Source organism: Panthera uncia, chromosome C2, assembly GCF_023721935.1.
Source record: "Panthera uncia isolate 11264 chromosome C2, Puncia_PCG_1.0, whole genome shotgun sequence".
Taxonomy (NCBI): Eukaryota; Metazoa; Chordata; class Mammalia; order Carnivora; family Felidae; genus Panthera; species Panthera uncia.
This window is the reverse complement of record NC_064810.1, coordinates 50,979,974-51,124,152: the sequence shown is the minus strand read 5'-3', so window position 1 is coordinate 51,124,152 and position 144,179 is coordinate 50,979,974.

The window sequence follows — 144,179 nt, the reverse complement described above, 5'->3', positions numbered from 1 at the left end:
TTTTAGAATCCAAATGGGAGTAAGAGAGAATAGATGAGCTCTGAGTAGCTCATCACAAGGTAGTTGTATATTTCTGTGTGGCAAGGGTTAGGAGAAAATATGGAAATCAGTGGACCATAGAACCACAATCATTAGTGGCAAAGTCAAGCAGAGGTACCTGGAAATTTTGGTATTGATGATAGACACTGCTCACCTCTTTGAAACTAACTAAAACAAACTGAATTGGGTAAATGTGTAAATGCTCTCAATTATATTTAAATTTAATCTCTTATCTCCCTTCAACTGTAATGATTCCTTTCCATCACACACACAGACACACACACACACACACACGCACACACACACAGAGCATTCAGTTAAATTTTGGGAGTCATTGTGATAAGAATTTAGACTTAAATCTAACCCATGGTAAAGGTGGGTGACAGTTAAAGAGCATATTTATTAGCTAGCACTTTGGTTATGCAAAATAGGCCAGGTAAGAACTGGCTTACAGAATGACTTAAGAAACCAAGTGAGGCAAGTGCAATATAAATCATGGCAGTAGGCTGGTACCAGGCACTGGTGAATACCAAAATAAAGGCAGAGACACTGAAGATAATCAGATTTTTCTCAGGGAAAGTGGCAAGTTTCTAGTGGTTTAGAGTGTCAGGCAAGAGGCTGTAGAATCTCAGTTCCTCCCACTTCTTACTCAACAAGAGTGGCTCTACTTTCTTTCTTAATAATATTGGGATTGCCTGTAAGATTTCTTGATTTCTCTTTCTGCTGCCTCATTATTGGTGTATAGAAATGCAAGTTTTCTGTATGTTGATTCTGTATCCTGTAACTTTACTGAATTCATGTATCAGTTCTCACAATATTTCAGTGGAGTCTTTTTTTTTTAATGTTTATTTATTTATTTTGAGAGAGGGAGAGAATGCGAGCTGGAGAGGGGCATAGAGAGGGAAACAGAGAATCCCAAGCCAAATCCACACTGCCAGCACAGAACCCGATGTGGGGCTTGATTTCATAAACCCTGAGATCATGACATGAGCTGAAATCAAGAGTCAGAGGTATAACTGACTGAGCCACCCGGGTGCCCCTTGGGTTTTCTACATAGAGTATCATGTCATCTGTGAATAGTGAAAGTTTTATTTCTTCCTTGCTGATTTGGATGCTTTTTCTTTTTGCTGTCTGATTGCTGAGGCTAAGACTTCCAGTACCATGTTAAACAACAATGGTGAGAGTGGACATCCCTGTCTTGTTCCTTACCATAGAGGAAAAGCTCTCAGTTTTTCCCCACTGAGGATGATATATGGCCTCTATCCCTATTTTGCTGAAGGTTTTTAACAAGAATGGATGCTGTACTTTTCAAATGCCTTTTTATGCATCTATTCAGAGTATCATATGGTTCTTATCCTTTCTTTTGTTAATATGTTGTATCATGATGATTGATTTATGAACATTGAACCACCCCTGCAGCCCAGGAATAAATCCTACTTGATCATAGTGAATGATTCTTTTAATGTACTAATAGATTCTATTTGCTAGTATTTTGTTGAGAGTTTTTGCATCCATGTTCATCAGGGATATTGGCCTGTAATTCTCTTTTTCACTGAGATCTTTGTCTGGTTTTGAAATCAAGGAAATGCTGTCCTCATAGAATGAGTTTGGAAGTTTTCCTTCCATTTCATTTTTTTTTTTTTTGGAACAGTTTAAAATGTTTTTGTAGAATTCCCCTGGGAAGCCTCTGGCTGTGGACTTTGTTTTTGAGAGATTTTTTATTACTGATTCAATTCCTTTGCTAGTTATTGGTCTGTTGAAGATTCCTATTTTTTCCTGTATCAGTTTTAGTAGTTTATATGTTTCTAGGAATTTATCCATTTCTTCTAAATTGCCCAATTTGTTTGGCATATAATTTTTCATATTATAATCATTTGCATTTCTGTGGTGTTGTTTATGATCTCTTCTCTCTCATCCCTGATTTATTTATTTGGGTCAATTCTCTTTTCTTTTTGATAAGTCTGGATAGAGGAATATTAATCATATTAATTCTTTCAAAGAACCAGCTCCTTGTCTCATCGATCTGTTCTATTGTGTGTTTTTTGTTTGTTTCTTTGTCTCTCTACTATTTATTTCTGGTCTAATCTTAATTACTTCTCTTCTTCTGTTGGCTTTAGGCTTCATTTATTGTTCTTTTTTTAACTTCTTTAGGTGTAAGATTAGCTTGCTCATTTTAGATTTTTCTTGCTTCTTGACATAGACCTGTGTTGCTATATACTTCCTTCTTATAACCACTTTTGCTACATCTCCAAAGTTTTGAACCTTCATGTTTTTATTCTCATTTGTTTCCATGCATTTTAAAAAATTTCTTCTTTAATTTCCTGGTTGACCTATTCACTCTTTAGTAACATATTCTTTAGCCTCTATGTATTTGTTGTCTTTCTATTTTTTTTTTCTTGTGGTTGACTTCATGTTTCATGGCTTTATGGTTGGAAAATATGTATAGTATTATTTCAATATTTTTATACTTGTTGAGGCCTGATTTGTGACCTAATATGTGATCTATTCCAGAGAATATCCCATGTGCACGTGAAAAGAATGTGTATTCTGCTGCTTTAGAATGAATATTCTGAATATATCTGTTGTTGTAAGTGGCATGTTAAAGTCCCCTACTATTATTGTATTATTATCAGTGAGTTCCTTTATGTTTGTTAGTTATTGTTTTACATATTAGGATATTTAAAGTTAGGGACATAAATATTTATAATCGTTAGGTCTTATTGTTGGATAGATGCCTTTATTATGATATAATGCACTTTTTTATCCCTTGTTAAAATCCTTGGCTTAAAATCTAGTTTGTCTGATATAAGAATTGCTGTTCCAGCTTTCTTTTGGCATCCATTTGCATGGTAAATGGCTCCCCTCACTTTCAATCCGCAGTGTCTTTAGGTCTAAAATCAGTCCCTTGTAGGCAGAATATAGATGAGTCTTGTTTCTTTTTCTTTCTTTCTTTCTTTCTTTCTTTCTTTCTTTCTTTCTTTCAATCAATTCTGACACTGTATGTCTTTTTGATTGGAGCATTTAGTTCGTTTATGTTCAGAGTAATTATTGATATATATGAATTTAGTACCGTTTTATTACTTGTTTTGTCATTGATTCTGGAGATTTTTTCTGTTTCTTTCTAGTCTTTGTCACTTTTGGTCTTTCTTTCCCACTCAAAGAGTCTCCTTTAATATTTTTTGCAGGGCTGATATAGTGATCACAAAATCCTTTAGGTTTTGTTTGTATGGGAAACTGTTTTTTTTCCTCCTTTTATTTTGAATAACAGCCTTGCTGGATAGAATATTCTTGGCTGCAGATTTTTCCCATTCAGCACATTGAATATACTATGCCACTTTTCTGGCCTGCCAAGTTTCTGTGGACAGGTGTTCTGCTAAACGTATGTGTCTTCCTTTAGAAGTTAGGGACTTCTTTTTTCTTGCTGCTGTTAGGAGTTTTTCTTTATTTTTATATTTTGCAAATTTAACTATGATATGTCATGGTGTTGGCCTGATTTTGACTTTTGTTTTTTGTGGGTTTTTTTCATTTTTTTAACACTTATTTATTGTTGAGAGACAGAGAGAGACAGAGCTTGAGCAGGGGAGGGGCAGAGAGAGAGGGAGACACAGAATCGAAGCAGGCTTCTATCTCTGTGCTGTCAGCACAGAACCCAATGTGGGTTCTGTGAACTGCGAGATCATGACCTGAACCACGAGATCCCATGTCCCATGAACCGCGAGATCATGGCCTGAGCTGAAGTTCGATGCTTAACCAACTGAGCCACCTAGGTGACCCAACCTGCCTTTGTTGATTTTGATGGGAGTTCTATGTACCTCCTGGATTTGGATGTCTGTTTCTTTTCCCAGATTAGGGAAGTTTTCATTTATAATTTCCTTAAATAAACCTTTGGCCCCCTTTTTTCCCCCTCTTCTGAGACTCCTATGTTACAAATGTTATTATGCTTTATGGAGTCACTGAGTTCCCCAAGTCTACATTTGTGATCTAATATTTTTCTTTTGAGCTTCATTTCACCATTATTATTTTCCATAATTTTATCTTGCGTATCATTTATTCATTTTTCTACTTTTTCCTTCCTTGTGATTATTACATCCAGTCACTTTCACATCTTGGTTATAGAATTTTTTATTTTGGCCTGACTACTTTTTAGGTATTTTATCTCCGTGGTAAGGGCCTCCCTCTTGTCTTCTATGCTTTTCTCAAGCCCACCTAGTATCCTTATGATTATTGTTTTAAATTCTGGACTAGGGATATTACTTATATCTGTTTTGATTAGAACCCTGGCCATGACCTTTTCTTATTTTTTCTTCTGGGATGAATTCCTCTGTCTTGGCACAAAGTCTGGGTCTAGGTCTCTGTCTTTCTCTGTGTATTAGGAAAGTCTGTTGTGTTTCCTGCTCCTGAGAGTACGGTTTTATAAAGAAAAGGTCATATACTGTCCAGGGCCTGGTACTTCAGGAAGTGTCTCTGCTGTATGCTGTGTATTCTCTCCTGCTGTGTTTTGACTGCTCTTTCTCTCAGGTCAGTCTTCTGCAGAATTTCTCCTTGCCTGCCCTGGGGAGTGTCTGGCCCTTGGCTAGAGTATGGTGAGTTTTCAATAGTTGTACCCTGGTATACTTGTTTAAAAAAAACCTGATGCTATTTCCACCAGAGCTGAAGCTTTATAGAACTTTATGGTCAGTAGGCGAGGTATGTGCAGGGGTTTGTGCTGGTCTTCTTGGGGAGGGACTTGCCGCTCTGGTTCTGAAACTCACTTTTTCAAAAAAGCAGTATCTGCAGAGCACAGAGAGGTGGGGTTTGATTTAAACAGTTCAGGCCACGAGTGTTGGCACTGTGCTATTTACTAAAGTTAGTTTACGCTGATAGTTAGGGGAGCGAAAAGTTGCCCGCTGTCTCTTTTGTCCCCAGAGAAGCAATGCCACCTTTTCCAGATGCACTCCAAGAAGGAGGAACCGTCTCTCCCAGTGCATCTCAGGGGATCCTCAGTTGTGCCATCCCTTTTTGGGTGATTATTGCCATCCTTCTCCGCAGGAGCACTGCAGCGCCCACAAGGCTCCATGCCAGCTATGCCATCGACCTCTAAAACTTCCATTGTTGAGCCCAACTGGTTGTAAAAACTCACAAAAATAAGCCCTTCTTATTTTCCCCGTCAATGGCTTTGGGGAAGTGTTTTCCTTGTGCAAACCCTCCTTGTGCTCCTCTCCCTCTCTCTCTCTCTCACACTCTTTCTCTGTCTCTCTTCTGCCTCTCTCTGTCACCAGGGCTCCCTCCACTGCACCCATGATACTTTTCTTCCCCAAATCATATCTCTTCACCTCCTACCTTCCACGATGTGGCCTCTTCTCTCCCTCTAGTTGTGCAGTTTGTGCTCTCAGTTCTTAGATCGATTTCTTGGGTATTCAGAATGATTTGATATTTATCTAGCTGTGTTCACAGGATGAGGCAAGTCTAGGGTCCTCCTACTATTCCCCAAATTTGATTTTGTATTAATGTGAATGTGCCAACTAAATAAGATGTATCCAAATAGTAACCATGGCACTGAATCCTCATTATAGAAAATGCAGCCTATGGAGAGTACATTAGATCAAGAACAAAAGCATGATTTGAGGAAGGTACCTTATTGAAACGTTTATACAGACTCAAGCTGCACTGGAAGGAAAGTGATGGTAAACATGTTATCTTAGGAAATCATGATGAGAAGGAAAAGGGTCAAGATGCCGACTGCTTGATCTGACACTTACAAATACAGATTGCTGAAGGTTGAGGCCAAAAGGGCCAATGAAAGACCAGGCAGAAGAGACAGAAGCGGTGGTCTGGCCTAGGAAGTTTGAACAACTTGTTGTCAAAGTGGTGCTTGGATTCAGACATGGAATATGAGTTCTGATATATAGAATCACAAGTCAGAGAAAGGCTATGGATCAAAATCAGGCTATTAGAGAAAAAAGAAGAGGAAAATTGTCATTATTGCATCAGGGACCATTTAGGCCAAAATATCAACAGGGTTATAACTAGAAAGACAGGTAAATAGGTCAATAGGGAAGAATTTTAAGTGATAGAGTAAAGTATCACTATGATTTGTCTTTTGTTGTCCTCCATTTCATAGGTCAGAGGGCCAAAAAGAACTACCTATAGTTCAAATCATGCAACAAAATTATTACTTGGAGACGATATTATCAACCAATCAGCTGAAGGCAGACATACTAGTAATGCATTCTCTGGCTCTGCATTACTCAGTTGGCTATGTTAAACTCACACTATGACCACAGGCCTTCAGCTACCCATTATCTTGGTAGAACAGAATGGCAGCAAACCATGCAGAAATATTTCAGGAATCTTCAATATAAAGAGTGGCTTGTGAGGATATAGTTAAAGTAGAGGCACTGGCCAGGAGTTTAAGAGACATCTGTTTCAGGGCTGTTGTTTCACAAAATATAGTTTTCTTTGATCTTGGATAAGTATAAAATTATGCCCCCTTGCATAATATTCCATTCCAAGTAGGAATGCTACTTTCTCCTACTTCCATAAGTGTATTATGTAGAGCAGAATAACATCTATAAAATAATAAAATAAAATAAAATTGGGCTCTTTGGACAAATAATCACTATGCAAATCTATGTTGTAATAGCTATAATTGCTATTATTGGAAACTGCATAGAATTCAGTGAGATTATAAGGAGTGCTCTTTTATTGGTAGTAGCAGTCTGTGTACTATTTTAATATTTTGGGTGGCTTTGAATTTTAGTTTAAATTTTTCTAGGAATGATTGTGGGAATTGACTCTAACTTACTTCTGTTGAGCCAAAAATACATCTGGCACATTATTAATAGATAACATCAAATATCATCATTTTGGGGTGTCAATGCATTAAAATATACAATTTCCTTTCAGCTTCTGTCCTTGTATGTACCATTTGATAAAAATTGGGTATTTCGTGACTCCTTTTAGTCCCAATTTCATAATTTGCACTTTATGACCAGAGAGATTGAACATGCCTGAAGTAAGTCTATTTGATGGTGGTTTTCAATATGAGTCTCGATGCATTCATACTCAGAATGAGTGCTACATAGCTGCAGACCTGTCTGTGGGAATGTGGCTGTTTAATTACCAATTCAGCTGTAATCTCTGACTAGATGTAATGACAGTAATTCTCTAAGTCCAGTGTCTTTCAACGTTCTTTTAAAATATATTTACTTATAATTTTCTTTATATATATTTATAATGTATATATGCATGCATTTATATATACATATATGTATATATGTACATAAATATGTATATAAGTACATGCATAGGTATGTGTATAGAGGAGACTAAGGATGTTGTACTGATCAATAAAATGTAATACGATATTATCTATTCTGTTTTTTTTACTTTAATTTTTAAATTTTTACTTATTTTTGAGAGAAAGAGAGATAGAGTGTGAGTGGGGGAGGGGCAGAGTGATATGGAGACACAGAATCCAAAGCAAGCTCCAGGCTCCAAGGTGTCAGCACAGAGCCCCACACACAGCTCGAACTCACAAACTGTGAGAGTATGACCTGAGCTGAAGTCAGACGCTCAACTGACTGAGCCATTCAGGCGCCCCATCTATTCTAAGTGGTTTTAATTTTTGATAATTTGGATTTTAAAAGTTACTTGTTTTTTTTTTAAATAGGTTACAAAATAAAGAATCATGATTAACTAGACTGGAGAAAATAAATTCTATAACATATAAAAGTTATTTGTGGGGCACATGGATGGCTCAGTTGGTGAGGCGACCCACTTCGGCTCAGGTCATGATCTTGCAGTTTGTGAGTTTGAGCCCCGCCTCAGGCTCTGCGCTGACAGCTCAGAGCCTGGAGCCTGCTTCAAATTCTGTTTCCCCCTCTCTCTACCCCTCCCCTGCTCACGCTCTGTGTCTCTCTGTCTCTCAATAATAAATAAACGTTAAAAAAATTAAAAGTTATTTGTTATATCTTTAAAAAGATATTTGAATTTACAAGTTATGATACGTTAGATAATTCTCCCATGCTTTCTCCCCCAGCTTTACTGAGGTATAGTTAACAATGTAAGTTGTAAGATACTTAAAGTGTACAACATGATTTGATGTATGTATGCATCATGAAAGGATTCTCATCATCAAAATAATGAACACATCCATCACTTCACTTATTTACCTTTTTTTATGAGGCTACTTAAGTTCTATTCTCTGAGAAAATTTCAGTGATAGAATATGGTGTTATGAACTGTAATCACTATATTTTACATTATAGCTTCAGACCTTATTCATCTTGTAACTGAAAGTTTGTGCCCTTTTGCCAAACTTTTCCTATTTTCCCCACTGCCTAGTTCCTGACAATCACTTTTTGACTTCCTTTTTCTATGAGCTTGACATTTCTTTTTCTTTTTTGGATTCTATTTATAAGTGATACCATGTAGTATTTACAGTATTTTCCTTTCTCTGTCTGGGTTATTTTATTTAGTATAATACCCTTGTGTTTATCCATGTTGTTGCAAATGACAGGTTTTCCTTCTTTTTAAAGGTAGAATAATATTCCATTGTGTGTGTGTGTGTATGCATATATATATATATATATATATATATATAAAGGAGCTTTATATACATATATATACACAAATATATATGTATATATGTACATATATATGTGTATACATAAAGGACCTTTCTTAAACACACAAAGCAAAACAATAAATTTACTTCAATTATACAGAAAAGTCCTTAGTAAGCTTTAAAATAACAGATTTTTAAAGAGAAAAGAAATATATAATAATTTATGAATGCAACCTATGCATGTGTAATCATACTTGGCACTTTTGGACTCTGTCTTATAACTTGTAGTTTTACTTCTTTAAGTTATTTTTGGGTAATAGAAAAATGTTCCCCTATCATCTCTATATTATATATTTTTATGGAAAATGTAAAAAATAATTTTTCTATTTGAATAAAGGAAAATTTACATCATAAGGTAAAAATGCAAAATAATGCCATATTGTATCTTCCTTCCAAAATAAAGTCAAATGTCTGGAAGGATAAATGCAGAGAAAATATATAACATGAAAAAATAGTTGCATCTTAGTACACTATCACTTTTTCTCTATTAATCATTTGGTTACTTCCCAGTTCTTCTGTAGCAATAAACCATGACTTAGCTTGAATTAACATAGAATAAAGAATATGTATTTGAAGCTATACACTACCTTCCACTTTTTTTTAGCAATACTTTACTGTATAGAATAACCTTTTATTTTATGTATTACAGTAAGATGGCACATGTTGTTATAAAAGTATAATGGGACTAAGGGGAAGATATTTACAAGCAGGCTAAAAGTAGATTACCCAGTTAACCAACAGAATTATTGGCCACCAACAATTCTTTCAAACTCCTTCATGAAGATACAAAGGTATTTTCCCTGTCTTGAATCCTTACTGGCTCTCTGACTTGTTTTAACTAAGAGGATGAGGAAGAAGTGATGTTGTGTGAGTTCTAGAGCTTGGCAGCTTCCATTGCATTCTCTTGGGATCCAGCCAAAAGTACAAAAGCTAGGATACAATTGATTACCGAGTGGTAAGAAACAGCCCCAGCTAGCCCCCAGGCATTCCAGATACCACAGTGGAGGTGCCATGAGTGTGAATACAATCATCTTGAATGTGCTGTCCCAGCCATGCCTCTAGTCAAAGACAACCAAATAAGTGAACATTTGTATCCTCAGCCAACATTACATGGCACAGAGAAAACTCCAACTAGGTCAGCCAACATTCAAAATTATAAGAAATAATGAAAAGCAATAAATCATTACTGTTTTAAGCCAATAGATTTTGGATTAGTTTGTTACAGGGAATGCTATAACTGAAACATGGGTTCTTTGAGAGTATACATTATTTTCAATATAAGATATATGAACAAATAATTTTGCTGCAAGGAAAAAGGACCAATTACTCCATCTTCATTCTCATGAGTTAGAAATAAAGATAATTTAAATATATGAGAAATTAAGATGATTACTAATATTTGTTAGAATACTTTCAGCTACAAGTACAAAATTCTTTCCCTATATTCGCTTAAAAAAACAAAGACATTAATAAGGCTACTTGATAAGAAGTCTAGACATAAAGAGCATGAGATTCTTGATCTCAGGGTTGTGAGGTCAAACTCCATGTTGGTTACAGAGATTACTGAAAAAATGAATTAATTAAAAAAAACCCCATTATTGGTGTAATGGCTTCACAGTATCTTGAAATAACTAGGCTCTTTTCATCCTTCTATGTTTCACTGTCAGCAGGTTACTTTTTGTGTCATGGATGTAAGATGACTGGCCTCAGTTTTAGATGTTGTATTTATGTCAAGGCAAGAAAGGTGCTGTTATGTGTATGCTTCTTTTTGAATAGAAAATAAGTTTTTCTAGAAGCAATTTCAATCAAATTGTAGTCACGTGCTATATTCCATTCACCAGAAAGGTTTTACAGGGCCATAACTGGCTGCAGTGGGACACTGGAAAATTCACACCTGTCAAATGAATACAAAATTATCATGACAGCCTAGACTGGTTTTGCTTGCTCAACATGTGTAAGGACACCAATGTAACTCTGAACAAAAGTGGATTCTACTAACAAGAAAAAAAGCCTGATAAATAAGCAACCAAAAAAATTTGGTAAATGAAGGAATTCATTCATACTAGTACCTTAATATTTTGAGTTTGGGAAGATGTTTTGTTTTTCTTTTTAAATCCATGACGGCTGTTGCTTACAAAACACTGGCAAGAGTAACTACAAGCTTTTCAAATCCGTGAAAGGAAATTTCTTCCTATTACTATTTTTGTGAGAAGTACTTTTTTTAAAAAAAAGTAAATGATATTGACTTTTATTGAATTCTTTTCATTACTTATTAATATTATATTTATGAATGATATTAATTGATTTTTTTAATGAGAAATTAATTTTGCATTCCTTGGGTGTATCCAACTCTGTCATGATATATTATCTCTTTTACATTTAAAAATATTTGTTTTATAAATATTTTGTTTATTAACTTTATGTCCATGTTTGTGAATGAAATAGGCCTCTTATTTTCTGATGCTTTAGTGTTCTTTTCTGATTTGGGGACTCAGGTTATTCTAACATCATAAAATAATTTGAAGAGCATTCTTATTTTTCTTCCCCAGAAATTCTTATATATGATTAGATTTATTTGTTCCTTTAATGTCGTCACTGGTTCACACTGAGCAAAGGTAACTACAACCACAGTCAAAATATAGAATAATTTCATCACCACCAAGCTACTATTTTTTTAATGTTTATTTATTTTTGAGAGACAAAGTGCAAAAGGGCAAAGAGAAAGGGAGACACAGAATCTGAAGCAGGCTACAGGCGCTGAGTTGTCAGCACAGAGCCCAATCTGGGGCTCACACCCACAAGCTGCGAGATCATGACCCCAGCTGAAGTCAGACAGGAAACCGACTGAGCCACCCAAGCGTCCCACTAAGCGTCCCACCAAGACAATAGCCAATTATCTATCGTCTCACCTGCAACCCCTGGCAACTGATAATCTGGTTTCTGTTCTAATACTTTTACTTCTTTTTTAGAATATACAGAATTACACCTAGAATATAAGAAACATCCTCCCCTCCGCCTCTCTTTAGGATATTTTCTCCAGTGTTTTTAAGTATTCACTCATAAAATCTATGTTTGTGTGGTTGGTAGCCTCTAACATGGCCCCCAGTGATCTCCCCCCTTGCTATGATGCTCTTGTGCAATATGCTCCCCTTGAATATAGGCTGGATTTATTGACTCACTTCTAATATGTAATGGGATTTCACTTTCAAGATTAAGTTAGAAAAAGACTGTGGTTTCCATTTCGGTGCTCTCTCTAGATCTCTCTCAGATTGTTCTCTGGGGAAGCCAGCTACCATGAACTGATGCATCTATGTGGAAAACACTGCATGAGTGAGCTTAGAAGCAGATCTTCTGAGACCTGCCAAGAGCCATAGGAGTGAGGTTGGAGAGGGATCTTCCCCAGTTGAGACTTGAGGTGATTACAGACACCTAGATCACAGACTTGGAAGTGACTGTGAAACAGAAAAATTCAGCTGAGACACTCCTGGATTCCTGACAGAGAGAAACAATGAGAAAACAAATATTTGGGTTTTTTAGCTGCTAAGTTTTAGGGTATAATTAGTTTCCTATGGCTGCTGTAACAAATTACCACAAACTAGGTAGTTTAATGTGATTTTTGTAGAGTTCTGGAGTCTTAGAAATCTGAAAACAATTTCACTGTGTCAAACTGAAGGTATCAACCATTCCTTTGGGGGCTTTGGGGGACAATCTGTTTGTTGCCTCTTCTAGTTTCTGGTGGCTATGGCATTCATTGGTTTGTAACTGTATATACTCCAATCTCTGCCTTTGTATTCACATTGCCTTACTCCTCTGTGTAATTTCCCTGTGCCTCTCTCTTATAAGGACACATTTGATTGGATTTAGGACCCACCTGATAATCCAGATAATTTCCTCATATCAAAATTCTTAACTTAATCACATCTGGAAAAAAAAATTACATAAAGTAACATTCATGGATTCTATTGATTAAGGTTTGATTTCTTTAGGTCCACTACCTAAGGTAATTTGTAATGTAATAATAGGTAACTAATACACTGATCTTTACAGATTTGAATCTTCATAGGTTTAGAATTAGCTCTTACTGCTTGAGGTCTAGCAACAATTGACTTTTCTGAATTTTCTCTGCCAGTTTTTTTTAATTATTTTTTTTTATTATGGCCAAAAAATGGAAAATGTTTACTTGAAGTCTTTTCTGTCTTGTGATATCACCAAAATCAGAATCTGATATACATTATTACACTGATTCTTTCCAACCCATTTACTTGAAGTATCTGGCTCAGAAGACACATGGTCTGCCTCTCAAATTATTATAGGTCACATGTCTCCAAAAGTTTTGCTAACCATTCCATAACTTCCCATCTCTTTAATATTCAATAAGAAATTCACCATCACTGAATGCTGAATTACTAAGATAATTTGTATTTTAGGTTTCTTCTACCATAGTATACCGTTTCTGATACCAAGTTCTGTATTAGACAGAATAACATTAGCTTTATAAGAGATAAACTCTAAAATCTGTGTGAGTTAATAAAATATAAATTAATTTCTCCTTTATGGGAAGCCTCCAACATACATGGTCTCGATTAGAAAGAAGCTCTTCTCTAAGCAGTGTTTCAAAATTCCATTCAAATCATGGCTATTGTATCTTTGCAAAGGGCTTCTGTATCTCTGCACAGTGCCATGAAGGTGGTATTGGAATAAGCATGGAGAATTATTCGTGGGACATGTTTATAGTACTAGCTTGGAAGAAACATACATCATTTCTGCTCACATTTCACTGAATAAAATAGCATCTGTGGCAATTTACACTGCATGCATTTTCTTTCGTTAACTGGAATTAAGTTTGAGAAATGTAGTCCAGCTGTTTTCTCAAAAGATGATATGGGTTTGATGATCACCTAAGAATCTCTACAACACTGTTGATATCCTTTTTTTGAAATTTGGTATAACTTGCTTGGTGGCTTTGACCGTAGTCGATTTTCATGAAAACTTCCATGTATGCATGAAGAGATTGCATTGATGACAGTATTTGTGTGTTTCTTTGATCATTCTTGTTAATTATGTTGTTTTAACTGCCATGTCTTCATTAATTTTTTTTCTCTTATCTATAATTTGGTGGCCAAATGTGTGAAAAATCTCCTATAATTATTCCAGTTTTATGAATTTCTCTTATTAGTATTTTCAGGTTTATTATGTATTTGAAACTATTTTATTACGTGCTTACAAGTTTAAAAATTTTAACTCCATCCTTATGAATTAAACATTTTATTAACAGAAATATCCACCCTTAGTAAATTTTTGCCCTAACTGCTACCTTTTTCTGCTATTAATATACCTACAATAATTTTCTACTGGTTTATATTTACCTGGTATATATTTTTCTTTACTTTGTCTTATGATAACTTTACATTCTTATACACTCACTACATATAGCTAGGTCTTTTTAAAACACACTTGGGTAATCTTTATCTTTTTAGTAGAAAAAAATATTTTTTTACATTTAATATTATCACCAATAGATTTAGATTTATGGCAATTACTCATCTTATTTTGCCCCTTTTATTTGTTGCATATTATACTGGTGTTTTTTCTCCTTTGTTGAGTTTGTTGCCCCTTCCACTCACTCTTTTTCATATATCTCCTAGTTTGAAAATTATATATGCTAGTGTTTTCCTTTTATTAGTCTTCCTAGAATTCACTAGAACTATTTTAGCTTATCAAAGCTCAATATTACTTTACTCTTCTACTAAACAAGGACTTTAAAATGTTCTAACTGTAATTATCTCTTTCCCAGATCATATTGCTATGATTTCAGTTTTATATCTTGATTTTCTTAACAGTACAATAAAATATTTTTATTGTTTTATATAATTTAATATTTATATATAATTTTACTGTTATTTTTGCACATAATTCCTTCTTAAATCATATTTTTAGAACTGGCTATCTAATACATATCTATTAGATACATATGGCTATTTAAATTTAAGTCAATTAAAATTTAAATTTAAAATTCTCTTTCTCAGTCACAGTAGTGACATCTCAAGAGCTCAAAGTCACATGTAGCTTGTGCTTACTATATTGAGCAGGACAGTTGTAGAATATTTCCATCATTGAAGAAAATTCCATTAGATAGCACTGCTTTATAGATTATTTTAGTTATATATTTTTTTAAATAGTGAATACAAACTTTTGTTATTTTGAAAATGTTTTTACTTTGGACTCTTTCATGAAAGACAATTTAATGGATCTACAGTTCTAATTCAATGGTATTTTCTCTAATCACTATAAATATATTATCCACTGTATTTGTATTTCCATTATGATATTTAGAAGGCAGCTGTTGGACTAATGGTCATTCAGTTGTAGGTAATCCATCTGATCTCTAACTGCTTATAAAATTTTCTCTTTCTCTTTGGTGTTCTGCCATTTCACATACTCGATCCTGAAGGACATTTTTTACTTGTTTTTCTTGTACTTTGTATAGCTACCTGAATCTGTGATTTTATCTTTTCTCAATTCTAGAAAACTATTAGCTATTTCCCTTTGATAATTGTCTCATTCCAGTTTTCTCTTTTATAATGATAGAAATTTAATTTTCCACCTGTTTTTCTTGGCTTACTCTCTTAATTTTTACTTTCTATTTATTTCTCTAGATCTTTTTATGCCTTACTTCATATAATTTCCTTATGTATACATTACTCATCTCACTAAGTCCTTATTTATTTAAGCCCAGTTTGCAGTTTGAGCTATTGTTTTTGTTTTTTTTTTTTTAATTTCAATTATTGTATTTTTAATTTCTAAAAATTAGATTTTGTTTTCCAAAATAAGCTTGGTCAATTATTTTCTATTTAAATGTTCCGTTTATTTTCAAAGAATGTCTTTAACTATGTAAAATACATTTATTTTATACCGTATTGCTTACAATTTCAATATATGAGATCTCCAAAGACTTATTTTGCATGGATGTTTTTCTGCTGAAGTTTATGATGGTGGATTTCATTTGTTTGTTTGTTTACATATTATTTATTTTTGATAGACAGAAACAGAGCTTGAGTGGGGGAGGAGCAGAGAGAGGAGACACAGAATCCGAAGCTGACTCCAGGCTCTGACCTGTCAGCACAGAGGCCAATGCAGCTCTCAAACTCACTAACCGTGAGATCATGATCTGAGCTGAAGTCAGACCCTTAACCAACTGAGCCACCCAGGCACCCGTGTCGATTTTTTTTTTAATGGTAACTGTTTATTCCTCTGACCTCTATTTGTTTGAATTATTTGAGGATTCTATTGAAGTACACTGTTCTAGAAATAATTTCTGCTTGCTTTCAATCAGTTGCCTAAAAATTTCACCAGCTTACTACTATTTAACCTTTTGACTTGAAGTTTTTGCACCCATTCAGGTAGAAATTCTGGCTTCAAAACTGCAGGATTTAATAGATAAATAGTTATGATTCTGAGAATCTTCTGATATCTGGTAAATTTTGCCTTTTGTTCTCATTTTTCCTTATGCAATTATGTGTTAAATTATGCCCAAGTTTTATGTGGGTGGAAAGTTATCCTCCTCTTGGTCTCTGTGATTTGCTACCAGTCTCTTTGCCAAAAGGCTTATGAAAGTCCCTGGTGTCTCCAGACTGCCAGGGTTAAGCAGATGTCCTCAATGATAATGAATTTCTAGAGCTCACTAACTCATTGGGTACTCACTTTCCAGCATTTACTGGGAATAGGTTGTTTCCTTTGATCCATCACCGGCTCAGCTAGCTGGTCCCTATAAAGAAGTTAGTGTGCTGATATCCTTTGCCATTTTATAAGTTCCATAGTTTTCATTTTCATAAACTAAAATGAATGTAAACTAAAATGTTTGAAAATCTTAACTATTTTTAGCTATGTTATTTTTGTTTTCCAAAATTATTCCATATTGAATTATATTTTCCAGATCAAACATAAAATAAATTTTAAATTTCAAGGTAATATATATTGTCTTAGTTTAATTCCTCAAGTTGTATATAGTATAAACAATATACCACAATGATTAGCATTAATCAATTTTCCCGTAAGACACGAGTTTTAAACTGGACTCTATAATTCCAGATTAGAGGTAGTGAATCATGTCACAAAGAGAGATAACAGGGACAGAAGGTTAGGCATACGCCCTCTTGTTTTATCCTGCTCAATGAAATACTCGATTTTTTCCAATTTTACATACTGAAATTCCAAGCAATATTTCACTTGAATAAAAAGCTGCATCAATTTAGGAATGGCTTGAAAATTACTGTTGAAAATCCTCTATTTTCCTTTAATGTTTTGGGCACTGACTCAGTTGTAAAGGGGAACCTTAATTATCTTGCTTGAGAATACTTTGATTTGTATGGTTAACGAGATTTTTATTGAAATAATATTCATTCATTCATTCGAGAGCAGGTAATTAGGTGCTTATTCAGAGTCCATAATATAGTTTATTATATAATATATAAATAATAAATACAAATGCATAGGAATATATAATAACTATATATACATATATATATCTTTTTGCATTACAATATTAATTGGTGAGGAGTTTTGTTCATACACTTGATTAAATTATGAGATTTAGACAATCCTGAATGCAGCATTCAAGTGTAGAAAGCTTTAGGAAATAGAAAATCCATAAAAATTATTGCTCTTCAAACTGTATGGTAATGTGGAGTCCCTGCTAGCTCGTATGCATAGTGTATAATGTTTACATAGGCTTGAGAGTGAGAAAACAGGGAGATGGTTGAAAAAATGGTGAAATTTGAAATAGGATTGAAATTTGAAATTAACATCTTCTGGATATGATAACAATGGAACTTAAAACAGAAATCACACTTTGAAATATGGTTATTAAATAACTCTTGGGATGATCTATGACTACGTTAAATGGCTAATTCCTAACACCATCTTTAATATCTCTGGGAAGGAAAGCAGTAACATCCTCAGAAAAGGGACAGCATCCTGATAGAGATGAAGTGGAGGGGGAGCATTTCTTAAAAATATATGAAGTTTCTATCATAAAATCAAAAACATTCTTTCTGTAAATATTTACTTTGACCACTGAAATGAACCAGAATTTCACAAACTATCTATGTTTCCCACCTGCTACAGATGGCAAAAAAGTGCTTGGTTGCCAAAGGTGTAATCTCTTGAGGGCTGAAAAATAAATGATTTATTCTAAGACAACAAAGACATGTTTTCTTACCAGCTGTCCAGTTTAGATGTCGAATTCTAAGAAGAATTCCCATGGGAAATTTTGTATCTGTTACAAGTTTATTAGAGAGGGGCATGCTAGTGGCTTAGCGGTCATTTCCAAAGAGAGTCGTAATAGTACTTAATTTTGTAAGAATCTGATTAAAAATTAAACACTTGGTTCTCTGTCCAAAGAGTTAGCTGACTACAGATTTGCAGCGCTCTGAAAGAAAGATACACTTTTAGATGTAAGTATGTTATATGCATACTGGCATTAAGATAGGAGAGATGATTTCCATCATTCTAGATGTATAACAATCCAGTTCTATAATTAAATCATAACTTATGCCATCAAACTTGAGAATCTTAGGGAATTAAGACCATATTACGCATCTCCATTAATTATGCCTAAATATATTATTTGGCAGTATTAAAAGCTATTTGCTCTCTATTGGAAAACTACAGATTATAGCAGATCTCATTTGCTACCAACGAATGAGAGGATAGAAAGATTACCAGTTAGAAAATACACCAATGAAAATTTATTGTTCAGCCGATTATTTGATTAAATACGTTTTGAATAAAGTATTCCACTTTTAAAATGCACATTTTGGATTATATTTGTCATTGAATCAGTGAGACTTTCCTTTTATATTAGACTTTTTTTCTCTTAAAAATAATTTCATTGCATATTTCTAGCTCCTGTTGTAAAGCAAGAACATCTCTCTCTCAATCCTTCTAAGTCATTATAGAAATTATATAAAAATGGTTTACTTAATAATTATAAAATTATTTCAGCTTTATCGGTGTTAGAGTACATGAAAGATTGCATGGGAAATTTTACATGATTCCAGCAATACTGACAGCAGGTAAATATGACTAGGGGAGACTCAGAACAAAGGAAATACTGGTCTGAGTCACTAGAGCTAAGTGAGGCTCTTCTCAAGGAAGCCTCAGAGAGCTTTTACATCAAGAGTGGTGGAGAGGGGAAGCATCAGATTAATTTATTAAAGAACTGTATTAAAATAACTTGGCTATTAGGACAACTTTTGTTTTACACTCTGTAAGTACAGCAGCTTTTGCCCATAGCACAGAGCTGGAGAGAGCTATTGTTAAATGACTTGATAGCTACATAGAGAGATGGGAATTTAGGAAGGTGCTTCGTCCTAATAAAGTAGTGAACAGAGTAAGGCATCAACTGAAACTCATCAACAGAAAAGGAGGAAACAATATGTGGGAGAATAGGGGAGACAATTTGGCAGAGCAATAAAATAAACTGAATTGCTTCATCTTTCCAGAGTAAAACCCCATTTATGTGGCAGTCAGATTCGATGTTCACCCTGTCGGCTTTCCTCCCATATTCCAGTTTGTGAACCCTGCCTGTTGAAATATCAGCTCCAGTTATAAACAAATAGTTCACTTTCAATCAAAAGAGGTTAGTTTGGAAAGCATTCCTGTACCCGGTTTAATATTAACCTTTGCCAGCTACCTACTTTAACATAATCCTTAGTTAATAAATTCATCTGAATAACCAAGGACACAGGCTTTGAAGTAAAACCCTCAGCATAAAAGCAAAGACCCGACATGAACCAAGAGACGGACTGTAGGAAAAAAGATAATGTAGCTATAAACATAAAAACAAATTCCAATTATTGTCCCCAGAAACCTTCAATAGGTATTTCCTGAATAAAACTAAAACTGTTTAATATAGAAAGTGGTGTGAGAGACACATGGAGGAAACTGCACATATCTTTTTTGAGATAGTGATTCTGTTTCCTTTGGAAAAATACCCAAAAGTAGAATTGCTGGGCCTATAGCAGTTCTATTTTTTTAATTTTTGAGGAACTTCTGTACTTTTCTCCATAGTTGCTGCATCAATTTATTCTCACCAATGTAATATTCTAATTTTTGTTTTTGTGTTATCTTTATAATTTAAAAAAATTGTAGAGTGCATTGAGACTTTATAAAGTTGTGAAAGATTAAAAAAACACTATGTGCTTACTCTTTATTTCTGCTTCGTCCTCCAAAATACTGATAGTTACTTATAAGTTTGCAAGCTTTTAAATAACTATAGTCAATTTGTCTATATTTTTCTAAAAATAGTCCCTAAATAGGTGGATCTAATAAATCCAGTGTATGAAAGCAATTTGTTAATACCACTGAACCAATAAGTAATACTGTGCCTTATTTGTGCATGCTTGATTGTATACACAATATGAAAGATGGACACGGAGACCAGCTGCTTTTTAAACTACCAAGTGGAAGTTTCACCTGATTGTCTATTTTCACATATCCTTGTCAGTCTAAACTGCAGCTATAGGAAAAGTTACCCTTATGTATATAAAACACTAAGCATTTAAAGAGTGCTAAAGAATTTGAAATGCACAGTCCCTATTTCTTTTCTCTGTGTAGCCAATTATTGCTGAGAATAACTACTCATTGATGTAGCTCAGTTACTCTTATTTTTTTGGAAATTTATGTAAAGCAAACGGTTCTAGTTGCAGGAATAACAATATATATACAACATTAGTTTCCTATGTCTTAAAGAGCCTGAGAATCTTATGTTTATAAAATATTTCCTTTTGGGTCGTGATTTATTTTTATTCAGTTTTGGTTTATATGAATCTGGTTTAAGTTCTTATGGCTATCAGAACATAACATAAAGATTCACAATTCCCCAGACAGTGTCTCTACATTCATTTGTTGTAGACTGGATAGAAAACGTTTTGCAAGAGACCCAATCCATAGCTTTAAAATTCTTAGACACAAATGGTATATTCTACCTAAAATTCAAAGTCCAAAAGAAATTGCAGTACCTAAACTGACACTGAAAATTGACTGGTCTTGGTGAAATAGGGATTGCTATCAGCTTTGTAACTAGTGAGTAGATACACATTTTGGGGGAGTTAATAATTTGTCAAATTGGTCATGCAGCAAATTGGTCTTGTGATGAATGGTTATTGGTGAATGGATTTTCTGCAAATTGATCTACAGGCATTTACTCCACCACTCCAGAATGATGACCCAAAAGGTCATCCTCACCATTGTGACAAGCTACTGAAAAGTATATGCAAGGATATACAGAGATACTTGCACAGATGGTCTAGAGAACACCATGTCATACCTGTAGTTTTGCACTGCTGCTGTGGAGAGGGTTTCTATAGTTTTAACAATGAATATAGATTGTTTTTGAAATTATATCAAATAAATGAATGGACAGCCATATAAATTATTGGCTTATTTATAATGAAACTGAAATCAAATAATTTCTCCATAGGTCATTTTTAGTCCAGTCATTTTTTAAATTTGTTTTTAATATGTCCCAATTCATAGATCTCATACAGGTGCACAAAGATAACCAATTCTAAGAAATTTTCACTTTAATATTAATTCAAGGGGATGATTGGGAAAACCAATCTAATTGGGAAAACTAATGCTAGTTGTGGGCATACTCATTCTAATAGATTCATATTGTGGGATAAATTTAATTGAATAGATAGTTGGAATTGCCTTTTTTCCTTTGTTGTACTTGTGTGTCCCTTTACTAACCATTTTTTAAGAAGTCCAACATTAGTTCCTTCTTCTATAGTATTTTCTTTTCATATGAATTTTTCTTGTACGGACATTTTATTTTTTTCCTTTCTTTGGAGGAGCATAAAGTGCATTTTTGTGCCTCCTTTGTGCTTATGCTGCTTGGGTTACATGATCCTACTTCAGGAACTACTTGACCTATAAGTGTGTGGCTTTGTGTAGTTTTTTCAGACTCTTCTTTTTAACCTGCAGCTCTCCAAATGTGGCTATTTTCTATTACCTGGTTTCTGAGCTATGTTTCTTATCCTGCATCAGAAACTTGGCTTCGATCTCTGGTTGACTTCTATTTCATTTTCTTTGGCTTATCCTCCCTTCATTTGTATTAATGTCTTCCTTCTCCATTCCCGTTTCCCTCATATTTAGACTTCACACGAAGCTGACTGCTCAAAAATAAATATGCTTCATCTCACTTACTCCACAAGAGCTGTCTTCTTCCTGCTGTAGCTCGTTTAGGCTCAGCTACTTTTTACATGGTGCCTCTTATCTTTTCTTATCACAATGTGAAAACCATCTTCTTTATTTTTCACATCTATTTTTAAAACCTCTCTTATTTCCTTTATCTTCTAGAGCCCCCAAAGACTCCTCTGGTGATGATACGAACTGAGAAATTTATTGTGTGTTTTTCTTCCTTGAGTCGGTGAAACCAGGCACACTTTGCCCGCCCAGGTTTCTTAGGAAATATTCTGTGGGAATTTGAGTAACCATATCCTTTTAATCACAAAGCTTGCAGCCATTTCCAATTTGAGAGAAGGAACTAAGAGTCAGTTTAAAACAGTATTAAGAGCACTGGCTTTGGATTCAAACTTCATCTGTACTCCCAATTTTCCCACTTCTAGAGTTGGGGTCTTAGGGAAATTCGTGTATCCTCTTTCAGCTTGTGTTTTTCCTTTGCAATATTATTAGAACACATGATAACTTGTGTATATGCATGTGTGAATGAAATGGTATTTATGAGAACACTTGGGTAAATGTATGGCACATTATTAACACACTTAGTAAATAAATGCTCTAATTAGTAATTCTTATTTTTAATATGCAATTATTCTTTGTGTCATAAACATCACGTCAAATAATGTCCTAAGCCTCATACCGAGCATTATTTGTGCACAGTTGTTTAATTATTGTTCCTTTGCCTCACTCCATGCAAAGTTATGTATAACGTAGATAATTTATTCTTACGTTGCCATTACTCTATAACTTACTACCAAGTCCAAGACACAAAACTGTGTGCCAATTTAACCATAACTGTTGATTTATCCCAATTTGCCTTATTTCACAACCTCTCCTGTGTCCATTGGCTCATTATAAAAAAGAAACAATTTTTTATTTTGACCTACTAAGTTGAATCTCATCCATATTGAACTAGTTTTTTTTCAATGATAAAAATTTGTATTTGTTTTTTTGTTTCTCAATATGAATCTTTCAGTGGCCCCCTAAGCAATTGAATTGTTTTAGTTATAGCACCTTCAAATTCATTAAAATTGAATATTTATGCCTCAGTACATTGTTTCTTTCTGGGGAAATGACTAATATTTGTAAAAATGACACTGGCAATGTCTTTCTGCTCTTCTCTTCCATCAGGATTTTATATCACTTACTCAATTCTGCTCCTCTTTGCAAACCTCATCCCCATGGCCTTTTAAGGAAGAAACCTGGCAAATAAGAACACCTTTTTTCTTTCTTTTTCCTTCTTATTTTGTAATTTTAACACCCCAATCGCTTACCATCCTTTTTTAAGTCTTCATTATTTTGATTTCTTTCATGTCTTCAATTGTAGATGGCTAATGATCCTTTCTTTATCCTTTATTCAGATAATCAGAGAAGTTTGGGACCCCACTTATCTTGTCCATTGCTCTTGTCCTGATGTTCTTCTGGAAGCTACTTTCTAACAGGTTTTTTATCATGGCATATGCCTACATCATGATTTAACTTCCATTGCTTCCTATACTGCCCCACATTACCCTCCTCATCATGCTGTGTTCTCCTTGGCTTTTCTCAGGATCTACAACCTATGGTAGGAGATGTCACTTCAGATTCACAGCATTTCTTAAAAAAATAGTTTGTGTGAAACTTTCTCCTGCTCCGCCAGGCGACATTCAGAGAAGCTGTCTCTTACAGAAAACTCATAATAACTTGATTTATGCTTTAATATAGTTATAATTTCCAGCCTTGCACTTTAACTTTCAAAAATATAGAGAGAGCACATTCCACATGACCCGGACATTCACGCACTTCATGGAAGGGGTTGCAAAGTGACCAAGGTATGACTTGTTAAATGAGTTTTCATCAGTTGATTATTCACCACTTCCCTTCAAGTAAAGTAAAAATATTGAGAATATTGAGGTCTTTTTCTGGTATGAGTAGGTTTAGTGCTTCTAGACTGCAATTATGTCTACAGCAAGGGTAGTTCAAAGAAGTAGTGAATTATATATTATTTTTATATATTATAAATTATATTATATTATATTATATTATATTATATTATATAGTTTAGATAGTGATTTTATAATAATTTTTATATTATTTGGTATTATATTTATATAATATCAATATATATGACATCTATTAAATATATATATTCTATATTTACTATTAGACAGGAACAGATAACAGAAATAGTTGGCTGGTTTTCTTCACTGAGATTGTGAGAATATATAAGAGGGGCAATCTTAGGTTTTCATTACTTAAAAAGCCTCCACAAGTTTTACAGGGTAAAGTAACTCTAGCGAATCTTTTCAACTCAGTAACCCAGATTTCATAAAATACTTGTGCCTATTACTTTCACACAGAGCTAGCATTGTACCAAAGAAAATCTCCATAGCCTTTCTTTTCTTTGACTTAACGGCTGATCATATTCCTCCATAAGGCCTTCTGTAAACACACTGCACAAAGTCCCTAAGGATGTGACTTGTAACAAGTTTTTGGTAGTGTGTGGCATGAAATCACCACACGCACAAGGCTGATGGTTGAGAACCCATTCACAGAACAGCATGGGAAAGCACAAGCCTCTCAAGAAGTCAAAATGTACTTTTGCAATGTGGCAAATTGCAATCCACAGGAGATGATGGCAACCAAAGGAGAATGTCTCCTTTGCAAGATTTAGGAGGGAAAGTCAAGGGCTTTATGACGCAGAATCATTTTTTTTTTCCTTCAGTAAAGAAACCCTGTAATGAGTGTTTCCACAGTCATTGCTGAGGCATGGTTTAAAGAACCGGATTGGCAGATTTAACATCCTGGTCAGATACTCTTCCCTGAGTTTTTCCTTCTCACTGCTTTTCCTAGATGCCAGCTGGGGAGGTTGCCTGGTGACAACCAGATGATATGTACCTACGGCCTGTCGGTGTTTAATCCACATGCAAGTGAGCAGTAAACACTTTAACAGTAACTCCTAGAAGACATTAGACAGAGAAGGTGAAGTCCCAACAACTGTTGTGGTGGAACGAGGTTGGTGTTTCCTGATAAACAAAGGAGGAAACAACTGTAAAGGGAAAGGAAGATGAGAAATGTAGGTGATTGTTGCAAGCAACATTTACCATCTAAGATATTTTCCCACAAAGAAGGAAGGAAACAAATAAACTCATTCCCACAACAGATGAAGCAGACAACTTGCAGAGGGTGCTTTGTGGAAGGCATTCCATTGAAAAGGTCTTCTGAAAAGACACTGACAGGTTTTCTTCCCCTACCTTTGCCATTTCCCAGGTGTAAGCAATATAAATTATAATAGAGGTAGCCAGAAGAAGAGAAATGATTGGTGAAATCTGTGTAATCAACTATTTCATTGACTTTAAACACTTTTTTTATATTTATTTTTGAGAGAGAGAGACAGAATGTGGAGTGGGAGAAGGGCAGAGAGAGAGGGAGACACAGAATCCAAAGCAGGCTCCAGGCTCTGAGCTGTCTGTACAGAGCCCTACGCGAACCCTACAGATCCACAAACCGCAAGATCATGACTTGAACCAAAGTTGGATGCTTAACCGACTGAGCCACTCAGGCGCCCCTATTTCATCTACTTTAGAGGCTGATCTTTAAGTAGTTTCAGGCAGAAAGAAAGATATTTTTTTAATTAATATACTGGCTCCGAATTAAGAAAATGAGCAGTCTGCTGTTGTCCAGCATTAACCAATGTGTATAACAGCAGATGAAACACACTTGTGACAATAGAGGAATAACATCTTGGCAAGATAGGGACAAAGGGTTTTCTCAGACACTCACGAATGGTTCCCACCAAAGCTCAAGGAAGAATGACTTGCAGTTAGCATAAGAATCATACTGTAGCGATGTTTATAGTTTTATATATTGTTCCTGAATGTTTAGGCTTATGCTCAGTGTTTATAAAACACTGCTCACTGCTCAGTGTGTTTGGTTATTTAGAACTAATTTTATGATTATGTTTATAAAGTTTTGAATTAAGAATAATGTGTAGGCAACAAGAGTTAACGGAACTAGAAGAATCTAGCAATTCTATTCAGACTATGTTTGGGACAGTTCATGGGAAAATAAGAGAATAATCTTAATTCCGCTTTGGGCATGCTGTCTGACAAAGTCTAATTTTCATTTCGACAAGCCTACCAATATACTTTATATTTCCAAAAGTTTTGTGTTCAAGAGTTAGGCCAAATTTATGACTGTATGATATTAACATGTATATTTAAATGCCAGGAACCACAATTACTTGGCATCCAATTTATAATCTGGATAATTTAGACCTTTCTGGGTTTTCTCCCCCCTACAAATTAACATTTCTTAAAGTAGTTATTTTCTATTATACATTTTTCAAATGTTTACATTTTAGGTTTTCTTAACCAGAAATTGGTCTTATGGCAAATTATGAAAACTCTTTCCCTGGCCGTAAAACACGCCCAATAATTCTTTAATTTCTATTACTTTAGCAGCTATTCACAGAGCTAGACTGTACCTGCAACTGTGCTTTGCAGAGAGCAGGGAGGGCCCCACTAAATACTTATCATCATTAGTATGTGAGTAGTGGTATATTTGTCATTTCCAGACCTGGCCTCTAAAACCTCTTAAACAAACCTTTGTTGTCTCTCCTTTTCCTTACATGCCAGCTAGATGCTGAGACTCTGGTTGGGGCTCCCAAGGCCCCAGAACTGTGGTTGGCAATATTTTTTCCTGAAAAGGCCAGATAGTAAATTTTGTGCTTGTCATGTTCTTTTTTTCTATCCATTAAAAATGCAAAAACCACTCTTTGCTCATATGTCATGAGCAAAGAGTGAAAACAGGTTTGAGGCCAGAATTGGTTCACGGGTCCTAGTTCTCTTACTTTTCCTCAAGAAGATGGTGGATGAGCCACATGGTAGAAGCCTGAATTGTGGAATGGCTTCATGTGGAGGCATCCTTCCTTCCCCCTCCCTTCAACCCCCCAACCCCACCCCCACAGTGAACTATGGATGCAGGCTAGAAAGCATTAATGCCCTGAGATTGGAAAGCTGTTTGTTGTATCAGTTTCTCTAGCCTGATATATCCTCTTTTATTTAATGCTTAATCTTTTTATGATCTAACTTAAAATCCAGTTGCAATATTCTTCCCAATTACCTCTTAAATTTGCTGTTTAATAAACTTTAGAAATTTATAATGTGCTTTTAATCCCATTCCTATTTTAGTTGACCAATCTGTTAATAGTTAACACTTTTAACCTTACCTCATATCCAGATACTTTATCACTCAATACTTCTGATCTTCCTCCTATCTGACAGCATCCCTCTTAAGACTCCTGCATCCAACCTTTTTGTAGCTGAAGAGAGTTTGTACAAAGTTATTATCAAGTAATATGATCCTTGATAATCATGTGAGCACTAAACACTTTAATGCTTCCAGTAAGTAGCCCTATCTCTCTAACCAGCAAAAGTGTTGGTTTCCTCTTTCAAAGTGAACAACAAAGCTCTGCCTGAGATAAGCTAAAAGAAAACTGCATCAGGCAGCTCTCGTGTTACAGTCTGGTTGTTTCAGGCATTTTTGAGAAATCCGGTATTTAGAGTAGTAAGCCAGACAAGACTTTTAGTTCATTTTATGGGTGATGGCATATCATTCACAAATATAAAAGAGATTGCAATCTAAACACTAATGACCAAAACTCCAAATCAAAAAAAAGAGCAACTTGGCACAAGAGTGGGTATCTACTTTTTCTCTTGCTGCTATAACAAATCATCACACAGTTACTAATTTAAAGAAGACAAATTCATCATCTCACAGTTTCCATAACTCAGGAGTCTGGGTCCTAGTTAGCTGGTTCCGCTGATCACATCCCACGGGCTGAAATCCAGCTTTTGTCTGAGGCCACCATTCTCATATGAGGTCTGGGGGTCTCTTCCAAGCTCCCTGGTCATTGGCAGAATGCATTTCCTTGTGGTTGTTGGGCGAAAGCACCCATGTTCTTGCAGACTGCCAACTCAGGGTCACATTCAAGCTTCTAGAAGCTGTCCTTCTCCAGCAGCTGTTCACAAAGTACCTGTTTGTTTTTTTTCTCTTAAAAATCAGCCCAGAGTGAGAATTGTTGACCTCTTTTGTTGCAATCTGTTCTGCTTCCGGCTGGAGAAACTTTACTATTTTTACGTGCTCATATGATTATAAACCAAGCTCACCTGGATGATCTCAGATAATCTCTCAGTTTTATGATTTGCAACCTCAATCTCATCTGCAAACTGCCTCCCTTTTAATTAATTAATTAATCAATGAATTAATGATAAATAAGGTACCAGGTTCCAGGAATCAGGGTGAAGACAGTTTGTGTGTTTGTTTGGTTGGTTGTTTGGTTTTGGTGATGGATGGGTTTGGGGGGAGTGTTATACCTACCAGACTGGAGCTTCAGGAAAAACATTTAATTTTAAATAAATGTTTTTAAAAGGTATAAAATTTGTCAATTTCTGGGCTATTTCTTCAAAACCACTGAGAAAATTTTCTAAAACAGTGAAAAATACATCATTGGCACAGAATATATTACAACTCAAAGGTCATGATTTAGATTATAGAATTTCCATTGATTGTCCTTGTCATGATGAGAAAATAATTTTATAAATTCTCATTTCTTAATTTTTTCATCCTGCCAGGAAAGTTTTTGAAAGATTCTGAAATGGAGGAAAAATTTAATGTGTGTTCTCTCTGGTTCACCCATATGTGTGTCTCTATCATTGACATTGAACATGTAAATTGTTGATTATAATACAAAACATTGATTATAATACCAAATATTCTTGTGCATAGAAATACAAATTAGTCGTGTCCAGTGAAATGAAAGTGATTATTGTCCTATGGATAGACCCATTTTGCATCTCTTTGTAAATTAATTTCCGAATTTGTTATCCTCTTTCTCTGTATGTGGTCCTTGGAATTCTCCTTTGAAGCAGCTTCAGCATCTTACTGGCTCTCACATTATAATGAATTGGATAAAATCTGACATGTGTTGGTTCTGTATTTGTGTAAGAATCATGACTATCTTTTTTTAAAAAAGTGATCTATTAACAATTTTCAGAATAGGGACAATTATTCTTCCTTTGTTTTCTACCCCCTTTACCTTCTACCTCAAAAATTTTTTTCCAGTTGGAGGCTATTTGGCAGATCCTTTTATGAGATAGCTCACCCCATTTGGTGTGAGATAGCCTTCAGCTTATTCTGGGAAAGGTAAAAGGTCTAGGTCAGTGCTCTCCGTTGGAAAGGTGATAGAAGCTACAAATAAGGCCACTTATACAATTCTAAGTTTCCTAGTAGCAGCATTTTAAAAAGTAAGAGACAACAGGGCATTCACTTTAATAATCTATTCAACCCAATGTAAGCAAAATATCTTCATTTCAATAGATACTTACTGTAATAATTATTAATAAGTTACTTTACATCCTGTATATTAATTCTTCAAAATTATATATATATTTTACACTTAGAGTACATCTCAATTAAAACTGTCCACATATTAAGTGTTCAATAGCTACAGATGCCTTTGGCCTCTATAGTAGACTGTTGGAGTTCGAAAATTACCATAGATCCTACTGTTTTTCAAGACATTTTCCTACATTCTAATGAATTTTGAGAGCCCAATAAACTCCTTTTTAAAAAAAAATTTGTGGTAGCCCTAATATTTTTGTTGCTTGTGATAACATTTGACTGGTATTCAACAACAGAATATAAATCCTTTTTTTATTTATATAGTGGTTTTGATTTACAAAACATTTAAATACCTTATTAGTTTGCTCTTAACCATATTAGGAATAATTAAGCATTCCAATTCCAATTAGGAATTGTTCTATCCCTGTTGCTTAAAGTGAAAGAGTCAGAGATCTGACAAGACATCTCAAAGTCAGAGATCTCAAAGGTAGGATTAGGGCTAGACGTTTTTACTGTTGTACATATTTGTCAGGATAAGTTATGTATGCTATGCTTCAGTAATAGCCAAACTTTAAAATCCCAGTGACCGAACACATCAAATTTGGATCTTTCACTCATTTCACAAATCAATGTGAGTCATGCGCCTCTCTCATCGGGGCTCTCCTTCAAAGTTTGAGTCAGTGATTGAGTCTACTTCTATCTTGCAACAACACCATGGAGATATCCTTGCTTTCCAGTCATGTGGATGAGGGAGCAGGGACAGGAAGCACCACTTCTGAACTTCATTATTTTTGCTGGTAAGAATTAATCACATAATGCAACCAGGATGAATGGCACTGGGGAATTTAAATCAAAAAAGGGATATTTGGTTTACAGTAATAATCTCAGCCACATGAAGAATAGTCAACTCAGTGATTTAGAAAAATTTATTACATTCCTAAATACATAAACAGTATGTCTTTTCAAATGTAAAATGTTCAAAATGAAATTTGCCTTCTTCTATTTCCTATTTTCTGGTGTCCATTTTGGACATTGTTGGCTTCATATCCATTTTATGCAGCCAAATGCTGCATAATTTGACCATATAATTTTTTCACCTTGCACTTCTTTTTCATTTCTATAATTATTATTTTATTTCAAACCTCATAACTCCTCTGCATCATTTAATAGACTCTGATTAATTTTTTTCTGCTTTTAATATCTCCTTGTCTTCTACTTAAATCCCAGCTTTACCAGTGACTAAACTTGTATGACCTTGGGTAAGTTGCTCAATTTATTTGTGTCTCAGTTTCCTCATATGTAAAACTTCAAAATTAGAAACATTTTAATAGAATGAATAGGAGAATTATGTGAGTTAAAACAAAGTACTTAGAAGAAAGCTTAGTGTACTTACTCATACTCAAATACTAGCTCATATTGCTACTAGTCCATCACTGCTTCTTATATTGAAGTTTTCATTATAATCCAGCGTCGCAGATCTCTTAGTGTGGCACTTGAGGCCTAATGCAATAATTCCCCAAACTATTATCATAAGACTCTGTACCACTCTCATTATTTTTCAAACATTGAATATCTAGATATCTTCCCCTATGCTCAGGATCTTCTACTTGGAGCAGATTTCTCCCACATTTCTGACAAGATTCTCTTCTATTACTACTATAACAATGAAACATTTCTGGATCCTGGAAAGGGTAGAGGGAAGCAGTAGAGAGGTGGTGAGAAAGGAGAACATAAAAGTGAATAAATAATTTTAGTCATTCTGGGGAAAAGTGTTTCTTCTTTCTGCACAGTCCCAGTGGCTAGCCTTGTGTCTGTCAGGCTTCTCCGGAGAAACAGAACCCAAAGGGTGGGCTGATTGATTGATTTAAAGGAATTGACTCACATGATTATAGAAGCTAGCAAGTGTCAAGATTTACAGACAGTAAGCTGGAGACCATCAGAACTGAAATGTATTATAATCTGAGTTTGAAGACCTAAGCACGGGAACATCTGATACAGTCAGTTCCAGTTTGAAAGTCAGCAGACTCCATACCCAAGAGGAGCTGATGTTTTAGTCTGAATGTGAAGGCCAGAAAAGACCAATGTCTCAGTTCAAGCAACCAGGAAGGAGGAGTTCCCTCCTACTAGACCTTTTCATTCTATTAAGAACATCAATAGTTTGGATGAGGCCCACTCACATTAAGAAGAGATATCTGCTCTACTCATTCTACTGATTCAAAAGTTAATCTCATCATGAAATACTCTCATGGACCCACCCAGAATAATGTTTCACCACATGTCTGGGGACCCCATTGTCCAGTCAAATTGACACATAAAATTAACCATCACACTCTCTTTCGTTATTGTTGCTTTCAAAGTTTTTAAAGTAATATAATTATATCTTTGTTTTTTAATTATATCTTTAAATATTAATGCTATCTCATCATCCTGTCTGCAAATTCTTGAAGGAAAATATCACTTCTCATTTTATTTCCCTTTAAGAACTTGTACAGTGATGTGAAGCTTAGAATTTTTCAATAAATACCTGACCAACAGAACTTGAACTTGATCATATGACCCAGAAGGAGGTAGAACTTAACAACAATTATTGAATGACAAAGCTTTCTAGAAGCAACTAATTTTAATCTTCATAAATAGCACCCAGTGGCCCAAATCAAATAGTCAATGAGACAACACATGTTGCCAAATTCTGTTGTGGCACATAAACCAGGATTGCATACAGGAAATCAAATACTGCAAGTTTAAAGTTGGGAAACAAATGGATAAACTGTTTACATTAAAACCTACATTTTTAAAATAAGGTTTTTAAAAAATGTTTACTTATTTTTGGGAGAGAGAGGGAGACAGAGCATGAGTGGGGGAGGGTCAGAGAGACAGAGACAGAATCTGAAGCAGGCTCCAGGCACGAGCTGTGAGTTGTTGGCACAGCGCAGAGCATGGGGCTCAAACTCCCAAGCAGTGAGATCATGACCTGAGATGAAGTCGGACTCTTAACTGACTGAACCACCCAGGTGCCCTGATATTAAATTATTTTTATTTCTAATTCTTGAAATTGCTGAAGTTTTCCCAACTATGATACTTCCTCAAACACACACAGACACACACATTTACATGCAAAACTCTTTATACTTTCAATAATTTTAATAATATTTGATAAGGATCACTTATCATTTCATTAGTTATTGTTATATTGAAAAACAGTAGTATTTTTAATATTAATCAGTAACAGTGTTGTTAATATTGGACAGACAGAAATAAATTATCTCAGAAATTATGTTACTATCTACGACAAATTATGAATCAATCTATAAATGTTGTAACCGGGATATAGGGGTGCAAGAGAACCTGGCTGTCCAGGTCCCAAACAGTCCAGGCTCAGCCACTGACAAAATCCAGAGGCAGAGAGATGAGTGGTGGTGAAACACAAAAGGAATTTATCTCAGTGAGACCAATAAAGGGAAGATAGCCAACTAATGTCTCAAAGACTGTCTCAAAGTACTGAAAATACTTAAAGGTTTATAGAAGGAAAATGTGGGACAAACTTCGGTGGGTACGTGCATGTGGGCAGTAAATATCAAGTTGATCATTGCGTTGATGTCAATCATGTGGGGTCTTGCTGGCATCAGGACAGTGGTTATTGCTTGCAAGGAGTAATTTCAGTTCCCATCATGGGATGCTTTGCCAGCTGGGTCTTTTACCTGAGTCAAGAAATAAGCTGGAAAGAATTTAATCAATTAGAAAGTAGAGATGGAGGTCAAAATGGGGTAGCTGAAGTCCTCTTTCAATATTATGGTATGTATATGTATATGTATATGTATATGTATATGTAAAATATATGTATATAAGAGAGTTTGCTAAAGCAATTGATAAAGCAATTAGGACTCCCTTCATATGAATAGATTAGGGACTACACAAGGAACAAAATGGCATACACTGTTAAGTTACTGTAGATTTTTCTTATTTTTTTAATCAAAAAAATTAGTGTTTATTTATTTTTCAAAGACACAGAGAGAGACAGAGTATGAGCAAAGGAGGGGCAGGGAGAAGGGGAGACACAGAATCCGAAGCAGGCTCCAGGTTCTGAGCTATCAGCACAGAACCTGATGCAGGGCTCAAACCCATAAACTGCAAGATCAGGACCTGAGCCAAAGTCAGATGCTTAACCAACTGAGCCACCCAGGCACCCCAAGTTTTTTTTAATTTATTTATTTCGAGAGAGAAAGAGAGAGAGTGGGAGGAGGGGCAGAGAGAGAGGGAGAGAGAGAATCCCAAGCAGGCTCCATGCTGTCAGTGCAGAGCTGTACACAGGGCTTCATCTCGCCAACCATGAGATCATGATCTGAGATGAAATCAAGAGTCAGATGCTTAACTGACTGAGCCAACCAGGTGCCCCATGTTTTCTTTTTTAATAGGAATCAAGCTAAATGCATCTTGACCTTTGGCCAGCTTTGAAATTCTGTCCCCATGAGAATTAAAATACAATTAGTCACTAAAATAAAACATAACAACAAACTAAATCATGGTTAACCAACAAACTAAATCATGGTTAACCAACATTTTTTCAGGAAACTCAGCTTGAAATAATGATTAGTCTGTGTAGATAATATAAAATACACATATACAAATGCTTAAATTATCTAAATGACTTTTTCCATTTTAGAATATTTTTTTTTAAGTTTATTTAGGTAGAGAGAGCATGAGCAAGGAGAGGGACAGTGAGAGAGGGAGAGGGAAAGAATCCCAAGCAGGATCCACACTGTCAGTACAAAGCCTGAAGCAGGACTCGAACCCAGGAACCTGTGAGATCATGACCTGAGCTGAAATCAAGAGTCAGACGCTTAACCGTTTAACCAACTGAGCCACCCAGACACTCCTTGATTAATACATTTTCTAACACAGAGCTAAAAATGCAAAACAAAGAAACCAAAATATGGCATAAATTTATATTTCAAACTATGTTTTTAGTTTCCATCCAGGATTCTGCATTTTTTCTTAATATCCTATTCTCCAAATCACCTTTGCCATATAGATGCAGTTGTTACATTGAATTTCCATATTCATATATTTTAAGCACTTAGTCTTAGGCTGATGATAAAACTAAAAGAAGTCTTTATCTTTGGTTGTAACTCTTTATTATAATACAACTTTGACCTTACAATTTCATGCTCCAATGTAGACTATGGTCTAAAATATATTTTATTTGCATTCTCAGTTTTATCCCTACTGAACTTTTCATAATTCCAGCAGAATTCTGCACTGAAACTGCTAAGGCAATAAGTATGCAGAGGGTGTGAATTATTTATTTATACAGATGACTTTTAAGTTGAGGCCAACATTAATCTGACTAGGTCACTGGCTTTGGAGAGCTGAAAGCCATGTAAATAGCTGGAGAGTCAATGTCATTTAATTAGCATACTAAAGCCTACAGTTTCTGAATAATACATATTCAATTAAAAAAAATTAAGTTACCTTATTGATGAAAATGATGTTTGTTATGTATCTTTATTAGTCAGATTCTACCATACTTAGTAACTTGACTTCATATAATTTTCTGATCAGATATTGCCAAGTGCCAAAACTCTTTATATACTAAATTATGCCAAACACGTGGATACTGCTGGTTCATCTTTTGCTGTTTTATAGATGAAGTTGAGGCTTTGCAAAAATTAAAACCAATCTAACAATTCTGCCGCATCATCTTCATATACAGTTAGCAAATCTGAGCTAATTTCATGAACTCTGGATGGATCTTTCATTGATTTTTCAAGATCCACATTCTCAAAGTAAGACTCCTTGTGTTTAACTAAGTTATAGATTCAAGTTTTATGACATCTGATGTCTCTGCATAAGGAGTACTTTCCATTGTAGACAATTTCAGGTTGCTGCTCTTATTTCACTTCACCTTGCAAGATGGATTTAACTGTGGAATTAGATGTAATGCCTTTTGTTAAATAATGTGCTGATCTCTGTTAAAAGGGCTCACCTGCTTTGGTTATTTAAATTCTTTTTCTGCATGTAAATATACTCATTTGTAAGTCTTTTTTTATTTTTCTTGCTCATGCTGGCATTTTTATGCTATGAGTACTGTTCTCTCTCTAAACTACAGCTTGTTTTTGGTTATTGTTGTGATTTTTTTTTTCTTTTCCTGCAATTAATGGAACATATGCATTATGTAGGAGTCCCTGTTTTCATCTGGCCCAGAAAACATTTTAGGCAACAACATGATTTGTTTCAACTTTATTAGTGGACAAAAGCCAACACATTCCTCACAAACTTGTAGTCTTGCTTAGGATTTTATTCCGCATTCAATTTAAGCAAACAATATTGAGTATGCTTTAAAAACATCAAATCTTGCTGGTTCAGTTAAGAGCCACAATGCAGGACTTAAACTCTGGGAAGCTGCTCATTTTCCTGATCTTTCTCTCTGAAAAGCAGGGGTTTGATTCCAGACAATAGGCAATTAAATTAATTAATCACAGTAATTCATTTCATATTTTCTTTGCTTAGCCATGCTGATATATAAATCTAAATTTGATTCTACTGCCATAGTCTGTGTATATATGTATATGTGTGCATATAAATATTATACACACACACACACACACATATATATACACACATTGTATACACATGTATATATATTTGTTCCCACATCTCTTTTATTGGCAATAGGTTTGGAATCTCCTTTTACCTAACTGAAGGGACCTGAGATTTCTAAAATGGAGTGAACAAGCCTAGCTAAGAGTGGCTTTTTTAAAAATAGGGTTAGGAGGGGGTGCCTGGGTGGCTCAGTTGGTTGTGTCCAACTTCAGCTCAGGTCATGATCTCACGGTTTGTGGGTTTGTGGGTTCGTGGGTTTGAGCCCCATGTGGGGTTCTACACTGACAAGTCAGAGCCTGCAGCCTGTTTCAGATTCTGTCTCTGGCTCTCTCTACCCCTCCTCTGCTTGTGCCTGTCTCTCTGTCCCTGAAATAAATAAACATTATTTTTTTTTAAATAGGGATGGAAGGCCATAAGGGAGGAAGAATTTATGCACATGCTCATCGAAGAAACCAGGAACTTTTAAAAAGACCTTCCAGCCAGCTGTAAGCCCTCAGCCTGGATTAGCTTCCTAACCACACACCTGAATCATCTGCATTCTCCACTTCCAAAGGAGCCAATGCAATTCATAACAAGTTTCAATCCCTCACTTGTATATTAACTCAACCAATCCCAGTTTACCTACTTTCAATCCTTGTTTTGCATAGAGGACCTGAATGAGAACTACACTTGTAGCCTTTTGCATGTATAACTGCCCCCTCTTTGTCTTCCTGGGAACATACTTCAAGTTTCTACCTGAATCTGTGTCTCCCAAATTGCAATTCTGATTGCCCAAGTAAATGCCTATTCGCTTAATTTTCAGTGAATTTTCTCTTCATTGACACTGATGACCCCCTATCTGATGAACTATTTTAGCTGTGCCATCTGTAAAGTCTGTACCTATCTGACAAGTCAAAATAACCTTCAGTAAACTTCAATATTTGTGCCAATAAATAACTCTCCAGGTCAGAGAAAGCCAAGTGATTTACAAATTTAAGACATTCTTCGCACTACATACTCTTCTAGTATAGGAATTATTAAACCTGTATAAAAATTGTCAAACTCGTTTTTTTTTTCTTATTTCTAGAACTGTAAATAGAAACAGCCAGATTCAGGTCTATCTCATATGAGTACTGCTCTTGGGTGAACACAGTTATAATAAAACTATGCTAGATTATTATGCAGATATAGACAAATATTGATGTGCTTGCCTTTCATTTTCAGACTGAAATCAATTCTACTTTAGTGTCAGTACATTCTGGGTAGAAGGGATATCCTACTGTGATTTCAGCATAATAATGGCTGATTGAAGTGTCAATGATTCAGCTGTGTTTTATATTACAAAGTTGGTCTTTTCATTTAAACAAAATGGATCACAGTAGATGGGGGTGTCAGGACAGGAGGTCATCGCAGAACAATTTAAGCACCTGGCATACTCCATTGAAAAGCAAAAACGAATTTATTAACTTTACCCTGATCACCTCTCTCACATTTCAACAGGCAGCACAACTTTCTGAACACACATTACTTTTTATTTCCTTGGATATTGTTGCAGATGATGTAAAACCATTTAAATGAATTGTTTAAAACTCTGAGAAAAGAAGATGCTAAATTTGTTTTTTTAATAGTTTAAATGCTTTTATTTATTTTTGAGAGAAAGAGAAAGGGACAGAGCATGAGTGGGGGGGAAAGACAGAGAAAGAGGGAGACACAGAATCTGAAGGAGTTTCCAGGCTCTGAGCTGACAGCACAGAGCCTGATGCAGGGATCAAACTCAGGAATTGTGAGATTATGACTTGAGTCAAAGTCAGACGCTTAACTGACCGAACCACCCAGGTACCCCTGAAGATGCTAAATTTGTAAAAAAAAAAAAAAAAAGGGCCATATATTTTTTATTATTAATGTATTTTGAATAATTTTTTTCCTTGGAAAGATGGAGGCAGGTGAAGAATAGTTTTTAGATACACTAACAATGCTCTTGAGAATAAACTGGAAAATCTTTGCAAAATGTACAGAACTTCATTGATTTAAAATTATAATAATAAAATAATTTGGAGATTAAAATAGGGATTTAAACCATACCTTTTTAAAAAAACATTATATATACGAATAAACATTGGACTCAAAATTGAGTCTGAAAGCGCATAATCTTACCTCTGCAGCTAACTAATGCTCCAACTTTAGTTAAATTCTTAAACCTGTCTGGCATTCTGTACCTTCATCTGTTAAAATAGTTGGTCCAGGAGATCTCTATTCCTCTACTTCAATGTTTTTACCTTCTTCTGATTCAAAAATCAATCCTCTAAACTTGAGTTTTCTCACTTGGAAAGTAGGATAATTGCTGAACATTATCAATACATAAAACACTACACAGAGTGCCAACATTGTGTAAGTACACAATATACACTAGCTCCTATTCTCATTATCACCATTGCCAGTGTTTTTGTCATCATTGGTTATGATCATCATCATCTTCTTCACGTGTAATTACTGTAGGTAATTGTTATTTTTTCTTTATGTTTTTCTATATAATCAGTTTTAATATTATTCATTTATGTTATAATATCATCTACTTATTCATTAATGAGAAAACAACTTCGAGGTTCATAAAAGAGATATTGATTTTTGTCATCTGATTTAAACATAAAGTTGGCAGAATTCACTAGAATAGACGAGCTTACTTCCTTTCTTTAATAAATGTTATTTACTAGATTATGCTCTAAGTTGAGATCAATTGTAGTTAAAATTCAATGGCAACAACTTGTATTAATTGTGAAATATATCCACTAGAAAAGGGTGCGTTTGGTCTTTACTCTGCAAAAGTTTGACAAAATTTACTGGTACCTTTCCTAACATAAGCCTGGCAGTGTGCAAGGAACCTGACAGGGACTAGCACCACTCCAAAGTGAATCCTACCCTGGGAAGTGGGGAAGATAACCACACACACCAATCCCACTGCAGCCCCAGTGGTGGGCTGAGGGCAGACACTTGGTCTGACTGCAGAACCCACCCCCCAATGAAAGCTTCTCAGGAGACAACACAGAGAAATCACCTTGTAGTTCAGCCCAGCTCTGGTAAATGCCTGGTCTGACCCAAATCAAGGGTAAGGTGGCTTGAAACTGGCCCACTAACAACACAGAAACCAAACCCTGCCCACAACAGTCAAAAAAAGCCATTGCACATGACTGGACTTAAGGCAAATATAGTTCAGCCACAACAGTAGAGCACATGCAACATATATTGGGGATACCCCTGATGTGCCAAGCTCTGGTGAACAGGAAGCAGTGTACTGCAGAGCACCACATGACCACTACTTTCAAGAGCAGGAGACATAGCTGACTTTCCTCACACATAAAAACAGACACAGAGAGAGTTGGCAAAAATGAGGAGATAGAAGAATAGGTACTAAAATTAAAAAACAAAATTAAAATCACAGCAAGAGATCTAAATGAAACAGAGATAAGTAATATGCCTGGTAGAGAATTTCATGTAATAGTCATAAAGATACTCAAGACTGGAGAAAAGAGTGGAGGACCTCAGCAAGACCCTTAACAAGAGATAGAAAATAAAAAATAACCAATCAGTGATGAAGAAATCAATAAGTAAAACTAAAAATACAATAGTGGAATAAATAGTAGACTAGAGGAAGCAGAAGAATGGATCAGTGACCTGGAGGACAGAGTATGGAAAGTAATCAAGCTGAAAAGGAGAGAGAAAAAATAAAAATAGACTTAGGTAATTCAGTGACACCGTCAAGCATAATAATATTCACATTATAGGGATTCCAGAAAGAGAAGAAAGAAAAGGGGGCAAAAAAATTCTTTGAAGAAATAATAGCTGAAAACCTCCCAAATGTGGGGAAGGAAACAGAAATCCAGACCAGTATGAACAGAGAGTCCCCAGAAAAGCAACCCAAGGAGGTCCACACCAAGACACAAAAGTAATTAAAATGACAAAAAAGTAATGATAAAGAGAATTTTAAAGGCACAACAGAAAAGAAAACAGATACATACAAGGGAAATCCCATTGGTTTATCAGCTGATTTTTCAGTGGAAGCTTTTGCAGGCCAGAAGGGAGTGGCAGAGTATTTTAAAAGTGCTAAAAGCAAAAAAATCTGCAGCCAAGAATACTCTATCAGCAAGGCTACCATTCAGAATGAAGGGGGATAAAACATTTCCCAAACAAAAGTTAAAGGAATTCATGACCACTAAATCAGCCCTACAAGAAATGTTAAAGGGAACTCTTCGAGTGGAAAGAAAATATCATTAGTAGGAGTAAGAAAAGTAAGAAGCACAAGAGCAGTAAAAATAAGTGTATGTATAAAAATAAGTCAAGAAATTCACAAAATAAATGAATCTAAATTATGACACTATATACCTAAAACATGGGAGGAGAAGGAAGAATAAAGAATAGGTTCAAACTTAAGTGAACATCAACTTAATACAGACTGCTATATGCAGAAGATGTTATAGACAAACCTAATAGTAGCCACGATTAAAAAAACCAGTAACAGATATGCAAAAAATAAAGAATAAAAAAATAAACAAATAAAAAAAATAAAAAAAACAAAAAAATAAAAAAAGATCAAAGTGAGATATCAACTCACACTGTCAGAATGGCTAAAATAAAACAAAAGAAAAACAAGAAAAATGTGTTGGGAAGGGTGTGGAGAAAAAAGAACCCGCTTGCATTGTTGATAAGAATACAAACTTGTGCAGCCACTGTGGAAAACAGTATGAAGTTTTCTCAAAAAATTAAAAATAGAACCACTTTGTGATCCATGAATTCCACTACTGGGTATTTACCCCAAGAATATGAAAAGATTAATTTGAAAAGATATAGGTACCCTTATGTTTATTGCAGCATTATCTACAACAGAAAAACTATGGAAGCAGCCCAAATGCCCATCAATAGATGAATGGATAAACAAGATGTGGTATATATATATATTGGAATATTATTCATCCATAAAAAGAATGAAATATTGCCATTTGTAATAATTTGGATGCATCTCGGATGTATAATGATAGATGAAATAAATCACCCAGAGAAAGACAAATACCATATGATTACACTCATATGTGGAATTCAAGAAATAAAACAAATGAACAAAGAAATAAAGAGACAAAAAAACAGACCCTTAACTATAGAGAACAAACTGATGGTTACCAGAGGGGAGGTGGGGGGGGTGTGTGAATGAAATTGTGAAGGGGATTAAGAGTACACTTATCATGATAAGCACTGAGTAAGGTATAGAATTGTTGAATCACTATATTGTACATCTGAAACTAATATAACACCGTATGTTACCTACAGTAGAATTAAAATTTAAAATATGCTAAAAATTTACTGGCACCATTCTAAGTAAACATCTCTGTCTATGTCAGCAAAAGCAGTTTGGGGAAAGAAAACTTTTACACCTATCTTAGGTTCATTTTTTTGGGTGACTGCAAATTCAGCTGACAGAAGACAGATTAAGAAAATGAAAGCCAAAGTTCAATTATGTGTTTTTATTAATGTACGTATGGAAGTTCACAGAAACATGTGATTCAAAGAGGTGGTTAGAGTTTAGGGTTTATATAACATATTAGGGTGTAGGAAAGGAGGCAAAGGGCATTCCTGGGAAAATGAAAGACTTCTAATATGAGAAGAGGTGAGGAAGCTGGGAAACTTATGGGAAAACAAATGACTTTTAGGAAAGACAAAAGAGCCCCCGAAGAGAAGAGAACAGATGGGAGATATGGTAGGTTTGTGGGATTAGCGGTTTAGGTGTGGTGCTGACTTCTCCAGCAGTGAGGGTCTATCTCCCTGGTTGTGAAACTCCGGGGAAGGGGATTTATGACAACTGAGGTCTTTGGAGAGTCTCTGTTTTTAGACAGATAAAGGAGTTCATGGATCTGTTCTCAGAAAGTTTTCAAACTTTCAAAATCTGTTCTCAGAAAGTTTTCAGCTCAAAATAATTTTTCTGATACTTGGCTTATTCTGGACCCCATCAGCACTGTATATTCATGATCTGGGACAAGTTGTTATAATGCTGGATACTCCCTCTGAATAAACAGCTTACTGGCATCAGTATTTTCTCACCTTACCAGGGAGAATTTCTTTTAAAAGAAACGGAAGTTGCAGTGTGGAGATTATAGAAAGCTGCTGTTAACTGATAAGGAGTGTGAGAGGGAACCTACTCATTACTGCATCCTCTCAGTCCTTATTTTTTCTGGAACCTTCTTATTAAAATGGATTCACTACCCAATGTTTATAGAGATCACTGCACAGACAATATCTGTGTGATCTTGCATTCACAGATGGAAACAGTGGCTTATTTATTTCATATTTGAAGAAGTTAAGACTTTCAACTCTGCTTCTCATTTTATACTGTTCAGATCAGCTTTAGTTAGTGCACATCTAATAGAGATGTATTTAGTTAATACATTAACATTTTTATATCTGTAATTCATTTGAAACCTTAGAAGACGCAGTGCCACATTAGCATTTTCTTTCCACCAGCTGTGCTATCAAGAAGAGGTTATTTTATTATTTTATTTTGTTTTATTTTATTCATTTCATTTCATTCTAGAGAGATAGTGTGCAAGTGGGGGAGTGGGGCAGAGAGAGAGAGAGAGAGAGAGAGAGAAAATCTTAAGCAGGCTCCATGTTCAGCACGGAGCCCGGCATGAGGCTCCATCCCATGACACTGGGATCATGACTTAGCCAAAATCAAAAGTTGGACACTCATCTAACTGAGCCCAAATGCCCAAAGACAGGTTTAAGAACAATTTGTTTTACATGTTCATTGCAAAAAATAAAATAGAAAACTCATGTGAGCAAAAAGAAAAAGGGAAAATCTCATATATTTGAATGAACAAGAGATAAGATTGTTAAAATTTTTATTTATGTTCTTCTAGGCATACACTATGTAATATAAATGTATACAATTATTTTTATGAGATCGGAGATCTACTGTACATTATGCTTTGTAACCTGCTTTTTACCCTGAGAAATACGCCATGAATATTTTTCCATGTTAATAAGATAAAGTTCCTTTTCAAATGTTGCCTCTGTCCCCTTTTATGACTGAAATGTATTTTTAGAAACCATATCTTAATATCTGATATTCAGATTGCATCAATATTTCAGTAATTAAAATAGTTCTTTTTGAACATCCTTTTCATATATATTTATACATTTGTCCCATTATATCCTCAGAATACAGTAAAACCTTGCATTATGAGTAATTTGTTCTGCGAGTGTTCTGCAAGATGAGCAAACATTTCTAATAAATTTTAACTTGATGAACGAGCAATGTCTTACAATACAAGTAGTATGTGACACCGAACATCACACGATCACAACTTAGCCAATGGTTCTTCCTTCTCTCTCTCTGTCTCTGTGGGATTATGGATGATTGTCTCCCATGCTTGGATCCTTGGTCTCACACTGCAATGTTTGGCAGAAATCAGTGAGTTTTCAGAACATTGGAAGGTGCCCACAACTGGTACCAGTGTATTTTTTGTCACTTCAAAGCACCTATGGACAGTCCTTTGCTTTTCCATACAAGCGTAAGCTTAAGAATGCTTTGCTTCATTCTGGGTCAGGCTGCCTGCAGATATAGACCCTTTCCTCTGCTGCCTTATTGCCAGTTCCATTAAATACAGTATATGACAAGAATTTATTAATATTGTACTATAGTCACCATCCAATAGTGATAGTGTAAGTCATCTTACGCAATAATCCCCCTCTCTCTTGTCTCCCTCACACCAGCCACGAAGGTTTTCAAATCTGAGTGTAGATTAATTTGTTTATTTTTCTTTATATTTTGTATTATACTACAGTATTATAATAATTTTTATATGAATATTTTTGGGTTGTGGAATGAATCATCTGAGTTTCCATTATTTCTTATGGGGAAATTAGCTTCGATATACAAGTGCTTTGGATTACAAGCATGTTTCCAGAATGAATACGCTTGCAAACCAAGGTTTTATTGTACATTCTTAGAAATATAATGATGCAAAATTTACATATATTGTGAAGTAACCATAATTCATCAATTATAATACTTTTATAAATAATTTTTTCTATTTTTTTCTTAATAACCCCCCTCTGCCTTCCTCTCCTTCACCCCCATGCTACTTCCATTTTCTTGCTTCACTGATTTGAAAATATTGGTGTTTTCCCTTTTCCATTATGTAGTATTTTTTATTTTATGTGTCTTACCACCTGTTGGATTGGCAAAAAAAGATCAAAGATAAAAATAAAATAAGGAACAGTCCAATATTTTCTAGATACAAATGTGTAATATTGCATTTCAACTTAAAACTACAAAATTTGTATCAGTGATGAATGGAAAGTAACCTTGAGTAATAATTTAAAAAATCAAGTCTATGGAACTATAAGGAGAGACAGCTATTTAAGATAATACATAAATAATTTTTAGCCCTCCACTTTCTTAATCTCACATTAATTTACAAAAAATATTCAGCCTCAGTCCTACCTTCCAGTGTCTGATTATTATTAACATCGACTATTTCCAAGGTATTTATATATAAAAGAATTTTACAATTTTATAAACATTGAGTAGACTAAGAATTTCTTTGGGGCACCTGGGTGGTCAGTTGAGCGACCGACTTCAGCTCAGGTCATGATCTCCTGGCTCGTGAGTTCGAGCCCCACTTCCAGCTCTGTGCTAACAGTTCAGAACCTGGAGCCTGTTTCAGACTCTGTGTCTCCCTCTCTTTCTGCCCCTTCCCCTCCCCGTCAAAAATAAATAAACAGTAAATTTAAAAAAAAAAGAATGTTTTTCACTATTTAGAAAAGTAAACATGCACAAGTGACTCACCAATCTGTTTGAAATTAGTTCGCATTATGCTGATAGTTTACAAAATGAAGGCTACTACTAACAATAAATAAAATAGAGGTACAGATTTGTGGAACCTCAAATAGATTAAATAAAAGAACCATGTTCCACAGTTCAGGTGGGTGATTGTAACAAAATGATCTGACATGTGTTACTCTTTCATAGAGCTGTTGAGAAGATTACAAAGACTTTATGTAATCAAAAGCATAGCTCTCTTAAAATAAGTAACACCATTTAATAGAGATTATTAAACATTTTTAGCTCTATTTGAATATCCTTCTTTTGTATTCTCAAGTCCCACATATATATTAAATAAAACTGAAATATACCTGATTCCTGGACACCATCAATATTTTTTGTTTTCATTATACTTAGTATATTCCTCTGCTAAAGCCCTTTGACAAATTGGAATGCTATTATTTGTTTTAAATACATTTTTTCTCTTCTAACTTTTGAATAGCATATCCCTTATTCATTCTTGTGTCTTTTCTACCTCGATGAGTGATTTTATTGAGAAATGTCCAAATTAGGACTTCATTTACCCTAAAAGCTTATGTAAGTAGCTTCTATTGGCTTCCCCTGGCTAACTACTAGACTTTACTTATCACCCAGGTGAAGCCAAAAGTGAAATTATAAAGGAAAGCTTATAGGCCTGACGGAAAAGATTTTTTCTTTGTAAATTCATTAATGGAGTATAGGGGTGACCCTGACAATTTAAAAATTGTAGTTTTCCCTTTGCAATGGATACACTCTAATTTAAAAAAAAAAAGGTTTTATTGCAAAGAAAACTTGTTTATAAAACTAAATGATGTTTAAAAGCCAGAATTAGATATGGATTACTCCATGTCATATTCACATTTTACATTTTACACATTGCATATGTGTTTGTTGATATAAAAGTGGAGAAACTCTAGATGGGCTCTGGTAGATTGATTTTTTGAGTATAAAATAATGTTATAGTTATTTGTTAATAATCATCAATTAATAATAATGAAAAAGCTCCTGGCATGCACAGATTTGTTTTTCTGGCCTCTGTTACATTACCCATCCCATTTTATAATGGTTCCTGAGTAGTTGCAGTGGCTAATATTAGCTGTCCTATTGTAGATATTTGCGGCTGGATAGAGGTAATTGCTAACTGTGGTCTTCCCCTGGCATTTCTAATTTTCACCGGTTATTTTTATTGCAAAGAATGTTATTCTTTATTGAGAATATTAATTTTATTGAGAGAAAAAAGATAATAAACATTGATTAACTTTAATTCTTATATTTCTAAAGATTTGAAAACATTATTTTTACTTGGAGATTTCATCTTTTCTATTAATAAAGATTAAGATATATCATTTTCTTTTATTTTAATTTTAAATGTGTTTTTCTTATAAAATTCATCATTACCTTACCTGTAACTCTTGATGGGGGTCAGATCAATCACATTCTAAAGATATTTTTGATATTTTAAATGATTATTGCTGAAGTTAATTTAGCATGAAAATGGATAAATCTGGTGACAACCTAATATACTCACAGCTTTTGCTCTCAGCATGTGACCTGCTCTTGATTATAATTTAGAGGTAAGCTTTCAGCTGTCACATAGGCTGCACTAGAATGACATTTCATTGTTTGAAGATATGCACACCCTGGAGATGGTTGGTTAATTATAATGTGAAAGCTGAAGCAAGAGGTGAAATCATGTGACACGTGAAAATCAAACAGTATTATGTGTCCGTAATTTCAAAAGCCTCATTTGTCTTTCTGGAAAACCATGGGGAAGCTTAGTAAAGATAAAAATATAGAAGCCTGGTCTAGAGAGATGATCACCTGCCTCAGAGAAACTGGATTTTGTCAGATTCCCAAGACTGTCTTTCTGCAATCCATGGAAAACAATTTTAACAAAGTGGTTATTTCTGGGAAAGGGATGAGGAGAATAGATTTCAGGAAGAATACAAAAAGATGTGAACTGAATCTATACTGTTTTACTCCTTAAAAGAATGACAAAACTTAAACATTTTATTTTAATGGAGTTTAAATATTATGAACATTGGCCTCTGTTCATCCCTATATGCTTGAGGTTTAAAATATAAATTAAATTAAAACAATGTATTAATTAGAGAAGTTCAAAAGTAACTTCTCAATTATACCACCCTGAAATTTTAAGAAGGCAAAAATCTTTCAGATGACTAAAATATCAGGACATGTGATCTGAAAATAAGGATAAATAAAATTAGTATTAATTTACTACAGTAGGCTAGATCAAATTTTCACCAAATTTTGAGTGCATATACAAGTGGCTGATGAGTTTTTGTATGGGGAAGCAGTGAATGAGAAAATAATCTGTATTATAATTATCGGCTGCAAGCTATCACCTCAGTCTTAAAAGCTTAAAATTTCACTTGATCAAGAACACAACTAAAATATCAAACATTGGCATATGTCATATTAAAAAGAACATATAAGATATTATCTCAAACTTTGAAACTGTTTTGATGCTTTGCCATCTGGAAAAATGTTTACAGCTTTAATTGTCACAGTGTGATATAGCTAAAATTGAAATAGAAAAAGTCCAAAGAAAGGTTGCAAAAACAATGCAGCAAAAGGGAATATGGAGGTAAATTAGGTGACTATTTCTCAGTTGTGAAAGGCAAACTCTGGGAGAAGGAGTGTAGTTAATGTTAAGAAAAGTATGGACACTATGCATAGAACACATTTCCAAGCCTAGGATATCTAATCTCTATCCCTTGACAACTTCTGAGAGGTAGTCTCTCATTAAACTGTTAACACCTCCTGAGAATAAGATGAAATAAAACTATAGACAGACTGTAAGACGTTCAGCAAACATTATTAGTTATGAATCTATAATGGGAAATATGACTGTTTAGGGGAAGAAAACCATTGTTTCTCTCCTAAGCTTCCTACAATGTGAAGAAGACTCTCTCCTTGACCAACATTAGGCAGCCTCCTCTGAGCACTCTGTAATACTGCCTCATCCTTGGGCCCTGTCACTGGTCTGCCTAATCTAGCTGTAGCAAAAATCCTGCTACATCAGTTTATTGAAAATCCCCAACTCTTGATATCTGGACAATCTTTGTCTGCCTTCAGCAAGACTCCTATTAGGTCAATTTAGCAATAATCCCCCTACCTGTATCATCTCCTTTTGGTAATTTTTTCATCCACTGACACCCTCATTCTTCTTATTGACTATTAATCCCCAGCTATCTTTCTGTTTTTGGAGTTAAGGCCCTTCTCTCTCCCCTATTGTGATAAACACCTACTGCAAATAGTCCTGATAAAGTTTTCTTTACTGTGTTTAACAAGTGTCAGAATATACATCTTATCTTTCTTCTGCTAAAGACAGAAAGCTGGAGTCAAAACCAACATAGGAATTTTCATGCTCTTTTAAGCATGTTCTAGAAAGGAATAAAATATTTTAACATTCTGTCCTAAGTGGTTCACATACAAAAGGTCCTGTCTGTACTAATCATTGCTTCAAATGCTTAAGGGCAAAATAAAAATACACACCTACACACACACACACACACACACACACACACACACAGAAAGAAAGCACAAGAAAGAGATCAGATTGAATCAATATCTAGATTTCATGAAGAATTAGAGGAATGTATAGGTTAACAAAAGGGAAAGGATGGAGACTTAACAAAGAAATTACATTATAATGACTCAAAATTGAGAGGTTTAGGTAGTAGAATTTTATTAAAGGGTGTACTTATGTCTTTCCAATAGAAAACACTGAATGGCCAAATGAGAAGAGTTTCTTTGTCTCAAAAAAAAGAGTAGATTTGAGTACAATAAGTATGACATAAATCTATGTCACTTACTTACCAAATAAGTCTATTACAAAATTCCACCTCTGCATATCTCAGTTTCCTCAATCATGATAAAAACTAAAATATTTTACAAGCCTGTTTTTGTAACAAAAAACATGATAATGGATGCAAAGTGCTTTGTTAATTATAAAACCTTATTATGCAAGTGTAAAGGATCATTACTTAATTCTCAATGCACTGGGGAACACTTGAAAAATTTTGAGATGCTAAAAAATATCATAAACTCATTTTAGAAATATTTATTGGGAAAACTTTGAGGGAGACAACATGAAAGCAACAAATTTGCTGTAGTGGTTCAAATGAGAGATAAGGAGAAATAAAACACAGATTCATGCAGTTAGAAGATAGACTGTATTGAATTTTAGCAACTGATTAGAAATGAAACAAAAAGGGGAGAAGACAAAGATGACTCCAGGGTTCCAAATTTGATGAGGATGGTGTCATTAATAGCAAAACCCATGAATGAAAGAGTTGAGAAGAAAGAAAATGAATTTGACGTTGAAATGAAGATTTAAGGATCCCAGTGAGACATTCAGGCAAAAATGCCCATCAAAGAAAGATTGAAAGTAAAGCATGGTAGAGGGATCTGGGAAAGAGATAAAGATTTGGGAATCATTTATTAATTATTTATTAGTTTCAGTTGATACAATAGAAATGAATGTAGACAGTAACAAAAAAAAAATTGAAAGTGAGGGACACCTGGGTGGCTCAGTAGGTTGAGAATCCAACTTTGGCTCGGGTCATGCATGATCTTGGAGTTTGTGAGTGCAAGCCCCACATCAGACTCTGTGCTGACAGCTTGGATCCTGGAGCCTGTTTAGGATTCTGTGTCTCCCTCTCTCTCTGCCCATCCTCCACTCATGCTCTGTCTCTCAAAAATAAATAAACATTAAAATTTCTTTTAAATAAAGGTAAATGAATAGAGCAACTGATATTGATAAAGCTCTGATAGCATATAGCTTTGATTTAGAAAGTAAAGTCATCTATTAAGAGTGAGAGTTTATGAGTAATGTTGAGCCCTTCAGATTATTTACTGAGTATACCAGATAATGGCAGGCAACTAAAGGCTAATAATATTATAAAAAACATATCTGAAGCTGGCTGAGTTTCTTCTGGAAATCCTTCTGTTCCTTTAGAAAAGTGTTCTCTTCTTTTAAGGTTTATTTATTTGTTTTGAGAGAGAGAACAAGCACTGTATAAGTAGGAGAGGGGGAGAGAGAGAGAGAGAGAGGGAGGGAGAGAATCTCAATCAGGCTTCACACTGTCAGTGCAGAGTCCAATGAAGGGCTCAATCTCATGAACCATGAGATCATGACCTGAGCCAAAGTTGGAGGCTTAACCTACAGTAGACCCAGGCACCCCTTTAGGAATATGTTCTATTTCAATTTAGTCAGTTCAGGGTCCTGTAACAAATACCTCAGGCTGGGTATATTAAACAACAGACACTTATTTTTCACAGTTCTGGAGGCTGGAAGTCCAAAATCAAGATGCCAGCATGGTCAGGTTTTGGTGAAAGCCCACTTCCTGGGTGGTAGATGGCTATCTTCTTGCTGTGTTCTCACATGGAGACAGCCTAAAACAGTCCCTTTCTTTCTGGGCAAGGACACTCTAATCTCATCATAGGGGATCTATCCTCTTGACCTCATCTAAACCTAATCACCTCTCAAAGGCTCACTCACTAATACATCTAGTTGAAGATTAGACTTTCAAAATATGTATTTGAGGGAGACACAATCATATCCCCATTTGTGAGACTGCCATTCAAAGAGTATTGCTCTTCTGCTAGGAGGCTTAAGGTGTTTCTAGGTTTGCTTATTGTAGTAGGTAAAAAAAAAAATGGTCCTAAAACATGGTCCATGTTCTAATTTCTGGAACCTATACATATGCTGCTTTACATAACAAAAAGGACATTTATTCCATGTGTAATTAAGTCATGGATCTTGAAATGGGGAGATTTTCTTGGATTATGTGGGTGAGCCCATTGTAATTAAAAGGTTTCCATATAAAAAGGAGACGGGGGAATCAGTCAGAGAAAGAGATGATGAAGGCAAAGTTCAGTGAGAAGATAGATCTGAAGATGGTGTGCTGGTGGATTTGAAGATAGAAAAAGGAGCCAGGAGCCAAAGAATGGAGGAAAAGGCAAGGAAACAGCTCTCCCCTAGAGCCTCCAGGGGAAATACTGTCTTACCAACACCTTGATTTTAGCCCAGTAAAACCATTTCAGACTTCTGATCTCCAAAACTGTAAGAGAATAATTTTACATTACTTTAAGCTGCTAAATTTGTGATACTTGTCATAGGAGCTATAGAAAACTAATATACCCATCAACATACTGTGCCTTCCTTTTTGAAGGAATTATTTCAGGCCAACGAATTCTCAATTATTTACCTTGTTTGGTGGTCTTGTTTGGTGACACACACAGGAATAATTGATTTTTTTCCATTGACTGGTGTGAATATAGAGGATAGATATATGACAGATCTCTGTTTGGGCATCTTCTACAAAAGATCTATAAAGCTAGATTTAAAAAAATGACTATCTCTGTCATTATATGAGGAGCTCATGCCTGAAAATTGCACAGAGCACAGCATAATCAAGAAATTGGGAAAAAGAAAACAAAAAATAGATTTCTAAGGTTCTTGGTTGATCAGGATCCAGCCATGATAACTTCACAATTCCATGAACCAATATTTTCTTTTAATAAAATTTGAGTTGGATTTATGCCAATTGCAGCCAAAAAATCCTAGACCAATACACAGGATAAAAGATATAAGATGACTTAAAAGGAAAATAGTGGAGCTGGAATTAATAGGAGTGAAGCATGTTAAGAAACTTTAAAGTCAGATTGTAGTCTCTGAAACTGATATTATGGAGAATAGGATAGGAGAAAGAAAAAGAAAACATGTGTTAACTAATTACATTAGTTAGCAATGAGCTTAAAATTTGGTAGATGGTTGAGAAAAGTAAAAGACAATATCAGAAATAATTGGTATGACTTCTAAAGGGAATAGTACAATGAAGAAATTATAAGATTCATCTAGAAATTATATTATGGGCAGGCCTAAGTGTAACCCCCTTAACTAATAGGTATAGAAGAGGAAGCTACTGAGAGTGTGCATTGAAAGTCAGGCTTGCTCAATAAGAGAACTGGGGGGAAAAGCAATGAAATTATAAACTTTAAACAACCCATGTATTTCAAAATTACAAGTTTGTGATTTTGAAATGTTATTGCTTTAGCCAAAATTTAAGACATAACTGGTAAAAGTAAAGTTCACGTGAGTGAATCCTATGCTACTCAATTGAGCCAAATTTTTCTATGTGTTGGAAATTAATTCTTTTTCTATTAGTTTATAATGGAAGAAGGGAACAAGAGGAGGAGGAGAGGAGAGATAGAGAAGGGCAAGGGAAGGAGAAGGAGAGGAGAAGGAAAGGCTCTAGGAAAAGGATCCAAAGCACAGGTAATAGTGGTCAAGAGTGCCTCCTGTTACCCCCAGCTTCACTCTATTTCCAACCACTCAGCTGTTTTTCAAGTGGAAGCAATTTAAATATTTTCACAGAATGTAAAATCCCTACAACAAAGCTTCGTATAATGCATTTGCTCACAAAGCATTCAGAAAATACTTGTTGAAGAAAATAATGTTTGCCTTCCAAATGTTATCACCTTTCTAATGAGCAGTGAAATGATTCAAGGTGAGAAAAATAGAGTTCTAGATTACTCCTGTGGGGGTAACCAGGAGTTGAATAGAAACTAGAGCAAAATGTTGATTCACTCCCTCCCTTTCCTGATCTCTAGTGAATGCAGATACCAGAGGATGTAGTAAATTGTATTAGGCAAGCATATCCCAATTCTTTCTTAAGCCTAATTCCAGAGTATAAAGTAATACTTCCCTGAGCATGACTTTGCCTAAGAAGCAGAAATGTGTTAGAGCAGGACCTCATCCAAAATAATCCTCTATTAAGCTTTTAAAAATGGCTCTGAAAAGCAGTGGGTAACCATGCTACTTGTGCGTAAAATGTTGAAAATATTTTAAGTGTTGTTGGGGCTGCAGATTTGGAATTTGGCAGAGTCCTCTGTGTTCAGTGCTGATCTATTTTGGGGTTTTCCTTAAACCCGAGCAGGGTAAGGAAAATGTCACCACTGTCATCTGGGTTCAAACTGAGGAAATATGCTTATAAGATGCAGCAGAAATTATCTGCAAAAAAATTTATCCTTATATTGTTAAAAAAAAAGGCTAACCTGTCATCTCAATGTTTTCTATTTTTTCTGTCTAATGAGGATTTTAGGTTTCTAAAGGCAGTTTTATCTAAATGCTTCTAGCTGATTTTGCCTTTTATAAAAAAAAAAGGGGAATGCTTAGTGAGTCAGCAATGGAGGGGAAGGGCTAAGATTTTTGTTTGTTGACCAATCTAAGTGTACAGAGAAATGCAAGTGGAAAACTTGAAAGTACTTTTTCAGCAGGAAAATTGTTTTCATTTTAATACATGTATAACTAAATGTTTATCATGTTTTACTACACAATTTCTAATTCCTCATAGTTAAGGACACAACTTTAAATTCACTTCCCCCACCTTCCTGTTACTTTTTTTCTCATGCAAAGTTTTTGGACATAAGCCAACATTATTTTAATTGTTCCTTCATGTGGGCAAATGATTGTAAACCATTAGGTAAATCACAAGTTGGGGAAAATTCTGTCAATTTTTCCAATAGAAACTAAATATGTTGTCCAATGATAAAGGATGAGACTCAGAATGTCATGCCTTTCTGATCTGCTACCAGGATAGCTGGGGCTCACAGACTCCTCCAAGGCCATCAGTATGCAGAACTAGGAGTCCCTCCACTTCTTTATGCACAGGCTTTTTGAGTTCTTCCACCGGGCTGCATGCTAATGAATAGGGTTTGCAGTCTCACCAGCCTGTGGCAAATCCCAGGATATTATCTACCGGCATCCGGAATAGGAGGGTTAACTTGAATTGAGTTAGGGGCCTGCTGATTAGAATACAACTAAAATCTTATCAAATTTTTTTCCTTTGAGTTAAAGCAAGTATGCCATGATGCCTTGAAATGTATGTATAACAGATAATTTGCTGGGGTCTATTACTAGTTTGCTTTGCATTTGATTATCAGTGTTTTATTACTATATAAAAAGATCAGTATTATGATCATGGAATTATTAATTCTATTACTTTAACTCTAAGAATAATAATTATATATAGTCAGTGGTGTTATAAAAATACATTTATTAAAAGGTTTCTCATAATTATTTCTGATTGCAAAAGAATGATATCTTTGTGATTTTCCCAGAAATATGCCTAAAATAAAATGTTTTTGATGAGCTAGTGTTCATAGGAAGTATTTTGAGAATTTTTTTAATTATAAACTTGCTCATTTAAGACATTAAACCTACATATTTTATATGCAGATTTGCTCTATGTCCTCATAAGTAACTATATATCTTTGTTACTCCTCCCAGCACCCCCCTCCAAAAAATTCTGAAAAGTTTTGGTCATAGAAATTAAAAATAAAACCAAGCCTATGGTTTTTTTCCATTTATTTTTCTGATATTTTTTTATATGAGCACACTTCTAGTTTTGATTCTTTCTTTGATAGAGAATTTCAGAATAACGTTAATGTAGGTATTTTAGTTTTAGTTTTACTTAAGGCATAATAAAATGCATAAATGGTAATCTAGCGTAGAAATGGAACACAGCTTTGGCAACGGTAACACTTATCCTTTTTTGCCCAAATATTGCAATATATTTTTTAATGTGGTTTTCACAAAGCCAGTGTCACCTGTAAAATATTAGCTGTTCATCAGGCACATGACCATATGTTAGGCAATGTATAGAAAATGAACTTATAGATCTATTAAGATGCAGTGGAAAATAGACCTTGTTCCTTGTTAGCAAAACATTTTTTTTTCTAAACTTGGAGACATTTGAAAAACACAATGTGCTTATTAGAATAAAGGATATTATTTTAAGAAAAATTGCTCTGAGTAAGGAAGATCGTAATGTACCAGCAAAAGGTTGATACACCTGAAGTTATTGATGGTGCAGCAGCTAACAAAAGAGATAATGAAAATCATTGGACAAGATTAGTTCAATCATCAAAATCAAATTGATTATGGCTCAGAAAAAGGAAAAACTTAATAATAAGATCCATTTAAATTCCCAAGTATACCCTATATGATTTACAAATGAACCAAAGGAGGGAATAAGAATATTAGCTGTAGTTACATAAAGAATGAAAAAGAGACTAGATTGGAAAGCCTGTCCTGCCTAACATCAGGCTTGATACAGATATGAGACTATTTAAGTGGGGAATTAAAGACATTCATAAGTGATTTAGGTCTTGATTTTGTCATTTAAAGCTAAAGTCAGGACCAATCTGAAAGTTTCTTAGAACATGCACCTAAAATTGTAGCATGGTTTTTTGTTTGTTTGTTTGTTTTTGTTTTTGTTTTTGTTTTTGTTTTTGTTTTTGTTTTTTATCAGTTAGCTAGTTGGTGAGGTTTTTACTGCTTTCAGATGCTCAAACTTTAGGTCCCATGTCTGTGCTCACAAAATGTTCCTATGCACATAAAAAAGGTAATTTCATGCCTAAATGGAAATTTCTGCCTGCATTTTGCATATAGAATATTCATTTACATAAACAAATTCATGTTTTCAGGAAACATACTTTGTGAGTTCAACTTAGGTATCAATGGATGAAAAATTTCCTGAATATCTGGTCTGGTTGAACAACTTGAACCAACAATTTGTTAGATAGCCAACCTTTCTGTCCAAACTTGTTAAATGACATCAATCTACTCTAGGCTTTATGAATCTCCCTGAATTCTTTCTATGAATTCTTCAATTAATACAGCGCATCATTGCCTTTTGTAAAGTGAAACTAAACTCGATACAAATTTAAAACAAAGAAGTAATGCTGTTGTGATATTTTTAACTGAAGAATATAACCTTTAAATAAAAATCTTCCCCCCAAAGGATGGGAATTCCCACTTAAAAGAGAAGGTAGAGTGTGTTTAGTAAGTTGTTAAAATATAAATTTAAAGGAACGAATAAGAATATTATACCTGTAAAAAACTTTAGTCTTTACTTGTTCTAGTCCTTTTGCTTTGCAAAGGAGTGGTTAATGCCTAGACCAGAACATTTCCAGTACATTTTCCTTTATCATGTCCTCTCCATGAAAGCCAGATACATCATCTGTAGGGGAGAAAAAAGGTTTCCTCCACCCTCTTAGGGTCTCCCGCTGGTTCTGAAAACTAGACTGACAAAGCAGACTAACAGGACAAAAGCATACAAATTTATTTAATGTAAGTTTTATGTGACAAGAGAGCCTTTATAAGAAAATGAAGATCCAAAAAACAGTCCTGAGTATTTCATGCTAGGTTTGATGAAGAGTACAGGGGAGGAATGTGACAGGTTAAGAGTATGAGGTAACTATGGTGACGTGGGGGAGATTTGGCAAGACCTGTTTGTTAGGATTCCTCTAAGTGTCCTTTTGTCTACAGAGAGAAGGATGTTCCTACAGGGAGTGCACTTCCCATTTGAGAGTCTTATGGCCAGTTTCAGGGAAGAAGGCTGGGTGGGGGTGAGTCAGACCTTCCAGCTTCTGCCATTCTCTCAGACTCTTGCAGCTTAAGATATTCAGTATGCCAAAGTGCCATATTGTGGGGTAGCATGTCCTGAACCCCACCAATCAAGGGGAAGATTCTGTTGTACTGAGAAAGGCTGTTCATCGTATTACCGAATGTGATAAGTAGTTTAAAGAGACATGTGGGTAATACAGAGATGGAAGGAGGGCATTTCTCATGACCCCTGAAATGATTGTGCCTTCTTGTGGAACCACAGTTTGGTAAGTTTCTGTGACAAGATCAAATCCCATCTTAAAAGTATTATATAGGTGAGTTGAATCACTGCAATAATAAGAACTGAGGTTTTCCGATAGTCATCTTCTTTTTTTCTTCTTTTTCTGTTGAGGATGATTGCATTAGATAAGTTGCAGATAATGAAACTAAGACAAAAAACGAATGAGATTTCAGCTGTGTGTGTGTGTGTGTGTGCGCGTGTGCACGCGTGTGCACGTGTCTATGTGTGTCTGTGTACACATCATATACAGTTAGTCTTATTATAGCAATATCATTAGATTCCTTAAAGTCTGGAATATTTCCAAAAATATTGTTCTGGATTGCAATTCAGATTTAGTTGGCTATATAGTGATATATATGTAGGAATGTATACTAGTTCTTACATTTTTTAAGAAAAGGCCATGATGGACTGCATTTGTTTGTGAGCATTGTTTGCTTCAAAATTTTGTGTTCCAATTATGTCCTTAGTATTTGATAATTCTGTTTTTACATTGTATAATATCAGACTTAGAAAATGTACAATTCCCCAATTCTTTTTTTTACTCTTTTATAATGTAAAGTTTCAAAAATATACAAATTATAGGAAAGCCATCAATTTATCACTCAGTTTCAATAATTATCAACTCATACCATGTCATCTGCACATAGTGAAAGTTTTACTTCTACCTTGCTTATTTGGCTGCCTTTTTTGTTGTTGTTGTCTGATTGCTGTGGCTACGACTTCCAGTACTTTGTTGAATACACGGGTGAGAGTGGATATCCCTACGTTGTTCCTGGCTGTAGAGGAAAAGCTCTCAGTTGTTCCTCACTTAGGATGATGTTAACTGTGGGTTTTTCACAAATGGCCTTTCTTATGCTGAGGTATATTCCGTCTAAAACTAATTTGTTGGGGTTTTTATCATGAATGGATATTGTACTTTGTCAAATGCTTTTTATGCATCTATTGAAATGATCATGTTGTTCTTATCCTTTCATTTACTAATGTAAAGTACCACATTGACTGACTTGTGAATATTAAATCACACTGGCAATTCAGGAATAAGTCTCACTTGATTGTGGTGAATGATTTTTTTTAATGTATTGTTGGATTAGGTTTGCTAGTGTTTTGTTCAGGATTTTTGCGTCTATGTTCATCAGAGATCTTGGCCTGTAGGTCTCTTTTTTTGTGATGTCTTTATCTGGTTTTGGTATCAGGATAAAGGCCTCATAGAATGAACTTGGAAGTTTTCCTTTCATTACTATTTTTTGTAATAGTTTGAGAAGAATAGATGTTAACTCTTCTTTAAATGTTTGGTAGAATTTGCCAATAAAGCCATCTGGCCATGGACTTTTGTTGCGAGTTTTTTGATTGCTGATTCAATTTCTTTGCTGGTTATTGGTCTGCTCAAATTTTCTATTTCTTCCTATTTTGGTTTTGGTAATGTATGTTTCTAGGAATTTATCCATTTTTTCGAGGTTGTCCAATTGTTGGTGTATAGTTTTTTGCAATATTTTCTTATAGTTATTTGTAATTCTGTGATGTTGGTTATTTCTTCTCTCTCATTTGTGATTTTATTTATTTATGTCCTTTCTCTTTTCTTTTAGATAAATATGGCTAGAGGTTTATCAATTGTATTAATTTTTTCAAAGAACCAGCTTCTGTTTCCATTGATCTACTGTTTGTTTTGTTTGTTTTGTTCTTAGTTTCTAAATGTTATTTCTGCTTTAATATTTATTATTTCCTTCCTTCTGTTGGCTTCAGGCTTCATTTGTTCTTTTCTTTCTAGCTCCTTTAGGTGTAAGGTTATGTAACAACATAACCTTGTTTCTAAGGTAGGCCTGTGTTGCTGTATACTTTGCTCTTATAACCGCATTTGCTGCATCCCAAAGCTTGTGGACCATTGTGTTTTCATTTTTACTTGTTTCCATGTACTTTTTTATTTCTTCTTTTATTTCCTGGTCTGCCTATTCATTGTTTAGTTTTAGTAGCTTGTTATTTAACCTCCATGTATCTGTAGTGTTTCCAGATTTTTTCTTGTGGTTGATTTCTAGTTTTATATCATGTGGTCAGAAAAGATACATGATATGACTTTGCTCTTTTTGAATTTGTTGAATTAGCCCACTTGTTTTGTGGACTAATATGTAATCTATCCTGGAAAGCGTTCCATGTGCACTTGAAAAGAATGTGTACTCTGCTATTTGGGGATGGAATGTTCTGAATATATCTGTTAAGTCCATGTGTTCCAGTTTCATTCAAAGCCATTGTTTCCTTGTTGATTTTCTTCATAGATGACCTATCCATTGGTACATGTAGGGTGTTAAATTCTCCTTCTATTATTTTATTATTTTTGATTAGTTTCCTTATGTTTATTATTATTTTATTTATTTATTTATGATTTATTTGAGGGTTCCCATGTTGGATGCATATTTACAATTGTTATACCTTCTTGTTGGATTGTTCTCTTTATTATTATATAGTGCTCTTCATCTTTTGTTACAGTTTCTGTTTTAACATCTATTTTGTCCAATATAAGTATTGCTTGTCTGGCTTTCTTTTGACATCTGTTTGCATAATAAATATTTCTCCATCTCCTGACTTTCAATCTGCAGATGTCTTTAGGTCTAAAATGAGTCTTTTGGGGCTCCTGGGTGGCTAAGTCAGTTGAGTGTCTGACTCTTGATTCTGGCTCAGGTCATGATCACACTGTTGGTGAGGTTGAACCCTGCAGCGAGCTCTGCACTGACAGTGTGGATCCTGCTTGGTATTCCCTCTCCCTCTCTCTCTGCCCCTCCTCCCCACAGCTTGTGGATGTGTGCACACTCTCTCTCTGTCTCTCAAAAATAAACATTTAAAATTAAAAAAATAAAATGAGTCTCTTGTAGGCAGCATACACATGGGTCTTGTTTTTTTTTTTTTTTGTTTTGTTTTGTTTTTGCTTTTGTTTGGCTTGGTTTTTTTGTTTGTTTGTTTGTTTGATTTTATCCATTCTGATACCCTATGTCTTTTGTTTGGAGTGTTTAGTCCATTTACAGTCAAAGTAATTATTGATAGATATGTACTTATTGCCATTGTATTATTTGTTTTATGGTTGTTTCTGGAGATTTTCTCTGATCTTGTTGTTTTCTCTTTCATGTTTTGTTGATGTTTTAAATGATATATTTGGATTTCTTTTTCTTCACTCTTTGCATATGATTAGTGCTATTTACCTTAGGTTTATATATAAGCTCTTCTGCATATGGCAGTCTATGTCAAGTTGATCATCACTTAAGTTTGAACCCATTCTTTACTCCTGTCCTCCCCATGTTTTAGGTATATGTTATCATATTTTACATCCTTTTATTTTGTGAGTTCCTTAACTGACTTTTTATAGAAATATCAATTTTTACTGCTTTTGTATTTCCTACTTCAAACTGTAACTTTTTGTCTTTCTTTTCCACTCACAGAGTTCCCTTTAATATTTCTTGTAGGGCTGGTTTAGTGTTCATGAACTCCTTTAATTTTTATTTGTCTATAAAACTCTTTATTTCTCCTATTTTAAATGTTAACCTTGCTGGATAGAATATTCTTGCCTGCAGATTTTTCTCATTCAGCACTTTAAATATATCATGCCACTACCTTCTGGCTCGGAGAAGGTAAAAAATCTGCTGCTAGCCTTATGGGTTTTCCCTTATAAGTAACTGTCTTCTTTTGTATTGCTTTTTTTAAGTTTTTTTTTCCTTATCTCTAGATTTCCCCAGTTTAATTACAATATGTCTTGATGTGGGTCTGCCTTTGTTGATTTTGATGGGAATTCTCTGTGCATCCTGGGTCTGGATATCTGTATTCTTCCCCAGCTTAGGGAAGTTTTTGTTTTTGTTTGGCTTGTTTTTGTTTGTTTGTTTGTTTTTATCCATCTTGATACCCTATGTCTTTTGTTTGGAGTGTTTAGTCCATTTATAATTTCTTCAATTTCTTCAAATACATTTCCTTCCCCCTTTTCTCTCTCTTCTTCTGGGACTCCTCTAATGCAAATGTTATTACATCTGAGGGAGTCACTGAGTTCCCTAAGACTATTCTCGTTTTGCATAATTCTTCTTTCTCTCTTTCATTCAGCTTCATTGCTTTCCATTACTTTGTCTTCTAGATCATTAATTCATTCCTTTGCTTCTTCTAGCCTGCTGTTCATTGCATCACTTGTGTTTCTAATCTTTTTTATTGGACTCTTCATCTCTGTTTCATTCTTTTTTAATTATTTTATCTCTGTTGGCAAGGGTCTCACTGATGTCTTTCATTCTTTTCTCAACCCCAGTGAGTTTCCTTATGATCATTGCTTTATATTCTCAATCAGGCATGTTAGTTATATCTGTTTCTCTTAGATCTCTTGCCATTGCCTTATCTTATTCTTCATTTGGGAAAAATTCCTCTGTATTTTGTCTAAGTCTCCTCCTGCTTTTCTGTGATCAAAAAGCTAGTTATATCTCCTGCTCCTGAATATAATGGCCTTACCAAGAAAAGGTCAGCTAGTGCCTGGACCTGGCACTGCAGGGAGATTCTCCAGTGTGTGCTGCATGCACTCTGCTGTTGTGTTCTGGTTGCTCTATCCTTCAGGCCAGTCATCTAGCAGAGGCTCTCCTTGCGTGCTGTGGGCAGTGTTTGGTCCCTGGCCTGAATGTGATAAGTTTCATTGAGGGGTGTTCTGGTCTGCTTGTGAAATGAGACCTGTCACCACCTCCACTGGAATCAAGGCCCTGCAAAACTCTCTGGTCAGGAGATATGATGTGGGCAGAAGGAATACCGAAACTCTGAATTCAAAAGATTACAAAAATAAGCATGCGTCCTCAATTCTTTAAAAACCTCCAAAATTCATAAAATAAAATATGACCCATTCATACTTATTTTTGTCAGATTACCTTGGGGTTCTTGGCTAGAATTGCCTAACCACCAACCAATCCTTTCTTACCTTGCTTCTGTGGCAAGCAGATGCTCTCCAGGAAGGTATCATGTTTGCAGGCTTCTGTCCTAGCAAATACCTGACCTCCTTTTGATATCCCACTTCTTACAGGTGTCCTGAATAGTCACATGAAGTGAATAAAGGAATTTTTATTTTCATGTCAACAGTGGTTTTTTTATGTTTGTATAGAAGTATTTCATTAACCACATTACTAGCTCAGAGAACCTCAAAGTGTATTAGTTGCCAACTCATTCCTAAAGTGTAGGCACAGGAATTTTTAAAAATATTTTTCTTGGGCGTATGGGTTTCCTGGAAGTGTTGTGAGGGGATACATCTAAATGGGACAAGCTAAACAGGAACCGGGCCCTTGGGCATGCCTCTTACAAAACACTGGGCTAAAAGAATCTGGCTTCTGATCAAGTTTGGCTAGTCTTCTTTGGTTCTAGGTAGTGGGTGGTATGTAAGAGGTCAGCTACCCTGTGGCAGACTCAGCTCCCTTCTGATTCCAAAGCAAATCAGCAATGACCCTCAGGAGGTCCATTGCTACTTTGATGTAAAGCTTGGGTTGTGTGAATTGGGATACAATAAGCATCTTTTTCCTGAGTGAGTGTGTGAGTGTTGGTTTGGAGAAGGAAGACATGCTTCCTAGTTCCTCTCTCTTCTCCCTTTGATTTGCACAGGCTGGTTGATCACAAGTCCATAACAGTTTGTAGTAGATGTCCCTTCATCATGTCTTTTCATTGGAATTCAGATGCATCAAAGTAAAGATTCTTTTATAATGAAAGTTGTTTATCAATTTTCCCAATGTGATGGGGAAGTTAAAGAATCTGACACCAGTAGGTGACCAAAGAGTTGGGAAGGAAGACACTTCTCAGGACTGGGAGCCCTTAAATAATTACTCCATCTTATGGACCCACAGTTTGATAAATGTTTGTGTCGAGACCAAACTGTATCTTGAAGACCTTGTACAGGTAAGGTCAATAATTGCAATAACAAGAACAATAGCTTCCCAGTAATTTCCTTCTAATTTTTTTCTTTGTAAAAGGTTTATGGTGTTTAGAAAGATTCCATTAGATAAGTTGCAAATAATCTTGTATTTCTACCCTGCTCTCCTTTCTTTTCCTCGTTTCTTGTCTTCTTTTCTCTCCTTTGATCACATTCCAGCTATTTCTTTTGGGTCTGGGAGAACAATCTTCTTTCTGAGCACTAAGTCTTCTAAGCTCATATATTTGCTTCCCTTTGCCTCTTCTGTAAACCCTCTTTACTCTTTCTTTTTCTTCACAAAATACTTGATGCCGCATTAGATCTAGGCTCTAGACAACCAAATAACCTTATCCCTTTAAGAATTTCATATTCTTTTCCCACATGATAGAAAGAGTTTATATTTCAAATATTTTTAATATAGCAATGGACAGGAAGGGAAAACATCCCATTCAAGAAGTCTGAAGGTATATATATATATATATATATATATATATATATATATTGCACTCAAGACCAAATCTTTTATTCTCTGAACTTAAATTTATGCCATCTCTTCAAGAATTTTATTCTATGTAAACACTAGAATGCTGCTCTGAATCTCCCACTAGTAAATGGCATGTTATCTTTCCAGACTCTACTCTCTTCATTCCTATTTATGAGGTTGCATTACCTGAAGGGATTAGTGGTATTCCCTTTGCTACGACTTCTGTCACAATAAAGATAATCTTTTCTTTTGTTTAGAAAACTGAATGACCCAGACTTTATACCACATTTTTTCAGTAGTTCTAGTTAAGCCATTACTTTTCTGATGCAGGGAGGAAAAAAAACAACCTATGACCCCTTTCACTACTAACCAAAGAGAGAGAGCTTGTCAGGGTTGTTTTCATGCTGCTCTATTACTGTATGATTAGGCAAATCTGGCATTTGTTTTATGTTAACCTAACTATTTCCCTGTATTCTTTTTGAAGTATAATTTACAAAGCATGCTGTTCTCATTTCCAGGTAAATTCCTCTCCCTTCCTCCCTACCCTGTACAGGTGAACACAGACCCTTAGACACACATATGTTCTGTCCACATTAACTTCAGTGCCATAATCAAAAAGACACCCTTCATCTGGTGACAAAACAAAAGAAAAAGCACCTTGAGGCTTGAGTTTGCAAGGCTAACCTTAAAAGTTGATATTAATGCATTCAAAAGATACTTTCTTACGGGAGGATCAGAGTGCAAATATATCCCAATGAAATTGGACACTCAAGGACTCCTCATAGCTCATAATTATTGATTGGAATGGCAAATAGAGTAATTTGTAGGCAACTAGCTTGTGACGCATTGTAATGAAGGAACCATATGCGAAAGTGTGTGAAATTAGCAGGAGCACTGCTACCCCTTCAGCATCTTAGATGAAAAACACATGCAGTTTTGAAACTTTAGAGTTGCTATTTCAAAGACCCTAAGAGCATCTGTTAGGCATTGCATGATCTAATCTCTGACACAGCGTATGCAGTCAGCTTTGCAGCATGTTGCACCATTATTGAGTAAGGAGCCAGAAAATGAACAGCCAGGTCACTTTTCACCTCATTAGCGCAGCAGGAGGGGGCTCTGGAAAACAAGATGCCAGCAGAAGGCTTGGAGTTTGTTCTACCTTTTTCGAATAACAGAGAAAGGACCCAGCTGTGTTCTCCTTGGAACTCTGCACTTCCCTTCTTTCCTATGCAACCTCTTTCTTGTTTTCTGACCTCTCATCAGTTTGACCCTTGTAGTATTCAATAACCACCACAAGTTTCTACCTGTGGAATATGTAATTTATCCCTATTTTTCCTCATTGATGATCTTGATTTTAATACAATTACATTCAATGTAATTTGGTTACACGGTCTTTAATGTCCTTGACAAGACTGAAAATCAGGGTCTTTGGGACACAAGCATAGAGAAGGTCATTGGAAAGCAGATATCATTTCATTCTCTGAGCTGCTTCTTGCATAGGTAAAATATAAAAGTTTATATTCTGTCCTTCTGAAATGTTACCTACTTCTTCATCCTCCTTTTTTTTTTTTTTTTAAATCAACCTTATCATCACAATTGTGACTCCATCAGCCTTGATTCATGGGTGACCACAATGATCAGATCCCTCCTGCCAACGCACAATGGACTATATACACACATATATTTATTTCCTAAATCATTAAAATTTGAGATTATTTGTTAATAATGTAGCTGATCCTGAGTAATCGAAGCATTTAGACCTACTGGGAAGGGGCATTCTACCAAGCAGTGTGCTAAATACTTTGTAATCATAACATAACAATGGCACGTAGAAGGTGCTATTATTCCCATTTCAGAGTGGGAAAACTGCAACATGGAGGTACTTAATGTTTTCACATCTCTCCCACATCATTCCAAAATCGTATTGCTTCATTTTATTTGCCACTGATGCAGCAACAGCAACCAGTCCCAAAAGGATGTTGATGGGCTTCACAAAGATGGAATCACCCCATGTCTTGGACTCAGCATACTTTTCACTTCTTGTCTCCAGGTTCTTCTGCACCACAGTATGGGCCAAGCACAACACAGACCCATGTTACCAGGGTATGGATGAAGTCTGATGGTATTAAATGCCTGTGCATCTATTCCTGACCCATGGAGTTGGGAGACAATGGGAAATGTGCCCCACCCCCTTTTTACCCTGTTGCAGACAGTTCTGCAACATATTTCATAAGATTCCACAAAAGGCCCTAAAATCAAGGTTCAATTTGATAAGACATTTTTGAACTGGCTTTTCTTTTCTTCCCTTTTACTCCCATTGTGCTGCATGCCTTCCTCCCTCAGATCAGGTAATTAGGCAAACTACTGACAAGCAAGCCCTTGTCTCAGGCTCTACTTTGAGTAGAACCAAGAAAAAGACACTACCCCTACCCTTACTCCTACCCCAACCCCTACCCCTAACCCCAAGGCTAAAGGCAGAAACCAAACTTCCCTATCCACTACTAGCACTGTTTCAGTATGTATTGTTACAATTTTCCTTTTTTTGGGATGAGGACAAGTTTTAGTTAACTGGCTTCTTTTTTTGGTACTTAGTATTTTCTCAATAATGATGATTCTTTTTCTGTGTTCTATTTAATATGTATCCTTGTTTCTTTTTTGTTTTGTTTTTAGTAAACACTTTATTTTTTACAAACTATAGTCCATGTTTCAACTATTAAGAAAAGCATTTATTAGCCTACATTATAGGCTTTTAATTTCCATGTTAAAGTTACTTATAAATAGTAGTATATTACACACATGGTTTTCTAAAGGCTTCCTATCTCTGGACTTTTACACATACATTTTTATAACATTACCTATAAAAACTAACATATTACACACAAAAAACAAGAGTGAGAATTTGCACCATCCACATATTTTATTTTATTTTTATTTAAAAAATTCTAATGTCTATTCATTTTTTTTGAGAGAGAGAGAGAGAGAGAGAGAGAGACAGAGCACAAAGCACAAGTGGGGGAGGGGCAGAGAGAAAGGTGGACACAGAATCTGAATCAGCCTCCAGGCTCCAAGCTGTCAGCAAGAGCCCGATGCGGGGCTCAAACTCACAAACTCTGAGATCATGATCTGAGCCAAAGTTGGATTCTTAACCAACTGAGCCACCCAGGCACCCCCAACTTTATTATTATTTTTAAATTGATGATGTAAACAGCACACCCCATGTTGTCAGAATGTGTCCTATATTAAAACTATATAATTTTAGGGGTGCCTGGGTGGCTCAGTCAGTTAAGCCTCTGATCAGCTCAGGTCATGATTTGCGGTTGGTGAGCTCAAGCCCTGCATCGTTCTCTGATTGACAACTCAGAGCCTGGAGCCTGCTTCAGATTCTGTGTCTCCCTCTCTCTGCCCCTCCCCTGCTCCTGCTTGCTCTTTCTTCTCTCTCTTTCAGAAATAATAAATGAATAAACTTTAAAAAAAAATTTTTTTAAAAGATACATCTGAGGGGTACCTGGGTGGCTTAGTCGGTTGAGCGTCCGATTTCGGCTCAGGTCATGATCTCACAGTTCATGGGTTCGAGCCCTGCGTCAGGCTCTGTGCTGACCGCTTGCTCAGAGCCTGCAGCCTGCTTCAGATTCTTGTGTCTCCTTCTCTCTCTGCCCCTCCCCTGCTCATGCTTTGTCACATTCGGTTTCTCAAAAATAAATAAATGTAAAAAAAAATTTAAAAAAAAAGATACATCTGAGAGGCTCATATATAATTTAAAATTTTCTTAGTGTTGGGGTGCCTGGGTGGCGCAGTCGGTTAAGCGTCCGACTTCAGCCAGGTCACGATCTCACGGTCCGTGAGTTCGAGCCCCGCGTCAGGCTCTGGGCTGATGGCTCAGAGCCTGGAGCCTGTTTCCGATTCTGTGTCTCCCTCTCTCTCTGTCCCTCCCCCGTTCATGCTCTGTCTCTCTCTGTCCCAAAAATAAATAAACGTTGAAAAAAAAAAAATTAAAAAAAAAAATAAAATAAAATTTTCTTAGTGTCACATTAAAAGAAGTAAAATGAAACAGTAATAATTAATTTTATGTTTTATTTAATCCAATATATACAACATAACAGAAATATTATTTTAAATAATCAATGTAAAAATTATTAATGAGATATTTTCCCTTGTTTTTTTTTTTGTTTGTTTGTTTTGTTTTTTTAATTTTTAGTGTGTGAAATCAGGTGTGGGCCTTACACATACAAAGTTATAGAATGACAATAAGTAAATAATTCATGATTTTCTATCTGTCCCAATTCCCTGTAAAGAAAAACATTTTCAACATTCTGATCATGGTTTAATTTTTATTTCAAGACATTATCACTTGCTTGTCAAATCTGAATATATTGTGGCAATTTCAACCACTTACTTACCCTTGGCACGTTTGTTAGAGAAGGCTTATATTCTGGCAACTTTTCAGAAAAAGATTCATGGCTGTTAATTGAGTTGATGTTATAATGGAACTTATCTGGTTAGATAAATAGATCACGTGTGATTTTATGTGTTCATAAATATCAGTGTGTCTTTTAAGGTGGTAGTGAATGGAGGGCACCCAGAGTCACATAACTGCTATTTGTGTGAACTATGGATGATCAACACTCACAAGAAAAGTAGTAACTTTTCATAAAAGGCAGTAAAGACCTAGACCTTGACATATTGTTTGATAGAACAGTTCAGCAGTTTGTTGGCCCCACATTTTTTTTTTACTATTTCTGACTGCATAGTTGGTGGGTAGGATAAAAGTTGGCAAGCTGGGAAAATGGAGCTTTTATGGTTTGTAGGAAAGAGGATTTAATGCCACTGCAAGTAAATGGATAGTTGCTCGTATGCAGTTTAGGTACCACAAAAAAAGCAATCATTCTGACACTGGGTGGAAGATAGCTTAAACCGGGAAATTACTCATAGCATCCATTATTCAGTATTCTTTGGCAATACATTATTTTGTCCAAACCAATCATTATTCTTGTAATTATTTCAAGTGCTGTGCAAACTTCCCCTCAAATCTACCCACTGTGAAACATCATGTTGAGTGGATAAGACCAGCAGAATGCCCAGAGTTTGCAGGATTCTCCAAGGGTGCCACTGGCTCCGTACCAAGAATTTTAAGTTAAAAAGGTCTGAGGTAGGTCTTTCCCCTGTTAAGATTTCTCTTGGGATAGTACTTTGAGCACTCTCTTATACCCCTTACCCCACCTACCTTCCTACTCAGGCTGCATGATAATATTCATTTTTATCTAGCTCTGAATAACAAAGCATGAGATTCCAGTAAACATACCCTGAGCTGAAATGGTAAAGAGAATGCAGCACTTAAAAAAAGAGCAAATCAAGCAAACCTCACTTCCTTCAAGTCAGCTGTCAAAATTATAAACATCACCTGTGAATAAAGGTAATATAGAAAATGTACAAGTAAGCTTACTTTCTAATTTTAACAAAGATACTGAATGTTTAATACATGGTGGCATTATTGAGCTTATAGGTCAGAACAACTTACTGAAAGACATACTTCCTCTTTTGCCTATCCAGTTCTTAGTCAAGAGAGAGTAATGGTTCACTGAATATTTTTATTAGAAAAAGAGGCATAATTATTGCTATTGACTGAAAATCTCCTGATAGACTGTCTTATGAGAGAATATACAAGATAAAAATTAATCATGTAGCCTTCATATCAGCATGTTTACTGGTTTATAATCAGTTTGATTCCTACAACAATGTTAGATCATAAGTTGTTTTTCTACAGAGGATCCAAATGTACATGCGACACCAGAAATGTGCTGTCAGGTTGAACCAGATGTACTAAAGAAAGTCATTTGCAGGCCTATGAGTAGACTGATACTCAGGGGCCTGACTCCAACTCACTTTTCTCCCCAGGAAGCTTCATTTATAATGTTTTCATTTCACAAAGCCACCCCACATTTCTTTTTGTGAGCTAAAACAAATAGAACAGAGCATCAAATTACGTTATGCAATGGAGCGGGAGTAAATAGACAAAAAAAAAAAAAAAAAAAAGGAAAAGAATAAAGAAACTAAGCAAATAGAAATAAAACATTTGTCAACTGCCAGGACAAATGAAATCATCTTACGTTATGCACCAAAGATAATTACTCTTGAACTATAGCACGTCCCTAAAAGAAGGTTAAAAAGTATGAAGTTAATAGTCAATGAAGAAATTGAAATACCTTATCATATCCATCATCTGTAAGAAAGAGAGGCATTTAGGGAGTCTCACAAATGATTCAGATTGCCTTTGCCAAAATACAGTGTGAGAAAGAATATGGATTTTGATTTTTTGTTTGTTTGTTTATTTTTATTTGTTTATTGTTTGGTTGGTTGATTTTGTTTTAGTATGCTTAGAATTTGGGTCTTGCTTTTTTTAATTGGTTTCAAAATGATGGGCTCAAGGCCTTGGAAATCCTATGAAAAAAGTCCTCACATTAAGTGGGATCTCTGAAAGAACACTGGGACAGTTTCTGAATACCTGAGGACAAATCAGGGCCCATTATGAGAAAGAACTGATGGCTCCTGACAAGTTCCAATTTTCTGGAAGTCCAATAGAAGTTCCTCGGTTCCGATAGCTTGAACCAATCTAAAAAGTATCTAGGGATTAGATTCTGATCCTTCAAACAATGGCATATTGATCATCCTTAGAATAATATGATGAGGCCTTTCCTATATAGTAGGAAAGGTAAGTAAATATAACCAAAATACTCAGAATATAATCCTGAATTTGAGACTGCCCAGGGTAAGCTAATGTAGTTTATAAATCAGCTGAAGGGGAAGGAAAAAAAAAACGTTAGAGAGGGAGGGAGCCAAAACATAAGAGACTCTTAAAAACTGAGAACAAACTGAGGGTTGACTGGGGGTGGGAGGGAGGGGAGGGTGGGTGATGGGCATTGAGGAGGGCACCTGTTGGAATGAGCACTGGGTGTTGTATGGAAACCAATTTGACAATAAATTTCATATTTAAAATAAATAAATAAATAAATAAATAAATAAATAAAATATTTTTAAAAAGAAAAAACAATCAGCTGAGTATTGGTAGTACATTATTTTTATATTCTCTCCTGAAACCATCTCAGTAGCTAGCATGTAATTGGGAATCTATACATGGTTGTTTACTTACACTAATAAGACCAACAATAAAATGTTCTTTGTGGTGCTGGAATGTCAGATTAAGGGTCAATGAACAGTACTGAATGATCTGGGGCAGATAATACTTAAAAATACGGTCGATGAAAATTTGAATCTGAGAAGTCCCTAGGCTGCTAGGGAGTGTCTGCTTTTGGGATAAGATTTAGGAACAGAATTCAGTCTGGAGTACAGTAGGTTTTGCTAACAAGAGAAAAACAGTCTATGTGCTAAAATTTTCAGTCTAGTTAAGAAAACTGAGAGATGAAGTTGATGCGTAGTTTTCACTATCAGAGAACAAGACTCAACCTGAATTCCTGGCAAAGCTGTCGAAGGTAAATCTCAGAGCACTGAGCTGGTGAGCTCTTTATTGTTCTCTGTCATGGTTTACCCTCCACAACGGGGTGTAGGGGAGAAATGTAGAACCTGGGAGAAGCTTGGCAATACTTCTTTCTCTGCAGTCTTTAATGATATGGAACTCTCTCCCACAGTCTAGATAACTTTGCCAAACGTATAGATAACGCCTATGTCCCTTTTAGAGAGAATTCCAAAGCAGTTAAAAACTCTGAAAAATGGCAGTTATCTTCATAAATTTCCAATATCTCAAAATTAAAAAGTATAAAGGTATAAAACCAATTGTTAAAATGGTATGGAAACCGGGCACCCATTTTTGGAGACATTTCAATCTATGCTCATGTCTGGACTCACTAGACTAATAAACTTAGTATTTTTCATCTGTAAAATGAAGAACATAACTGTACATACTTCAAAGTGTTGCTGTGAAAATTCAGTTATACTATAGACAAAACACACTTCTTGGGTGTCAGCTATAAATGGACACTCAATAGATGCTCACTATGAATAAATTTTTTTAACCGTTTATTTATTTTTGAGACAGAGAGACAGAGCATGAACGGGGAAGGGTCAGAGAGAGAGGGAGACACAGAATCTGAAACAGGCTCCAGGCTCTGAGCTGTCAGCACAGAGCCCGATGCAGGGCTTGAATTCACAGACCACGAGATCATGACCTGAGCCAAAGTCAGACGCTTAGCTGACTGAACCACCCAGGCACCCCGATGCTCACTATGAATAATCTCAAGGTAGTATACATTATAAATTACCTATAATATTATATGTTATAATTCATAACATATTGGTAATCTTGTAATAATGTGAGTTATGTTTATTTGGGCTGTTTGGGAGGGTGAATTTCCCCTGCCCTTCAAGTACTTCTAGTAGGACTAAGAATCAAATTGGCATGGAACGGATTAACAGGAGAAAATCAAATTTAATTTTGAACTTATGGGAAATCCACATAGAAATACAAGTTACAAAGACAGGTCAGGCAAAATGAGGTATATATGTCATTCTGAACTAAGAAGAAGTGGGTAAGGGTCTCAGACTTCAAAGGGATGGAAAACAATTTACAGGAGGATGAAAAAGTAAATGGTAAACAAATGTTTGCTGGGCCACTGAGAAACAATGGGACATAGAAGATTTTGATCAAATAGGCCTTGTTGGGTTCCTCTCTGTCTACCATATCATAATGTAGGTATCTATGGTGATAGTTGTCTTCTTGGAACATGTCCTCTATATAAATTATTTTAGGCAGTTGTGGGGTGGGGGGTTAAGAGCCTTTCCTGAATCTGCTGGGGGTTTTTATTGATTTTAACTCAAAAATAATCTTCATGCAAAATTTGGCCCTTGGCCCCTGGGATTCCCACTTACCACAGGTTGGCTTTTGCCACAATGCCTCCCCTGTTTTCTCTATTTCCGCAGAACTATGGAGCTTATCCCAGCTTCCCTGACCCTACCGCTACCAGCACCACCTCTGCCCAAGTACCTACTTGCTTCAGCCCCATCTTTGCCTCTGCCCCTTGCATTGAATCTATCACTGTCCTCTACTGTTCCTGCCTTTTCAGCCCAGCCCACCACCTTTGCCTCAGGTGGATATTCAGCTGTGGCAGATTGTTCTAGATACTGTTAAAATATTTGTCGAATAGATTTTCATGAATTCACTATCCTGCACGTCAAGTTTTGGTGAACTGACTTTCGTGAACGGGCAAACTGAGAGACACCCTGAAAATTTCAAAACTGTGAGGCGTTCCAATTGGGCGGGGACCAGCAGTGCAGGTGGTGAAAGAATGCACTCAAGACAGAACGAAGGAGAAAGAAGTGCACCGAATACACTGCAAGGAAGCAGGGGGCAGGACAGCAAAGGAGAGATTGTCTACTGTGAGGAGGTGGTGAGGGGCCACAGTGATAGAGTAAGGGATCATCTTTGAAATGGTGCCTGGTTGTAAGTAGCCCATTGGTCAGTCAGGGCCTATGGCTATTTCCAAGTGGGTCACTTAATGAGCCTCTTTGTATTCAGCTCCGTGGTTCCTGTGGGCCCTTCTGCCTTGCGTTGGTGTCCATGGCTCAAGCCTGTTGCCTCAAAGCAGCCTCCACAAACACTTCCTGTTTTCTTGAAAGTATATTTACTGGACTCAGTTTTTCATCAACTGTCATATTCAGTTCCTTGAGGAATAATGTTTCTGAGGCAAGTAACGAACATGTTTAGAGAGTCTACGTGGTTCTGATGATTTTTTTTTAATTTTCATATTGAGGCCATTGATTGTTAGCAAAGTTTGCTCTTCCCTTAATAGTCTAAAGATCAATTTTATTGATAGGAAAGTGCAGTAAGTGGTTCTTATTTTCTATCTTTTCCTTTTCCTTTTCTGTTCCTTTGTCTTGTCTTCCTCTCTCTCCCTGCTCTAAACAACAACAACAACAACAGACCATCCCTTTTCACTGTTATTATTTTGCATTAAACTCATCATGTCCTTGATGCTCTGCCACTGTCCTTAGCACTACCTAGTGATGCTTTTGGAAATGCTCCTTTACTTTATTTGAATAAAGTCCTTAAAATCTGTGTTATTTTTAGAACTCTCTTCAGAGCAACTCTCAACTATTTTGTAAGCTTCTCTTTTTTGAAGATATTTTTTTCAAATAGATAATATGAATTAATTTTTGAAAAATCATTATATATAAAATAAAAATACACAAATGAGAAAAAGCCACCTACACTTACAAAGATAGCTATACATAATACATTATTAAATTTCCTTCCATTTGTTTATTTGCATATATGTATATTACATATACATTTTTTCTTTTCTTTCATTTTTCTTTTTTTTTAAATTTCAATTCCAATATAGTTAACATACAGTGTTATATTAGTTTCAGGTGTGCAATACTGTTATTCAATAATTCTATATATTACTCAGTGCTCATCATGAAAATACTAATTTGAAAAGATATATGCACCCCTGTTTATTACAGCATTATTTGCAATAGCCAAATTATAGAAGCAGCCCAAGTGTCCATCCATACATGATTGGATAATGAAGATGTGGTGTATATATGCAATGGAATATTACTCAGCCATAAAAAAGAAATGAAATCTTGCCATTTGCAACAACATGGATAGGTCTAGAGAGTATTATGCTAAATGAAATAAGTCAGTCAGAGAAGGATGTATACCATATAATTTCACTCATATGTGGAATTTAAGAAACAAAACAAATGAACAACAACAACAACAACAACAAAGACAAACCAAAAAAATAGACCCTTAGAGAATATACAAAATAAACTGATCATTACCAGAGGGGAGGAAAATTGTGTGTGTGGAAGGGGGACGGGGAATGGGTGAAACAGTTGAAAGGGATTAAGAGCATATTCTCTTTTTTAAATAAAAAGGGACTTGGACTAACTGGTTTATAACCTTTTCTTCTTCTTCCATATTGCAACATTTTTTTCATATCAATAAATAAAATTGTACTATATATATTTTAGTGTCTATATCATATTCAATTGTGTAGACTACCAAGTCTTTATTTGTTCCACTTAGGCTATTTATAATTTCTCACCATTTTACACAATGCTATCATGAATATCTTTGTGCTTACCTCTTAGAGGTATCCTTAATTTCCTATGATTAATTCTTGAAATAAAATTTCCATGTTCATGTATAAACCAAAACACAAAGTCTATTATTAAGGGTTTACACAAGTATTTACCAAGTTTTATTCCAGAAAGATTTTATAGGAAAACCAATTTCAATGAACCTCTTTAATGATAGGCATTATAATTACATTAACTGCTGGTTTCTTTTATTACTAGTGAAGTTGAATTTCTCTATATTAAATGAGAAATTACATTGCTCTTTATATTAAATTTCTATTCTTTTTTGCAGGCTATTTTCCTTTGGGGATGTTTATCTTTTCAGATTGATTACTAAGGGCCTTTATTTAAGTTACTTTTGGTCACTCCCTTTGTTTTTAATTTGTAAATTTTACGTGTGATGGTTTAAATTTTCTTAAATTTCTTTTCTCTTTTCTACCAGTTTCATCTTATTTTTCAAAACACTTTTTGAATATTCTCATACTTTCAGAAAAATTGAAATGATAGCAAAATGAACACTTGTGTACCATTTGCCTAGACTCAACAATTTTAAACACTGCCACTTTTGTTCTCTTTCTCTTTGTGTGTCCATCAACCTGTACACACACACACGTACACACACACAAACACAAAAAGAAATTTTAGTATTTTCAGCTCCAAATATTTCAGCAAGTGTCTAACAAGGATATTCTTTTACATAACATAGTGCCTTTAACACATCCAAAAATGTAGCATTGATAAAATAGTATAATCTGACATTTGCTTTATATTCCAATTATTTTATTTATCATCCAAATTTCCTTTATAGCTTTAAAAAAATTTTTCCTATCCAAGAGGTGGTCAAGGGTCATAGGTTACATTGGGTTGTAATATCTTTGCATTTCTTTTTGTTCTTAGACTATATAGCCTACTAACCACACAGTTCAGATTCTGTGCTCACCAGTTTTTGTTTACTTTTACTTTTAATATTTGATTTTTTCCAGTAATTTTTTACGTAGGCTTTATACCCAGCATGGAGTCCAACATGAGGCTTGAATTCATGACTCTGATTAAAACCTGAGCTGAGATTGAGTCGGATGCTGAATCAACTGAGCCACCAGGTGCCCCGTTTTTTCCCCCAGTATTCTAAATGTAATTTTATTGTTTTAAATATATGAAATATTTACATGTTTCAAAACTCAAAACTCAAGTTGTTTTATGTTCATACCCTATTTCCCCTTCTCCCCTCGTGCTTCTCCCCCCCTATTCCTTCTCCCCTCGTCCACTCTCCCCACTTAGGTGCTATTTTCTGCAGTTTCTGGTTTATCCTTCTTGAATTTCTTATTGCAAAACAAAGTTACAAACACGTACCACATGCACATATATACACTCACACACCCATCTGAGCCTCACCCTAGACTAAAGCAGAACCTCTGAGGAAAGCTTCTATGAACACATTATTTAAAAAATTCTCATATTAGTCTAATTTGCAGCCAAGGCTGAGGAAAAATATTTAAAGACTTTCAAGTCTGCTTTCTGTAAAGCTTGGTGCTCAATTCCTTTTTGTCACAAGATTTCCACCATTTCCACCTCAATAAAAACTTTTCCTCCTTGGCAGAATTTGAAACTGTCAAGAAAAGTCAAGAATATATTCATGTTACTACTTTTAGTTGACAAAGACAACCATCTGCATGGGTTGTGGCTTCCATAGGTCTGTGGTTATTAAAGGAAAGAATGTTTGAATAAATGTGTGAATGGGTACAAACACAAATGAAGCAGTGAATAGACTTGTGGTGTCTTTCTTTTATGTTTTGTTTACCAGTCATGCATTCCCTCCAACTCTCCAAGTAACTTACAGTGAACCACTGCAATTATGTCACTTCTCTTTGATTCTGATGCCCTCTCCCGCAAGATCTTAAAGGACATTTTGCTATTAACTGTATGACATTGGAGAATATCATTGAACTTCTCAGAGCTTCATCTTCTATAAAGTGGGGCATAATAATTATGCCCTCACAGGACTCTTTTGTATATGTATGCAAAATGTATATAAAGTCCTTTACAACCTTTAAGGTGATATATGCATAAATTAACTACTGTGATACCAGAGACCAGTGATACCAGAAAGGTTGCAGCTATGTCTTTCGATTAAAACCATAGGTTTACTTGTATGACTAATGCTCGGTGAATTGGTATGTAGAGAGAGACCTAAGGCCATTAGTATTATATTTTGGTTACCATTAGAGTTTTCTCTAGTTTTCTTATTTCACATCATAATGTTCTACTTTTCAGTCTTTCAATTGGCTTTCTTGGAAATGATTATAATGTTGTAAGCTGAACATTTCAACTGAAAATGGTAAACAGTGAATGATATTATCTTTTTAAAATCTGTTTTTATGTAAAAGTTCCCGAATAAAAATAAAGGAGGAGAAAAATTGCAGAAGAATTAAGGAAATGTCACATAAAAATATTTTGATCATTCTGTCATTAGAATCAAAAGAATTAAGACATCATATGAATAAATGGTGTTAAGTAATGAAAGCATTAAATCAATTGACAAAAATGTTTTTGTGATATAAACAGAGACTGGATAAGAGGAGAATTTGTAGATTTTCAGACACATCACTTGTTTTCCGTTTTTTTTTTCTTTTTTTTCTTTATTTTTATTTTTTTTCTAGTAAATTTTCCTTATCCCAACCAATCAACCAGTAGTTCCCTTTCAGAATGGAAATCAAGGGCTCGTGTTTGGGTATGAAATCTATGTTCCTTTTTTTTTTTTTGTATTTTCTCTTCCTAAAATATTCCGGGAAGCTTCTAAGAAGTCAGCGAAATTCAGAACTTATAAAAAATAAGGATATTTACTTTGCAATTTAAAGCCTGTCAAAATACCTATAAATTAGAGTCTATGTCCACATACCGGGAAAAACAAAAACGAAAACTTTTACTGATAAAACACTAATGCAAGTACCAACAGATGATTAGCTTAGATTCTGAATAAAAAGTTCTATTATCTCAAATCAAGGTCTGCTTCATGACCATGTGACCTGGGCAGTCATATAAGATCTTGTACTCAGAAGAAACTGTACTTGGTTTAATGCTCTGCTATAGTGAATTCTTAATAATTAAAAAATTTTTTTAAAATTTTTATTTAGTTTTGAGAGAGAAAGAAAGACAGAGCATGAACGGGGGAGGGGCAGAGAGAGAGGGAGACACAGAATCTGAAACAGCCTCCAGGCTCTTAGCTGTCAGCACAGAGCCCAACGCAGGGCTCAAACTCGGAAACTGTGAGATCATGACCTAGGCTGAAAGGACGCTTAACCAGCTGAGCCATAGGTGCCCCTGAGTTCTTAATAATTTTTAACAAGGAAGCCACATTCTCATTTTTCACGTGGCCCCACAAATTATGTAGCTGGGTCTGTCCAAAATCAATTATTCAGACACATTTGTAAGCAAGGCCTAAGTGAAGATAAAGGAAACAATGCTATGCAGGTACCAGCATAATCAGCAGCAAGCACAGAAAATGTCCACAGCCCCAGTGGATGTAAAATATAGCCTAAAAACTTCAGTAATATTCGTGTGGGACCACTCCCAGACACAAATGAGTTCATTCCATGAACTCACAAAGTGGTATAAAGGAGTTGTTTGTACTTTATGAACACCTAGAGAGAGAAAGCAAGTTGGCCAAAGAGACTCAAAACTTGAGAATTTGACATTAAAAAAAATAGTTTTTAATTAAGATTTAAATGAGGAAAAGAGACAGAGAGAGAGAGAGAGAGAGGAACAAGAACGTATTCACTTCTCCCTCCCTGAATATTCATGATGACCATGGAGAAATTACATATGTATGTCACAAAAAATAAAGACTCATTCTAAGGTAAAGTGACTGTTAAGATAACTACTGTTTTTTCCCCCATGAAAATAGCAGTAATAGCTATTTATTTCTTCCTTGTACCAAGCACTGTTTATGTGCTATATGTGTATTAACCCATTAATCTTATGACATAAGTACTAGTTATTATCCCTTAGTTTAGAGAAAAAGGAGGTAAGATGCAGAAACAGAAAACAGTTTGGCAAAATCATAGTTAATACTGGAAACAATGTTCTACCATGAGAACCGATGACAGCCTGGGCTTTGATCAGTACAAACTTTACTGCCTCTCTAGCAAAAGCAAACTTCGAACAGAAAATCATGAAACTTTGGTCATATGACCCGGGAAGTGTAATTCAACATTTTCTAGCAATGAAAGCACACTCTTAATTTCTGGATATTGTATCTTTAAAAAGACTTTTCTGGGAGAAAGTATCTTGTCTTGGAATTGATATAAAATTTGTTTTATGTCATCATGCCCAGCCCAAAATGCATACTTCAGGAGATGAAACTAATCGTTGTCTAATGGTTCTCACAGACTTCTTTCTCCCAGCTCACTAGCCTCCAGATTGAGGAAAAACAAGCATGGCAAAGGTGATAATATTAGCTCAGACTTTAAGGCTGCCTCGGCCATTCTCCTCTGCCAATAAACAGACTTTAGTCTCTAGGGCTGTCAGATGAGCAGCCTCACAGATGCTAAACTTCCTGCAAATTAAGCACATGTAGGGGAAAAAATTACAATTACAGCAAATGTCACCCTGCTAATTGTTTCAGTAGGGACATTAGTGAATTCAATGGGTGTGAGAAACTAAATCTCTTAATTTTGCTTCTGTCAGTGTGGCAAATTATCTACATTTTACAATTTATTTAGTTTTTGTGTGTACGACAGTGGACTTTTCCTTTAAATCAATTGACAATATCATCCTTTGTTTTCTTCTTTGAAAACGATAGGCTGTTTATGTGACTGCCTGACTGGCCACTCGGAGCTGACCTCTGCTCCAGCCAACTCCTGCAATTAGTTAATGGATAATTCAGCATATTTTTATACCTGTCAAGCTAGCTTTATACCAACATCTGCTTTGACAATTGAGAGAGAGAGATCAGTGCGTGTTTACTTGGGTTCATATGAAAGTGGAAAATTTAAGCAGTACAGGTTAATTGTCCAACTTAATGGCCAGGTGTAATGGGCTTTGTTATGCACCCGTCATCTGCCACTTTCTCCAGCTAGCGGGTGTTTTTTAAAATTTTAATCCTTATCTTGTTCCTTGTCAGTTGATATACAGCACCGTCTCTACTTGTAGCAGTTGATTCATCTGTAGCTGGTGAATGAGAACACCACATAATAATAGGCAAAATAATTGAAATGAGGTTTCTGAGGTGAAAACAGGTGGCTCTGTGGGCTGTGTTTGGTAAAGAGCCTAATCGAATAATTCTTGTTGTTGTTGGTTTTAAAGCCTTATACTCCCTAAAAAATTGTAGACTTCTCACGTGTTTCCGATCTTTGAAATAATTCTGAAAAGTCCCTAGCAAACAAAACACAGTGATATTGGAAATCAATCTATTTCTCTTTTCCAAAATTCTTCTATAGCACCTTGTAGAAAGTTGCTTGAAAATAGTAGGCTCTCCATTGTAAGTTATGGCATCGAATTTTTTGTGTGGCATCTGCCGTTTCAGCTTCTTAATAGAGTTGAAATAAGACACTACAAAGAGTGATGTAAGATATCTGGAAGACCCATATCACCAAATTTTAGTTCTCCTGTGCCTCATTAACACAATGCATGAGCATTCACCATTCTTATCTTTCTTTTTGTTCAATATGTAACCTTTATGTCTTTTTTCCAGTTGTAGGTTAAGTGGTCAGTAAAGTAGTGAGTACATATGAAGCTTGTTAAAAATGTAGATCCCACGCTACTCCTCCAGATATTGTTTTAAAAGGTCTATGGAAACTATCTGCACTTTAATACCTTTTCTAGACTTATTAATTCAGGTGCTCTGCAAATCCGCTTTGAGAAACATTCTCACAAAGGCACTTAAGAAGCTTAGGACTTCCTGTCTTCTACTGCTCCTTATCATCTTCATAGTCAACTAAATTTTATGAAGCATCAAGAACTTTGAGAGCACTGAAGTTGACATTAATACTTGGCAATTGAGGAATTATAATTAGGTGGGTGCCTGGGTGGTTCTGTCAGTTAAGCATCTGATTTCAGCTCAGGTCATGATCTTGCAGTTTGTGAGTTCAAACTCCGCATCAGCCTCTCTGTTGTCAGCACAGAGCCCCCTTTGGACCCTCTGTCCACTTATCTCTGCCCCTTCCTCACTGGCTCTCTCTCTCAAAATAAATAAATACACTTTTAAAAAAGAAATTACAATTAGGTAATGGATGGATGGATGTACACAGACAAGACTGAAGTAGCAGAAATAAAGTGCCGAACACATGGTACATACAAAAGTGCCACCAGACTTTAGTGAGAGATTGGTCACTTAAGATTTCAGATGTTGAGGAAGGTTTCCTGGGAGAAGTGATACTTTATTTAATTCTTGAAGTAATAGCTGGAAAGAAGGGGAAATGAAACTTTACACCAACAAAAGGCATCAACAAATGAATAGACATGGAAATGCATGTTGAATATTTGAGGGGGAATGACAAAATAATCTTATTAGAGGTCTATGGTTCAAGGAGAAGGGCTGATTAAATACAGAAAAAGAGAAAGAAAACTAAGGTTCAGGGGTCTTCAGCACCCAAGAGGCTCACTTTCTCTATTTTAGGGGCCATGTAGAAATGAGGCCACTTCTGTCGGTGAGCTTTCTTCAAATTGCTCTTTCTTTTCTGTCCTTCTCCATCACTACCAATGAGGACTAACTTACTCTCATTTCATAGTATATCATGCTTATTTGTGTGAGGTGAAATGAAGCACCCCATCCATACTATAGATCTATAGATTCTTGTTGAGCAGTATAAACATACCTCTTCACAATCAAGTAAATTCAGAATTTCTGTATGTGTGTGTGTGTGTGCGTGTGTGTGTGTGTGTGTGTGTGTGTGTGATGTGTGACTTAACTAAGAACTAGGACAACAATTTTGTTATATAACAACAGTAGTGTTAAAATCTTAAGAACTGTAATAAGAACTTTCCAGTTTGGGGTTCCACACAAAAGTTTAGAAGTCACTACTTGGTCCTAACAACGAGTAAATCATTGAACAGATGAAAAAATCAACAAGTCTTCTTGGATCCATAAGAGAGGGGAAAACACAGGGCAAACCTCAGTCCTCATGACTGGAGAGAAATACAAGTGAATACAGGGAGTGGTGGCTTACCAAAACAGAGACTCAGAAGTGGAACCACTGTGAACCAATGCCAGGGAGGAAGACCTGAACTGCAATTGGCAAATTGCTGGAGTCTTAGTGTGGACCACTATAATAGTTAAAAATTCTAGGGAAACCCAGTAATAGGGGGAACCCCACAACAGTGTGAGATTTATCTCCAGAAACTTGACTGGATTCCCACAGCAAATACAGGGGGAAAATCCCTATGTGCTTCCAGAAAGGGGTGGGGAAAGGACACCTTTTTGAAATTATCCAGGGGACTCTGTTATTTTTTTAAAAATGTTTATTTATTTATTTATTTTGAGAGAGAGAGAGAGAGAGAGAGAGAGAGTGTGTGTGTGTGTGTGTGTGCATATGTGCGCATGAGCTTGGCATGGACCCTGACATGGGGCTTGATTCCATGAACCGTGAGATCATGACCTGAGCCAAAATCAATAGTGAGACACTCAACAGACTGAGCCACCCAGATGCCCCTGAGAACACTCTGTTCTTAACAAGTGTCAACAGTAAGAAAATAAACAACCTGAAGAAAAACACGAGCCCAAACCTTAAAGATATCTCACCAAAGAAGAACACAAATGGCAGCTAAGCATATGAAAAGATACTCCACATTATATGTCATCAAAGGAGGAGCTAACATTACACATCTACTATCAGGGCCAAAGTCTGGAACACTGATAGTATCAAATGCTGACAAGTATGTGGGGCAACACACTCTCACACATTGCCAGTTGGAATGCAAAATGGTACAGCCACTTTAGAAGACTGTTTGGTGGTTTCTTACAAAACTAAACATATTCTTAGCACACAATCTAGAAATTGTGTTCTACTGTATTTATCCAAAGGAAGTGAACACTTGTATCCATACAAAAACCTGCACATGGGTGTTTATAGCAGCTTTTTTCATAACTACCAAATCTTGGAAGCAACCACAATGCCCTTCAGTAGGTGAATGAATATATAAATTGTGGTACATCCATATAATGCAATACAATTCAGTACTAAAAAGAAATGAGCTATGAAGCCATAGAAAGACATGAATGAAACTTAAATGCATTTTACTAAGTGAAAGAAGCCAATTTGAAAAGGCTACATACTTATATGATTTCAACTATATGACTCTCTGGAAAAGACAAAACTGTGGAGACAGTTGAAAGGTCCTTGGATATGGGGGTTGGGGAGATGAACAGGCAGAACACAAAGGATATTTAGGGTAGTGAAAATGTTTTGTATGATATTATATTGATGGATATATGTCATTGTATATTTTTTCAAACCCATAGAATACACAACACCAAGAATGAACTCTAGTGTAAATTATGGACTTTGTGGGATTATGGTCTGTTAGTGTAAGATTTGTCCTTTGTTAAAATGTACCACTCTTGTGATTGATGTTGACATTGGAATAGGCTGTTTATGGGGGTACATGACATATATCGGAAATCTCTGTACTTCTTAGTTTGTCATAAACCTAAAACTGCTCTAAAAAAGTAATAAAAAGAAAAAAAAACAGAAACAAAAATGAAAACAAAACAAAAACAATAATCAACTTTAAGCCAATCAGAGAATACATACTTTCTTATATTCAGAGTTATAAAAATGGTTTTGCAGAAAGAAAGTAATCTACTGAACAATAAATGCATTTGATATATTTTTAAAGACTTTAGGAGGAGTCAGCCACAGCCTATAGTATTTCTTGTTTTTCTCCTCCTTTAAGTGAACTAACTCACTTATCTCCCTTATTCCTATTCCCTTTCAATTTGTACAATCTAGGCAGAGTTTACTACACCTTCCTTTTTAGAATAACAGTGACTAGATTTTTGAGAAAAGTATACAGAGAGGCCCCTCTGGATAAAAATTCCCACAGATGGTTCCACACGTGGAGTGGTTGGTGGGGTGGGGAAATAGTAACATGGTACAGAAAATGACTGTTTCACAGCAAAGGTTGTGGGCAAGAAAAGTACCCTGAAACGTATGTAGCAACTAAATATTTAAGCAGGAAAAAGTTAAGAAATAATGCTCAATTAGCTTCAATTAGCAAACATTTATCAAATATGTACTGCTCACAGGGCACTGAGGCAATCACTTTGAAGCCTTCCAATGGTTTTATATTTTCTTGAACTCGCTCTTCTCTTCATCAGTTTAAATTTCCCCTGTATGGAATATATGAAAAAAGATAATATCTCATTTGAGAAGGGTTTGGATACCTTTAATAATTGGATTTATACTGTAGGCAAAGGTAAGCCATTGAGGGATTTCGAGCACCTGGAACATTTGGGCAAGAGAATGTTCTGAACAGGTGATGTTATTGACATACATCCAGAAACTAGTGGCTGCCTAATCAATTGGGTCTTTATTGGGGAAAACGGGGGACACTTGATCGGAAGTGAGGTGCTAGAATGATGGATTCTTAAGGTCTTTCTGGCTGCGTATCAGGCAGAAAGATATCAGCTAGAATCAAGATCTGAGTGTCTAAGCAGTTGGTCTCCCTTTCAAATATTTCCACATTATTTTGAGTTCTCTGTTTTTTCTGCCTCAGCTATTATTAGAACATCTATACACTTTCCTTTATCTCTAATGTCCATATTCAATATTTTCCTTTGGTTGATTGCCATCTTTCTCAAAGTCTCCTTTCTACTAAACTTCAAAATACATTTCTCTTCAGGAGATATCTTGACTTCAATGAAGAACTCTAAAATAAAGCACTTAAAATTTTAATTTTGTTTTTGAGAGGGAGAGAGAGACAGAGAGAGGGAAAGAGATTGAATCTTAAGCAGGCTCCGCACCACCAGTGCAGAACCCGATATGGGGCTTGAACCCACAAACCATGAGATCATGACCTGAGCCGTAGTCAAGAACTGGATGTTTAACCTACTGAGCCACCCGGGCACTCCTAAAATTTTAAATTTTAAATGCTCCTTTTCAAGCATCTCTTTGACGCTTGAAATTGGCCAAGTTCTTTCTATCCTCTTGACCAGGTGTCTTTAATAAAACAAGATGTTTAAATCAGTTAAATCATTTTCCAACAATGTTAATGTGAAAATATCCTCAACTCACGTTATTACTCATCTAATGAGTTTAAGACTCTTTCCACCAAAACTTTGCCCTTTTCTGAAACTGAGGAGAAATGAGAAATAAACATCCCCTTTAAACCAAACTAGGGCAAAAATATTTTCACTGTGCTCCTTCAGAGTAGACTACTTTCTAGTCTTTTGAGCCTTGAAACAACAACTATTCACCCATGGAATAAAATGTTGATTTATTCCCATTAGTTGGTTTGCCCCTGGAAGTGTTGATTTAAAGAAGGGATAAACAAACAAACAAACAAACAAAAAAAAGGATGTTTAATGACCTGTTTGAAGAAGCAAAAAGAAGGCACTGTTTCTGAGTCAAGGATACAAGTTCCCTGTGTGGTATAGGGGCAGTTGAGGAAGAGGTAATTAATATTTAAGTGTCTGTTACATGCCAGGATTCACATGGTGTTTCACTTAGACTATCTCATTTAATTCTCAGAAACACCTTCAAGATATTTTTTTCATGACTGTTTAACAGGTGAAGTTATTTATTTTTCCACGGATGAATGTTAGGATAAAGAACTAATATTACCCATAAATATTCTGTTCCAATACTTACAAATTTGTTTTATTTTTAAAATTTTTTAATATATATATTTATTTATTTATTTTAATCTTTGTTCACTTTTGAGAGACAGAGACAGAGACAGAAACAGAGCACGATCAGGGGAAGGACAGAGAGAGATGGAGACACAGAATATGAAGCAGACTCCAGGCTCTGAGCTGTCAGCACAGAGCCCAATGCAGGGATTGAACTAATGAGCCATGAGATCACTACCTAATGCAAAGTCGGTTGCTGAAGGCTCAACCGGCTGAGCCACCCGGGTGCCCCTGTTTTATTTTTATATCTCCATGAATCCTGCATATCCAAAATGTATTTCTCTATATAGTTTTCTTAAATTCTTTCTAAATTCTTTGTAACTACGAGAAAATCTATTTTTAATATTTTGGTTAAAAGAGAAAGCAAGGCAAGTGGCAATTGACAGGCATAACTCCAGCAGCGATCTGTAGGTGCTATGCAATAAAGGGGTTTTGATGATCAAATTACTTTTATAAAACTATATTAAATAGGTGAGATTTGGAGCTGTTCACATGCTGATGTGCATTGTGAACCTCCAAGAAGGGAGGTAAGGTGGAGTATTTACCAAAATTACATAAGAGAAGTCCCTCATCACTCAAGAAATATCCCATAATATGCACTGCATAGAATGTTCACCCATATCATCAACTTTAGTGATTGCATGTTGTCTCATGTACAAATATACAACTCATTTAGCCAATCCCTTATTGTAGAATATTTAGCTCATTTCCAAGATTTTGACATTTTAAAAACTGCCATGATAAACATTTTATACGTGTATACACGTGCATATGATATATCCATACACATTTGTATATGAATGTATGTGTGTGCATCGGTATATATTTTTCCTTACTTGTCTATAATTTCCTTTACACATATTCCTAAAAGGGTGATTTCTGAGACAAAGGAAATATGTTATTTTAATAGATATTGCAAAACTGTCTTTAAGAAATACTTTTGCAATTTACACTTGTGCTAGGGGTATGTGAGCAGGCCCTCACACATCTATCTTGTCATCACTTACTAAATAAAATTAATACATATAAAGTAATATAAAATATACATTAAATTAATTGTATTATAATATGTGATATATAATATACACTCATGGATAATAAAATTAAAATAATATACATATAGCAATATATAATAAATAACATATAATATAATATTATATAATTATTAGACATGTAATATATAATTTATATTACTATAATAAACTAATTTTAATAATATGTTATTTACATATATTACTTTACATATTTTATTTTAATTTTCTTATTTTAAAAATTGGTGAGGTGCAAATCTTTTCCATATTACTTGCTATTCATATTTCTTCTTGAGATAACCTGTACTTGTTTTTATTCTATTTTTCTATTAGAAAGCCCATCTTTTAAAAAATATTTGTACGTATCTTTTATAAACGGTAGTAATTACACCTATTATTATTGTTGCATATATTTTTCAGAGTTTATTATTTTCCTTTTCCTTTTATGTACATTAAACATAATGTACAAACTCAGATTTGGGTATCATTTGTGCAACTTTTCAATGGGGAAAGTCTATTTTTTCAATATGTCTATGAAATCTGGTTTTGGATGTACTAAAGACATGTGTCATAATGAACGCTATCCCAATCTACAGCTTCATAGGCTAATCAATGTCAAATTAATTTCTGTTTTTCCCACATTGCAATCTCATTCTTGTTTGAGTGAAACTAACTTCTTTGATTAGCATTGCAAAAACACCAAACATTTATATAGAAGTTTATGTATTCTAAACACTTAGACTAAAGTTACCTCAGGCATTATAGCCATGCTGCATATATTGTAAATGGCCATTGATAATTTGGCTCTTGTTTCCCTCTTTCGTCTTTTTTTACAGCATGCTCATAAATTTCCCATTGCTTGAACAAACATGCTCCTTTCCATGATACATTCTTTAAAACAATGTTCCCTCTGTTAGGAATGCACATGCTCTCAAAACAGATAAGTATAGTTAATTCCTGCTCTCTTTCAAATCTCACTTCAATCTATCATTGCACCAGATTTCCCTAAGTGATTGCCCTGCTATAAAATTTGTAGCATGACGTACCCTTTATTTTGGCACATATCTCAATTTCAATATTATAATATTGTGATTATTTATTCCCTTACTCTATTGTAAATTCCTTGAGTACTGAGCAATTGACCATTTTTGACTACTCTGTATCCCGGTGACCAAACACAGAGCCTAGCACAGGGTTTACATTAAAAAATATTTATGAAAGAATGGTTATATGTCTCATTATTATACTAATTTTACAGATAAATATTTGAGGCTCAGCAAAGCAAATTGCTTTTCTAGTTGATGATCATACAATCAGTAACTAAGACACTGAGACCTGAATATTTGCCTTTTGGCTCTAAATTCTATGTTTTCCCATTTAATAGATTTGTAGATATTTTTCATTTCCTACCCTTCATTTCAGTGTTTTCTTTCAATCTTATCTTTCTCTTTTTCAAACTTTAATGTGGTCAGTTGTGGGATGGAATACAAGGTGACATTACTGAAGAGTTCTTTTTTTTTTAAGTTTTTTTTTTTTTAATTTTAAGTTTATTTGTTTATTTTGAGAGAGACAGAGGCAGCGCGAGTGGGAAGGGGCAGATTGAGAGGGAGACAGAATCCTAAGCAGTCTCCATGCTGTCAGCACAGAGCCTGCTGTGGGGCTCCAACTCACAAAACCACGAGACCATGACCTGAGCCAAAACCAAGAGTCAGTGGCTTAACTGAGCCACCCAGGCGCCCCCATTACTAAGAGTTCTAAGTCAAACAAATACAAAACTGTTAGAACAGTCATGTGCTTTTCCCGAAAATCAGCAAACTATTTTAAAGATCTTTTCTAACAAACCCTGTATCTTTTTTTTTTAGCTAAGGTTTAAGAGTTTCGTTAAATTTTATTAAAAATACATTTGTCCAAAAATAAATAAATAAAAATATATTTGCTTCAGTTTTTCAATTAAGTGTCTCAGGAGCCAACTTTTTATGGCATGGCAGTCTTCCTTTCTTTTTTTTCCTTCTTCATATCCAATAATTATGTTGTATGTTACTAAACTTACTTTCCATGTCTCACTTTTTCCATTTAGAAATGTAGAGCCTAGCATATCCTATTTTATACATTATTAATACTAGAGATTTTGTAATTGCAATTAACTTGACTGAATGTCCAATTAGAGTGAGTTCAGCAGGGCTGGGAGAGATGGTAGGTTAAGGACAGAAAACAAGTAGTTTACCAAAATGAATAAGAATTGGTGTGAACTTATTTAGGTATAATGTGTTACACTAGTATTGGAAGTTCACTGTCCAACGCTAGTGCTGTGGATAACACTAGAGTCTCTGGCCTGGGATACGTAATCAGTGGTAGCATCATGCTGGAGAAAGCTCACAATAATAGAAGCCACGTAGGTGGTACTTATTATGTGAAATGATGGGGCCAAACATTCAGGTAAGGGGAGGTGGAAAGAAATAGGTAGGATTCTATATATGCGCACTTTATTTTGGCCAAAATCCAGACCTTCGATCCAGTATAAAACTACTAGCTAGCATTACAAATCAGTGACAAGGAAGGAAGAAACTTATCACAAAAGGAGGGGTTAGTGCATCACTTTGGCTGAGCAAAAAAAAAAAAAAAAAAAAAAAAAAAAGCATTTTTATGGCGTCAGTAATCTTTCATCTCCTTACTGGTGAGGTCAAATTGGCACTTAACATATCAAGAGTGCAGCAAACACAGCTGGAACCCTGATCCCAGAATGAATGAGTTCATTCATTTCTTCCTGCTCCACATCTGTGGCTTCATTTAAGCACTTGAAGGAATAAGGAGAGCCACAAGGCATTTATACAATTCACTGAATTGTTTGCTTCACTCTTTAAAAGCAGGTAGAAATATCTCTGATCAGAAAGCTCTGAAATACAATGTCGTTAGAAGCTCAGTGGAGAAAAAAAAAAGGCAAGGGTTTCAAAAGTTTAATAAACAGAATCAAAAGAGAACCAATGCAGGGGAAACTTTCTTTAAATAATATTTACTTAGTTGCTTGTTTTACTTATGGATATTTTAAAATTGATACCAGGGTGGAAACTGGAAATCACCACAGATCTGTATATTTCACATGTTACAATAGCAGAGTTTCATTGGTCCCCACATATCCAGAGAACTGAAGTTTAGGTGGATGAAAATTTTATAATCCCTTTAAAGAAGTGTGTTTTTCATTTTAGAAACCTATGATTAAACTACAATATCAAGAAGAGCAAAATATACCCACTGTTGCAGAATATTTCTATCTTCTTTCCTGATCTCTGTTTCTATAACATTTGCCTTGACTCTGAGTACATTTCTGTTAGCTGTGTTAATGATATGTAATTTTCTTAAATTATTCATTTCAATTTTGCTACAGAGAGAGATATAAGATACAGAGTACTATCTTAAAGACTGCTTAACAAATATACTGGTCTTGATAACTCAGCTAAATGATAACATCCAAGATTTCTCTACCCATTCACTGTCTAGTCAGTGATAGTCACACAGAGGAATGTTAAAAATTTATAACCTCCAGAATATAAACACATTCAAGATTTTAAGATGCAGGAAGATGAGATGGGCCCACAGGCTATTGAGCATACAGAATATCTAGCCATAAGGGTTATGAGGTTAGCTTCTGTGCTTAACTCCTCTATAAAGTGAGAGTGGTAAGTAAAATTTTGGCGAAATGTTACAGCTTACTATCAACAGGGCTGTGGGGAATTCTAGGAAGAGTTGTGACCCACTCTTCAGCAGGAGAGTTTAAGGAGACCTAGTGTCATTGATAGCTGCAGAAGATCTACCTTTAAAGCTATTCAAAGAACTACTTAACCTCTTTAAAAATTTCCCATCACTTACCTTTCAGGGTTTTGTTTTGTTTTGTTTTGCTTTGCTTTGCTTTTGCTTTTGTTTTTAAGTTTCTTTTCCCTCAAGTTCATGCTTAGGATTCTGACAATGTTGAGTGCTCTGCTACCAACATGAGAAGAAGAGAGAAATACATAACACTAAAGTGTTAGTGACCTGATGTCTTTGCCTGTGAGGCAAACTTTCATTTGAAGAAATATAACTAGAAAGGGCACTGCTCTACCCAACAAAATTAGTCTTAAGCAGTAGAATTTCATCACTTTAGCAACAAGTGAGAAAGGTACTATTCAGTAGAGAGCTTTCTCTACTCTGCTCAAATAAAAGTATGTAGTATTGATTACTGTGCCCAACAATAAAATAAGGCAGCCATTGATACAAAGCCAGCTACATTATTAAGAACAAGTGCATTTGTGTTCCCGAAATTGATCTGACAAATTGTGGATAACAAATAAACTGATCCAATATGTGTGTAAACAATGATAAATCATTGAAAACACAACCTGATGAACATTTTAGAAATGATTTTTCTTCTGAAGTTTTAACTTCTGGCCTCAAGAATTTTGTGAATCATTGAACTTTGAAATCAGGAGTCAAACTGTAACTTTTAGAGGCCCCCGAGGCTAACATGATAGTAAGCCATTTTATTTTTGCAATGCTGTAATTTATCAAGTCAATAATGTAGTCTTGTAGCAAGTGGGATTTACCCCCTGGGTAATTACCACCACCACCCAAGGCTATTAGTCATCTTTATGTTTAGCCAAAATAATTCCTAAAGGAAGATGAGCTATCTAGGACCTGTTGGGTCATTGAATTTTTAAATGTTCTAAATATACCAACCTGCCCCTTTCTACTTCTAATTTACTGTTCTGAAGAGGCATATTAGGATCACATGTTGCCCAAAGTGGAATATTTAATAGTCTACCCACATGGCATAAGAAAAAAAAAATCAAGCAAACAACTCTATCAAGGGGAAAAGCTAATAAGTTGTTACATTCTATATGGAGTTCTATCTGCAGCAGCAATAAATAAATACAAATTTGGCATTCCTAGAGACGTATTGCCCAACAAATGTGCTAGGTTGGACAAAACTTCATGCCTTACCAAACTAGTACTAGTTGAACATCATCTTGGGTTCTGGCTACTTTTAAATAATTAGAATTTAATACTATTTAGAAGCAATATGGAATTAGTAACCTAGGACTGCTTGCTGCCTCTCTGTGCTCCCGGATCAAACTTAACAGAGAAGGAATAACACCAAGTGGAATGGTTATGTTTAAAGTATTGCAGGGAAGCCTAATGGTGCATAGATTCCAGGTTTACACAGAGCCATTACTGTTGTTTGACAGCTACTTACTCAACTGTTAGAGAAAATGCAATCAACCCTTATCTTACATCCCCTTTCACCCTAGTCCCCATTTACCTGATAGAATGGCATTCTATTTTTCATGGACCTAAGGATCTGAATTCCATACCTTGCAAAACTTGAGAGTAGCAGGCAGTTTCAGGGAACAAGTCAGACTGAAGACACCGATTATTCGGAATTTCCAGTCCTATTCCCATGAAGACATACACTTCATTTCTTCCTGATACTGAAAATTGAGCATCCAATGAAAGGGAGAACCAATTAGTTGTCTCAAGTATTCACTCTGTCACCTCCTGGTTCTCGAAATCATTTATTTTCTCATTGCTTGAAAATCCTACCTGCTTGCTTAGATATGGGTGATAGAGCCCATTACAGTAGTTACCACACTGTAGGGAGCTCCACCGTGTGTCTCCTCTTCCCATGGAGGATGGGGTTTGTGGAGTCAATGGGATACTCAATGACTGAGCACTCTTCAAACTATACTTCAAATTTTTCTGGAATTCCTTGTGTGGACAGGTCTGGGTAAGTTTCTAGGACATATGCAGTCCCTTTACCAGCTCTGTGTTTAAAAGAATGATGGAGAAAAGAAGTTAGTGAGAATCATGTGAAAAGAATGCAAAAATTCAAATATTTATAGAAAAAAGGACGCATAGTTTCACAGATATGAGGGATTCAATTTATACATTAAGAACTAGAAAGGAAAGAATACAAATAATGCATAAGCAATATTTTTTAATGTTCTAAATGTCATGAAAAGCCAAATGTTTCTACACAAACAAGAAAAACATCCTCCTCATCATCAATGTAAGTGCAAATACCAAAAAAACTGACTAACCTCAAACATCTCTGTAAGAATAGATACGATATGAAAGATACTGCTATAAAATTATGAACATAAAATATTATGAGTAAGTAGTACTATTTTGAAAGCAGAAAAATGGTGGCCCAAAGATGTCCATATTATGGATCCCTGAAATCTGTGAATATGTTACTTTACGTGACAAAAGGGACTTTGCAGATGTGATTAAGATAATGGATTTTAATATTGGGAGGGGATTAACATGGATTATTCAGATGGGACCAATATAATCACATGAGTTTTTAAAAGTAGACAACTTTTCTAGGTTATAGTCAGAGACAGAGAGCGATGCTATAACAGAAGAAAAGTCAGAAAAATGTGTCACCGCTGGCTTTGAAGATGGAGGAAGGGGTTACAAGTCAGGGATGTGGCTATCCTTCACAAACAGCAAAATTTAAGGCAACATTCTTCCTTAGGGCCTCCAGAAAGGAGCACAGTCCTGTAGACACTTTGATTTTAGTCTACTGAGACCTGTGTCAGACTTCTAACCTACAAAATGTAAGTTAACAAATCTATGTTGTTTTAAACCCCTAAATCTGTGGTAATTTGTGATGACAGCAATATAAAATCAGTAACTATATCAAGAAGTTATCACGCATTGGCAAAGGCAATAAAAGGAAATATTTTTGGAGACTCTTTGCCTTAGAAACTTTGCAAAAATGACTTACATATTTAATCAAAAGAAAGAAAGAGGAGTATAAATAAAAAACAATTATGATAGCTACCATTTGTTAAGTGCCATTGATTATGTCTCAGGCGTATGATGAATGTTTTAGATTCACTGTCTAATGTAATCTTAAAACAACCCAGGAGGTAATTATTTTTAATCTCATTTTATAAGAAAAGGAATTTAATCTCAGAGACTGAAGGTCACACCATCAGTAATTAGAGCACACATACTACCATTCTGTATCTGTCTGACCTAAACATCTTACTCCCAAGTCTGGAGAAATCGAAGTAGGAAGACTAGTGATGAGCCATGAAACGAGTTAAACACAAAGGTAACAATGCAAATACCAAAAATATTGCGGCAGATGCATAAAGTTAAAATTTTAATAACAATAAGCATTTGGTTACAAATTTCTAAATTCATTGTTATTCCAGAAATATTAAATAGAGGAAGGGAGAAAGTAATTACGTTATATTTTTTTCTTATAAAAATATAGTTAATAATTTCACTTTTAATGTTTGTAATAATATGAAAAATAATGTTAAGTATTTTCATTTCAAAATAGAACCCAGTTATCAAATTCTGATATGGTCTTTCCCAATTTATCACCAATGCAACATGTTTGCCATAGAAACGAAGGAAACAAGGAAGCATGTGGAACAGAAATCATAGAAAAACTTGGCAAATACATCTTCAAGTATTTCCATTACAACAACATATATAATTAGTTCCTTCTGCAAAGGTCAGAATCTCTATTATAACCCAAAAGAAAATTAACTCAACTAGAGAATAAAAATCTCACAACTAAATTCCTGCTCAGTTAACATTCAAAAATATATTTCCTCCCACAGCAAGACCACTCTTCAACTTTGAGCAAAAACATACAATCAGGAGCATCAAAAATATAGTGAACATCAGAGATCTTTGACAAACTATTTAAACAGTAGCCTGAGTAGGGAAAACATGACAAGCACCCTTCTTTCTGCTAGGTTGCCCTATTGTGTGAGAGACAAGGGGGGGGGGGAGATGAATGTGAACGTGAGTGAATGGACCCAGCATACCTCCTACTTTTGTACAAAATGGACAACATTCAGTCAAAGGCCATCTGGAATCTTATTTCATATTCTCCTGAACGTATGACCAAGTGTCATATAAGGTCACTTAAACTTCGTATTCATAGAGTGAAAAATAATCAAGCAAACAACTAAAAACAACCTGCACGGGACTAAGGGATTTAGATCTCTGAGAAACACAATTCACAGTAAAGACATAAATGTTAGAAATCATTTTGTACTGAACAGCATGGCACCAAAATACATAAATATGTATTTGCGACTTTAATGAAATTCTCTTAGCTTTACCAGCTCAGAAATTCGAACATTAAGACAAAGAGCAAAATGGAAGTTAAAGTAACTGAAAATATGCATTTATTGTATTTTGATGTTTTACCTTACTGATAATACAATCTGTTTCCAGAACCAATAAAGTTATTATAAAAAAAATCATATATTAGGCATAGGGAAAATTCAATTAAATTCTGGAAAATAAAAGAAAAAAGAAAAGGAATATAACTAGAAGTTGGGAATATTAAACAGCAAAAATTATTTCCATATATATTTCAGAAATGGTAGTTTGAAAATAAAATATGAATTTTTAATATGATGGAATGTGTTTATTGATGCTGCATTTTCTTCATTTTATGTATTTTCTATTTCTGTTGCAGTGTCACAGTTTAATTATTATACCTTTAAAATAAATTTTATTTCAAATTCTCTATTACTCTTTTCAAATCTTTTCAGAATTTTCTTTGAGATTATCACCTTTTATTATCCCCAGAGGTATTTTTTAATTACTCTGTCAAATAAAACAAAATAAACAAGTAAGCAAAACACTGAGACTACCTAAACACTATAGATTAGTTTGAAGAAAAATGGCATTTATTATATTTAGTCTCCTCATTTATTCAAAATTTTACCTGTGGTAAATTTGGTTATATCTTAGTAGATCTTATATATATTATAACTCACTATAGATTATGCATTAACTATGTAGCAAACTTATATACTATAAATGTGTAATAAGTATAACATTTATTATATGTTATATTTTTTACATTCATTCTCATTTGGAATAAGCATACACCATCTGTATTTTGGTTGTTATTATGAGTAAAATAGGTTTTTTTTCATTTCTTTTTCAAGTGGTTCAAATAATGTAACATAAATGAATAAATAACTAGCATATTTATATTTGGCTTTGCTGCTGTCAACAGAGCATACACACTTCTTATAAACCCAAGAATAATTGAGATATTAGGACAGAAAAACTAAACGAACAAAAAATCTCAGAGAATTCTGAAAAAAAATGTTACAATTCTCATTGCTTTAGGAAAATGAAACAAAATGAGATTATCCACAGAAGTATTAAAATAAATAGGCTGGACTTATAGAATTTGAATGTAAATGAGTAATCTGATGTGTTGAAGATATTTAAATTTGAATAGCTATTTTATGGATAATTCCTCTCTGTTTATTCTTTTATATTTTGCACAAATTTTTATAGTAAACAGATTCCTTTTTCTGTACAAAGGAAAAGTTTTCACAAAATTTTAATTGAATATGTGTAGTAAATGTGACATCAATAATAGTATAAATGTTTTCTTTGCAGTAAACCTTGTGCAAGTTACATTGACGTAGAAAATTTAATTGAAATAAAAATTGTTAATAGGAAGAATATAATTTTAAGTTATTTGACCAGAATCACAAAATGTACCTTTTAGAGTGTATGTCTCTAAATTCTAAATTTTGATAAAATTAGTAACTTCTTCCTGAGTGAAATTTTTTCCTGAATGCTTACTATGAACAAAACACTGGGTTAGTCACTGTGTGCGAGGTTAAAATGCATAACTCATAGTACTTATCTCCAGGATCATACAATTACATGTGAATTGCAAATCAACAAAAATGTAAATTAAGTATCTCTTTTTAATTACTGCCTGCAAATGACAAAGGTAGCAGAATACAACTATTGTTGGTTTCCATTAAATTTCAAAATTCAACTAACTTTTGGAATGAGGTGGAATAAATAACAAAGCATTTTAATATTTAAGAAAATCCCATATCATGTTTAGGAAAACATACTGGCTCAGGAAAGATTATAATCACCACCAGAACCCAGTTCTTGCAGAAATTTGTTGCATATCCTAATGGTTAAGGGAACTGACTAGAATCTTCCTGCAGAGATCAAACCCTGTCTATGAAGCCTAGTAGCTCTGGGACCTTGAGCAATTTACTTAACCTTTCTGCATTTCACTATCATCACCTGAATCATGGGGATGATGAGGTTAATAGTATTTATCATAACATTGTTTTGAGTCTTATGAGTTAATATTTGAAAAGCAATTAGACTGGCAAAATATGTATTTGTATTATTATTTTTTATTGTTATAATTGTGATGTTAGGAGTATTAAGCAGTAACCTTGAGTTCTTGAGTGAGATTGTGGAAGCCTCCTGAACCCATTCACTGTACAACTTTAGCTACAGCAGTTAAGTTCTCCACTGAGGAGGAGTCTGGATTAGCACAACTGTTTAGTGGAGATGGCCCCTTTAAGACAAACTGTAAGTGCCTTGTATTTTTTAGAGGTAGGCTTTTTGAAACAAATAAAAAAAAACAGGATTGTAGATGCTGTTGTGGAAGGTAGCACAACTTAATAAATTTGAAATCAAATGAATCTCAAATGCTATTCTAGATTCAGCTATAGCAGATGTTGAGACATTGAGAAAAGCCCCCTTGCGAGTCAGTTTTGCACTTAAAAACAAAGAAAATTATCAAGCAAACTCAGCATTAGAGGGAAAAATGTGGACTGGTTTCAGTATAATGATTTTATAAATAATAGTTCTAAATATAGACGGCAATTTTATAAAAGATCATTTTACAAAATGTACCCTGCAGCGAACAATAGATAATAATCTTTGATTAGTTTGTTTTTTAAAATTAATTCCTAAAAAAACTGTATCAATAAATTAGAATGGATAGAAGAAGCAAAGTGGAAAAAAAAAAAACGCTTTCCTAACATGCAAAGGGGAGAAATCCTGGGGAAATGTTTTAAAATAAATATTTCTTATGAAGCTCCCACCACCACCATAGAGATTCTGATTGAATGGATCTGTGGTGGGGCCAGGGTTTCTTCTATTTCAGCAAGTACCTGAGTGTGTGCGCAACACTTTGGGAAACACTGTCCGAGTAACTGGGTGCTTTTCTCTGTCCGAGAAGTGAGAAGCCTTTGCTAAAATCAGCTGGGCCAATGATCTAGTAGAGAGAAACAGGAAAAGAACCAAAAAGGTAAAACAGACACATATGAAATATAGAAAATATCAATTCTAAGCATGTACTTGGCAAGGTTACGTATAAGAAATTCTTTCAGTTTGCTGTAATTTAATTATTTTCTATTTCTGTTGCAGACAAGAAACACACACACACACACACACACACACACACACAAAATGCACCCAAACTGGAAATTACCTAAATATCTAATGAAAAAGGCATGGCTGAGGAAACTAATGAAAATTATGTAATCTTTGGAAATTATGAAAACACAAGAGCAGTCTCTATTAGTATAATGTTATTTGAACAATATTTGAAAAAAATGAACTTATACTCTATATACAAGTACACATAGATAAAAGATAACGTGCAAACATTGTGGAAGTGGAATTATAGGTAATATCTTTATCTTTCAGAAAATTACTTTTAATAATATGTAATTATTTTGACAGCATGTCATTTTGTAATAATCTGTTTCAGATAGGCACATGCCATTTACCATATCTATTGCCACGTGTTTGCAAACAATGACTTTTTAAAATACACAGGCAGAAAAATTAAATATCTTTTGGGAACCTATAATTGGTTGCCTAAATATTTCTGAGTGCAAGTTTAGAAAGGTAAATTAGAGAATGTGATGATTACGATAATGTGTATATAATATATACATACAAACATATATATGTGAATAGACACACACACAATTTTGTTTCTAGGTGTGCTCTGTGTTTCTGTTAAACTACCCGAAATGCTGCATAGTGGAGGTTCTGTGGTGTTCCTTTGAGCATATGTTACATTAATGATATATAAAGTGGAAGAGAAGTTTTATGTCTTATGATGGTACCTTCTCAAGGCATTTTTCTAAGTGGTAGATAAAAACACTGGAAGAATGTATGAAAAACCTGTTTTTATTTTTATTTCTTTTTTCTTAACGTTTTTGACAGAAAGAAGACAGAGCACAAGCAGGGGAGGGGCAGAGAGAGAGGAGACACAGTATTTGAAGCAGGCTCCAGGCTCTGAGCTGTCAGCAGAGAGCCCAATGCGGGGCTTGAACTCATGAGCCGTGAGATCATGACCTGAGCCGAAGTTGGCTGCTTAACCGACCGAGCCACCCAGGAGCCCCTTATTTTTATCTTTTTAAAAACTTACATGTTTATTTATTTATTTTGAGAGAGAGAGAGAGAAAGAGAAAGAGAGAGAATGCCTGAGCAGGGGACAGGGATAGACGGAGAGTGAGAGAATCCTAGGCAGGCTCCACACTCAGTGCAGAACCAGACACAGGGTTGATCCCACAATCCTGGGATCATGACCTGAGCCAAAATCAAGAGGTGGACGCTCGACCAACTGAGTCACCTAGGTGCCCCTATAAACATATTTTTAAAGAGTCCACTTGGCAAACTTTATTTTTTAAAAACATAAGTTCCTATTGTCATTTTGTATGTCTTAAAGGTTTTTTCCTAGGGGTATGAAGATCACATTTTGAAATGTATGGCATAGGGACTGGGCTGAGTCCCTTTAGTAAGTTCATTTTCAAAAGCCTTCTGACTGCCTCTCAATTTCAGTAAAGAACTGCAATTACAGGGTAAAATGAACCCTTCATGAGCACAGGACATCTCTATATTGATCTCTTAAGTCCATTAAATGTGGAAGTTTAAATCCATGTACCCAAGCAGCATATTAGAAATCATGGCAATTTAGAAGGATTATGAATCTGAATGTGGAAGACATGAAGGAAAGAGTCATTGATCTTGGTAATGCTCCCACAAAGGCAGCCATAAGATGTTCCAGAGCAAGACATCACAATTACGTCTTCATTCTTCATTTCTGAAGAAAACAACAACTAGATGGATAGCCCCTGTATTCTACCACATGATTCAAGTTCCTTTTTTTTTTTTTTTTTTTAAGTAGGGAAAAATAAATCAGTATTGCTTGGTCATTGTGTTTTGTACTTCTTGGAATGCAATTTTACAACTGTGGTAGTCAGAATTTTGAACGTCCTTGTGAAGATATCATAATTCCCAGAACCTGAGCATGATTGTTGTGTTATATGGCATAATTGACCTTAAAGTCGGGAGATCGTCCTGAATTACCTATGTGATCCCTATTTATTCACATGAATCCAGAAAACCAGACAGCTTTCTTTGGCTGGTGGCAAAAGGAAATGTCAGACAGACAGGAAGTTTAAGAAGGACTCTATGTACCCTTGCTTGTTAGAAGATGGAGAAAGTCACATGAGAAAACACACAAGTGGCAATAAGGAACAGAGAGAGGCCCCTGACAGCCAGAAAGGAGATCTCAGTCCTACCGCTGCAAGGAACTTGATTCTGTCAAAAACTTGAATGGACTTGCTAGCAGATTCTTTCTAGAAACTTCTAGGTAAGAGCCCTGCCTGCCAGTAGTTTGATTTTTACCTTGAGCACAGACCCCAGCTGAACTTACTTAGAATGAACTACCAAAATACAAGGTAATGAATGAGTGTTATTTTAAGGTAAGTTTGTGGTAATTTGCAACATAGTAATAGCAAACCAAAACATAACTTAAATAGCTTGAAAGATTTACTGTTATTGTGATTAATTTTAATGTTATGTATATATTAAAGACAAGAGAGTAGTAAAATTGGGTAATTAGTGTTGTTCAAGTGAACTGAGGATCCATATTTATGGCTGAATCTACCAGCCCCACCTCCTCTTTTTAATTCCTTTCTCCCTTGACTACGTCCATACTTTATATCTGTCTTCTCCTACCTGTCTTACAGATGTGAATACATTATATTCTGTTACCACTAATATGATATTTGCTTTTCAACAGGATGTTAAAAAATGCTTTAAGGAAATCACTCATTGTATAGTCATCCTTATTTTCAGGATAGAATAAACTTAGTTGAGCATAAACTTTTCCTTATAAATGTGGTTTATGATATCTTTTGATATGGATATAAATGGTATGTAGTCAAAGAGAGAGCTTAGTGTGGCATCAGGGCAATGAACCCAAAACCTGCATCACTGAGCTCAAGCGTTTTCTCTACTTTACTTCTCTATGTATGTCTTCACTTACTCATATATCCCCACCACTACCACCACCACCAAAAAGAAAGAGAGACAGAACTTGACACAAAATAGGTGTTCAGCAAATGCTAGTTGTTATTTCTTCTTTGAATTTCCCATAGCACCTAGAGTTATGCCTTGTATACTGCACACATTTTGTGAACATATTTATGAATTGCCTATTTGATTTATAAATTTAGATTGTCCTTATTTAGATTTCACTGATCTGGTTTTAGCATAATTTCAAGAAATAGGATTGTTTGAAGATATAAGAAAAACCAATCAGACTTATGACTTAAATTCAAAGCACATAAAAGCTTTATATCTTTTGACCCCACTAACATACAAGAGTATGTTCTAGGAAAGGCTCCGTTCCATTCTCCCTCCAAAAGTCCTATGTATCAAGTGGTTGTATCCTAATCCTTGTTGCTTCTCTTCTCTCAGCAACCGTCTGCAGCTCCACACCTCCTTGCTGTACTATTTTCTTTGGACACCTCCAGCATGCAATTGCCATTGTTAATTACTATAGCTATTGCTGCTATCTTCAGGCCTCACTAAAGTAACCCAGGTGGTATCCCTGACCACCAGTGACCTTCATGCCTCAGACATTGTTTCTCCTAATTGCAATGTTTTATTCTCTCTTCCTGTTGATCTGTGGATCTCCCGTTTTTCCAAAATGTATAAGGTCTCTGTGTGTGGGACTGGGGAGGGGGTCGATGGAAATTTCTTTTAAGTATACTTTATTCCTTTTTTACGATCTGTAATCCCATGTAATATGCAGATAGATTGGTACATTAGTAAGTGACTAAATACCAGTTATGGCCATGAGATTTCAAGGAATACAGTTAAAGGTATATGTACTTAGATGTCCTACATGTTTTAAAGTAGTTGAGAACTTTGATTCTGCTGAAGACACACAGAAAAATCAGAGGATGTTTACTTCTTACTCAGGACACTGACTTGCATATTTGAAATGTTTATAAAAATGTTTAAATCTTTTTTTTTTCTAATTTTTTTTAGAGACAGAAAGAGCATGAGTGGGGGAAAGTTGTAGAAGGAGAGAGAGAGAGAGAGAGAGAGAGAGAGAGAGAGAGAGAGAGAATCTTAAGCAGGCTTCACACTTAGCATGGAGCCTGAAGTAGGGCTCGATCCCATGACTCTGGGATCATGATCTGAGCTGAAATCAAGAGTCGGTCACTCAACTGGCTGAGCCACCCAGGCATGCCAAAAATGTTATAATTATTTAGACTAACTAGGTGTACTCCTCTTTAAATACAAATTTACTTGTTAAATATTTGTTAGTATTTTAACAAATAAGAATTTGCTTTCAGAGCAAATTGTCTGAAATATTAAAATATAAGTTTTCCTCAGTACAAGCTTTGATTTTTTTGAATATTTTTAAAATTATGTAAAAAGTTTTGTGTTCTTTGTTATCCATTCTGTTTTTTTAACAGAGATCTGGAAATGCATTTCACTTCTGTTTCTCCATTCTCCTGTACACTTGCATGAAACTTTTAACTATGGAATGTTTAATTTGTTAAACACCATTCTAATGTATCACCACAGTAAATTATCATCACATTGTACATTAAAACACATGTCACATTCCAACTGAAGCATAAATCTCTGTTCATTTGGCCACCCAAGAAGATTTAATACAATTTGATTTTTAAATTAATTCTGCGTGTTATGAAATATTTTCATCCAGAAGTATTTCATTATAAAGAAATTTTTTTCTGACCAAATATGAGGAAATGTTCTTAAATTCTAGATCTCTTACAATTCGATTGACTAGAAAGATTTGGATACCTAAATAGTTAGAAAAAAAAAACTGTAGGCTATCTCTTTATTCAGCATACTAAAAAGATATCTCAGCTATTCAATGGAAATAAGGAAAAACTTCTTTCTTACCTTTTTCCCCTGGGCCAGTTTCCAAAGTTGGCTGTCATTCCTTTTCATGTGATGAAATCCATAGCCTGTTAAATACTAATATCAATCCCAGTTTTGTGATGTGACTATGGTTCTTTCTCACGGTGTGAGTACTGAACATAACATGCATGAATTAGTGCCCAATATGTATATCAAATAGGGTTGAAGTCATCCAAAGGGATTCAATAAAAATTATCGTTCAATTTTGAAGTAAACCAACACCTATGCCATGAAAACAAACCCTTCTTCCAAAGCTTTGCATTAAATGACCTTTAATCATATAACTTTTAACATTTGCTCTCAATTTCCTCTTCCTTCAACTGAGGCAGACACAAAAGCTGCTCTGATATTCTGGCTAGATGGAGAGACAGTAGCTGTCATTGTCCCTGTATCATTTGACTATCTGAAAAGCATAATGCCTGTGTCAAACCCTTAATATTTAATTTTGAACTTGGGGCCCTTGGACACTACTTATTTCATGATGAAATTGACTAACAACACATTTTAGCATACTGTATGTATTTCTAGGCTCTTTTAGGATTGATAAAGTAGAATCATCAATTACCTTGGTGAATTTCTATTTGTTTTAATGTTAACTGTCTTCCATCCCTTATTTCACAAGTGAGAAAATCATGCTTAGAAGATATATTTGGTACACTTACAGCACAGTCCATAGCCCCTAATTTTCTAAACTATCAGTTGGTCTTAGAGTCTTCAAGCTCTAAGAGCTCTAGAGCTTCAAGCTCTAATGGTACATACTAACGTGACTAATTCATAACACTGACTTCTAGCTCTGTACAACTAGGGTATAATCTCAACTTCTACCAGATTGGAAGGGAATGTACTTAAAGAGAATGGGGAATAGAGTAGAGCTATTACTGTCACATTTTTCCCCCTATTGAAAATGTTCATTGCTGAATAGAAAGTACAATTTTGGTTTGGTTATTGGAACTGCTGAGGTCCTGGAATTATTTGTCCACAGTCCTTGAGTATTGTAGAAAATAATACACACATAAACCAAATTCAAGGTGGATTCAAGAACGCATAGTCTTCTAACACTGATACCCTGCAACCCAGAGAGAAAATCATCTTCAGATAACGCATTATTTCTAAAGCCCATTTGTTTCATCTCCAATTAGCTGGTGGCAGAATTACAACGACATGATCTCTTAAATCACCTGCTCCCCCATTCATCAACCCTAACCTGCCCTGCGGCTTGAATGTCTTTCCTAAACAGAGCATTCTTAAACACATGCGCGCACACACACACACACACACACCCTTCCGTATTCATTTTATATTAATTTCTTTACTCCCTTAGAGCATAGCATAGTAATTGATGACACTTATTTCCCTCACATATTATATTCTTCCCTGGTCTCCCATCCTACAATTCATAGTAATTTTATTAAGCACCATTTCAAGATTTCAATTGTAAACTTGTTTGCCATCTGTATTAGTTTCCTGAGATTGATGTAACAGATTACCACAAACTGGCTAACTTAAAACAACAGACATATATTCTCTGCCAGTGAGGCCAGAAATCTGAACTCCAGGTGTCAGCAGGACACTGCTCCCTCCAGAAACTCTAGGGTAGATTCCATTCTTCTAGTTTTGGTTGGCTATCAGCAGTATTACTCCAATCTGTTTCCATGGTCGCATTGCTTCCCCTTCTTCTGTCAAATTTCCCAAGTGTGTCTCATATAAGGACACTGGGCCCTGGATTTAAGGCCCACTCTGGTAATCCAGGATGATCTCCTCTCAAAATCCTTAATTACATCTGAGAAAACCCTTTTCAGAAAAAGATAACTTTCACTAGTCCCAAGGATTTGGCTTGTATTTCCTTTGAGGGTAGGGAGCATGTTTCTGCCTAATACACCAACGTAGCCATTCTATAAGATTATTGAGCACACATGCTTTTTTTTTCCTCCCTCTTATTCCAAATACATACGTATGTACATACATACATACATACATACATACATAAAATTATTGGACACTCCCCTTGCCTTAAAACATAACATGCTGAACTTACAACTCTGCATATTTAGTGATATGTAATGCCAGATTAAGGAGGGAAGAAGATGAATATAAAAAAAGAAAAAAAAGCAGAACTATCTCCAATAAGACACTGTCATGTTCATTTGGATTCTCAAATATGTCCCCACAATAAACATAGAGGTGGACTGAATGGATATTCTATATTCATATGTTGCTGATTAACAACACATTTCCTGATGCTGTCTTACATTTTATATCCAAATTAAAAAAATATATGTGACTGTTTCATGCTTAAGAACTCTCACAAGGATTAGGGTATCCATAATCTTGAGATATTCTTTTTGCTTTGGTTATTGTAATATTTCATCCCATTTTATGCTTCCAAGTTCTAAATTATAATAAGCATTAATATTGGAGATAAAATAACCCTTTGTCCTGGAAACAATGTGTATTGGTAATTTTTTAAGAGAGAGGATATAATAGCTTATAATTTTATATATTTTTTTCCTCAGAGACAACATTGCCAAAAATCTTTTTGTTGTATAATTTTTTTTCTCAGAGATTATCATTCTACTTTGATAACATGAGTTTTTGTTTTCCAACTATGAATACACTTATGTGTGTGTGTGTCTGTGATATGTATATGTATCAACTGGATGCCACTTAAATATTTTCATTGACAACACTCATCTATTGAACACATAATTAAAACACATTTTATCTTTTTTAGGATAACACATTCTTTTTTAATTTAAAAAACCTTGCCATATGCAAAAAGTAATAATAATGTCTTATCTCCCTTAACACAGGAGCACTAAAACTCTATGATTCTAGAATGCTACCAAACTGTATCTTGCAAGAAGACATGTCACTCAGTGTACAGGCAGCATAAGGGCAATCTGAGTTACAAAAAGTAGTAACAGTGATTTGGTTAGATATGCGGAAAATAGGAAAGTAACTCTATTTCTTTTTGTGCATCATTCTCACTATGTCAGAAGCATAAGGAAATATTCAGACATCCATTTGCTGTGTGAATAAGTACTAATTCTATCATTGTCAATCTCCTGCTCTTACAAAGGTCTTCTGAGACTATGTGTGAACTCAGCAAAGTGTTATTTTGGCTTTTTACCCAATATTCTCGATTAAATAATGGATGACAGTGAGAATAGCGCTCCAGTATTCAAATTATTCATCCAATCACTCCTTTATTACATGAAGTTTTTAGCAGCAAGCAATTGTTTTGTATCTTTGATGTGATGGACATGTTAATTTTAATGACTGATTTAGGAAACAATCTTCTTGAGGTCACTGTGGAGATAATCTCATCAGGCATCATATTAAATCTTATTTGATAAAGACTATTCTTGTCCCTCTGAAAATGACCAATTAAATCAATGAAATGGTGTCCAATCTAAAGTTTAAGGAATAACAATGAGGTGAGAAGTATACTTAAGTATTTAGCTTACGTTTTAAATGCTTATTATTCTATTGATTCCCTCAAATCAGAGGCTACCTCTAGTGAAGGACAACTTGTTTCAGACATTATTGATCTGGTGCAGATCTTATTTTTTTTGGAGAGCTAGATGATTCCAGTTTCATGTCATTTGAGTAATCATCCCAGCTCATGAGCTAATGGTGTTAACCATGTCTTGACCATGATCACCTTAGCACTCATCCACTATATAGTTTAAGGGGTTAATATTCTTATGGCTGTAGCATAATCAAGCTTTAATATTTATTATATTCTTTAACTGAGGACTTGAGAATAACTATAAAAATACGTTTGAGGAAATAACATTACAAGTATCTGAGTAAACCACTACAGCTTGACAAAACAATATATTTACATATGTTGAAGTAATTCTATAAATGACCAATTCTTACATATAAGCTAGCAGAAACTCTCTGGCTCTGATATGGCTTGGATTGAGTTCGGCTTCTTCTGCAGTTCTCATTCATTTCTTGGAAGCATTTAGCACAGCATCACATTTTCTCAGTATTTGATAAGAATTATACAGGTTTTTGCTACATTACTTCAAAAAGATCACTTTCTAAAAGAGAACTGCCTCTATTTCTGCCATCAGAATCTTTGTGTTTTTGAAGCTATACAGCTTGATTTCCTTCCTGTTCTTTCTTGTACTCCAAGACTGGTACGTTTTGCGAAAAGAACAGAAATTCAGAACCTACTGGTCTGCCAAGCTGGTCTTTTTTCTTACTGAGATTTGGGGCTCTCAACTCCCTTGAGCCGCTGGTTCCTAATCTCTGGGTTTTATCTAATAATGTCTCTTGACCATCTTCACCATTATTATCAGGATCAGAGGTTATGTATTCAAGAACCTCAAACTCATTGAAGCTGCTATTTTTACTGTGACAGGTCATAGAGGGACAACTTGTTTTAGTAGAAAAACAACTATCAGTTTCACTTGGCATTCTATGATGTGTTTGAGAGATGAAACATATGTTCTATCTTATCTTTTGGGAATATTTGAAGGCTAATCTCCTCCCTATACTGTTTTAATGAGCTCTAATGTTTAATTTGAAAATGAAAAAGGAAACACTATTTGAAGAAAGTAAGGTTTGGGGTATTTGTTGGACATTGAGGAAGAGTGGGACGTGAAAGAATAACAAATTTTTGTGAGAAACTATAGGGAAAGATCAGGGAAAGAGAGCAAACAAAAGCTTTCAAGGGCTGGGACCTAATATTATTTCCCAGAGTGAGCTGTGTATGTTTTGACCCAGAGAAGGATCACTCTGAGAGGCCTTACTTGAATGTCCTGGAGTGTCCCAGACCACCCAGCTTCACTCAGACAGGAGCCCTCACCCTGCACCTTGTCTCAGCTTGAGGGCTCCTTAGTTGGATGTAGGAGAACACTTAGCTACCTATGCTCCCACGTTACCTGTCAGCTGCACTAAAGAAATGCTAGACCCTTGATACACAGGTGTTTCTGTGTGTCTGTCCTGTGTAGACAACTGAGGAAGAGTGGGCTGTGAAATTGACATGTGGACAATTTTCCCTGAGGTGTCTGTAAGGGAACTAGACACCCACCTAGCAGAGTAGTTAGAGGGGAAGCCTCACCCTACATCTATACTTGCCTACGTCTTATACTTGCCCTACATCTATACCTGCTAAACAAGCTCAGAGTCTCTAAGTTGGATAAAAATGGTTAGAGACATTCCAAGGACATTTGTATTATCATTGACCCTGCATTTACACTTATGACCATATTTCCTCTTTCATTTTCCAAGGATGCGACCACCCCTTTACCAGGCCTCTCTCTTGTTGCATGGGAGCAGATGTGCAACTTTGTTAGAAATCCTTAGGATACTCTACTCTGCTTGCAGGGCAAAGAATTGCTGGTCTCATTGCTTCAACATTTTGGGCTTTGTTGACATTTGCAATTTGTTGGAAATTAATCACCAGACAGCTATTACTTATATAGAGTGCAAAGCATAGATCAAGATACATAGTGGGTAATCAATAAGAATCCGCCTGCATCTAGTGACCAATTCTGACCTCATCATGATTTTGTAATTTGGGGTTTCTTAATGATACAATAATTTCCAGTTAGCATACCAGGCTGAGCTCCACCTTAGGGTAAGGACATAAAACTGATACTTAAAATTTTTTTTAGCCTGTAATCATTAAATAAAAGCATTACTTTTTTGTTTCCTGCTCACTTTTTGTGAGTCACAGGAATGTCCTTTTAAATCATACTTTGGTCTTCACCCAGTGGATTTACTGTACCAGTAAGATACTTACAGTTTCCCCATACCTATGTGGATAGCTCCACGGATGCTGTGACTGAAAAGAACCTGAGGAATGGCTTTCATTTCTTATGCGACATGTGGCACACTTATTAAGTTTTGTAATTGTACCTTTATGTAGCACACATGCTGTCAGATTTAGCCCACATGCCCTTATGTGTTTCTACATTCACATTTTCCCCTTATAAACAAGCTGCTAACATACTTGTCCTTCTTAGGAAAAATAAAGCCTTAGCTAAGAGAAAGTATTTGTGTGTTTGGAGCCTCAACATCTGTATTCAAACACAGAGCAGACTTCCTATTTTAAAACTGAAATTGATGGTGACAGCTCGTTTCACCACCACCCCCCCAACACACACACACACACACACACACACACACACACACACATTGGTAGTGGGTAAGTGCCTGTCTCTGGCCAGGTACTAATGTTAGAGATCTAACTTAGTTTGAAATTAGTTAAAGACCATAAACTTCAATGAAAGAAAACATACTGTTTGGTCCTGCGCTGCATCCAGTGTGCACTGATGATAGAAGCCCCATTCTAGGGTACTTCCAGGAGACAGCACCTTGAAAGACAGAATGTCCAAATATAAATTAAAAGTAGTAATACTTACTGTGTGTTGGTAGTTGTTATTTGAGGAATTTTGCTAAAGATAAATACATTTTCTTATTGAAATGCTACCTCAGTTTTTTTTTTTGATGTTTATTCATTTTTGAGACAGAGAGAGAGAGACAGAAAGTGAGCAAGGGAGGGGCAGAGAGAGAGGGACACACAGAATACAAAGCAGGCTCTTATCTCTGAGCTGTCAGCACAGAGCCTGACACAGGGCTTGAACCCACAAACCGCGAGATTATGACCTGAGCTGAAGTCAGATGCTTAACCGACTGAACCACCCAAGTGCGTCATTTAATGTTTATTTGAGAGAGAGAGAGAGAGAGAGAGAGAGAGAGAGAGAAAGAGCAAGAGCATGCTCAAGCAGGGGAGGAGCAGACAGAGAGGGAGAGAGAGAACCCCAAGCAGGCTCCAGGTTATGAGCTGTCAACACAGAGCCCAACACGGAGATTGAACCCACGGACTGTGAGATCATGAGCTAGGTGAAGTTGGACACTTAACCTACTGAGCCACCCAGGCGCCCCTGCTACCTCAGTTTTTTAAACATGCATTCACTTTTTTTTCTTTGCAATCTGCTTAAATTTTTAACATCTTTGAAAATAGTAGACAAATAGGAAAGGGATCATAGGACATGATCATGAAAGACGATTACTAGTGCCATTGTACATCAGCTATATTTTAACCTGATAACGAGGAGATTTTCAGGTTTCTAAAAGTTGTTCATCTTTGCCCCTGTATACTCTGTTCCCAGTTCATTTGAGTTCAAGTTTAATTTCCAATATTTTTAAATGAAGTTTGTGCTTAAAAATGTGTTGGATGCTGAGTGTGACACAAATATATAATTTGATTTAATATAATTTCAAGCAACATTCATTGTCTACTGTGAGGCACCTGGTCTCCTAGGTAGCTTACATTCTTATTGGGGAATAAAGATTTCATGATAAAGTTATTCTAATTATTATATAGTCATCTGTCAAAATGTATCAAATAAAACCTACAGGATATCACACTCAGTATGTAAGCTTTTAGACGTGGGGAATTTTTTTTGTAGGAGTTGGGGATGTAGTTATATTTTGCAAATAAATATAATTTAATAGGAGAGAGAGAAAGAGAGGACATTCCAAAAAGTTTGTTGGTGTGAATAAAGAAGCAACTAAGCAAAATATATTAATGAGACAAGAAAAAATATCATCCAGATGTGCTCAGGTGATAGAAGATTGAACAATTTCGATAAGATTGTGAATACAAAAGTGGTTGCTTTTACTCTACGTTATCTTATAAATATTGCTCCAAACTTTATTCTGCCTTTTCAAAATTAATTTTATTTATATAAATAAATTTAATTATCAAAATTTCATATATATCATGCATTCATATGTATGCATGCATACACACACACACACACACACACACACACATAGACTAAATAATACTAAATAGTGTGTAAAGTAGCAATATCCTTATGCCTCCTTATTTATCACACTAAGCTGCCCCCTAGTAATAGCCTCTTAGAATTTTCATTGTTTCTTTTGATATTCACATACATATTTACAATTAATATGTCTTACATAATATTTATTTACATAATTTATTTACATAATCTAAAATCACCACTGGAATTCCTCTTCTCAATCACAGATGTATGACTACATTTATATTGGTCATTGCAAATCCAAATAGTAGAGCAGGATTCTGTTTTCTGCATCTTTTTCCTGGAGTTACTTCTTCATTAAAAGAAAAGAATTCTGAATTTCTTTCCATTCTCTCTGACCACCTTTCAAAACAAAGTTCCACACAAGCCTATCAGCTAACCATTTCCCCCTCCTACCAGAGACCTCCCTGGGTTGTTCAGGTGGGTTGAACAACAGGTTTGTTGCTTTTGGGGCCTATTTAACTGCATTCATTCTTGGACTTCCTTTCAGCTCCCCTCTGTGTAGGGTCTGGTTATCAGAACCTTATGTCTGTCAGTCATGGTATGCCAACTGCTAAAATAAAGCGCCCAACATTTTTCATACTTTATATAATAAAGAGCTATGTCATACTCACTTCACATCTGACTTGGGCCGGTATGAGAGCTTAGCTCCATAGTCATGCTGAAACCAGCTCCCTCTCTTGGGTAGCTCTGCAGACATCTAGATTCCTTCTGCATCTGCCTGACAGTCAAAGAAAAAGAATGACAGTGGGGAAAGCTGCAGGAGGACCGACGACGGCCAGACCCGGAAGTGCCACACTACATCTGCCTGCATACGTTGACCAGAACTCAGTCGCAAGGCCGAGGCAAACTGTACGACAGGCTGAAAAATGTCTTTCTGTGTGTTAAGAAGAACAATGCACCTGTTCTGGTGAACACATACTATTGTCTGCCGTGTCATAACTTTATATTATCATTTTGATGGAAGACTTTTTTCATCTGATGTCTAAGAAAGAGTTTATTTGGAGGCATATTTATTCAATGTTTTATTTATTCAAAGTGTTTACTATTCATACTTCTTTCTCCCTTGCTTTTTGTCATTTAATACAGCCCAGAAAGTGTTCCAAAGAAATAAAATATTTTTATGTGTTTCTAAAAATAGCCTTCTTCCTTTTGACAGATGTTTAGCACTCCATTGTGTGGTTATACCACAATTCATCCTAACAGTTTGGAAGGGGGTAAAGGTGGAAATGGCTCAGTCCTCTATCTTCAACTGCATGTGTCACACTGTTCTAAGCGAGGTCACAATTCATTGCTTCAGTGGCTCCCAAAGTGTATTAAATATGTTTGAAAATATAAGTTCATTCCTAAATAAGGATCTTTTTAAGCAGTAATAAAATAACTAATAATGACAACCAAATCTGAATTGAAGAATGGAAAAACATCAATGTCTTGATTATGAGACTGTTCTGACCTAGGAGTATAAGATTAGGAACAATTGTATCAGAACGATGGTACTTAAATTGTGCCTTGAATAACATGTGTGAAGAGTGAGGCTCTCCCTAAGTAGTGGAAATAATGACAAGAACGACACATATTTACTAATGTGTTTACAACATTTAAAGGAATAAAAGCTGATCAGTTTAGTTACTATTGTATTCCATTAAAGATATTCAATTAATGAAGCAAATTGGTTAATTAGAACTTTAGAACTTTAATTATTATAAGAATAAATAGTATCTTCAACATTGTCTAGTATAATTGAGTCAATATTTGTCACAAAGAAAATAAACGAATTGGTGTTCTCATTTAAATTCTCCTTTAAACTGAAAACCATTATATCACTTATGGACATTTTAATTCAGTGTTGTATCAAAAAGAAACTCAGAAATCACACTGACATCTTTCCTAAGTAATGTAGACTGCTACTGTATATTTTATTTAGATTGACAATAATGGAGACAATTTTACTGTTTTTTCTCTTGCGTTCCAAACTTTTATATCACGTAGCATTTGTATAAACCATTCTTTTCTTTCTTTCCATATATTCCTACCTTTCAGGCTAGACTGCTTCCAGATGCAACATTTTATATGATCTGAGCCTTTCTGTTTCCGTGGGCCCTTGAGAAACACTGCTTCCAGTTCCAAATGTGCTTTTTGTTTGTTTTGTTGTTATTGCAAAAAAACAGTATCATTGGAATGCTAGTGGGTAACTCTTTGCCTTATAGTTCAATGAGGAAAATATGTATATATGTTAATATATTAGACTTTTATTTACATAAAAGGCAAATAAGAAAGTTGAAATCAAAAGTTAAACATAGTTAACTTTTTTCGATCAATACACGACCCAATCGGAAAACATACAAATAAGAGCAATTTAAAATGGAAGAAATCTGAGTGAGTCATAAGCATATAAAAAAGCATTGCATTTCATGTTATCAAAGAGATGAAAATTAAAGCATTTTTAATGTTTTTCACTAAAATATTAAGGTGATCAAAGCTATGTTTTTCACCAAAATATTGAAGTGATTAAAGCTATGATAATAATGTGTTCGATAAAGAGGAAAGAGGACTTTTTTTTTCTCATATTGTCAATGGGGTTATATGTTAGCAAAATAATTCTGGAGTGATATTTGGAGAATATTACAAAAGCCTTAAATTTTATCCTCCTTTTCATCAAATAATTCTCCTTGTCAGAATATGTCAAAAGGAAATAATTAACGGATACCTAAAAGAATATATGTAAAAAAAATATCACTATGCCCACCCATTAAAATGGCCCCAAGTGATCCCCATCCACTGGTATTCATGTCCTTGCTCACTGTTTGGCTTGAGGGTGAACTTGACATAGCAACTTACTTCTAATGAATAGAATACAGCAAAAGTGATAGTATGTAACTTCTGAAATTAGGTTTTGAAAAGCTGTGACTTCATTTTTGCTGAAACTCTTTCCCTGACTCTTCCCATTATATGGGTTGGATGAAACAAGCTGCTGTGTTTTGAGGTGCCTTATGAAGAGACCCATGTGGCAAGGAACTGAGGGTTACTTCCCGTCAACCAGCAGCAGGAACTAAACCATTAAGTGCAACAACTAATGCGGAACAGAGTCCTGCCAACAACCGCTGAAAGAGCTTGGAATTAAATCTTGCCCTGATTGAAACTTTATATGAGTGCAGCCCTTTGTAACCTTGATCTCACCTTGTATGGCCTCTTGAGCTGAAGAATTCAGCTAACCATAGCTAGAACTCTGATCCAGAGCCGTCATCAGGTAATAAATGTGGGTTGTCTTAAGTTGCTAAGTTCTGGAGTAATGTTAAATGCAGCAATAGATAACCCAATCGACACACAAAATAATATTGCTATATAGATGAATGAGATAAAAACATGATCTCAACAATAACAAGGTGAAGCAGCATCTAAGTTTAGGCATAAATACATCCATGCCTACGTATGTGTTTAAAATGTCTGGGTGAATATCAATAAAATGATAAATATTGCTATTTTGGAGCTATGAAGTAAAAGGTAATTTAAAAATTATTTTCCTAAAGGTTTCTATATATTTCAAATGTTTTAATAATGAATTATTTTTAATTGTGATATCTAAGGGTAAAAAAGAAACACAACAAAATCATCAGTAGAACAAAATACTTCTAGAATCCTGCTTAGCACTTTGCACATAGTTGGAAATTAGTAAGTCTTGGGTACAATTTTCTTAGTGGATGAATATAACACATATTCCCAGATGTTTCTCAAGACCAAAGAAACTTTAGATATTTTCTTTTGGTACCATTATTTGTATCTGAGTCAAAACACTGGTTTTGTTTTGTATTATTACTTCAAATTTTGTCAACATGTAATAAATAATGCACTAAAGGAACAATTATGTTTAAACCTGGGCAACAGTAACAGAACCAGTAGATAACCCAGAGAGTTTCTCACTATGATTTACATAACTGTAGAGCACATTATTCCAAGAGGGAAATGATCCCTGCAAAAGCTGAGGATAAAACTGTGATGGAAGTCCATCAAGACATCACGAGGGCACCTGCAGAATGGTTGCTTGCCGGCTGCAGAAAGGGCATTTACCAAAGCTGATTAGTTTAATATGCCAACCCTATTTCACGTTTTACTTACATTCAGCTTTTCTAAAGGTCTATATTATGAATCATTTGGTGCACCATAGACATGCAAGCTTGAGAATGAACAAGAGACAACATCCCCTGGAGCAGACACTTAACTTGGACTATCCATCTTTTTAATATGTCTAATAATGGGATAGTCAGACATAATGAATTATACAGTTTTATGTATTTGAGAAACCATAGAACTGACTGTGCACATCTTTCTCTCCCTTAGATTATTTTTTGTCAGCCCTTATTCCTGGTGAATTTGAATGTGGGTATGCCTGGAAGATATGCTGCAGAAGCAAAGGACAATTGTTTGCATATGCTATTAAAACTGAAATAGCAAGAATTCTTTCCTGTGATGTTTCTAAGCAAAAAGCATTGATTGAAAATTGTTTACCTAAGTATGGAGAATGAAGGAAGCCAGTACGGTTTAGCAGTTAATTCTTTGGTCTCTGGAGTTAGGAAACCTGGATTACTTTTCAGTTTTAACACTGACTATTTGAGCAAACTTTGGCGAGTTACTTCCTTGGAACCATTCCTTCAGCTATAAAATTAGTTTCATAATCAGTATTTACTTCATAAAGTTACAATGTAATAGTGCACTTAAAACATTTAGCACTGTAACCGGCACAGAATAAACACTCAATACATGTAACAAATGTGTTCATCTATCTATTTACCTATGTACTCAACTATATATACAGATAATCCTTGAACAACATGGGTTTGAACTACATGGGTCCACTTACATGTGAATATTCTTTTTTTGAAGATACAGCATAGCACTGGAAATGTGTTTTCTCTTCCTTATAATTTTCTTGATAATATTTTCTTTTTTCTAGCTTACCTTATTATAAGAATACCGTATATAATACATATAACAATAAAAAAAATGTGTTATTTGACCAATTATGTTATCAGTAAGGCTTATGGCCAACAATAAGCTATTAGTAAAATTTGGGGGTAGTCAAAAGCCATATGTGGATTTTTGACTCCAGAGGGGATAGGTGCCTCTAAACACTGCAGTGTTCAAAGGTCAACTGTATTTTCATTGCAGCAAATTCACTTAGCTTATTTAACAAATGTTTACTGAGCACCGAGCAAGTTCTTAGCACTAAGTCACAAGTTAAAAATATCTTTTTACACCTCATTGTACTTACTTTCTAATCACATAGCATAACTTGTCTCCATAGATTATTATTTTTTTAGTTCTGATTTCAAAGGTTCTTTTTATGAGATGCATTTCTGAGTTGTTTTGCTGATGGTGGGTCCTTGGCTCTCATTTTGCATTCCAGCTCTGTTCTCAGGGCATCAATTAAGTTAAATTGCCAAATTTTTCCCTCAGGAAGAACATAGAACATTTAAAATATATATTTTCTATAATGTTTATGTGTCTCTGTGCTACCAAAGCATACTTACTAAATGATTGCCAACAGCGATTTCTGTGGCACCTCAGTTTTCCTTTTAGATCTTCTCGTGAAAAGTACTAAATGAATTAGGGGAAAATCAGAAAAATACCTGCCATACCTCTTTTTTTCTATCAAGAAAGGAACCTTTCATTTTGGTGCTGGGAAAACCCCTGAAATTCCACGAGGCTGCCAAATCCACTGCTTTTGTGCCAGACGTGCAAGGAAAATACACCTCCCTAAAGCATGTGCTCAAAGACACTCTACCTGATTAGTCATGAACAGAAGACATCAGCTTTTGGACAAGTACTACTTCTTGTGAAGAGGCTTTGTAAGAACTTCATTCTTTTGATCTAAACCATGAATTAAACAGAGATCTGAGTTTGATATCATCTCACATATATGGGAATAATGGCTATGTTGCACATCAATGCAAGCCTTCTCTACATTTTCTAAAAACATAAAACAAAACAGGCCAAAGCACTATAGTTGTGAGAGAGACAGAAAGAAAAGACCACCCTGTAGTATCTCTGAAGCTAAAAATGTAAGGCCAGGACATGAGAGGAATTTCTAGACATCTTAACTGCCTTCGTGAAGACAGCAGGAAGTTAGGATTTTGTGGTAGGAAGGAGACTGGATTAAGACTCAGAGAGTCTGAGCTCAAGTCAGAGCTCTGCCATGAACTTGCTTTATCAATTTTGCTATCTCCTTATGCTCTTATACCTTATTTTCTTCATCTGTAAAATGAAGAGATGGAACAGAAGGATCTAAGTTTCCACTATGATCTTATACTCTGATTTTCCCTCCCCCTACGTTTTCTAAATGTATAATGTATGTCTCAGTTTGTGGTTTGGAAGAAAATGATGGTTAGGTTTATAAGCTGATCACCTCTTCCTACGTATCAGACAAGTTTCTCTGTACTTCATTTAACACAGCATTCTAACTGTTGCTGAAACTGTCTTTGTAAATTTCCTCAAAAAAAGTATTTCTGGCATTCTCACAGATTTAATTTTCTTCCCCCCTCTCAACTCCTTTCTGCAATTATGGAAACTCCACTTAGGTGGTTTCCTGCTCATAAGGTTGCCCAACATGTTCTTGAGGGCTGACTGAAGGTCAGCTTTTCAGGCTTATTGCTCTATACCATCTTCTTAGCATGCTCAGGTTTTGCCCTGACCTGTGGGTTTGCATCGGCAATGACGATTGACAAGCCACTTGATCACATTGAATGCATTATCTCATTTTTTTTCATTTTTTTAAATGGAGATAATAATTACCACTTTAATGTCCTACAGAGTTGTGCACATCAGATGAGACACCCTATTAAATTTTAAGTAGCAAAATGCTCTCTAAAATATGGGGGAAAAGAGTTAGCTCCATAAGGTGTCGGACCGGTAGTAAAGGTGGGCATTTCTCTTTGGAAATGGCCATAACAAAATTTCTGCAAGTGACTTCTAATACCTATTGATGATGAATGCCAATTTCAGGTCCTGTTAGGAGCATTTCTGGGCTTGGCTTCAGATATCTCAACAAGTCTGTTAGACGTAGTGACTCTTAATCACTCACAAGATGATGGATGTGTCAGACTTTGAAACTAGTAGTCAACAGACTACTAGTCTTACTACTCTGTCAACAGAGTAGTATGGTCTAGTATCCATTACAGTGCTCATAGAAACTCTTATCATGTGTTTTTAGTGTATGGAAACATGAAGAAAGAACAACTTTAAAGGTAATAAAGCTATATTTCATCTTAATAATGGAATAGTCCATTTTTAGGTGTTTTAGCTTCAATATTTATTTGTAGATTATGAGGTGGCATGAATGTAAGTTCATAGAGTTTCACAAGTACAAATTCTGAGAGATTTTGTAGTTTCTTGAGTCTACTGGTCAGCATGTGCCTTCAATGGAAGAAACAAGAATCTTCTTGATTTTAAAACCCCTTCCTTCTCTTCTCATTGTCTTACACTTCATAAATTAAGTAACTTGTTTTGTTAAAGTCACTGTGTGTTATAGCGAGTAAAAGAAACAAACAAGGAATTCTAAGAAAATAAAATCCGTGATAGGGATGACTTAAGTGGATATGTGTAATTTGGGTTTTTTTTTGGCTATATTTTCTTTCCCCTTTTAGATGGTACTTGCACAAACCTGCAAACTCTTTGGATTGGAAAAATGTTTTCTTCTCTGACCTATGTAGTACATTACTTAGAATTCAGACAATATTCATCTCTCCAATTGATAATGTTAATGAATGTTAATCTGTACCAACAGTGCATATGGAGTTTTAACTTTAACTTTGTTCTTAGGAAGCACACAATTAAAATATTTTCTTTCTTAATCAGCAAAACTCAAAGGCAACCTACAGAAGGGGAGAAGATATTTGCACATGACATTATCTGATAAATGGTTAGTATGTAAAATATATAAAGAATGTGTACAACTCAACACCCCCCAAATGAACAATCCAAGTAAAAATATGGACAGATGACATGAATAGACATTTTTCTAAAGAAGACATACAGATGGCTTACAGACACGTGAAAAAATGCCAACATCACTCATCATCAGAGAAATGCAAATCAAAATTACAATGAGATATTACCTCACACTTTTTAGAATGTCTAAAATCAACAACACAAAAAACAAGAGGTATTGGAAACGATGTGGAGAAAGGGGAACCCTCTCGCACTCTGGGTGGGAATGCAAACTGGTGCAGTCACTGTGGAAAATAGTATAGAGGTTCCTCAAAAATTTAAAACTAGAACTACCTTTTGATCCAGCAATTGCACTAGTAAGTATCGACCCAAGGAATACAAAAATACTAATTCGAAGGATACATGCACCCCAATGCTTATAGCAGCATTATCTATAATAGCCAGACTATGGAAACAGCCTAAGTGTCCATTGACTGATGAATAGATAAGGAAGATGTGGTATGTATATACAATGGAATATTACTCAGGCCATAAAAAGAATGAAATCTTGCCATATACAATCATGTGGATGGAGCTAGGGAGTATTATGCTAAGTGAAATAAGTCAGTCAAGGAAAGATAAGTACCATATGATTTCACTCAGATGTGGAATTTAAGAAATAAAACAAATGAACCAAGGGAAAAAGGAGAGAAAGACAAACCAAGAAACAGACTCTTAACTATAGAGAAAACACTGATGATTACCAGAATGGAGGTAAACGGGGGGATTGGTTAAATAGGTGACGAGGATTAAGGAGTGCACTTGTGATGAGCACTGCATATTGTCTGGAAGTGCTGAATCACTATATTGTTCATCTGAAACTAATATTATACTATATGTTAGCTAACTAGAATTTAGATAAAAATTTTAAAAATACACATTTTGTTTCTGTTTTTGAATTCAACACACCATTGTGCACTGAATGGATAAATGAATGAATAAATATTTGAATGAACAAATACATAAATAAATAAATCATTCAGTAATAAATCTCACCCTTTACATCTTATATTTTTTGTATTTAATAATTTTCCTATAACACTTGCCCTTGATTCAGGATGATTTAATGGGGCTTTAGAATAGACTTTCGAATCAATGACCACATGTGTAAATCCAAATTTCACCTTACTGTGTAATCTTGGCAATAACTTAGTTCTACTTTTTCTATTTTTCATTTGTAAATAGAAGATAATTCTGAATTTTCCATGTTGTTCTGAGATAAAGTGAAATGTAAAATTCTGAGCATCTAGCTGTGTACAGCTAAAGCTCAATATGAGTATATTTTAAAAATTACTTCATGGGGCGCCTGGGTGGCTTGGTTGGTTAAGCATCCAACTTCGGCTCAGGTCATGATCTCACGGTCCGTGGGTTCGAGCCCCGCGTCGGGCTCTGTGCTGACAGCTCAGAGCCTGGAGCCTGTTTCGGATTCTGTGTCTCCCTCTCTCTCTCTGCCCCTCCCCTGTTCATGCTCTGTCTCTCTGTTTCAAAAATAAATAAACGTTAAAAAAAAATTAAAAAAAATTACTTCAACTGTCAAGACACCTAAGAGAAGGAAAAATTTTCAGAAGAAGAAAAAGAACAACCAACTTTTATTTGAATTTCCTTTCAAGGCATAACAACTGTTTTGAAATTGTTGGATGGGAGGACTTCTACTCCCACCCCAAGAGCAACACCCAAATCATAGTTAACACCATCAAAGAGCAAGCCCCAGGGACTCCTTTCCAATTTTTCCATGGCTGTTCCTCCTTTGCTAGTATTCCCTCTCTTGTGGACCAATAATATCTGTGTAGGAAAATATATTCTTCCCATATTCATTTTATCTTGCTTCCCTTAAAAGTAAACGTATCACACTTTTTTCTGAATCTTTGAATACTAACTTCTAAAGAAACAAACTGATGGTTAATAATAAACAAACATTGCAACATTATAGACTTATAAAATTATTATATCACGGACTCTTTCTTTCTGACCTAAGCTGAGACGATGATACATGTTGCAGCCCTTCTCTTTAATTCCCTTATAAATGGACCTTACCAATTTCCCCCTCTCCCCCAGATCTCTTAGTCTCTTCTTTCAGTGATGATTGATAGATTCTTCTTTTCCAGGCTGAAACTCTTTCCAGCCCAATGTTTCCAGTAATACAGCAAAATGGTCATTACTGTCAGTTGATTTGGTCATTTGGCCACAAGAATGGCCAACGTTCTGTTTTATAGGCATACTCAGTTCAGAAATGACCCTGCTGTTGGTAATCAAGACTACGCAATTTATAGTGATAGGAGATAAATTTGCATTTAGTGGAAGGACCTCAGCAGTTTCAAATAAAAGTAAAACAATGAGAATAATGACAATAATAATTGACCTAAAAACTGCCAGATTGTTCATACAAAGTCCTTAGACTAATTGATTTTATGGCTGAATATGGGCAAAGAAAGAACTACTTAATTTGTCACTAGAATAATTAGTTGATCATTAGGAAAGCAAAACCCTGTAGTTTGATTCTAAAATCCCAACTAAGTACCACATTTAAGTAAGTACATTATAATTTTTAAAAATAATAGTTTCCCTGTTTTGTGTCATCAGCCAGTTAAACAGATAAAGAGTAATTTTTGTAGTATTTTTGAAAATATTTTTGCATTTCCTATTCTTACTAACACAATGTTGTTTATTTATATAGTACAAATCAAGAGAAGCTAGTGTGTTTTCAGATCACATCTTTCATCACCATATGCAATCCCCCTTCTAAGCAATTTGTAGTTCTTAAGCCTCTTCTGTGCAGAAATTCTGGAATTGTGACAGTTTCCATGGTATTTATATTTCAAGACTAAAGTAGAACTTAGGTGGCTAGGAAACAATAGCATGGGTAATAAGAGATATTGTGAGCCTCAGAGCTCTTTCTGTGGACCTTTCCACTCTTAGCATGATGCTTACACAAACAATCTTTCTGCCCTGCAAATGTCTTTTTCCAGTGAGTTGGTTTTGCATAATTGTAAGTGATTTGAATCTCAGAAGCAAAGTTCCAGAGCTATAGTTTTACAGTGATTATTGGAAGAACATTTGGGCACAGCATACTCCGGTAAATTCATGCTCACATATCCTGTGATTTTTTTTTTATGTCATTAACTCATTGCTAATTATAACTACTGTACTTTAAACTCTTATCACTCTAAGTATTGTTATCTATGTACCATTCCTCACTATTGCTGTAATTCCCAAGGGGATTCTGCCAAAAAAAAAAAAAAAATCTCATTTGAGCAGAAGGCATCAGAGCACAAAGCTGAAATAATATTGCATAAGGTAATTAAAAATAAATAAGATAATGTCTTCCAATGTTACAGCAGAACCTATGCATGATCATAAGCATTTCTGTATGTGGTCATTGGAGTATAATAATAAAGGACAGATTCTGGATTTGTGCAATGGCCTGGTGCCTAACACTTGCTGGATCATATGCTGCTTCTGCCATCAATTTGTTATTTATCTGAAGTTGTCATTTATCCTTTTTCTATTCTCTTTAAGTAGGTGCAACACCACAATATTATTAAGGATACGGAAATGATTTGAGATTTTGAGAAGAAAAATAAGCAGCAAGTCCTAAGCCTCCAATGTCCCCATAGTTGTGCACTTTATTCTTATATGGTTTATGAAGTAAACACCTTGGAAACTACCTTTTCCCCATCAAATGATTTCTCATCTGGCTCAGAGACTCCATGTGTGGTCAGATAAAAGGAGTGAACTGATTCTTTGAAGTCAGAGGACATAACCTAGTATCAGACTCAAGAGAATTCAAATGCAATATATGCTTTCCATTATCTTTTAAGTGAAGAGGCTGGGCATATTTTCTTGATGATATCAGCTCCCATCAGCAATTAGGCATTCACTCCAATTTCATCTCCCTTACTTGCCTCCTTCTTTTGCTGTTAGAATATTTTTCAATAAAGCTATAATAGCTGAAAGCAAACTTGACATTATTAGAATAGAAGGGAGACTAAAATAAACATTTGCCTTTCCAAAGAAATAGAGCTTCAGATTCTTTTCTAGAGAACTCACCCTAATAGATTTCCAATCTTCAAGCCACTAAACATTTCATGCTATTCTAACAAAATGCCTCTTTTTTTCTTTAAGGGATGTGATTTGGGCACAAAGCAATGTAAGGTGTGGTATGTTTGTATGTGTGTTGGGGAAAAGGTTTAGAACGCATAGGCCATTCAATTACCATTCCAATCATCTACTTCTGGATTCTTCCAGAAAATTAGAGCCTGCCCATGATAATGAAGAGTGTCTCAAGGCCCTATCACTGAAATAAATCATTATTAAAGTGCAGTTCGTTTCCAAATATAACTGACTTGAAATGAAAAACAAAAATGCGAATGAAAAAAAATATTCGTGTTGGAATGTGAAAGAAGGAAAATCCTTGCAGATATCCAGGAAATACCATCACTAACATAAAATAAGAATCTTTTCTTCTCTCTAAAGAATCACAGCTCTCTGATTGCCTGTAGCTCCTTACAATACTATTAGTCATTACAGAAAGTTTTTATAAATCTTGTCTTAATGGATCTTGTCTGTCAGTCTGTGTTATCTGCCAGCCTCACTGTTTTTCTCCCCTTCCTTCACATTCCAATAAACTTGTCTTTTCAATATTTACATGCCGACATATTTGAATGGAGCATAACTTTTCGTTGAATTTTAAGCAGGAGTTTCTAGTTCTTTAATCCTGGCATTTGGCCCTTGCAGAATATTTCCCTGAGGGCCTGTGCTTTTGCTGAATGGGGGAAGGGAGAGTTTCTTCTACAAGCCATCTTTTTCTCGGGGTAGTTCTACTGGGGCACTTTGCCCGTTCCTTTAGTCACAGAGCAGTGAGCTTGGTTAGCTGCCACGTAGGGCTTCTCCCAAAGAGCCATTTTCCCAGAGGAAGCTGAGCCTGGGAAAGAAGCAAGGGTAGGATTCCCTTAGTTCCTAAGTTGTGAGCTTTTTTTCTTTTTTTAGTAGAAGAAGAAACACTGCCAACCTGCCACCTTCTTCCTTTTCTATTCTCTTTCGAAAGCACTCCTAAATATAGCAAAAGATTCCATTTCTTGGCAAAAAAAAAAAAAAAAAAAAAAAAATAGAAAACTTTCCAACTCCAATCCAACATTTCCAAGGGAATGTTGCTGTGATGATTTTACTGTTATGTGAAATAATAACTATTTCCCCTCCAAAATACTAACCTGGCATAGTTTGCAGCTCCAGATAATAAGTAGGAGTGAGGGAAGGCATGGGCAAGCTCACTAAGTCAGTAGACTAACCAATTATCTTTGTTTTTTCACTAACTGCAAATCTATACAACTTGAAAATGTTATGTAATACTATATATTGCCACATATTTTCTTAAAGTTTATTTATTTATTTTGAAAGGCGGGGGGGGGGGGATGAGGGACAGAGAGAGAGAGAATCCCAAGAAAACTCTGCACTGTCAGCATGGATCCCAATGTGGGGCTCAAAATCATGAACCAGGAGATCATGACCTGAGCCAATATCAAGAGTCAGATGCTTCACCCACCAAGCCACCCAGGTGTCCCTGTATTGCTACATTTTTAACCAAACAAGTAAACACAGAGAACACCCATTTAAAGCGGTATCCTCACATCCCTGCTTTCACAATCCTATTCCTTCCAGGTTACAAGTTATTAATATTTGGAATATTCCTTTCTAGACTTTTTCAATGCATATGAATGCACATATACAAATATATAGAAAAACTTTAAACTTATTGATATTTTACCATAAAAATTATTCTGATTTTAAGTATTATTTCTTTCCTCATTTATTTTTTTAACCTAATAATACCCCATGGACATTTTCAAAAATACTCCTACATGTACAAATTCTTCATTCTTTTTAATGCATATGGGGAGGAAATAATAGCAAAATCACCTGTTCCTTTGTTGTTATTTACATTATAGCAATTTCCATTGATTTTCCTCATTTGTTAAATTATCCACATATTTAAAAATTTTTAATCTATTCCTATAGTTTGCACAAGTTTCCCAGAAATTCTTGTTAAATGCTATTATTGCTGTTAAACTAACTTAGAAGATAGAAATATATCTATACAATTCCCTAACGTCTTGGTTTGTTAAAAATAGAAAACCCAAAACATTAAGTCTTCTGAATAATTTCAGATATTTCAATAAGATAGGTTAGTAATATGAGAAATGTTTAGAGAAAACTAGAACTACCCTATGACCCAGCAAGAGTACTGCTAGGAATTTACCCAAGGGATGCAGGAGTACCGATGCATAGGGGCACATGTACCCCAATGTTTATAGCAGCACTTTCAACAATAGCCAAATTATAGAAAAAGCCTAAATGTCCGTCAACTGACGAATGGATAAAGATGTGGTTTATATATACAATGGAGTACAACTTGGCAATGAGAAAGAATGAAAACTGGCCATTTGCAGCAACATGGATGGAACTGGAAGGTATTGTGCTTAGTGAAATAAGTTAGTCAGAGAAAGACAAATACCATATGTTTTCACTCATATGTGGGCCTTGAGAAACCTAACAGAAGACCATGGTGGAAGGGAAGGGGGAAAAAACAGTTACAGAGAGGGAGGGTGGCAAACCATAAGAGACTCTTGGATACTGAGGACAAACTGAGGGTTGATGGGGGCGAGGGAGAGGGGAAAGTGGGTGATGGGTGGGGAGAAGGACACTTGTTGGGATGAGCACTGGGTGTTGTATGGAAACCAATTTGTCAGTAAATTATATTAAAAATAACTAATTTGAACTGGGAACTAATCTCTTTCTTCATGTGAAGCTGTTCTTGTTATAGAATCCATGAAATATATATTTTTAGTTTATACTTTTTTCATGTTTAGCAATTTTTTTCTATATAAACATGGATGGATCATGCAATCAATAAGTATTTATTAAATTTCTGAAGAGATCCAGGCAGAGTGCTAGATGTAGGACATACAAAATGGTTAAATTCTATTCTTAGTTTCACAGTCAAATGCAGAGACAGATACATGAAAATTAATTTTATAAGTTATAGATATGAAATGATAAAGATATCCTAGGGGTGCCTGCGTGGCTCAGTCAGTTAAGTGTTCGACTTCAGCTCAGGTCATGATCTCAAGGTTGGTCGGTTAGAGCCCCGCATGCGCTGAGCTTACAGCTCAGAGCCTGGAGCCTGCTTCGGATTATGTGTCTCCCTCTCTCTGCCCCTCCCCCTCTCATGCTCTGTGTCTCTCTCAAAAATAAACATTAAAAATTTTTGAAATGATAAATATATCCTAGGAAATTCTAGTTCAGGAAAAGTTATAATATAAACCTGAAACACAAAAGAATGGCAAATATTCTGTGAGTCATTTTCCCTTGAAGGTACTGGCAAATTCACAAAATACTCTGAAGGTAAATAAGTAAAAAGAAAATTATGTGTAGCCATCTTATAAAAGCAATGAGAAAAAAGAGGAAAAAATCTTAAAGCCATACAAATAAAAAGATTGCAAACTATCAAATTAACATTGAAAATCTTTGCCCTTACTATGTCATAAATAGCTATGACATATAAGAGAAGACCTCATTTAAAAAATTTTTAAATATTTATTTATTTTTGAGAGAGAGAGAGAATGGGGGAGGGGCAGAGGGAGAGGGAGACACAGAATCTGAAGCAGGCTCCAGGTTCTGAGTTGTCAGCACAGAGCCCCACGCGGGGCTTGAACTCACGAACCATGAGGGCTTGAATTCATGAACCGTGAGGGGTGACTTGAGCTGAAGTCAGAGGCTTAACGGAGCCACCTAGGTGCCCTGAAAAAACTTCATTTAAAGTAACATTTAAAAACATAAAAATATCTGGATATATACTGTACAAGAAATTGACAAAATCCACATAAGTAAAACTTTAAAAAAACAATAGAAAAACACAAAAATGACTTTGCAAATGGAAAGGAATACTGGAAAGGCATCAGAACATGGAATATCATAAATATATGTGTTCTTTCTAAGTTAATATGTATGTCAATTAAAGTGACCCCAAAAGAATATCATTAGGTTTGATTTAAAGTTCACATGAAAAAAATAAATAAGAACAGCCAGGAAACCCCTGAAAAATGTAATAAAAATTTAGAATTTGTACTACTGGTTATTAAAAATTATGATGAATTCTCTATGCAGTATTTTGGTGTATAATAGAAAGCCAATAGAACAAAATATAAAACCCACAAATAAACCCAAGCAAATATAAAAATTCTACTGTTTTCCAGTTTTATTTATCTTTGGTTTCTATTCTGATCATTATGGTTTTTTTTCTTTTCCTTACTTTATTTGCTCTTCTTTTTCTAGTTTCTTAAGGTAGAAGATGAGGTCATTGATCTGATGTGTTTCTTCTTTTCCAATATAAGTGTTTTGTGGTATAAACTTTTCTCTAAATACCGCTTTATCAGTGTCCTCTAGATTTTGATATGGTTTGTTTTTATTTTCATTCAGTTCAAAATAACTTCTAACTTCCTTTTTTATTTCTTCTATGATTTATGTATTACTTAGAACTGCATTTACTTTCATATTATTTTGGGGACTTTTCCAATTTTTTTTCTATTATTGACTTCAAATTTAATTCCACCATGGTCAAAGAATGTACTTTGTATAACTTGAATCCTTTTTAAATATTTTATGGCTCTGAATATGCTTTATCTGTTCTCACGTACAGGTTGTAGATAGTATATGTCCTCTAGTTGTTTAGTGGAGTATCCTATAACTAGCAATTAATGCTGGTTGATAGTATGTATATCAGTTTTCTAGATATGGCACAACAAAGTAGCCCACAACAGGCTCTTATACAATCAAAATGCCTTTTCTCAGAATTAAGAATAAGGTAGTATCAGGATTGGTTTCTTCTCCGGTCTCTTTTCTTGGATCATAGATGGCTTTCCCCTCCCTGTTCCCTCAAATGGTCTTTTTCCATGCATGTCTGTGTCCTAATCTCCAGTTTTTATGAAGACACCAGTCATATTGGATTAGGGACCACCTTAATGACTGCATTTTAACTTAATTACCTCTTTACTGACCCCATCTCCTAATACAGTCATACTCTGAGGTACTGGGAGTTTGGGATTCAACATATAAATTTGGGTGGTGGGAGATACAATTCAGCCTATAGTAGTATGGAAAAGTATTCTATATCCTTTTTTTTAATTTCTGCATACCTATTCTGCTAATTATTGCAAGAAGGGTGTTGAAATCACCAATTATAATCATAGATTTCTTCATTTCTTACTGAAGTGCTGTTAAGTTTGCTTTATATTTTTGAGTCTTTGTAATTAGGTGTACAGTTGTGATTTTTATGTTTTTATGTCCCCTTGATGAATTTAGTCCTTTATCATTATGAGATGGCCCTTTTCATCCTTGGTAAATTTTTTTTTTTTGCCCTAAAATCTGTTTTTCTGGATATTAATATAACTATTCTAGCTTCTTTTTTATTGGTGTGGATTTCTTGTAGATAGCATAACAATTTCCCATACTTTTTACAGAAGATGCATCATCTTTAAGAATATTTTTGAATTCTAAGACTCTACTAAGGTTTCTCTGGAGCTTATAATTAATCTTGCATTTCATATTTTATACACATGCAAACACTTACAGGTATATACACACATACATGCATACATAACAAATATAAATACATTAAACTATTATGCATTACATATATAAGCATTATAAATATTATATATATTATGTTATACTATATTATATACAAAATCAGCTCACTAGTCTTTCCTCTGACAATTTTAAGCCAGCTGTGGACCAACCAAAATCCAATTATGACACTTGGAAAAAGAAATAAGAAATTTTACTTGGGCTAAGATGAATAATTTGGCTATCATATTTTAAGTTTCAGATCCTAGCTTAGAAAGTCTTCCTCATGATACTTTCACTGAGTTCAAATTAATAATTATCCTGGTGACATGCTACAGTACTTAGAGCTAAAACTTTGTTGTTAAATATAAATAATATTTTTCAGAATGTAGAATTTTATTTTATTGTATTTATTCAAATCATATTTGCAAACAGTGAGGACAAAACTTGTCACAAAGATTTTTTTCACATTCATATTATACTTTTAAAATTGCAACAGTATTAACAATTATTTTAAAGTATTATTTTAGTGAATATTAAAAGTTATTTGACTATTATGCTACTTATCTAATTACTCGCCACTATTATTAAAAACTAACATTATTTCCCAGAGTCTCTTTTAAAATAAACTTTTATATTAAAACACATTAGAGATACAAAAAATTACACTCATTGACTGCATGAATGGTTAATGCATTTTCCCAAATGAGCACACTTATGTAATCACCAACTTCATCAAGAGGAGAGCACTACCAGCACCTAGAATCTTCTATCATCTATCTCTACCCTATGCTTTCCTGAATAACTTCTCTACATATTAATTTCATCCTTTTTAGAAATGTTTACAAATGGGATCAAATAGTATGTTTATTTCTTGTCTAGATTCCTTTGCTCAAAATTTTGGTCTGAGATTTACATATATTGCTAAATACACTTGTAGTTTGTTCATTTTCCTTGCTGCATAGCATTTTTCTATGAATACATAACAATCCATTCATTCATTCTGCTATTGGTGGGCATTTAAGTTATTCCCAAATTTTGACTTTCTGTATAACTTAGCCATAAACATCCTTGTATATGTTTTCTTAATACATACATATGTATTTTTCTATGGGTGACATTCCTGGATCATAGGGCATGTGTAAGATCAATTAGTAGATGATGTTTCTATGGAATTATACCCACAAATAGTAGTATGGGGGATGTAATTGCTGCAACTATTGACCAAAACCGTGGAGTACTTAGTCCTTTTCATTCTAACCATTTTGGTCACTGTGTACTGATATCTCATGTTTTTATTTTTGTATTTCCATGATGAGTCAAAAGTTGGGAACTTTAAAAAATATTCTTTGGTCATCTGGAAAGTGTTTTATTCGAAGTACTCATTCAGATCTCTTTTCATTTAGTTTAAACTTCTTTATTTTTTTGTTGTGTTGTTTATTTGTTTCTACCTGATTTTTAGGAAATCTTTATATGTTAATTTCCATTTTTACAGGTTGCATATACCTTCTCCCTCAATGCAGCTTGATTTTTCACTCTGTAATTGAAAATTCTTAGAGTCAATCTTGTTTAACTTATTAGTCTTCTCTTTTGTGGTAGTGATATCTGTGTCCTCTTGAAGAATCCTTTCTCCAAAGTAGGAGCCATGATTTTCTTCTGTGTATTTTTAGACACTTTATTAGTTTATGTTTTATGTTTGGATTTTATATTAGTGTGGTAGGACTCTTGTAGCAAAGTATCATAAACTAAATGGCTTAAACACAGAAATTTATTGTCTTCCATTTCTTGAGGCTAGAAGTCTGAGATCGAGATGTCTGGAGGGTTAGTTCCTTCTGAGGCCCGCGAGGAAGAGTCTGGGTTCCATGCCTTCCCTGTAGCCTCTGATGGTTTTCTGGCAATCTTTGCCATTTCTTGGCATGTAGAAGCATTACACTTAGATCTGCCTTTACCTTCACACGCTGTTTTTCCCTGTGTGCATGTTTGTATCTAAACTTCATCTTTTTTTAAGGACACCAGTCATATTGATTTAGGGGCTCACCCTACTCCAGTATGACATTATGTTTAATAAGATCTGCAATGACTCTATTTTGAAACAAGGTCAAATTCTTCTAATTCTACAATCACTGGCATATTTGTCTATCATTGTGCTAATATCAGCCTGTCTTAAACAGCTTAAATTTCTTTCTCTTTTGTGTAAATCCTTTCACTTTGTTCCTTCTCAGCATTTTCTTAGATATTTTTGCTCCTGTGTGTGTGTTTGTGTGTGTATGTGTGTGTTCCAGATTCAACTAACCAATTTCCACCAAAAGAAAAAAAACTTATATTTTTTATTGTGATTGAAATGAATATATAGGTCAATTTGAAAAATATCTTAAAAATACTGTGTGTTCCAGTAAGCCTTAAACAAGTTTTATCTCCATTTTACTTATCTTCTTTAAATTTTCTGAAAAAGCATATTAAATTTCTTCCTAGGTGTTCAATGTTTTTATTCTCTTAGAAATAGTTTACTGTGAGAATTTTTATTTTCTAATTTTGTTGTTTGCATATGTAATCACAGGTGTTGTGTTGATCATATATCCAGCTACTATTTAAATTCACTTATTAACCTTAATCATCTATCTGTAAATTATTTTGGATATTCTACATGCGCAATTATGTCATCTGCAAAAATGACAGTTTAATTTTTTTTTCAATATCTTATACATCTCAATTGCATCTCTTGCCTATTACACTCACTTGGCCTCTAGTAAAATGTTGAAGAGCAGTGATAACAATATCCCTGTCTTATTTCCAATTTCAGGGCAAACATTTTGATTAATCATTATTAAAGATGTTGTTTGTAGTAGGTTTGTTTGCCTGTTTTTATAGATACCATTTACTTATTCCTGGATATTTGTATAAGTCTTCTCTTGTTGCGTAATGAATTACTATAAACTTAGTGACTTAAAACAACATCCATTTATTAGCTAACAGTTCTGTAGGTCAGAAGTCCCTGGGTTTTCGGCTCAGGTTATCACGAGGTAGAAATCAAGGTGTTGGTAAAGCTGAATTCTCATCTGGAAGCTCTTGGGAAAAAATCTATTCCAAAGCATATTCTTGTGGTTGTCAGAATCCAGTCCCTGCTAGCTATCAGCTGGGGGCAGCTCACCTTCTAGAGGCTGCCTGCCTGCCTAACCACATTGCCCCCTCCATCTGTAAGCAGGCAGCTGGCTAATATGCCTAATCCTTGTACTTTGACTCTGAATTTCCCACTCTCTGACCTCTAATCCCAGATTTAAAGTGGTTCAATTTGTTCAGCTTCCAACTCTTGATTTTAGCTCCAGTCATGATCCCAGGGTCATGGGATAGAGCCCAACCTCAACTCCATGCTAAATGTGAAGCCTGCTTGGGATTCTTTCTTTTTCTCTCTGCCCTTCACCCCAGCTCATGCTTGCTCTTTCTCTCTCTCTCTCTCTCTCTTAAAAAAAGAAAAAAGTGTTCTTGTGATTTGGTAAATCTTATCCAATTAATCTCTCAATTTAGGGTCAACTGCTTTGTGACATTGATAACATCTGCAAAATCCCTTTTGCCACATAGAGTAACAAAATCACAGGAGTAAGATCATATTCACAGACTCAGTTCACATTCTACAGGAAGAGAGTATAGAAAGATAGGAATCTTTTCAGAATTCTGCCTTAATTTTCTCAAATGCTTACTACTTGTCTAATGACATGATCATATACTTTTTTTTTAACTTTTTTCTGTGATGAATTACATAGACTTTATTTATTTATTTATTTTTTTACTATTAAGACAAATTGGCATTCCTACAATAGACACACCTCATTTGAGATTCATTATACTTTCTGTATCCTGATGGATTTAATTTCATAAGATGTTTAGATTTTTTCTCATCTCATGAACATAGTAATATTATTTCCTTGTTCTAATTTGCCATGTTTGGGTATCAATAATATCAATATGCTGGCTTCATAGCATATGTTGAGAAACTCTCCACCCTGTTCTAACCCTGAAACATTTTGTATATGATTGGTGATGTTTCTTTTATGATTCTTTTTTAGAATTAACCAGTGAAGTGCTCTTTTAGAACAAGTGTAACTTATTAAATAATTACATAATTTTTTTTGCATTTTTCTGAACATTTTCATTTCACCTAATTTTTAAAATTTATTATCATTAAGTTGTTTAGAATATCCTTGGGGTGCCTGGGTGGCTGAGTTGGTTAAGGGTCTGACTTCAGCTCATGATCACACGGCTCATGAGTTCAAGCCCCACGTCAGGCTCTGTGCTGACATCTCAGAGCCTAGAGCCTGTTTTGGATTCTGTGTCTCCCTCTCTCTCTGCCCTCTCCTGCTCGTGCTTTGTCTCTCTCTGTTTCAAAAATAAATAAACATTAAAAAAATAAAAATAAATAAAATATAATATCCTTATGATATCTATATAAGCTTATAGAATCTATAGAAATGCCCCCAGTTTTTATTCCTGATCTGAGTGTCTTGTTCCTTTTACTTTTGATCAAATAAAAAACAAATTTTGGCTTTTTTAATTTTCTCCATAATGTTAATTTTACTTTCTTAAATTAATTTCTTCCTTTGTCATATCTTCTTTCTTTTTTTTAATTTCAATTTTCTGTTCCTTCTGTAACTTACTGACAAGTATGTTAAGATCATCATTTGTAGGCACACACAGAATGCTTTAAAATAAGAATGACAATAATCAAGTTTCAGAAAAAAGTGATGTAAATCTGAAGCCTGAATTCCTTTTGATTGATGCTCCAGTTTTATTGTGCATCCTGCTCTGAGCTCTGGCTCGGCCCTTGGGTACCACCTTTTGGATCTTCCTTGTGTCCACCCTGAGTGCAGGTCTTATCCCATTCTTGTGCTTAACCCAAACTCATGGACTGTTTGCCTGGGTCTGGATCCACAGGCTGTCTTCAGAAAAAGTCTATTCCAGATTCTCTGACTCATATTTGTTCTTTATAAATATTTTTCCCTTCAAATTAAATCTTGTTCCCATTACCATAACTCCAACCTTGGAATTTTCATTTGACAACAATTTCTTCTGGCTCAGCAAATTACATTCTTTCTCCAGATCGTATTATTAATTCACCTTCCTCAAAAACCACTTTTATCTTACATGTTTGATTAAAACAATGAAATTAATCTATGCTCATTCTTGTTCCCAGTAGTTTTTGCTTTTCTCATTCCTAACATAAAGTTTTGTCATTTCTCTAATGATACCTATTTCTTTAATAGAATGATTTCTAACTACTTTATCCTTGTAATCCATGTTGATTGCTTTTCTTTGTGAATAGGGGTTATATATTTTATTTTAGTTTCCCTTCAGAGTCAAGTAGAAGCTAAACACATGGACAACAAAGTATATTTATTGATTACTTTTAAAAATCAGCATATTAGTTATATTAGCTAGGCTGTCATGTGGAAAATCAAAAGTTATAGATAAGGCTTGGCTTTAAAATGAAAACGTTAGAGAAACTGTAAATTTTTTTTAATTTCAGAAAGTTCTAGATTTAATTAGATTTACTATAGGCGAATCATTTAGGTTTGAATTCATCATATGGCAGTGGAGTGGGAAAATATGTATAAAAGGTCAGGTTTCCAGCCCTTCTGTATTTCACTTTCTTAAGAATCAGAAGCTCTAAGGAGCAAGCAATTAGTCATTGCAAAAATTCAAAGTGACAATCGACTACACTTTTTTCAGATACAAGATTAAAAGGCATCCAGAGAGCCTCTTTCCCTTATTTTAGATGAAAGGAAAATATGGCTTTGGTCCCCATTCAGAGATTATCCACTTTCTGTAAGAGCAGTATGAATATCTTCAGCTTTGAGGCTTTCTTTCTTTTCTTTTGAGGTCAAAGGAAGGAGATACATGTCTTCCCATTTGGAAATAATCTAAATTTAGAGGACTCATGTATTATCTTGATTTAAGTCTCTGTGTTATATTTACCAACAACTGGACTGTTACTTTAACTTGGGAAAAGAAGATTACAAAAAGAAAAAGATTTTAAAAAAGAGTCTAAAGCTATCAATGAAATCATGTTTAGGTTAGTCAGTAAACTTAATTGAAAAAAAAGTTATCCAGGAAGAGTGACTGTTTCTAACATTAGTGAATACTCACATATTTTTACTGGGAGGTAGTTGGATATTTTCCCACTTTGGGTGTGATTTCAGTATGCATAATGAATGCATTGTATAAAAAATAGAGTTTTGAAGTGAAGTGTGAGGAATAAATGATTATTAAATGCCTATGGGTGAAGAGGCACCAAACAGTGTATTTCTAAAACATGAAGAAAGATTGCATATGTAATGGGAAAAGCACTGGACTGTGAGTTGGGATATCTGGATTAAAGAGGCAATGTGACATTGTACAATGAGTAGTGATTTTGAAGGCACACATACCTGGATTCAAAGGCTGGCTACACCATATACAAACTAAGATTAGAAAAGTCAATTAAAAACTGGATCTCAGTTTGTTCATCTGGAAAATGGTGATAATTTTATCCAACCCGTAGTGAAGATAACACTTTAAAAATCAGTGTTAATTTTTAGTGTTCTTTTTTTTTTCTCAGTTCCATAAATTTCTTAGTAGATTACTGAGGTTTTAAGGTGTGAATATACTAAATAGAGCCATAGAAAGTCAAGGAAGTCCTTTTCAAGGTGGAAGTGATCAGAAGTAAATAAGAAGCGAGGAATGAGATACCAAGTAGATACTGATGCAGGCTGGACAAAGTAAATTTAAGTTAGGGAAGTGAACTAAGGAAAACAGCAAAGCACAAATCCAAGATAGGCTGGAATGCAGGGGAACTGTTAGGCAACATTTACACCAAGGAAGAAAATGAACAGTGCAGTGAATGTGGGAATGATGAAAAGCAGAGGGCATCCAGGAAAACTAAGCAACTAGCTAGCAAAGAAAAATTCTACCACTCCTACTGCTTATTGAATTTGATGCGGCAAATTGGGATTATAATGAGCCACTCCCAATGGAATTACTCTGTGTCTCCTTCTTAAGTCAGTGTTGTTGTGTCAGATATTTGGTTAGTCCTCATGTAGGGTTGTTTCATTTCTTTATTCATTTATTCTCTAAATATTTTTGAGTGTCCACTTTGTTCTTGACATTACAGCCTTATAACAGATAATAATCTCTGCCCTAATAGCGGGTGTCAGGCAATAAACATAATCAATATGCAAATTATTTTTATATGTTAGAAGGTTATTGGATTTGGTCTTTGGAGAAGAATAAATCAAGGGTGTATCCAAAGGATTAAAACTGTAAATAAATTGGTCAGGTTTGTCCCCACTGAGAAGGTAGACAAAATTTTAAGGTAGATGAAGGAGTTAGTCATGTAGATGTATAGAAGATGACTCCACACAGGGAAATTAAGAAAATTGGCAGAAGAGATTAAGTTCAGAGAAATACTAGCTGAGTAAATAGTGTAGCACTTTACAGGTCATTGTAAGGACTTTGCCATTCATTTTTAATGAGATAAGAAAACACTGAAGGATTCTGAGCAGAGGAGAACATAATATGATAAATGTTCTGGAAAGATTACTTTGACTGCTATGTTGAGAATAGATTCCAGATGGGAGAAAAGATATAAACAGAGACCACTTAAGATACTATTGCAATAATCCAGGGAAGAGATAAGGTCATTTGGTCTAAAATGATAGCAGTGAGGTGCTGGCGAAGGGTCAGAATGTGAATATATTCTGAATGTAAAACCCATAGGAATTCTTGACAGATTGGATGTGGTATGTGAAAGTATAACATGAATCAGTGATGACTCTCAGTTTTTTTTGGCCTGAGCAGCAGGAAGGATGAAACTGATTTTAAGTGATACGTGAAAGACTACAGGTAGAACAGGTTTGGGAATTAAGATCACAAGTTCACTTTTGGAGATATTAAATCAGATTCAAATTGAGACATATGAAACACCCAGTGGCGATACTGATCTGGCAGTTGAATATACAAGTCTAAAGTTCAGAATGGTGTGGGATAAAGATATAAGGAGTGAGTCTAATTACAGAAGAGATCCTAGTACTGAGTCATGGGATACTTCAGTGTTAAGAGGTTGGGAGGAAAGTAAGAACCAGAGAACAAAGTAGGAAGGCATATTAATAAAGTTAGTTAAGAGGAATACCCAGCAATTGTGGTGTCCTGGAATACAAGTGAAAAATGAGTTGCCAGAAGTAGAGAGTAATCAATTGTGCCAAATAGTGCAGATAGGGTATATACTATGAGAAGTACGAATTGACCAGTAGATTTAGTAAATTGGTGGCCATATGTAATCTCCACATTTCAGTGAAGCTTTGTAGGCAAAAGCCAGATTGTAGTGGGTTGCACTTTTTAAAGTTGTGTCTGCTGTTTTGTCTTTAAGGAGTTGGCTTAAATCTAAGTTAAGAGAGAGACTACAGAGAGAGACGTTTGTTTATTTCCTTTGAAAGATGTTAGTTGTAAAGGGATGGCATTTGGCTGTCGTTTAGAATCTCTGAATGTAGTTTTCAAATAGAAATTATGACCACAAGTTTTTGAAGGGAAAATGAAATGTGATACGGTAGGAAAAATAAAACCTGTTTGTTACCATAAGAATTGTGTTTTATTTTTGTTTGTCTGTCTGTTTGTTGACCCTATCTCCAAAGGAATCTCTTGGTGATCTAGGGAGGATCCTTGAAGACATAAGCAAAATACTTGCCTCTGCTAAATAAAATCCTTTACAAATGAAAGGAAAGCAGTATCCTTTGCTATTTTGTAGTTGGCTTAATATAAATGGTGACAGTAGGTAATACTAAGAAAAGCAAACAGAGGAAAATTGGTGGAAAATTGAGTTTCCCCCTAAGACATAAAAGTCTATGTAAGCTTATTTTTCCTGTTGCCTATCCTGATTCCTATCAAGTTTTTTGTTTGTTTGTTTTGTTTTTTATTTTGTTTTGTTTTTAATAGGAAGTGGGATGGAGAAAGATGTTTCTTTTAGAAGAAAAAAGAGTTAAGACTCCATCTAATTTTATTAAACTATTAAGGAGCTAGAACTTCTAGGATATTAGCCCCAAATTCCAGAATTTAAGAGGCTGGATTCTATGAAAAAATATCACCAGCACAGCTTTATGGAAGCATGAGGTTTTAAATGACACTTAAGCTTCAATTTCTAGCAATATAATTCAGCAAATGTCCTTAATTATTATGACTTATCCATTTCAATCTTACTACTTCTTGGGACCTGGAATGAGGGTTGAGGATGACAGGGAGTCTAGAAGTGACTTTCCCCAAGGTTCAACAAATGTATATGAATTAAGAAAAAACTTACTAATCGTTTTTACCTGTAGCTCGGAGGTAACCCCAATCTTTTCTTCTTTACCCTTCTTTCGTTTTCCATCATTTTAATTCCTTCCCCATCAATCCCAATCTGTTTTTGCCCCAGGGTCCATCCAGTCTCAGATTGCTTCATTTTTCAACACTTTTTTCCCTCCTAAATAATCTCAGTGGAATCACAGCCAGCCCTTTCTGTTCTCCCACTTCCCCAAAAGCTAAGCTCTCATATAGCTTCTTTACAAGTCCCTAATTGTATAACAGGAGCAAATACGCATAGAGCTCATGTTCCTATCCTTAAAAGACGAATCAGGTAGTAGACATCTTTAGTTTTTGGTTTTTGTTTTTGGCTATGTTTCCCCCTTTACTATTAGGTTGACAGACTGAGTTAGTCACAGGAATAACTACAGACATAATAGGCTTTATGCTAAAGATCTGTTACTAAAAAACTGGGCACAAGCAATATTTTGGTAAATTGAATAACATTTTCTATTAACACATATTGTAAAGGTTTTGACCTGATTAGAGTGAGTCTTAATTTGGCAATAATTTTCTAGTAAAGTATAGGCAGTGACATCCAAATCACTTAACCATGTTAACTTGGTTATATAAGGAACCTTATGTGTCATCAAATTCAATGCCCCTCATTTCACCATTGAGGAAAAATAAGGATCAGAGCTGTAAATGATTGTCAACGGTTACTTAACAGGATCTGACATTTCTCATTGGCTGGTTCTGTCTTCTTTCCAGTGACAGGTATTCTAGTTCTTGCCCAGGCATATAGAAATCACAGTAGTTGACCTCATCAGAGGAACACTTAACATTTTAAAACATTTAATTCATTTCATTACAATCAGTTTGAGTCATTTTTCTCTCAGGACACATACATTTTATGAGCATCATTTTACGTATTGTCAGTTTAAGTGATGACCTTATTTTAGCAAAGTAGTGCCGGGTACTTGCAAGACATTAACAGTACGCTTCTTCTTCCAGAGCACAAGATAGAAACTAAGTTGACCTAGCAGTACTTCTCCAGTTTCAGCAAATAAGAGGTTTCTTTTTCTCTTCTGTGCCTGCTTGAATTACAAACAACTCCTTGAAGCATCTGTTTTCACTAAATTTGACAGCCAGAAAGGAAGGTTCACAATTTCAGCAGCTGCTATTTGTTTTTTTTTTGTTTGTTTTCTTTTTTTTTTTTTCTTTACTGAAATGAGCAGCAAGACCACAGTGTCTAGAGATTTGTTTGATTACTCAGCAGGACAGGAGAAGCTAAAGCAGAAAGATGATAGAAAACATGAGAAGAGAGGGGAATACATGACATGTACAAACATCAAAAAAGCTCATGGTTTGATAAGCAGGATTCCCAAATAAAGTCTGCTGTAACAACATGGTGACTGGAGAGAAGGCTACTGATGCAAAATAGCTGAAGTCAAAGACCGACTCAAGGGCACACATTAATGTATATAGTATGTAAACTGAATCATCTGTTTACATTAAATATTGCTATTTCCAAAGTGTAGTTTTCATGATGGGACATTAGGTTAACAAACACTATTCCATAATTCATAATGCCCCCCCTCCTTTTAAAACAACTATTAATAAGTTGCAAAGTAGGAAAGTGTTTGTTTTCAGATGACTTCGAGACAGAATATGTGCTGCCTGGCTCACAAGAGATTGAGGAGACAAGTTTGGAAACTAGGATGTGAAGGGCCAATCAAGAAGCAGAGAGAAACAGTGCAGAATCAACCTGAACAGAAGATTCAGGAAAGATGCAGAGAAAAACAGGATACCAAAGTCAGCATCCATGAAAATGAACCTACTAGGAAAAAACAGAACCCCAAACTACTTAGCTTTACCAGAGGAAAACATACACAGAACACTCAGTGAAGCACGAGGAACTAATGGCTTATTCCTCAGGAGCAGAGAGCCTGAGCATGGAATCACAAGATTTGTTTCTATGCAGCAACCTATTGCATTAGACAGGAATAAGGAACATACCTCTGTGCAGGTTATAAGTGAAATTTGAAGATTACAATACAGAAAAGGGAAGTCCAATAATCAAAGTGGAACACTTATGAGAAAAAATTTCTCTTCTGAAGATGTAACAGAAATTTTGAGATATGTTTCATGAGCAACAATGTCATTAAAAATCACAGTTAAGGGGCCCCTGGGTGGCGCAGTCGGTTAAGCGTCCGACTTCAGCCAGGTCACGATCTCGCGGTCCGTGAGTTCGAGCCCCGCGTCGGGCTCTGGGCTGATGGCTCGGAGCCTGGAGCCTGTTTCCGATTCTGTGTCTCCCTCTCTCTCTGCCCCTCCCCCGTTCATGCTCTTCATGCTCTGTCTCTCTCTGTCCCAAAAATAAATTAAAAAAAACGTTGAAAAAAAAAATTTAAGAGGGACATCCCTTTAAAAAAAAAAAATCACAGTTAATATAGGGGTGCCTGGGTGGCTCATTGGGTTAAGTGGCCGACTTTGGTTCAGGTCATGATCTCAGGGCTTGTGAGTTCAAGCCCCACATTGGGCTTTTTGCTCACAGCTTAGAGCTGGAGACTGCTTCAAATACTGTGTCTCCTCTCTCTCTCTGCCCCTCCCTTGCTTGTGCTATCACTCCCTCTCTCAAAAATAAATAAATATTTAAAAAAATTAAAAAAAATAGTTAATATAACTCTATTTCCAAACAACTATAAACAAAACAACTCATGGTTGTTTGTCAACTACAGAAGAAGAAAATGCTGAACCTGAGTTTAAAGAGAATTGAAAAGGTATCTTTTTCTCATCAACCAACATTGTGAAGATACAAAAACAAAGCATATTCTGCATGGTTATAAGTAAGTAGAAATTTAATTTTAGCTAACTAGAATTTTTTTCCAACTATCTTTTTATTCAACATTTAAAACAAAGAGGTCTTTTTTTTTTTTAATATAAAAGAAGAGATCTTTATCTTCAGTGTGGGTCACAATGACCTTAAATTATTTATTCATTGGAGAACAAAAGACTGCTCAGTGCCATGTATGGAAACTTGTAGAAGTTTGCTAATATTTTATAGTTAGGAGGACTTGATAACGGAAGTTTTTACTAACAAGAACAGTGCTGTGCATATTTAGAGGAGGAGAGAAATATGGCCAAAATCAGACTTTGTTGTTTGTTTGACATAATTCAATTTAGTAGTAAATTAGACTGTTGAGAGAAACATTTTTCTTCCCTCCTTAAATTTTGACTATTTTAATTAAATATGAATTATTATTCAAAGATCATCTGCTTTTATAGAGACACAAGATAGAAGTTACTTTTTAAATTAATAGAAAAGTAAGAACTGTGGAGTTGACAAAATAAATGAGTGAATAAAAAGTCTAATAGCATTGATATTGTGGAGACGAGTATGTTTCAATTCACAAAGACATGTTTCAAGACAGAATAATAGATGTTGGTTTAGTAATGAAACATATGTCAAAATCCAAGTAGGATTACTTGGTATCTAGGAGATACTTCAAGTCAAATTATGGGAAAGGTATGCTCCACACAGTGGCAGATATAAAATATTTCTTAAATATAAATTTTACAACATGTTCAACTGATAGAATGTCTTGCATGAAAGAGAAACTCCAGGAACTACAATCATTTCAAAATATCGTTGCCTGATATACTATTTATAAATTTACAAATTTTATATTTTGATTTTAGAAGAGTTGACATTATATATATTATTCCATATATATAGAATAATATATATTCTATATATAACATTATTTACATAGTCTGTCTATATATTTTATAATGTGTATACATTATATACATTTTATTCTATACATAGTGAACACATTCCACTATATATATCCTAATGGATTCATTTTCGATATAATTATCTCTCTATATTATTATCTCCATATATACTATATACTGTATGCTATATACTATATTATATATATATATATATATAGGATATACAAAACAATTTAAATCGTTATTTCTTCTGATGGTGGAGTTATAGGTAATTGTTTTCTTTGTGTTACTCTTTATTTCTATTTTTTCCCTATATTATTTATATATATGTAAAAATATATATGCAAAATATATATATAATATATAATTTAAGGGATTTAAGTTATATATATATAAACTTTATATATATATAATTTAAGTTAATAATTAAGTATTTGGAAGATGGATTATGTACACTTTAGCACATGGAACTTAATGTGTTGCTTCTTCGTCGTCGTCTTCATCTTCTTCATTCTCTGAGTCTATTTTGTTGTGTATTAAAATAGCCACACAGATATTTTAAGTTTGGTGGTTTTATGAAATACCTTTAGCTACCTTTTACTATTTACCTGTCTCTGACTTTATGTTTATAGTACTTGGAACTAGCATATATTTGAGTTTTGTTTTTTTATTGGTTTATCTTTTAAGACTATTTGCTTTCATGTAACAATTGATATACTGGTTTGTTTTCTATTTGTCCAATCTATCATTTATTCCTGTGTCCATCTTTTTTTATGCCCTGTTTTTGAAATTTAAAACTAAGGATTTATTACAGGGCGCCTGGGTGGCTCAGTTGGTTAAGCATCTGACTTCGGCTCAGGTCATGATCTTACGTTCGTTGAGTTTGAGCCCCACTTTGGGCTCTGTGCTGACAGCTCAGATCCTGGAGCCAGCTTCAGATTCTGTGTCTCCCTCTCTCTCTGCCCCTCCCCTGCTCACACTCTATCTCTCTTTCTCTCAAAAATAAACAAACATTAAAAAACTTTTATAAATAAATAAATAAATAAATAAAACTAAGGATTTATTTTATTACTCCTATCACTTTTTAGGTATGCTTTCTTCTTATGGTTTCTCTAGAGACTACAGAATACATTTTAATTTATAACAGTCTAGTTTCAAAAATTGTCACCTGCCTTATAAAGAATGACAGAATGATTAAAAAAATCTATTTAACCCTAATTGTCATATATTATGCTTCTACATATTCAATAAACCCATAAGATGTTATTATTTTTTGTTACTTTTATTTTAAACAGTCAATAATCTTTAAAAGAGTTTAAGTAAACTAATATCTAGTAAACATCTAATAAATATATAAAATGTATGAATTTTGTGATAGCAGGATAATTGCCCCAAAAGATGCCACGTGCTAATCCACAGAACATGTGAGTATGTTAGGTTACCTGCAAAGGGGAATTAAGGTAGCTAACATCTGAAGTTAAGGTAGGGAGATTATCCTGGATTATCTGAATGGGACCAGTGTAATCACCAGCTCCTACAAAGTGCAAGAGGGAGGAAGAAGATTTAAGCGACATTATGTGAGGAAGGCTTCACCTAATGTTGCTTGCCTTTCAAGATGCAGAAAGAAGGCCATGAACCAAAGAATGTAGGCAGGCTTTTGGAAGCTGGAAAGGACAAGGAAATGGATTGTCCCCTGGAACCTTCAGAAATGAACAGTCTTGACAACACCTTGATTGTAGCCCAGTAGAATCAATATTGTCCTCATGATCTAGAGAAATGTGATGTAATAAATTTATGTCATGTTAAACCACTCAGTTTATGGTAATTTGTTACAGCAGCAACAGAAAACAAATACACAAATATGTAATAATTTTTTTAAAGATTTTTTTATGCACCAAACTTCTGGTTTTGGTCTTGTCACTTCTTCATAGAGACCTGCATTTGTGTCAGGGATCTTTTTGCTTCAGTCTAAAGAACTTCTTTAGTTACTACTTTTAGGATTAACCTACTGAATATGAATTCTCAATGCTTTTGTTCACCTGTAAATATTTTTAACCTTTTCTTTTTTGAAAGACATTTTTCCAGTATAGTATGTTCTTTATATATATATTTTTCTTTTTCATTAAGGCTTGAAGGATGGTCCATATTTTCTTCTAACTTTCATTGTTTATGAAGAAAAGTCAACCATTATTCTTAGTGTTATATACACATATGTAATAAGTTTGCCAACCTTCTGCTCCCCATTTGCTTTTAGATCATTTGTGCTTGGTTTTTAACACTTTCACAATGCTGTGCATAAATGTGATTTTCTTTGCATTTATTTTGCTTGGGATTCACTAAGTTCTCAGATGTGTGGGTTGATGTCTTTCATTAATTTTAGAAAAGTATTGGGGCGCCTGCGTGGCTCAGTCGGTTAAGCATCCGACTTCAGCTCAGATCATGATCTCGCGGTCCGTGAGTTCGAGCCCCAGGTTGGGCTCTGTGCTGACCGCTCAGAGCCTAGAGCCTGTTTCGGATTCTTTGTCTCCCTCTCTCCCTGACCCTCCCCCATTCATGCTCTGTCTCTCTCTGTCTCAAAAATAATAAATAAACGTTAAAAAAATTTAGAAAAGTATCTACCATTGTCTCTCAGATATTTACTCTGCTTCATTCTCTTTCCTCCCTTCTTTTGTGACTAAAATTACACATATATTCAATTGTTTGATATTATCCTAAAGACCTTGAATACTCGGTTTTATTTTGTTTTTAAGCTTCTTTTTCCCTTTACCTGTTTCAGTTGGGATCATTTCAATTGGGTGTCCTCAGTGCACAAATTATTTCAACCTCTATATCCCATCTGCTAATCTGTCAGATGAATTCTTCATTTCTCTTATTGTATTTTTCATTTATAGCATTCTTATTTGGGTCTTTTTAATAGATTTCTTCTTGCTACTGAATATTCCCGTCTACACACAGACATTGTCCATTTATTCCACTGGGCACCATGATAGTTATTGTCTAAGTCCCTTTCTGGCTGTTTACACAAATGGCCCATCTCCAAGTTTTGTTCTTTTGACAATTTTCTTTCTTGAGTCACATTTCTTTTATTTTCCCATGCATTCAGTAATATTTGTATTGTGAATAGTAGATGTAAAAGAAAAAAATTGAAATAAATATATTTTCACATAGAAAAGTTTGCACCTTTCTGTCAGGACTCTGGTGTGAGGAACAGAGTCTTATTTTGTAGATATCTGGATCTGGGCTTTGTTATTCATTTAGCTAGAACCATTCGCCACCGCATTCAAGTAATTTTAGCACTGGATTGGGATCTCCCTTCAGCAGGATTTGGGATTTGAGTCTGGGAAGGCTCCAAAGATCTCTTTATGTTTTGCAGCCCAACTATAAGCTTTCAGGACTATGGGAGTCCCCACTCTGCTTGAGAGTCAGGTTGCCAGTTTTTGGGACTGATGAGGATTTATCTTGGCTGTCTGTCCCTCAGAAGATCTCCCCTTTGCTGCCCCTTCCCCAGACTCAGAGTGAGGAGGGACTGAAACAAGGTATGGGTCAATATGGGTCTCAAAATGATTTTTCTTAGTTTTCTTGCTCTGCACACAGATCTCTTCTAGTTCTGTGCACTTCTGCCTCAAGGGGCTTTCTCTAAGCAATCTTTCCCTTAGTTCTCAGTGAGAGCAGAGATTTCAGATAGTTCGATTAGATTCTTTTGCCATGCCCTTAATCCATAGCCATTCCTGCACATTTATGCCTAAACTGGGTGACAGCTCTCAGCTCTCTCATTCTGCTCTCATGTTTCTGCACAAAAATTTAGTAATAGCATGAGAAAGAGTTGGAAGGGGATGTAGACTACCTTTGTTGATGGGGATTCTTAGAATTTTAAAACATCACACTTGG